The 115540-nt window shown below is 39.4% G+C and overlaps 3 protein-coding genes and 1 long non-coding RNA gene across 17 annotated transcripts; 2 read left to right on the top strand and 2 right to left on the bottom strand.

The window, feature by feature from the left end:
* Positions 1-3073: 3073 nt before the first annotated feature.
* Positions 3074-27353, bottom strand: ZMYM1 (zinc finger MYM-type containing 1). 8 transcript variants are annotated; one of them, XM_027574442.1, is made up of 9 exons: positions 27169-27353; positions 19264-19433; positions 18076-18148; positions 17629-17878; positions 11655-11829; positions 8796-8949; positions 7150-7287; positions 6926-6966; positions 3074-6392 (listed from the first exon to the last, which is right to left on the bottom strand). In XM_027574442.1, exons 2-9 carry the CDS (start codon positions 19357-19359, stop codon positions 4101-4103), a joined length of 3219 nt encoding a protein of 1072 aa, XP_027430243.1. In that variant the 5' UTR covers positions 19360-19433; positions 27169-27353; the 3' UTR covers positions 3074-4100. The 8 variants fall into 8 exon arrangements, with proteins under 8 accessions (XP_027430243.1, XP_027430250.1, XP_027430257.1 ...); XM_027574449.1 differs by having other exon boundaries at positions 6926-6963; XM_027574456.1 differs by lacking the exons at positions 18076-18148; positions 27169-27353 and having other exon boundaries at positions 19264-19402.
* Positions 27354-43721: 16368 nt separating this feature from the next.
* On the bottom strand, positions 43722-49592 carry LOC113935501. 2 transcript variants are annotated; one of them, XR_003524049.1, is made up of 4 exons: positions 49474-49592; positions 48089-48130; positions 43971-44122; positions 43722-43854 (listed from the first exon to the last, which is right to left on the bottom strand). It is a non-coding gene; the product is annotated as an uncharacterized LOC113935501 (long non-coding RNA). The 2 variants fall into 2 exon arrangements; XR_003524048.1 differs by having other exon boundaries at positions 43802-44122.
* ZMYM6 (zinc finger MYM-type containing 6) lies at positions 49578-93504 on the top strand. 6 transcript variants are annotated; one of them, XM_027617465.2, is made up of 17 exons: positions 49578-49647; positions 50078-50160; positions 51064-51230; positions 60127-60211; positions 60862-61111; positions 64123-64297; positions 64394-64585; positions 67278-67428; positions 67844-67959; positions 68780-69070; positions 69231-69381; positions 70293-70465; positions 71591-71738; positions 72942-73082; positions 73526-73563; positions 88300-88444; positions 90372-93504. In XM_027617465.2, the coding sequence occupies exons 3-17, from the start codon at positions 51138-51140 to the stop codon at positions 92201-92203; spliced, it is 3981 nt and encodes a 1326-aa protein (XP_027473266.1). In that variant the 5' UTR covers positions 49578-49647; positions 50078-50160; positions 51064-51137; the 3' UTR covers positions 92204-93504. The 6 variants fall into 6 exon arrangements, with proteins under 6 accessions (XP_027473266.1, XP_027473275.1, XP_035583141.1 ...); XM_027617454.2 differs by having other exon boundaries at positions 49635-49743; XM_027617474.2 differs by lacking the exon at positions 50078-50160 and having other exon boundaries at positions 49612-49743.
* A 125-nt stretch (positions 93505-93629) lies between these two features.
* TMEM35B (transmembrane protein 35B) lies at positions 93630-96426 on the top strand. The gene is made up of 3 exons (XM_027617500.1): positions 93630-93831; positions 95165-95345; positions 96289-96426. The coding sequence occupies exons 1-3, from the start codon at positions 93724-93726 to the stop codon at positions 96390-96392; spliced, it is 393 nt and encodes a 130-aa protein (XP_027473301.1). The 5' UTR covers positions 93630-93723; the 3' UTR covers positions 96393-96426.
* Positions 96427-115540: the final 19114 nt, after the last annotated feature.

Raw genomic sequence — 115540 nt, 5'->3', positions numbered from 1 at the left:
GTTCTTAAGGACCTAGACTACTCCAACATCTTCAGAACTTAGCACGGTCTCCTCAATTTACCAGCTAACTGACATCTGTAGGGACCTTCTTTTTGGGTTACTGTTTCCTAAATGCCTGCCATGCTTTCTAGTGGAAACCTGTTTATTTGGGGGATTTCTTAATTCTCAAAGGGTATCAGATGTCCCACTGCTTTTCCTCCATGGCTTTTTTTTTTTTTTAAGATTTTATTTATGTATTTGACAGAGAGAGACACAGCGAAAGAGGGAACACAAGCAGGGGGAGTGGGAGAGGGAGAAGCAGGCTTCCCGCGGAGCAGGGAGCCCGACGCGGGGCTCGATCCCAGGATCCTGGGATCAGGACCTGAGCCGAAGGCAGACGCTTAAGGACTGAGCCACCCAGGCGCCCCTCCCCCATGGCTTTCTAAACAGATAGTCAATACCATTCAGGTCTTATGGATTGCCTTTGAGTTTGTCGCTACCTAATCTTATTTTGGGACCATGAGGAAACATTGTCACCAAGATTTGTTGTAGATGTTGTGCATGGATTTCTGCTTCAATGGATTTGCGGAAATTAAAAAACTATACTGATGTTTCTGTGATCTTCTATTCTTTAATGCCCTTCTGGTAGTTAATCTTTTATTTGGGAAGATTTCTGATGACAGTTTGTATAAGAGTTAGTAGAGCACGGTGATTGAGAGCAGGGGCTTTGGAGTCACACTGCCTGGACACAAATCCTACATTCACCATTTACTCTGTGATCCATAACCTTTGTGTCTTTGTTTCCTGTGTAAAAGGATAGGTGTTGAGAGATCTAAATGAAATATCATTATGTAAAGCACTGAACAAAGTACTACATTACATAGTAGGTATTCACCAAGATAGCCGTTTTAATTACTGTAGTTTTCTTTTTCAGGTCTAGGACTTATGTTACTGACTTTATAGGGGAAGAAAAAAGTAAAAACCAAATATTTGAATATTTAAAAAGAAAAAAAACCCCAACCTCTTGAAATTAATTCCTGGTTCCATGACAATATAGAAACTACAACTGCAAACAGCTAGAAAATAATGAAAATGAGAAAAACACATGGTAGACAAAGGTGACTTCAGAGGACAGTTCATAGCACTAAGCACTTTCATTACAAAATTGAAAAGATTCATTCTTTTCATGCATGCAAGAAGCATCCAATACTAGTGATTAACTGCCTTCTATTTTATTTTTTAAATATTTTTTTAAATAAGATTTTATTTGACAGAGAGAGAGCAGGAACACAAGCTGGGGGAGTGGGAGAGGGAGAAGCAGGCTTTCCGCAGAGCAGGGAACCCAATGCGGGGCTCAATCCCAGGACTCCGGGATCATGACCTAAACCGAAGGCAGATGCTTAACGACTGAGCCACCCACGTGCCCCTGGTTTTCCTTTTTTAAAAAAGGTAAAGCAGAAATCAATGAATTAAAAAAAAAAAAAGAGTAAAATGATAATACCAAATGTTGGTAAGGATGTGTGGAACAATAGAGACACTCAGATAATGGTGGGAAAGAAAAAATTAATTAAACCGAGGTTTAATTAAAGTGGAAGGTGAACATACCCTTTAACCATCAAGTCTACTTCTAGGTAAATACCCTACAACAGACCTTCCCAACCGGTATATCAGGGATTGGTGGTTGGGAAAGGCCTTTACTGGCCACAGCTTCCAAAGTTTCATCTTTTATCCTAGTGCAGCCTATATTCTTTTCTGTATTATCATCTATCTACATAAAGAACTGGTGAGCAGCCTCTTCTAGTATCTATCTTGGATCACATTAGAAAGCTAAATTTCACTGTGAGTCAGGGCCTTATTTTATTCTCTGTGGGGTCTCCACAGTTAGAATAGTGTCTAGTATATAGTACTTGCTTAAAAGTATTTGTTGAATGTGCAAATACGTAGCACATATACAAATGTTCATTGGAGTATTATAAAAGTGCAAAATCAAAGAGTATAAAATGTCCTTTTATATAGAAAAAGAATGAACATGTATATTCATACAATGGGGTATTATTCAGCAGCTAAAATAAATGAACTAGAAATCCATGTATAAATTTCAAAAACAACATTGAGTGAAAAAAAAATTACTGAAAGGTATGTACAATGCAACTTAAGAGTTTTATATAAAGTTTATAAATATGAAAGAAGGCTATCTTTTAAGTATAAAATTAAACATGCATGGAAAGAAGCCCAACAAATAATCATTGCTTTTGGGGAAAATAAAAGGAATGCTATCAGTAAAAGATTTCAAGGGAGCTTCATCTTGCTCTGTAATATTTCTGAAATAAAAATATGGAGCATAGTAAAATATTAGGATTTAATAGGATTAAATGTTACTTGGTGTGCTCTTTGTATTTTTTATGTTAAAATCAACGATATTTTTAAAAAGTAGGATTGATAAATAAATCTAAGAATATGTACGAAAAACAAGTAAATAAACCACCAGTTGGCTAATCAAGCAAGAAAGCATGTATAAAGAAATTGTTGAGGAAATAGTATACAGAAAAAATTATAAAAAAATACTTTCTATACCTTTACATAAATACGTTTTCAAAAAAGCCTAAATAAAATGGATGCTCTTTCTAGAAAAATTACAATTAAGAATTGAGGAGAAAGAAACAGAAAGGGAGAAGTGGAAGAGAAACATTCCTAAAACAAACAAAATTCTGGGCCCAGATACATCTACCACTAAATTCTTACAAGTCTCTGAGGGACAGATTTTCCTTTATCACCTGAACCTTTCTAAAGTATAATGATAGAAAAAGAGTCTCTTCTTTTTGGGTTAGTCATATTCTCATAAAGTAGATTAAGAATTCATATTGCATCATCTATTTTTGCACCATCTATTTGTGTCAACCAAAACCATAGTCAAGTTTAAATGTGACAGTTCACAGGAAAAGGAAATACTAATAGTTCAAGTAGATAACCCAACATTATTATTTTTAAAGATTTTATTTATTCATTTGTCAGAAAGAGAGAGAGAGCACGCGCACAAGCAGGGGGAGCGGCAGGCAGAGGGAGAAGCAGGCTCCCTGCTAAGCAAGAAGCCTGATGCAGGACTTGATCCCAGGACCCTGGAATCATGACCTGAGTTGAAGGCAGACACTTAACTGACTGAGCCACCCAGGTGCCCCCTACCCAACCTTATTCTTAAGTGAAAATACAAAATTCCACTGGGATTGATACCAGACTGGCAAAGATCAAAATGTTTCAGAACACTGTTTATAAAGATTCAAGGAAATAGGCAATCTCACACATGGGTGGTGGGACTGTAAATGGGCATAATCTTTATAGAAAGCAAATTGCCAGTATCTATCAAGAATAAAAATGCATAAATCTTCTGACCTAGTAATTCTAATTTAAAATTCTATCTTACAGTAACTCAATCGTGCAATATGACCTATGTACAAGGTTATTATTTTTTAAAGATTTTATTTATTTGAGAGAGAGACAGCACAAGCAGGGGGAGCAGCAGGCAGAGGGGAAGGGAGAAATAGTCTTCCCCCGCCACCACACTGAGCGGGGAGCCCAATGTGGGGCTCGATCCCAGGACCCTGGGATCATGGCCCAAGCTGAAGGCAGACGCTTAACTGACTGAGCCACCCAGGCCCCTGTACGAGGTTATTAAATGCAGGATTATTTATAATAGCAAAATACTAGAAAGAATTGAAATGCTTATTGTTAGGTACTGCTCAAATATATTATGGTACATTCATACAATGAAATTTTATGCAGTTGTAAAAAAAAAAAAAGAAACTATGTACTGATATAGGACAATCTCAAAAATACGTTAAGTGGACAAGTTGAAGAACGGTATGCACTGCAGAGTATTATCTGTGAAAAATATCTCCAGGAGGATATTTGAGAAACAGATAACACTACAGGGAAGAGGAATTGGGTACTAAAATGGGGAAGGAGACTTATCTCTTTTCAGTCCATTTTTTGAATTTTCAATCAAGTGAATGTTACATGTTCTGATGAAAAAAAATTTTTTTCTTAGGAGATAAAATTTTGAAATAAAAAACAAACATTCCAGCAGAAATACAAAATTCTTTTAGGTAAATTCAAATTAGCAAGTGTTATGTTTCTTTCATCTGATGGATAAACTTTTCCACAATTCCATTGAGTCTTTCAGGTTCCATCAGTTTATTTACCAATTCCTGCTCAACAGCCATTAGGGCTAGGCTGCTAAGCTTCTCTTGTCCCAGGGTATGACATAAATATGTTTTAAGACGGGGCAGTATAGAAAATGAATTTTCAGCACTTGAAGTAACTGGCCAAGACAAAGCAATATATAATAACTTTGATATGCAAGGAATATTATTGTGAAGACCATGCTGAATAAACAAACAGCCAAGATTAATGAAGTTGATATAATCATAATCTATGACAAAATTGAGCTTTGCATATTGCCGATAAAATCTAAGTTCTGGGATGATATCTGCATCAAGTTTATAAAATTCTTGGACATGTTTGGCTGTTGTTTCATTTAATGGTTCATTCCATTTAAATAATAGTTCTGAAATTTGCTTCATTTTACAATAATCAAACTCTGAAAAACATAATTTTAAATTATTTAATATAGTATCCAATCCTTGGTAATAAATATTAATTTTATATTGTTCTTCTGTTGAAGTAGGAAAAAACATACTATCTGAATTGCCAAGATCTGTTTTCTGAATTTTTCTTCTTTTCTGAAAAGAAGGTCTTTCAACTTCAAAACCTTTACTGGTTATTTTTTGACATATTTCCTCTGCTCCATCCCAGATAGTTTTGAAATAGGCATCATTTCTTTCAGATGATAAACATTCCAAAATTGCTTCTATTTTTGAAGACAACGAAAAAATATCTATGGTTTCACTTTGAAGCTCTTTGGAAAGAATTCCTGTAACACTTAACACTCGATAAAGAAATTTCAAACAAAAGATAAATTCAAATTTGGAAACCAATATTAACAAATCACTCAATTCATCAGCCAAACTTGTGTTTGAAGAATGGCTTGATACAACTTCCAATGTTTCAATAATCTCTGGAAGGCCCTCAATCACAGACAGTAATATATGATCATGGACTGTCCAACATGATTGTGATATATGTTTCTTGCATGTTTTGTTTTGACTTAGCTTACAAATGTTTTGAAAATTTGCAGACATTTCCCCAGACATATGAATAGTGTTGAACAAAGAGTTGAGAGTATTTAGAGCACTTCGGAGTTCTTTCACTTCTTTACAAAACCTAATTACTGATAAATCCAAAAAATGTGCATAACAATGTATGTACAAAGCTCTTGGCTCTTCTTTCTTGAATTCTGCTGCAATTTTACTAAATTTTCCCCTCAAATTAGTAGTACTATCATAGGCCTGGCCACATATCTTCTTTAGATCAACTCCAATTTGCTGCAGGTAAGTTTTGATAGTCCTATGTAAGTTAGTCCCAGTCATCTCTTCAATATCTACGAAACCCAAGAATCTTTCTTTAATTAAGACAGCCTTTGACATTTTTTGTGGGTATCTTACACAAACTGAAAGCTGTTCTTTAGTGGCACTATCAGTTGTCTCATCACATATTATTGAAAAAGCTGAGGAGGCATTGATTTCATTCACAATATCTTGCAGCATTTCAGTCTTTATTATTTCAATAATATCATTTTGAATTTGTGTACTATTATAGAAGTCAACTTGTGAACTCATAAATCGAAATATTTCTTCTCCTTTATCTTTTGCTCTGATTTCTAACAGTTCTAAAAAATTGCCTTTATTCACAGATGAAATCGATTGGTCATTTCCTCTTAATGGTAAACACTGCTTCCCAAGAAATAAAATATTTTCAATTATAAGCTTTAGGTACTTTTTATTTCCTTCAATCTGTTTTGAATGAATAGATAAATTATCACTGATGACTTCATCAGAAAACTGGTATTCCCTCCAAAACTGCAATGACTTCAAATGCATTTCACTTTTTTCATGCTTTCTGAATTTTTCTAGAGTCTTTTTCCAATTAGAAATTCCTTGGGCTGCAAATGATTCTCCTCCAAAACTAAAATTTTTTTGGCAGAACAACTGGCATGAATAACAGAATGTCACTTCCTTTTTAATACTGTTTTTCAAATGCTGGAAATTTGAACACCAAGATTTTTTAATGCTTCGTGACTTAACTTTTTGTACTCTGGATGTAAATTTTGGGTGACATAGTCCATCACTTATTTTCACAGATTTCCTATTGTATGTAGCATCTTGGTTTGACACTTGATCTTTTTGTACTTCTACACTGGACTCAACCATATGCTGACTGGGTATTGATGAAGATGGTGAAAGGCTTGGCTGTTCAACACTACCAGTAGCAACACCACTACTTGATTCACTGGGTAAACTCTTAGAAATGTTTGGGAGAAAAAGAGAAAAGCATTTGTTTGAACAGTTTTCAAATAATTAAAATATCAAACACATCTATTCTAATAACACAATAAAATGAATGGGTGAGTTGCAATACGAGCTCCACTAGGGGGAAACATTAACAATTATTTATAATATAAAGTTGTAATCTAGATTCAGCATTAGATGTTCAAAGAATCTTTTGGTATGTAATTGTAATAAAAATAATTTTTATTGCTCACATGACCTAGAATACTGAAAAAAGTAATAAAGAATCCAGAGGAAAAACTACAACTAATAATACTTCTGTTTAAATATTCTTATGAATAATTTCAAGTCAAACCTGAGATTTGGGAAATTGAATGTGAATACCAAAAGATGTCTCTTGCTAAACTTTTCTGAGCTCTTGGATGAAAACAGGAATGAATATGCTCATATATATATATGGACACACACACACACACATATATATATGCACAAAATATGCTTAAAAAAGAAAAGACAGTGTCAAAAATATTAAGGACAAAACTTACATCTACAATGACATTTGCTGTTATTGAAGAAACTGTATCTGCTAAAATAAAAGAGTATCATCAATTCAAGATCTTATATGCAATAAAATATATGCTATAAAATAGCATCATAAACTACAATTGCTTATTTCATATCAGACAACAAAAACAACCTTAGAATATAGACAGATTCATCAAGGATGGGAAAACAGTGTATATGTCAGGTAACTTTACATCAATTTTACCTTGTAAGACATCAGAGTTCATGATGGGTAGGGAAACATGAGTATCTGCCAATGACACTATATTGCTTATAACTGGAGTTGTATCTTTCTTTGGAGAAAAGAGATCCGTTGAGGCATCGTGTACCACGGAAACATTTACTGAAAAAAAATAAAAAGATTTCTCAAAAACCAAGCAGAATCAATCAGAAAGCACTGTTTAGTAACAAGTGTTTCAACAAACAATGCAAAAATCTAATAGCTTGGGGCACCTGTGTGGCTCAGTGGGTTAAGCGTCTGCCTTCGGCTTGAGTCATGATCCTGGGGTCCTGGGACTGACCCCCGCATCTGGCTCCCTGCTCGGTGGGGAGCCTGCTTCTCCCTCTGCCTCTGCTGTTCCCCCTGCTTGTATATACTCTCTCTCTGTCAAATAAGTGAATAAAATCTTAAAAAAAAAAAAAACTAATAGCTTTAGGTATTATTGCTGGATACTGGAGTACGGCTTAGGGATAACCAGGTTCTTTAGGATAACGCATTAATAACAAACTGATAATTTCCTTTTTCCATTTTTTAACATATTTTACCTTTGCATACAATTTCTCAGTTCTTTTATACCATTTGCTTGAAATTTCAAGCAAATCTTTACATGAAATTACCCATGAAGAAGAATCTCCTAATGGTTATCATTTCTTTCATCATTTTTAAAAATATTTTATTTTTTTAAAGTAATCTCTACACCCAACATGGGGCTCGAACGCATAACCCCAAGATTAAGAGTCGCTCGCTCTACGGACTGAGGTAGCCAGGCGTCCCTTAATGGGTATCATTTCTAACTCTTTCAAGATTCATAACCCTCAGGGCGCCTGGGTGGCTCAGTCGTTAAGCGTCTGCTTTTGGCTCGGGTCGTGATCCCAGAGTCCTGGGATCGAGCCCTGCATCGGGCTCCCTGCTCCGCGGGAAGCCTGCTTCTCCCTCTCACTCCCCCTGCTTGTGTTCCCTCTCTCGCTGTGTCTCTGTCAAATAAATAAAATCTTAAAAAAAAAAAAAAGATTCATAACCCTCAACATGAATGGAGCTACAGTGGTGTCTAAGCTAGTATTGCAAAGATTTCTATAATAAGCTAGTTTACATGATGTACAAGCCCCAGGGGCATCATTTACTTTATTATCTATGTAAATAGGACCAGTGGTCCTATGTGAGGTTCTTTGATGGAATACAAAGTTGGCCCTGGGTGACTTGTGTTTTTCTATTAGTGAACTTCCAAGTATTTCCAACTAGTTCTAAAAAATGTAACTAATAGCCTTGTTTTTACAAAGCAGAGCTAAGTACAAAATTCTATATTCTAACACAACAATCTGTACAAATAAATATAAGTCTCTGGTTGTGAAGTAGGCTTCCTTTTATATAAAACTACTGGAAAACTTTTTTTAAAATGTAGGCTCCATACGCAATGTGGGGCTTGAACTCATGACCCTGAGATCAAGAGTTACATGATCTACCGACTGAGCCAGCCAGGCGCACCTGGAAAACATTTTTTTGCAATGAATTTTGCATTGTTTTGACTCTTAAGTCAGTTTAATTTCGAGATGAATCAAGGTTATAAATTAAAGGAAAGCAGTAATATTCTTCAATAGTTTCTAAACCTCTGATAACTGCTAAACAAACATTACCTGTAGATGATTCTGTCTTAGCTTTATTGTAAGCAGAGAAACAATTAATAGAACAAAAAAGGTCTGTCTTCCCCAAGTCATTGGTGGTCTCAATCACTTCATCTGAGGGCTTCAATGATTTGCAAGGAACAGATGTAAGTGTTTTGCTTGGTTTCTGTTTAGAGATTAAAGTAATATTCATATTCCTGGTATATGACATGTATTGTTAACAAAACAAAAATATACTCATCATTACGGCTCTTAGTTAAAATATAGCAAGTGATGATAATGAACCCACATTTTTATACTTTCTTAAAAACCAGAAAAAAATAATGAGCACTGGGTATTATATGCAACTGATGAATCACTAAACTGTACCCTGAAACTAATAATAATACCCTATACATTAAGTAACTTGAATTAAAAACAAACAAGAGAAAAAAAAGTCAATACAGATTACAGTGACAAAAATGAAAGAAATAGATCAATCCAATAAATCACTATTTGTGTTATTTATCAGATAATATTAGTAGCAGCAGTAATACATATGCAAGCAATGAAGAAAGAGGTCATAGAATATGTTCATCATTCCAGGCAATCAAAGCTAACTGGATAAATAAAGTCTTACAATTATATCTTTCCTCAATTCCACTTTGAATATTAACTCAGGAAAAGCCTTCTATTGGTACTAAGGAGGAGTCAGAAAACGGCTGTGGGAATTACTGTTTTTCTAGGCTAACTTCATGGTTAAAATTGCAAGCATACTGTAAGAAAGTAGCATACAAGCAGTAAAATATATAGAATATAGTGCATTCAGGAAGCAGTAAGTGTGCAAAGGTAAATGATATAAACTGTGAGGCTTACCATCTATTGTTTCTACTGAAACAGGAACTATCATTCCTGGACTTATGGCAATGGTGAAAAAGAACTGCTTTTTGGGGCATAAGGTACAAGGACAAATGAAAATATCTTATACAGGGGTGGGTGGGTGGCTCAGTCAGTTAATGTCTGCCTTCAGCTCAGGTCATGATCCCAGGGTCCTGGGATCGAGCCTCACATCAGGCTCCCTGCTCAGCAGGGAGTCTGCTTCTCCCTCTGCTCCCCCATCCTCTCTCTCAAATAAATAAATTCTCAAAAAAAAAAAATACACATTTTCTTCCGTGAAAAACAGGATATTGGCAAAGGAACAATGAAACAAAAAAGAGTATAACTTTGAAAATTCTTTTACACTTTACTAGTATGACTTTTTATATTTTGAGAAGCCCTGGGGTGCCTGGGTGGCTCAGTTGGTTAAGTGTCTGCCTTCTGCTCAGGTCATGATCCCAGAGCCCTGGGATCAAGCCCCACATTGGGCTCCCTGCTCAGCAGACAATCTGCTTCTCCCTTTTCTCTGTCCCTCCCCCTCCACTCGTGTTGTCTCTCGTTTTCCCTCTCTCTCAAATAAATCTTAGAAAAATTTTAAAAAAAAGAAAGAAAGAAAAGATGTGACTTACAAATGACCTATTTGAATTGTTCAGACTTGCTGAGAATTCTATCCTCAATTGCATGATTTTAAGGAAGAATTTACGGAAACAGAGCTGGGTCTCAAAGCATCATCTGAACAAGCAAGACAACCTCAATCCTACCTCATGAAAGGGGCTCAGACCACCAATTGCATTAATCTCATTTAGTCCACCAAAGCAGGACCCAGCTTCTCTGTTCTCAGAACCTCCCACCCAAGGCTCTCCTACCAGAAATAGGGGATTATTTCGCATTCAGAAAAGCATGTGACATTCCTGATTCATTTTAACCTTGCTTAGGTATAAGAAAACATAGAATTAAAAACACTGTGTGGGGCACCTGCGTGGCTCAGTTGTTAAGCGTTTGCCTTTGGCTCAAGTCATGATCCCAGGGTCCTGGGATGGAGCCCCGCTTCTCCCTCTCCCACTCCCCCTGCTTGTGTTCCCTCTTACGCTGTCTCTCTCTCCATCAAATAAATAAAATCTTAAAAAAAAACAAAACACTCTGTGGTTGAGTCTTACTGACCAGTAGGCTATTATTATTTCTGCTATCTTTATTTGCAGTTTATAAACAAGCTTTCATATGCTTGGCTTTTCTTCAAGGCCAGATCATCCTGAGATTCTTTAGGAAAATCTCCAAACAGAATTTATCATGAATTGTTATGTAAGAGGAACCGTCAAAAGTCTTTTATTTCATCTTTTTCACTGTCCTACCAACTGAAACTATTCCCAATGGTAGGAAAAGCTAATCCCCACCCTTTTCCTAAAGTGGAACCATCCACAAGCGAACTAATGGAAGGAACTCAATCTTAGATGTTTCATTTGAGTCCCATGCAGTCAAATTCAAATGGGAGTGGTTCTTTATGCAACAGGTCTTTATTCATACCTGCTTATATGCTGTAATACTCTTTGAACTATTTTTTTTCACGATTTTATTTATTTATTTGAGAGAGGGAGTGCGTGAGTGCATGGGGTGGGGGAGGAGCAGAAGGAGAGGGACAAGCAGACTGTGCACTGAGCACAGAGCCTCATGTGGGGCTCGATCTCATGACATGAGTTGAAATCAAGAGTCAGACGCTTAACTGACTGAGCCACCCAGGCACCCCTCTCCTTGAACTATTAAAGTAATGGGACTGTCCTTCCATTTGAAGCATATGAAACAGACTAGAGACAGTTTAATAGTAAGCCACAGTTATCAAGACACACCGTGATGAGGTTGTCAGAGTGAAACTGAAAACAGGCATTACGACAAAGACAGTGTTTCTCATGCTGGTATTTTAACTTCATACTGAATCTAGGATTCAAAAAAATTCAGTAAAAACTCTAATATTTAGGCAAAATAATCAGAACCCCTAAAAGTTAAAAAAAAATTGCAACTTACAACAGTAGTCTTCTGACACATGCTGCACTTGGTTAAAATGCTATTAGTACATATAGTAACAAATGCTTTTCTTTTTTCTTCATATGATGAAAGACAAGACTGGCTGCAAAAATTTTTGCTAGACGTATTATCTTCTAGCTGGACACTGATCACATCCTTTAGATTTAAAATGTCTCTAAAAGGAAAAACAAGGGCACCATTAAACACTTTTATAAGTTAAAGCACTCCTTCAAGTAACCCTCTCCCATTTCATCTACCTTTAGATGGTGCAACAGCAGTGACATCAGCCTTGAAATAAGAAAACCTGAATTTGGTATTTAGTTCTAGGACTTATATTATGTAATGACGGATAAGTCATATATACTCCCAAATGTTGATTCCCTCATCTATAAAGTAGGGATTATAAACACATATGATAGCACAGTTTAAGGATTACCTAGCTTATATTAATTAGTGCTAGTGATAATAGAATGATGATGAGAAATCACATATTCATACCTGACCAACTTTGTAATCTATAAGACAGAGGATATCAAAATATGGTCTACAAAACTCTGGGGATACTCCGGATACTTTTAGAGGGGTCCACAAAAACAAAACTATTTTCATATTAAAATATTATTTGTCAAAAAAAAACCCTTTTTCCCTATGTTAACATTTGAACTGATGGTACAAAATCAACAATGGGCCACTGCAATTCCACTCCTAGGTATGTACCCCAAAGAACTGAAGAGAAGTACTCAAAAAAGTATAAATACATGTATGTTCCTAATAGCACTATTTCAAATAGCTAAAATGATAGGGGCACTGGGCTAGATCAGTTGGTAAAGCACACAACTCTTGATCTCAGGGTTGTGAGTACAAGCCCCACACTGGGCCTGGAGCTTACTTAAAAAAGAAAAAAAATAGCTAAAAGATGGAAACAGCCCAAATGTTCACCAATGAATGAATGGATAAACAAACTGTGCTATATCCATACAAGGGAATATTACTCAGCTATAAAAAAAAGAATGAAGTGCTGCTGTACATGCTACCACACATATAAACCTCGGATAAATCTCAAAAACATTATGCTAAAAGACAGACACAGAAGGTTGTATGTTGTAGGATTCCAGTAATATGAAATATCCTGAATAGGTAAATCCATAGATAGAATGCAGATTGGTGGCTGCCCGGGGCTGAAGAGACCTCTGGGGAGAAACTGCTTACTGGATACACTGGTGTGACAGAAATGTTCTGAACTAGACACTGTTGAGTGTACTAAATACTACTTAAGTGGCTTTTTGTTATGTGAATTTCACCTCAATAAACTGGGAGAAAAAAAACAATGCTGGGTCAAACTCCAGAGCCTTAGCACAAATTAAGGCAGTTGAACCAGAATGTCCTAGTATGTGTTATTCGTCGCTACACATTCGCTGTAAAAATCATCTACTTTATTAAACTTTATCCTTGACAATCTCTTTTTAGTATTCTGTGTGATGATATGGGACACAGGCATAAAGTACTTCTCCTGCACACCAAAGTATGATGGTTGTCTCAAGGAAAATCTCATGTGGGAATGTTAAGAGTTACAACCTGAGGTAGTTACTTTTTTCATGGAATACATTTTTACTTGAAAGAACAAACTATTATCCAGAGTGGGTATCTGGCAAATATTTTCTCAAAAATGAATAAAGTAAGACTGTTACTTCAAGATAAACAACTGGCAGTTTCACTGCCAATGATAAAAGTCGAGCTTTCATTGAAAATTAGAATTATGGAAAGAAAATTAGAATTATGGAAAATATGCCATCTCCAACTTGCTTCCCAATAGTTAAGCTTTCCTGATAAGATTAGTGGTTTTTTTTTTTTTTAGTGTTTCTTTTAACAAATGTGATTTTAAAAATATTGCATAAAGAAATATGCCAACAGGGGTGCCTGGGTGGCTCAGTTGGTTGAGCGTCTGCCTTCAGCTCAGGTCATGATCCCAGGGTCCTGGGATCGAGCCCTATGTCAGGCTCTCTGCTCAGCAGGGAGTCTGCTTCTTCCTCTGCTTGCTCATTTACCCGTGTGCGCTCTGTCTCTCTCTCTCTCTCAGATAAATAAATGAAATCTTTAAAAAAAAAATATACGCCAACATTCGGAAGATCTACATAACTCAGTGAACCAGTACTTTCCAAATTATGATAGCATGTAAGAAAAATCATTCATTCATGGGTAAAAAAAAAACCATGCAAAGTACAAACAGACCAATGTATTTTAACCTAACAGTACAAAAAATTCTTTGGTATGGTTTCAGATTTCACATTGTAACTAACCTTTAAGAAGTACTACCTGTTTTCTGGTAGAGGATCAAAGAAGAGCATCCACAAAATCTAAATGGCTATTAAAACACTCCTCCCTTTTCCAATTACATATTGTAGTGCCAGATTTTTTTCACACTTCAGCTAAAACAACATTTTCCAATAAACTGAACAGAGGCAGATATGAAAACCCAGTCAGACATTGAAGTGGTTTGCAAACCTGATAAAATGATGCTTACTGAATTTTTCTTAAAATTCCTCCTCACTAAATTAAAAAATGTATATGGCTATTTTTCATTAAAAATATTATTTATGTCAACATGCAATGAGTTATTATTTTTAAATGAGTTAATAATTAGTTTAAAAATTTCTCAATTTTAATTTCTAACACAGTATATATTGGTAGATAGAACCTACATAAAGCTCTCTGGCTCTTCAAAAAATTTTAAGAGTGGAAAGGGGTCCAGAGACCAGAATGTTTAAGAACTGCCATGATATATGGCTACTTAGAACCCTTAGAGTATCAATCTTTCAGGATAATAGTTTTCCAGATGAAATATTCCTGAAATCAACACTATTTTAACACTTTAACACTTATAAATTTTTAGTGTGTTATGATTTTCCTCCTTCTTAAATAGATGGTACCAAAAATAACAGGTTCATTTTATTATCATGAATCAATCATTTTACTGGTTTAAAATATAGCTCTAAATGCAGTATCTGAGTTGTGCTATCCTTGTACTTTACTTGACAAAAATTTTTCTAGGATTCACTGTGTGCCAGTTGGTGTTTAGGCACCGGGAATATAAAGATGAGTATGATCTGGTTCCTAATCTCAAGAGGTTCATAGTCTAGGGGTGCCTGGGTGGCTCAGTTGGTTAGGTATCTGCCTTCGGCTCAGGTCATGATCCCGGGGTCCTGGGATTGAGTCTTGCATTGGGCTCCTGCTCAGTGGGGAGTCTGCTTCCCCCTCTCCCTGCTCCTTCTCTCTCTCAAATAAACAAATAAAATCTTAAAAAAAAAAAAAAAAAAGAGGTTCATAGTCCAACTGGGGCAATATCAATTCTTTCTTTAAAAACACTAATTTTATGATTAATGTTGTGGGAACTATGAACACTATTAAAACACAGGCCATGGAATAATTACTCCGAGTGGGTGGGGGGGTTAGTGAGAGGAGAGGAAAAAATGGTGTGGGAACAGACAAGAGGTAAAGATATTTGAGGCAGACCTTTAAGACAGAAAGAAATTAGCAGATGGAAAGGGAGGCAGAAGAAACCATCGGCAAAAGCATGGAAGTCTGAAAATGTTTACTGATTTTTACTGCTACCAGTATACTACATTCCTGGTTTCTAATCTACTAAGTCCTTATAAATAAAAAACTAAAAAATGAGTTTTCTTAATAGTACCTAAAATTAGCTTAAACAAACTCTAAGCACAAGACTGAACAACTTTCCTACACGTAAGTGTTATATAGCACAGGGATATTCTGAACTCTTTTGATTGCTATCAGAATCTCTGGTTGGTTCCAACCAGAGTTGGAACTGGGATACTGAAGTACAGAAATGACACTTCTTAAATACACTGCTCTTAAATAAATGCCATTTTCGAAGCTAACTTTTATTTGGTTCATGAAACAGAATAAAAACTGCATTAACTCAAAACAGATTTTAAATCATTGCTATGAAAGAAACCTCAGTACTGATAATTAGCTAAAATCTTGAGAACTATATATTAATATAAGATGCTAATAAATGTGGAAGAAAAAAAATTTTTTAAAAAGCACAGGTTACTCTGAACAATGGATGGTCTCTCCCAGCCTAAGCATTATTACCTTTCCACCAACCTATACAATAGTATTTGTAACAAAAAAAATTTGTATTCCAAAGGAAGTAAAACCTGTTTCATATTTTTGTTCATATTGGATTTCTTCATCTTAGGGAACAACTTACACACTATATCTTTCCTGTTTCAGCCTTTTCAATCTGTCTGGGAGATCTGCTGAAGATGTATAATGGGTAAACTCCAAACACAGTAACATGATACCTTAACTTCTCAGGACCTCAGTTTCCTCAAAACCAAAAGAAAATGTTTGGACTGGATGATCTCTAAGGTCCCTTCCAGTTTTATGATTCTGCAGAGAAAGAAAGCAGACTGAAGAGAGTGCCTTATAGCCCTTAGCAAAAAGGAAAAAAGACATAGTACTGAAGGGTTGAAAAAAACACAAAGAGAAAGGTTGTTTCAGGGAGTAATACTCGAAGCAACAAATACCCGAAGCAGCAGCCAAACAAGGAGCTGAAGCAACCAATAAAAAGGGTTTGTGAGTTTGTTAAGAGAATAACAGTGATAATTAACATTTATTGAGGTCTTATTACATGCCAGTATTGTTCTGATCACTTAAATCTATTATTTAATGCTCATAATTCTTATGTGCATTTAACAAAACAAATGGTAATACTAAGAAGTTCTTGATGCTTTTCAAACTTTAGCATACAGATGTACCATCTGGGGACAAATGCAATTCTGATTCAGTAGGTCTGGATGAGGCCTGAGATTCTGTATTTTTATTTAACAAGCTCCCAGATGATATTGCTACAGCTGCTATGAGTTGTACAATATAACCATAAATGGAGGAAGCAAGATTCAAATTATGGCAACCTGTTTCCAAAATAAGACATATGAAAGTAATTTATTATATTTACGAGCAAAACTGGTGGCTTATGTGTTTTCTCTGTTCTGAAACAAAACATTAAAAATTTAGCATTAGCATTTAATGAGTACTAACAAACCAGAATTATACTACGATAGGAGTCTCAAAGCACGTTGATCCTTTATATATCTCAGGGTAGAGTTCAAAGTTTTGGACATTTTCCACTAATTCATTATGAAATTACTACTACTTCCTTTCTCTGCATCTAAATTGCCTTACGTATATATATAAAAAAGTTAGCAATACAAACCCCAACAGTAGCTCACTGAAATCTTGAAAAGACTACATCCATCTGTGTTTACCTATGACTATTCAATTTTGTAAAAGGATCGAATAATTTCATTTACCATTATGAGAAACATTATTTTATAATGTTATACCTTGGCTATTTTATACCTTGGCAGATCCAAATTAACTATTACATGATTAATGTGTTAGTGGTTTGCCTCCTATATGGTTAAATGATAAAATAGAATGGGCATATAGTAATTTCATTTATAGGGAATTTCAAATGAAAAGAGTAGGAAGGTAAGTTTCAGAAGTCACATTATGTAAGGATGAAGAGAAATAGAACTCCTTACATTTTAATTTCTGCAAATCTCTCAACAAAAAAAGTATTTCTGAAGAATCTAACAGAAGAACTGAAAGCAGAAGCAGCTTTTCACTAAATCAAGGTGATACTTCTTCAGAAAAAATGAAAATGGGGCGCCTGGGTGGCTCAGATGGTTAAGCATCTGCCTTTGGCTCAGGTCATGATCCCAGGGTCCTGGGATCAAGCCCCGCATCAGGCTCCCTGCTCGGCGGGGAGCCTGCTTCTCCCTCTACCTCTGCTGTTCCCCCTGCTTGTGCTCTGTCAAATAAATAAATAAAATCTTAAAAAAAAAAGAAAAGAAAAGAAAAAATGAAAAGGTAGACAGTTACAACCAAGACTCTGATCAAGATCTATGTAGGGAATTAAAAGGGGGCATAATTTAGAATTATATACTTTGAGCAGTTTGAACAAGTTCTCTTGGGAAGAGCTGGTGAATTGGCAGATGAAATGTATTCAGTGATGCACAGCGTGGAGCAGAAAAGCTGAGTAGACCCTTTCCTCTGATAAGCAGTTTGCCCCTTCTGGAGGATTTTTTTACAACCAGAACAGGAAACCTGAATAGCTGTGGTTGAAACTGAAGGAAGCATTTTATTCATGCCAGATGATGTCAGAGAAAGCTGAATGCCTGCAGTCAACTGTGGAGCTATAAACACAAAACAGGAAGGAAGAAAATTAGTATTTACGTAAAATTAAGTATGCATTCTTTTGTTTTCTTTTAGAGGTTACTTCTGGACTTGAAACCCCAAACAATGCACTATTCAAAGACACTCTAAAAAAGTAGAATAAACTGGCTATTACACTGGTTAGAATAAATAGGATTAATTTAAGTAATTCTATTACCACTGTCTGAAAATGTGGTGTTTATTTTCAGTTCATTCTCCTGAGTTTTAGGCTGCTGGGCTTGACAATACTCCTAAAAAAAGAGATGAAAATAATGAATACTATGTGTATAAAACAACTAGTTATTCAACAGAAAATAATACTGTATATTATTGATATATAATGCTGTATGTTAGTGAATTGTATAACTGAACTGAACCACAGGTGAACAGTTCCCTTTTGGTGACCTTTGGCTGACACATTATATTCTATACATTATATATTATATTCTATCATACCTAGATGTGATTTCAGTAATTTTTGTTCACAGAGTTCTTCAGTAAGCTACCACAAATAGAGGAGACACACTCAGTAATAACACCTATTTTCCCTCCTTGTTCTAATCAATAATAGCTAATTAAAGACCTTAAATACCAAAGTTGTTGGAGTGGGCTAAATGAGTCTTGCAGAGGATTTTTCAGAGCAGCCGGCACTCTATCTAAACATGATCTATGTGTTTGAATGTCCATAGACTGAAGAAGCAATCAATACTTCCTAGATGGACAACATTCCCCAGTGTCACCAACTCAATGGGAGTCATGTCCTTACTTAATACTGATTTACTTTAGGCTATTTCTAAACAGAATACTAGAAATAAATTAAAACTGATTTACTTTTTGTTTCATTAGAAATTTCAACTAGTTCATATATAAACATTTTAAGGGAATTTGGCACTACTCACAGAACATTCACAGCTTGTTACAGGTTCTTTAGCATATAATATGTCTAAAAAAGTTTAAGAATAAATATGAAACTGATTTGGGTAGAGGAATTACAAAGAAAAAAATTCTAAGAATTTATAATGTACTAAACAGAGTCAGTAGCATAAAAACATACAATTAGTTACTCATATTGTTTCAAATTAAGAAAAATGAAAACAAAAATGTGTTAACCTTAGCTAGGCCCACAATACCCTAAGCAATCCTTTTATCAATCCGAAACCCAATTCTAAACATCCATTCTTTGCTCAAATCATATTCTTGCATATAGTTGTGATGGCACTTCACACCATATACCTTGTATTACTTGACCAACTGCTTAGGGGAAGATAAAGATTTCAGGTTTTCAGCCAGTAAACCAGCATCTGCATAACTGAAATGTAAACTTAAATGCTGCTCTACAAAAAAGAAAATAAAGTAGGATATTTACCTGAGCATTGTCAGGTTCCGCCTTAATTTCATCTAGCCGCCCCAGTTGTGGCATCACTGCTTTGTCACATTTACCATCTATCGGTGATTCTTTCATCTTGGTGTCTGATACAAAAGAATCCTCCAGGTCCAAACTAATGAATTTCTTCTTGGGGAATAGTATCCAGGCTCCTAAAATAAAATATGAATTGATGGGAGAGTCTGATTTTCTGGAAGCACAAAGGGTCTTCAGACAGCTTGGACTCAAGGTTCCTTCACAGTACCAACACTGGCTTTCTTCCCTTCATCCAGTATTCCCCAACATAGCTTTGCTTTATAATTCTTTGGTAGACATATCTCTGTGCTTTCTTCTGGGACTAGTTTTCTCCACTTCTATTCTCCCAGGCCTGCCTCTAGTATAAGCTCACCAAACCCACAAGTTTACTTTTAACTTAGTCTTAGAAAACATAAAGTCTTTTATCCAAGGTTAATCCAAATACCTGTGCTCACTACCTCTCCCCTGCCACGACCCTCTTGTAGAGCCAATTATTATCTATATCTTCTTCAACTCCTCTTTCCCTCCTTATTGGTTCTTCACATATAAACATTCAAATACATTCAAGGATCCAACTTTTATTTTTTTATTTTATTTTTTTTTAAAGACTTTATTTATTTGAGAGAGCGAGAATGAGAGAGAGAGAGACAGCACACGAGAGAGGGGAGGGTCAGAGGGAGAAGCAGACTCCCCGCTGAGCAGGGAGCCCGATGCAGGACTCGATCCCGGGACTTCAGGATCATGACCTGAGCCGAAGGCAGTCGCTTAACCAACTGAGCCACCCAGGTGCCCCAAGGATCCAACTTTTAAAGCTAGTGCCCTCTGACCACTCCCTTCCCTCATCCTTGAGCCTCTCTGTTTCCTTGAATCCTATGACTGCAAGGCCTATTTCTCCTCCTATCTCTTTGACAGTCTTCTTCTCATTTATTTCACCTGTTTCTAAAATATCTGTGTTCTGGGCGCCTTAGTTAGTTAAGCATCTGCCTTCGGCTCAGGTCATGATCCCGGGGTCCTGGGAAAGAGCCCCGAGTCGAGCTTTCCGTTCTGCTTTTCTCTCTGCAGCGCCCCCCCACCCCACCCAGCTCATGCTCTCTCTCAAATAAAATCTTTTAAAAAATAAAAATATCTGTGTTCCTCCAAAGCACAATTCCACAGGACTCTTTCTTACTTGTTCTGTGGTCAAAACCTTGGATTCAAATATCATTTATAGGCTGATTTTCCCCTATATTTCTGAGCTCCAGACCATATACCTAATTGCCTACTAAATATCTCCACTTGGACGCTCCACAGGTCCCTCAAATTCAAGAGATTTAAAACTATATTCTTATATAATTCCCATAAGCCTGCTTTACACATGTTCCCTTTCTCATAAAATGCACTATCCTATATACCCAATTTCTCAAACCAGAAATCTAGGGGTAATCCTAAGTTTCTCTTCTCTCAAAGTTCCCACATCTAATCACCAAAGTGGATCAAATATACCTTCTAAATATGTTTTGAATCTATTTTGCATTTACACTTCATGCCTGCCTGACCCCCCTCCCCCATTAATGGATTCCTTTTTGGTAACTAGATAAGTTAGTTAAAATCCAAAATCAAAATATAAAAGATTGTTGCACATTCAGGCTTAAAATATAATTCCATTTTATAGCTTTTGAGGAACTACAAGTGCCTTTGTTTTTTAAGATTTTTATTTTTTGAGAGAGAGCTTGTGTGCGCACAAGCGGGTGGGAGGAACAGAGGTAGAGGGAGAAGCAGGCTCCCCGCTGAGGAGGGAGTGGGACATGGGGCTTGATACCAGGACCCTGAGATCATGACCTGAGCTGAAGGCAGATGCTTAACCTACTGAGCCACCCAGGCCCTCCTACAAGTGACTTTTGATTGCTCAGCCCCAACACCTCTTTTTCTAGGATAGACTGGTTCCTTCTATATTCTCTTCTCTCATCTTTGGTCCTTTCCCCACTTTTCTGGTAGCTTTCACTGAAAGCCCCTATCCCAAAGCAGAAAATTAAATGAATAAGGCCTGACTTGTGAAGTGCAATAAAAGCTCATATGGCCTCTGCCCAGTCCATTTGAGCATTACACACAACCAGCAAAGCAAAACTCACGGGAAATTAACTACTAGACTGTCATTCACCTGAAAGAAAATATGCAAGTCTAAAAATCAATTAAAAACAAAGCATCTATGAGCTTTTGCATCTTGGAATCCCTTCAAATCTGTCAGTCATTACACCAATAGGCAAATAATGGAAAGCACCTTGACAGTGTAATTAATTTATCTAAAATACGTTTCTGACGCAGGGAAAATAGTATATAACATTACTTTAGCTATTAGAATAACAAAAAGAGCAAAAAACATATAACAAATCCAGTACTACTTTTTCCAAAAAGATGCACATTAGAGTAAAATAAGTCCTAGAAACCTCTTTTTCTTTTTTAAAGATTTTATTTTTGGGGCACCTGGTTGGTTCAGTCAGAGGAGCATGCGTGGGGCTTGAGCTCAGGACCCTGAGATCAAGAGTCGCATGATTCTCCAACTGAGCCAGGTATGCGCCCTGAAACCTCTTTTTTATATAGTCTATCACCTGTCTTTCCTGGGGATAAACCATGTATGTTGGAGAATATTAACAGTCCTAGGATAAATGTGGTACATGTTCCTGCTGGTTAATACTACTACTTGGTAATAACCAATTAAAACATTTTAAACCAAAGAGGGATATATCATGGATCAGAAAACAAAATTCACATTAATTTTTTAAGAAATTTTATTTATTTGACAGAGAGAGCGCGCACAAGCAGAAGCAGCAGGTAGAGGGAGATGCAGGCTCTCTGCTGAGCAAGGAGCCTGATGTGGGGCTCGATCCCAGGACCCTGGGATCATGACCTGAGCCTAAGGCAGTTGCTTAACCAACTGAGCCACCCAGGCGCCCCTCAAAATTGATATTAATTTTTAAAGTAAAACATGAGACTGCAAAGAAATTGCAAGCTATCCGGAGTTATTTCCAGACACACAAACAGATCTCCAGAGAGAATATATGTGCTTTCCTTCTGGAAAATTAGTACAATATTGATGCTTCAAATTGCTTCACCTTAATCTTTTAATTAGTCCCCACTATGCTGTGCTCATACTGTTCTACCTGTAAAGTCATTTTTGCTTATTCAAACCCTATTCAGCTTCTAAACCAACTCAGTTCCAAATTTTATCAGATTAGCAAGAATTAAAAATAAGAATGATATGGGACGTCTGGGTGGCTCAGTTAAGCATCTGTCTTGGGCTCAGGTCATGATCTCAGGGTCCTGGGATCAAGTCCCGCATCGGGCTCCTTGCTCAGTGGGGAGCCTGCTTCTCTCTCTGCCTGTCAGTCCCCCTGCTTATGCTCTCTCTCTCTGTCTGACAATTAAATAAGTAAAATCTTAAAATAAAAAAAAAAGACTGATAAGTCTAGGGGTGCCTGGCTGGTTCAGTCGGCAGAGCACAAAACGCCTGATCTCAGGGGTCATGAGCCCCATGTTGGGTGTAGAGATAACCTGAAAAAAAAAGAAGAGATGATAAATCTAGGCACAACAAGTAACATGAACAGGCTTTACCCCTGAGCACACCTTCCAGGACAGAGCAGAGGAAAAGGGCCAAGCAGAAAACAGCAGCACACTGAGCTAAGGAGATGGGAATTCTGGGTGGCCGAAGCAGTTGGAACTCTTGAGGCACAAAGGACAGGTGGGAACCAAGGAAAAACAAGCCTCCCAATCTGCATACAAATCTCCTCCACCACTTATTAGCTGACTTCCATATGTACATCTACAGAGTATGACACTAAAAAATCTAGCAGAAAACAGAAGGTTGAGTCTAAAGAGCTGAACAGAGATTATACATAGTAGATTTGCAGAGCTAACAAAGTTGAAATTTAAGCCCAGCAAAGGTAGAGGGGATTTGGTAAAGATCTGGACTTGCAGTTGAGAGGGCCCATGTGTTAGGAGTAAGGGCCACATCCCAGGAGAAAAGACCACTCCCTAGAAGAAAGGGCAAACCAAAATAAATCAGCCCTAATAAGGCATAACACTAACTCTCAAAAGGATCAATATAATGTTAGAAAAAAATATATATATATAAATATATATAGTCTGTTAGAACTATCTGCCTGCCTACAGGAAACTTAGCCCTCTCTGGAGGAAGTACACCTAGAGTCTTTAAATTTTTTCAACCATAATATAATAAAAATTTATGGGTACATCCCAACAAAAAACCCCCCAAACGACTGAAAACCAACGAAAAGAAAAGAGAGAAAAGAAAAAAGACAACAGAACAGACCTATAGGTAACTCATATTGGTTTTATCAGGCTAGGACTTTGATACATTTGAGAAAATACAGAAAAAGATGGAAGAGTTTAGCAGAGTCCTGGAATAATTAAAAAAAAAAGTCATGGAAATTCAAGAATTGGAAAATAAAATAGGGAAATTAAGAATAGATACATTTTATATCAACAGTACAAAGTAGTTCAGATTGATACATAAAAGGATAAAAATACAAATAAGGTAAGCAACATGTGGAACAAGGCAAAAAGGTCTAACACAGAGGTAAAAAGATTCCCAGAATAAGGGAAAACAGACAATGCAACAGAAGCAATATTTGAAGAACTACTGGCTAGACAATTTCCCCAAAATGAAGAAAAATATCAAACCACACAAATTCAAGAAGCTCTATGAGTAACAAATAAGGTAAATACAAAAGGGAAACACAACCACCCACATCATAGTCACACTGGTGAAAACTAAAGATTAAAAAAAAATCTTAAAAGTAGCTAAAGAAAAAAGACTTAACATACAGGAGAACAAAAATTAGAATAAAGGCTGTTTTCTTGTCAGAAACAATGAAGGCCAGAAGCCAATGAAGTATCTTTAAGATGCTGAAAAAAAAACCTACCTAAAATTCTCTAGTCAGTAAAAATATCCTTCAAAAATAAAGGTGAAATCAGGATATTTTCAGATAAATGAAAATGAGAATTTATCACAAACAAACCTATACAGTAGAAATGCTAAAGAAAATTCTTTAAGTTAAAGTGAAATACTCAGTGGAAATTTGGTGTAAAAACTGGAAAGGGAGAAGTAAACAAACTGCTTTTATTTGTAGAGAGCACGATGGTGTACATAGAAAACCCTAAGGGATATCTTCTCCCCGCCCGGTAAAATACTCGAATAAGTGAACTTAGAAGAATCATAGGTTAATACAACATCAATATTGAAAAATTTCTTCTCTAACCGCTTCACCATTGTTCTAGAGGTTCTAGTCAGGTTAATAATGCAAGTCGTTAAGCATCTGCCTTCGGCTCAGGTCATGATCCCAGAGTACTGGGATCAAGCCCCGCAACGGGCTTCCTGCTCTGTGGGAAGCCTGCTTCTCCCTCTCCCACTCCCCCTGCTTGTGTTCTCTCTCGCTGTGTCTCTGTCAAATAAATAAATTTTTAAAAAATGCAAGAAAAATAAAGAAATCTTGAAAAGGAAGAAGTAAAATTGTCATTATTTATAGATGACATGTTGTATACACTGAAAATCCAAAAGGATCTCCAAGTAATTACTGCAATTATTAAGTAAATTTAGGAAGGTCAATATTCCAAAATCATTTTTTACTAGAAAAATTAAATAAAAATTTAATTTTTATTTTACTTTTTTAAGATTTTATTTATTTATTTGAGAGAGACAATGAGATAGAGAGCATGAGAGGGGGGAGGGTCAGAGGGAGAAGCAGACTCCCTGCTGAGCAGGGAGCCTGATGTGGGACTCGATCCCGGGACTCCAGGATCATGACCTGAGCCGAGGGCAGTCGCTTAACCAACTGAGCCACCCAGGCGCCCCTATTTTTATTTTTAAAAAAGATTTTATTTATTTATTTGTCAGAGAGAGAGCACGAGTGAGCGCACAAGCAGGGGGAGCAGCAGGCAGAGGGAGAAGCAGGCTCCCCGCTGAGCAAGGAGCCTGATGTGGAACTTGATCCCAGGACCCTGGCTGGGATCATGACCCAAGCCGAAGGCAGATGCTTAACTGACTGAGCCAACAAGTGTCCCCAAAAATAAAAACTTTAAAACAACCATATGTAAAGCATCACAAGACATCAAATATATGAATATATCTAATGAAATATGTCAAGATCTCTACACTGAAAATAAAACAGTGCTAAGAGAAATTAAGGAAGATATAGAGAAACATAGTATGCTCTTTGATTGACTTCATATTGTTAAATTGAGTTTTCCCCACATTGAGCTACAGATCAAAATCTCAGTTTTTGTGGATTTGCAAGATGATTCTAATGTATATGGAAAGTATACGAAACAAAGAATAGCTAAAACAATCTCAAAAAAGAAAAAAAAGTTGGAGGACTTACTATAAAGCTACAGTAATTAGTGTGGTATGGTCACAAGCAAAAATAAAGTGACTAATGTGTCCAGAAGCAGGTATACTTTTTACTTCTTTGCATTACAGCCACATCCTTATACATTACACTTTGCAAAAATATGTTTTATATTCACTTGTGTTCTTTTACTGGTTTGACAGAAAGACTGGAGGCACAAGGCTAAATGCTTTTCAAACCAAACTAAAATGTCCATGCTTAGTTCTATAGGCAATGGGGAGCCATTATTTATGAAATGCCTACGTACTAGAATTAGAAGGATAATTAGGATGTCCCAACATTTCTAATACTCTGCTAGCACAGGATTGTAACAATATAAACACATGCAAGGTAAAAAGCAGAAATGAGGGAAGAGAAAATGGTTAAAGTCTTCTAGAAGAGAAGATCTGAGCTAGGTTTTAAAGTGCCTACAAAGCAATGATGAAAGAATATTCCAGGTTGGAGAGAGCATGCTAACTCTTGTAAATCAGTAGCTTTTGGGGTTCAGCAAACATTTCATTCATATTTTTTTAAATTTAAAAATTAAATCATGATAAACATTTAATTGTGTAATATATCAAATGTTAAGTATTTTGGAGACGTCCAAAGCATTAATTTGTGCTAGATTAACACTGACCTTCAGAAAATAGCTTTTCCTGCCATCTAGGTGAATACAGTTCAATTCCCCATAGCTGTGTCTCTGGTAGGGTTACACCTTTTCACCTATCCTTCTTGGATTCTGACCTGTATATGTTCACTCACAAAAAAATCCTGGAGGCAAATTTATTATTTTAACAAGGGCATCTACTCCCCTAACGCTGTTGTCTCATCCTAAGAGTTAAATGTCAAACTGTTCAGTCCCGATACTAACAGGACTAAATGTAATACAGTTCGTTATAAATTTTAAAGGCTTCTAGTCTTGTATATTTGTGATGAGGAATACCAGTTACTGTCAGGTGTTATCAGGGATCGAACTCTTACTGAAACTGCACCCTGAGAAAGCTGGAAGTTACCATTTGCAAACACTAGTCCATGCAAACCAAGATACTATCAATCCTGAGCACTAAAGCAATATACTGAAAGAAAGTGATGAAGACTGCACCTGCATCTAATCCCAATTTAAGTCCGAATTCATCGAGTCAAACTTTTGTACTATTTAATCTTTTTTTTAGTTGAGACTCCGTGTACACATCTAACTGCAAAAGGACTTCCATGATTTTTGTTTAAGTTGTTTGTAAACACACTACTGCTTAATGAAGGAGAGCTACAAGTGTGCTCAGATGAATGTTTTAAAAAGAGGCCGCGGACAGAGACCAAAGGCTTGAAAGCCCAGTAACGGCGCAGTGGGAACAGGCGGCGAGAAACCCTGGAAGCTCGCGGCAAGGATCCCCCGACTCTGCGGACAAGGTTAAAGGAGACGACAAACACAATCCAGGGGCCTGACCCCGAGCTCCCGACCCTCACATGGCGGAATCCGCACGCAGGGACCCACCTTTAGGACCCCGGCCCGACCCGAAGCTTCATCCTCCCGCCACAGGCGGAACTCTCTGCCCTCTCTGGTAAGGCGCAGGAATCCACGGCAGCTTACGAGGGCTTACTAATTTCTCTCAGGGCCGCGGGCCGCGCGAGGATTCTCAAAGGAACTTCGACGCCAAACGGTCACACAGGCCCCGCCCCTTTCCCGCCGCACTCTGCGGCCGAGCATGCGCAGCGCAGCTGGCCGGGCGGGGCCCACGTTCCCTTGGCTACAGAGGGCGGGGAAGAGCCCTTAGTGCCGCCCAGGGTCTGATTTTTGAAGCCATCCTGCATGGCCCCAAATTTGGATCCTTAAAGGCTGGGGCAACGTCGGGATGGACTCAGAGTTCAGGCGCGGCATTTGGATTTGCTGGATTCGAGAGATAGAATGCTATTAGCAATTTCTGTAAATCCCAATTTCTTCATCCTTGAAATGGGGTTTATTATAGTGCCTTTGCCATAGGCATGTGAAGATTGGAAAGGCAATGTTGGTAAAGTTCCACATACATAGTAAATTCCCAGTAAAAGGAATTATCTGCAGCGATGGAGAGGGGGTTCAGGCTTTTTCCATTTTGGGGCACTCTTCATATATTAAAAGAATCCCAAAAGAGTGTGCAAAAATCATGGTATGTTTTAAATGCTACTTAACAAATTAACACTTTCAACACCTAAAAAAGTATAGGATCAAATAACTGTGCTATTCCTAAAATCATAATAGGATTATAGAAGATTATATGAGTTGAATGATGAATTTATTGCAATTTTGTCTTAAACCATACTTCTTGAGATATTATCAAAAGTCTTTGTCCTGGGGCGCCTGGGTGGCTCAGTCGTTAAGCGTTTGCCTTTGCCTTGGTTCAGGTCGTGATCCCAGAGTTCTGGGATCCAGGGCATCCGGCTCCCTGCTCAGCAGGAAGCCTGCTTCTCCCTCCCCCATTGCCCCTGCTTGTGTTCCCTTTCTCGCCGTGTCTCTCTCTGTCAAATAAATAAATAAAATCTTTTTAAAAAAAAAGTCTGTGTCCAGACCAAAAGGCCCTCCTGACCCCTGCTGCTATGGTCCCTAAATGTCCTCTGCAGTTAACTTCAAATTCAGACTGTTTGGTGATTCTGAATACCTCATTGGTAACTGAACTTAATTTCTCCAACAGTTATTCTTACCTTCCTAATATAATATATACTAATTAAGTACATCATTTTATTATTTGTTCTCTGTTCCCTTTGTTCTGTTTCGCTGCCTCCTTTTGGCTAATTTGAACATCTTCTAATATCCCATTTTTAAAAAAAAAATATTTTATTTATTTGACAGAGAGAGACACAGCGAGAGAGGGAACACAAGCAGGGGGAGAGGGAGAAGCAGACTCCCCACTGAGCAGGGAGCCCAATGCGGGGTTTGATCCCAGGACCCTGAGATTATGACCTGAGCCAAAGGGAGATGCTTAACGACTGAGCCACCCAGGCTCCCCCTAGTATCCCATTTTAACTATTGTGTTTATGACAGTATCTCTTTGTATAATTTTTTTTAGTAGTTGCTCTAGTGATTGCAATAAACATAATTTACTTTTCATAGTCCACTTAGAATCAGTATTTTGCTACTTCAAGTGGAATGTAGAAATATTACCCCCAAATAAATCCCTTTATCATCTCCCCACCCTTTTGTTAGAGTTGTTTTATGTATTAGAATCATAAACCCCATCTGGCAGTGTTAATAATTTTTACTGTCAATAGTAAATATTTTTTTAAGATTTTTTAATTTATTTGACAGAGAGAGACACAGTGAGAGAAGAAACACAAGCAGGGGGAGTGGGAGAGGGAGAAGCAGGCTTCCCACCGAGCAGGGAGCCTGAGGCGGGGCTCGATCCCAGTACCCTGGGATCATGACCTGAGCCAAAGGCAGACGCTTAAGGACTGAGCCACCCAGGCGCCCCAATAGTAAATATTTTTAAAATTACTCAAGAGAATAGTCTACTATGTTTACTCAGATATTTACCATTTCTGTTCTTTCATTCTTGATGTTCCCCATTTCCTTCAGGTATCATTCCCCTTCTATCTGAAGAACTTCCTTTAGCAATTCTTTTAGAGCAGGACTGTTGCCAAAAAATTCTTTTGGTTTTCCTTCTCTAATAATGTCTTTATTTTACCTCTACTCCTGAAGAATATTTTCACTGGATATAGAAGGGTATTTCTTGATAGGGTAGGAGAAAAAAATCCCAGTGAGGTGCGACTATCAAATGACCATTGCTTACCTAATCACAATACCTGGAAGATGGAGTACTCTGATTCCAGTCTAGGTCATATAATAAAAATTTTGACACTCCCTCCTTGATCGATCCATTTGTGATGTTCAACTCTTAGAACTTCCAAATTCTGTAAGCCAGTAGATTCTCTCTCTCTTTTTTAGTTTTATTTATTTATTTTAGAGAGGGGGGCGGCGAGTGTGAGCAGGGGAGGGGAGAAGAGGGAGAGGGAGAGAGAGAATCTTCAAGCAGACTCCCCTCTGAGTGTGGAGCTCTACTCAGGGCTCGGTCCCAGGACCCTGACATAATAGATTTTCTTTGTACTTAACCTACTTTGATTTGGTTTTCCGTCATTTGCAGCCAAAAGTATTGTCTAGTAAATGTATCCATGAACAATTGCTGACAACAAATGTGTTTTATTTTCTAAGTTAACATAAGTTAGTCTAAGCAAGATAAAGCAGTTGAGTCTTTAAATTGTGTAGACTCTTGTTTCTAATAAATGAATGACTTGTACAAGTAAAATATAGCAATGAGAGATAAGCACTAACTTTTGTGTAACAACTTCAGGAGAACTGGAGCACTGAGTGCACATCCCTGCTTCTGATAATAGGACCAAGAAAAAAAAAGTGATAAAAAAGACTGAATCCTCATCCCAGGTGAGGACTACCACTGAGTGTGCAAACTGCTTTTTCATGTGGGCAGTTACCTAATTTTTGAGACATTAATTTGTATTGTTGCATACTTCTCCCTTGCATCTTTGTCAGAGGGATTTTGGTAGGACCCAAAGCAGAAGCTGTTGGAAGTCCAGAGCTGTCTTATGTTTTGTGAAAATTCAACCTGACTGAAAAGATTATGAAAATATCCAGGGAGAGGGACACTTGGGTGGCTCAGTCGGTTAAGTGTCTGCCTTCGGCTCAGGTCATGATCCCAGGGTCCTGGGATTGAGTCCTGAATCGGGGTCCTTGCTCAGCGGGGAGCCTGCTTCTCCCTTTGCCTGCTGCTCCCCCTGCTTGTGTGCTCTCTCTCTCTCTGACAAATAAATAAATAAAATCTTTAAAAAATGTAAAAAAAGAAAAAGAAAATATCCAGGGAGGGTGTGTGTGTGTGTGTGTGTGTGTGTGTGTGTGTGTGTGTGTGTGTTTGTGTGGTTAAGAAGACAAGGAAGTGCCTTAGAGAAAACCAAGGAAGAAAAGATTTCAGAAGGCTAGGAAGGGGGTGAAGGTCTATAGTTTTGTGATTTGAGGCAACCTGCACCATGTTTTTTGACAGCACCATGGGGAGAGGGTTGGACCCTGAGCATAAGGAGTTTTATCCTCAATGAAGATGCTCATGCCCTAAGCCACGGGTCCTGATGAGATCATGCAGATTGGGGCAATGGCCGTCTCTGTGGTAACCAATCTGGACTCTTGAGCCAATCACTGCAGAGCCTCCCTGATGCTTAAATGGTGGATAAGACCCACCCTAGGACATATACATATCTCTGGTGGAATTCTTCTTGGGAATGCCAATAATGACTAAGATTAAGTTTTTTGCCAGTGTAACAGCATGAGGCTTCAGGTTTGGATTTAAGTTCATTATGAGAAAATAAATGTTATTTTCTCCATACCTGAATATGCCCTAAAATTCATCCCTGTTACTTCTGGATGAAGCATCAGACCCCAACTTAGTTCCTTGACTTACCACTTTTGAATAAGTATCTGAAGAGAGAGGCTCAATAGCAGTCAAGCCATAGTCCTAAAATTCCCCAGGAGTTCACCCATAATCAGTGGCATTCATACCCTTAGGAAAATACCTAAATATTAAGAATATCCTGCCTAGGGTCCAAGAGTAGGAGTTCAGAAGAATGAGAATTAATCCACAACTTTATTCTTTGTATTCTATATCTCCCTAAAAAGGCTTCTTATATATTTTCCCCCAACCATAACCTTTATCACTTTTATAATGGAAAAAAAGCCCCATAAATTTATTGGAAAAAAATCAAGAGTCAAAGAATGATCCAAAATAATAGTATGAGATTTCACTAGCTAGTTAGTACACAGCTAATTGCCAATAACGATCTGCAGTAGAGAGAATAAGAATGAGTCATAAATCTGTTTGTCTCCTTGATGAGCCCTTTTCCCACTTCAAGTTTCTTTAAGCTAAAGTAAATTTTTATTTTTTTAAAAAGATTTTATTTATTTGTCAGAGAGAGAGAGAGAGAGAGCAAGAGAGAGAGCGAGTGCACAAGCAGGGGGAGCAGAAGGCTGAGGGAGAGGGAGAAGAAGGCTCCCCACTGAGCAGGGAGCCCAATATGGGGCTTGATCCCAGGACCCTGGGATCATGACCCAAGCTGAAGGCAGATGCTTAACCAACTGAGTCACCCTGGTGCCCCTGGGTTCAATTTTAGATATGTTGAGTCTGAGATGCTGTGGAATACCCAAAGGGAAATATTTAATAGACAGTTGGATAAACAGTTCAGAAGAAATATCTGGGAAAGAGTTGTAGTTTTTTGAGTCATCACATAGAGTTGATGATGATAGCCATAGAAGTGGGTAGTGAGAGTACACTCACTGTGGGTAGAATGAGGTGAAAAGAAGGCCAAAGAGAGAAGCCTTGAGGAACATTGATAATTAATCAATTAGCATAGATATGGGAACACAAGAAAGGGACTAAAAAGAAATGGCTAAGGCCATAGGAAGAAAACTTGGAGAATATGGTATCACAAAGCCAAGTGGTGGGGTTTAACAGAGGATGAGGTCAGGGTACCTGGGTGGCTCATTCGGTTAAGTGTCTGACTCTTAGTTTCAGCTCAGGTGGTGATCTCAGGGTCATGATCCCATGGTCGTGAGATCAAGCCCCTTGTCAGGCCCCCGTGCTTAGCGTGCAGTCTGCTTGAGATTCTCTGTCTCTGCCCCTCCTCCTGCTTACGCATGTGTGTGTCCTCTTTCTCTTTCTCTCAAATAAATAAATAAAATCTCAATAAAAAAAGAGAGGATGAAGTCAATAGTAGCAATGCCATTGATTGATGAAATAAGGACTGATAAATAGCCATAGGATTTAGCAACAAAGTCATTAGTGAATTCACTAAGAGTGATTCTTGTAACAGGCAGAAGCCAGACAGCAGTGGATTAAGGAATGGGTGTGAAAGAAATGAAACAGTGAGTGTAGTCAGCTCTTCTAAGAGGCGTGTGGCTATGACAAAGAGATTCTCCTTTGTAATTAGAGGAAAGAAAGAATGGTAGGTTTAATTGCAGAAAATGGTGCATTTGGTGCCAGGAACTGAGGAAGTTCTTATTTAACTGTTTGTATAGTATTTTCTCTGTGAAAATAAGAGGTCAGGTCATCTGCTGTGAGTGAAGTGATAGGGTCAGAGATTTGAAGAGAAAGGAGAAAATGAATAGTCATTGTGAAGAATGGAAGAGAGAACTGACAAAAGAGGCATGGGAGGATTTCTAGACAATATCATTAGTCCAGTGGAGGCTGAAGAACTTGAATTTATATTTGTGCCATCTTGGTAGGTTCTGTGATTTTTAACAGCAATAATAAGTAGTCCAGGTGTGGGCATGGAGAAGTAGGAACAACATAAGGATTGTTGAGGATATTGTTAAGTGACTAGTAGAAAGTATAAAAGGAAGAGAAGACAGCAGAGGTGAATAAATAGAATGAAAGTAGACTGATCAAAGAACCAGAGTTCTTTATAAAATAGAAGTGGAGATTTAGAGGGAAAAATTGAGTGAGAAAACAGAAAAGATAGAAGACTGTAGTCAGAAAGTGGGATATCTGTATACAATGGAATATTATGCAGCCATCAAAAGGAATGATATCTTGCCATTTGCAATGACATGGATGGAACTGGAGGGTGTTATGCTGAGCGAAATAAGTCAATCAGAGAAAGACATGTATCATATGACCTCACTGATATGAGGAATTCTTAATCTCAGGAAACAAACAGAGGTTTGCTGGAGTGGTGGGGGGTGGGAGGGATGGGGTGGCTGGGTGATAGACATTGGGGAGGGTATGAGCTATGGTGAGTGCTGTGAGTTGTGCAAGACTGTTGAATCACAGATCTGTACCTCTGAAACAAATAATACAATATATGTTAAAAAAAAAAAAGAAGATAGCAGGAGGGGAAGAATGAAGGGGGGAAATCGGAGAGGGAGACGAACCATGAGGGACGATGGACTCTGAAAAACAAACTGAGGGTTCTAGAGGGGAGGGGGGTGGGGGGATGGGTTAGTCTGGTGATGGGTATTAAAGAGGGCACGTTCTGCGTGGAGCACTGGGTGTTACACACAAACAATGAATCATGGAACACTACATCAAAAACTAATGATGTAATGTATGGTGATATAACAATAAAAAATTAAAAAAAAAAGAAAGTGGGATATCTGGATATATTATCTCCGAGTTGGAGCAATTTTAGGCAATCAAAGGGTTCAAGATGTGTCATTGGAATGGGGGAAGTTCAAGTAGAAAGGGGAAAAGTTCACTGAAATTGAGAAGCTAAATAAACTGAGAGACCAGGGTATTAGAAGTGTCCAGGGGAAATGTGAATTCATGGCAGAAGAGGAAAACAGTGAGCCAGCAGCTAAATTCTTCACTGAATGTTAAAGAATGACTAGGAGATGAGTAGGTGTCAGTAATAAGAAGTACTCAAATAAAGCCTGATGAAATAAGCTTGAAAGAAACATGAATTTTTAATTAAGTGCAGCAAAAGGGAGCATGGGGGATACAGACCCAACTTTAAATCCTAAGGCAGATAGTATAGGAGACTGAGCATCCTTCACTTGAGAGCTGCAAGTGAAGTAGTTATCATTAGAAACAGACACAGCCAGGAAACCACAGAGGAGCACACTGAAATGAAAAAAAAAAAAAAAGAAAGAAAGAAAGAAAAGAAAAGAACTGGATTCACACAGTATCCAGGTCCAAATGCTAACTCTATCACTTACAACTTTGTCAGAAGTAGGGAAATCTGCTTAACTTATCTTTGAGCCCTCTAATTTGTAATCAGCATTTCCTTGGAAATGTGATCTCTTGATATCTACAATAAAGTGAGGAGATCATCTCTCCTCACATTTGTGTTATACTCTATTGGAGGGGTCCCAAAGTAGGATTAATATCTGTCAGAAATTTTAGTAAAAACTGATATTTTAAGTTTTGATTTTTGCTCTTTCTTGTGTGTTCTTGAGACCTCATTCTTCCCCTGTCTCTCCCTTTCCTTAGACGACACCATTTGAGTTGAGGTTGAGTCAAATCCAAGTGACAGACGCTGTACTCTGTTCCTGAGGCTTCATTACTGCACCAGGCTTGTCCTGATGGCTTATTTTTTTCCCCTTCACATCAGTTCTCTTCCAGAAGTCCCTTAGCAAACAGACATCTTGGCTGTCCTATCAATTAGGTAGGCCTGGAGAATATGTCTAGATCCTAGCCATGGGGACATTTTAGGCTTAATCTGGTTTCCCCACATTGTGAAAAATGTTTGAAATTAGAACTGATGTGAGGTTTCCATGATACTTGGTTACAAACATCTAGTCAATTACATAGTATTCTACCATGCCTGGTGAGTAACAATGCACAGGTTGAGTTAACTTTTCTTTCTTTTTTGTTCCCAGAGCATCCCTTCTGTAATATTCACCACATTGTAGACTAATTATCTGTTTGGTTGTGTGTCCTTCTTAGAAAGTGTATGTGACACAATTTCCAAAATTCTTTCAACCAACCCCTTGTTTTAGTCTCCCATTTATTACTTTCCCTTCTTCTTAAAGAGTAGTAGTAAAAACACATTATCTACTTTCTGCCTTATGACTCAGTATTTTTCATGTCTAGGGGGCTTTTTTGCCTGGAGGATACTCACAGCTATTTGTTGTTTAATGCCCAATTTACAAAATCATAATTCTTTTTTTTAAAGATATTTATTTATTTGAGGGGGGGAGGGTGGGAGGGGCAGAGAGAGAGGGAGAATCTAATCTCAAGAAGACTCCCTGCTGAGTGCAAAGCCCAACACAGGGCTCAATTCCACCACCCCGAGATTATGACCTGGGCCGAAACAAGAGTCAGATGCTTTAACCAGCTGAACCACCAGGTGCCCCAAAATCATATTTCTAATAAATGAAATGTTGAAATCATTTTTGCTTGATCATTTAACATATAATACACATTTGATTAATTTAATTCCCTTAAACAATTTAAGCTGGAATTAAAAATTTAATATGGCTGATACTTTTGAATATCTCATATGCCTTAAACATCAGCAAAGTATGCACAAATACAAAAATTACAATATCAACTACACTTGTATCTAACCCTATTCAATGCCATGGGTTGAATATTACTGCATTATCTTTGTACTGCTTTTATACCTCTTAAGATTATACCATAGTCGATATCTTCTTAAGGTTTCAGTAGTAGAATTTTGATTATTTTCTAGGATTTCAGAAATCTTATCAACTCCAGTAGAAAAAGAAATACAACTTTAGACCAGTTGAGGTTCCAGGATCTGTGATATCAACTAATTCTTTCTTGGTTGGGATATAAAACCTAGTTTTGTTGTCCAAGGTAATTTAGACCATTTGTTAAAAACCCTTTTGTAATAGTAAAAGTTTTTAAGTACCACAGGATTTGTAATTCTCTGTCTTCTTTATGGTTTTTAATTTTTGAAACTTAGTGTCTGTCTTGGAAATGATGTAAGCTCTAAGTTTTGCATGACCAAGTCCCTAATCAATCATCTTGCCATTATAACATCAATCTGCTTAAAAACCTATGTATTTCTTACCAGTATTTTATTATAATTAGTAGGGCCATTTAGTTGTTTTCTCTACTGAGAGATGGAAGATTGATTCACCCTTCTCATTCCTGGAATATCAGCTCAACTCTTATTTTTACTTGCTTATTGTAAATCTGGTGCTGAGTAATTGACAGATTCCCCTTCTATCTGGTTGTGGTAATTTTACAAAATTACTAGTCTTGATGGCTCCCTTCCTCCTACTTTTTGGTTCCCTTTTATCTGCTTGCTCATATATGAAACATAAATATAGGCAAATTATATGTGGATTTATTTATTTATTAATTAATTTATTAAAGATTTTATTTATCTATTTGCCAGAGAGAGAGAGAGAGAGAGAGAGAGAGAAAGAGAGCACAAGCCGGGGGAGCAGCAGGCAGAGGGAGAAGCAGGCTCCCCACTGAGCAGGGAGTCTGTTGTGGGGCTTGATCCCAGGACCCTGGATTATGACCTGAGCTGAAGGCAGACCCGCAACCGACTGAGCTACCCAGGCATCCTTATATATGGATATATTTAAATCAACACACCCTTTACAGAAGAAAAAATAAATGTGCATCCACACCTGTACACTCAAAGGCCCACATGTAACTCATTATTAAACATACATTGTATTCATCCTTCTACTGTATTAAATTTTTTTGTTTACTTAAAGCTATGTTTTTTGTTTACTTCTCTCATTTGAGTCTTTGTATGAATGTATAGTCTTTGTAGATTTGACTTATTCCAATTCACTCTAATGATGACATTTTAAAGTTAAATTATCACAACTTTACCAGTGGGTAACTCTCTAGGTTTTGTCCTTTTAGCTCTGCCCCTGACATCCCTGAAACATCCCTTCTTTCTTGCCATAACAGAATGTTCTAAAGTCATACTAAATTTTTCCCCCTGCCCCATATAATCAGCTACTCTACAACGAATTCCAGATAATTTTGGTGGATAAAACTACTAAAAATCAAATTTAGATGTTAAGGATATACATGAGAGTAAATGTAGGGCCAAAATATTAGAGCTGCTACCATTCGATCCAGCAATTGCACTACTGGGTATTTACCCCAAAGATACAAATATAGGGACCCGAAGGGGTACGTGCACCCCAATGTTTATAGCAGCAATGTCCACAATAGCCAAACTGTGGAAAGAGCCAAGATGTCCATCGACAGATGAATGGATAAAGAAGAGGTGGTATATATACACAATGGAATATTATGCAGCCATCAAAAGGAATGAGATCTTGCCATTTGCAACGACGTGGATGGAACTGGAGGGTGTTATGCTTAGTGAAATAAGTCAATCAGAGAAAGACATGTATCATATGACCTCACTGATATGAGGAATTAATCTCAGGAACAAATTGAGTGTTACTGGAGTGGTTGGGGGTGGGAGGGATGGGGTGGCTGGGTGATAGACATTGGGGAGGGTATGTGCTACGGTGAGCGCTGTGAATTGTGCCAGACTGTTGAATCACAGATCTGTACTTCTGAAACAAATAACACAACATATTTTAAGAAAAAAGAAAAAGAAGAAGATGGCAGGAGAGGAAGAATGAAGGGGAGTAAGTCAGAGGGGGAGACGAACCATGAGAGATGATGGACTCTGAAAAACAAACTGAGGGTTCTAGAGGGGAGGAGGGTAGGGGGATGGGTTAGCCTGGTGACGGGTATTAAAGAGGGCACATTCTGCATGGAGCACTGGGTGTTATGAACAAACAATGAATCATGGAACACTACATCAAAACCAAATGATGTAATATATGGTGATTAACATAACAATAAAAAATTAAAAAAAATATTAGAGCTGCTAGTAGGCCTCTTTTAGTAGTGACAAACCTGGAAGAAAAATTCAAGGTCATGATCTTGCAGTGCTATTTTCCATTTTAACCTGTTATGTTACTGAATAATACTTTTTTTAGACTATATGGTTCCATTGAGCACTAATGCTGTCCCATGCATTGACAAATATTATCTTGTTCTGTGAATTATTTGCTCTTCTGAGAGTCAGGAAGGCCCTCAGAAAGTGGAGGGCTTTTGCTCTCAATAGAAATCTTTGGACATCTATATTTTATTTTAGTTCTTGCATCTGAATTATAAACTATTAAAGCTGGAAAAGCCTTTAGAGACTTTCGTGTGTAATCCATGCAGATTACAGATATACCAGACATTTGTCTCTCCCCTTGTTTCTAAGCATCCTGATCTCTCTTTTAGGGAAATTCTCCACTGTGAGGACAATCTCTCTGTTTGTTTCCTCTCCCAGTAGAATAGAGAGGGATAGGTTCTTTCCATATTTTCTTCCTGATATGGCCAGTAGCTTAGCATGTAACCTAAACTTGGCCAATCAGAGGATCATTCTTAGAACTTTGAATCCTGTTCAAGTGATGTTGTGACAGAGATTTTCAAATGTTTGTCAGACCCCATTTTCTTATCCTTCTGGGCATACAGATATACTACATTTTCCTTGAAGTTAGGTGCAGCCATGTGACTTGAGTTCTGGACAATGGAACATAGATAGAAACAATGCCCAACATGTAGGCTTGACCTATATAAACGTCCCACATGTCATCTTTGCCCTCTCTTTCCCCAACTATTGGCTGAATGGAGAAGACTCCACAGACATAGAAGAGGATAGAAACACAAAATGGAAGGATTATGGATCCCTGAGACAATGCCTGGAGGAGAGCTGCCCAGAAAAGCCACTAGACCAGGAGCACCCATGGTGGACTATTGTGTGAAACAGAAATAAACTTCCACAGTGTAGAACCTCTAAAATTTGGGAGGTTATCTTAGCATTTAGCTTACCCAGACTCAAAGACAGAATGTTTGGCATAAAGTTTATTTTAGCAATATCTGTGACATGGATCAAGCTATTCTTGCTGACAGATCTTGGGGGGCCCCTCATTTTGTTCATTGTCTAAACCTCTTCTCAGAGCTTCTCATCATTTTGGAAGCTACCATATTTTCCCTTTTTGGCTTAAAACAACCAGATCTGGGTGTCTGGTTGGCTTAGTCGTTAGAACATGTGACTCTTGATCTTGGGGTCATGAGTTCAAGCCCCATGTTGGGTGACTCAAAGGAAGAGGAGGAAGGAAGAAGAAGAAGAAGCAGAAAGAGAAGGAAGGGGAGGGGGAGGAGAAGAAGAAGGGGAGTATATTTATCTTGATGAGCACTGAGTAATATATGGAACTGTTGAATCCCTATATTGTACACCTGAAAATAATATAGCAGTATACATTAACGACACTGGAATTAAAATAAAAAACAAACAAACAACCAGACCCGGTTTCTGTTGCTTATAATCAAGAATGTAGACTCCATCAGGTAAGAAACTGAGGTCTTAAGTGATAAGTGATTTGCCCTAGGGCACACCTCCTAAGTGGCAGATCTAGGATTACTAACTTGACTTTGTATCTCCTGATTCAGTATTCTTTCCATTATCCTTTTGGGAGTGTGAAGGGGTCCAATAATTAGCATTCCTCTTCCTCACTTCTAAACCAATTGAGAAATGAGATTCGGGAAATGGTAAACAAAGGTATCCATCACCTTCACTACTGGAAAAAGCTAGGTTGGAGGATAGAGACTCCCCACATGGCAGGCCTGCCCCTGTGAGACTTAAGGCAGAGAAGAGCCAAGGAAACTAGTTCCCTGTTGACAACTTGCTTCCACGTAGAAAGAAAAGCAGAAGAGTCTGAACTGCGCTAGTTTCTCCTTCCAAACTCTCCATTTAGAGAAGCCACTGCCTCAGCTGAGGAGGAATGAGAGGGTGAATAGAAGTCAGTACTTTAATGTTAATGATTGACCCTTTACATAAAAAAAATGGGATATAAGATATATATCTTCATTATCAATGGGTAGATATTTTGGCTGCTGGAAATATTTTATTTCTGATAATACATATATTATCAGAACAATGTATAGAACATTGAAACGAAGTCCTCTAATATTCTACCCATCACAGATAAGTGTTGACAGTTTGATGTGTATCCTTTCTTATGACCATGCTAAAATTGAGATTTTGTGGTATCAAAGGCTTAATCTGTAGAGTGCCTGATATAGAAGGAAGTCATTTGCTTCTTTCCTTTCTTCTTCCTTAGTGCCCCAGAGCCTTCTCTAGCCTGAGAATCTATGACTAGTGTTGAGCTGGGCTGATGAAACCACAGAGTCCATAGTTCCTGGGGGCTGACAGACTTACACCTGCCAGAACTGCCAGAGAGCCGTCGTCAGGAATCCCAAGCCCATAGCAGGGGCCCTTGGGGCAAGGGCTGCTCAGCCGGGCCAGGCCCATGGCTTTTCCTATTCTCTGATCCAGGGGTCTAGACCCTCACCAGAGCCAGGGCTTAGAGTTGCCTCTTGGGTTAGCACATTGTCCTGTAAAGCTCTCTTTCTGAGCTGGAGGGCCTATCCCCTCCTTCTGAGCCTCTCCCAGAGGGGAATCAGACACAGGGCTGGGCCCCACGGGGCAGTTGGAGGACTGCTGTGTTCATGTTGTGGCACCCCCCCCCCCCCCCAGCGTCTCCTGTAACTCTGTGTGATGCTGATCAGGCTGACCCTTCCTCAGGGATGTCTAAGCCTATTTTCTCCTCTCTGGGTTTTTGGGATTAGCAGGAGATGAGAGTGGGGAGCTAGGGACCCAGCTGGGGAGTGTGTGGGTAGAGGATCAGCACTGACTACAGGCTTCCTTGGCCTGACTCGGCCTCCGACTCAGCTCAGGTGTCTTCCCTCCTGCAGGAGTCTTTCCTGAAAGCCACCTCTCTTCCTCCCCCGCCCAGTTATTCACTCCTTCTAATTCTTGTTGATAGTTTTTCCATGTCTGCCTCCCCTCTAGCACATGAACTTTAAAAGCTAAAATTTAACTCATTCATCTCTATGTCTCTAGAGCTTAGCACCAGATCTGGCTCAATAATACTTGATAACTTTAGGTACCGTGATTGAGAAAAGCAAGGGTGGTACCCCGGGGCTGAATTATATAAGTGGGGGTGAGAACAGAAGAGGGAGAAGGGACTACCTTCCTAGGGCCTAGCCAGGGTTTATGATCAGAACCTTCCTGAAGGCAGAACTGTCCACTTTGTAAAAGGAGTTGCTAGGGAAGAGTTAACTCCTTGTCTTGAAAGGTGTGCAGAGACTGAAGATTACCTTTGCAGTGTTGCAAGCAGGATTCAAGCACAGCGCAAGCCTCGGGCCATATAACCACCAAAGGGCCTTCCACCTTTTAAGTCTGAGATTGTGGGAGGACACAGGGCGGGTACCAGAGAGCTACAGTGCTCAGAACACTGCCTGTCTGTCTAGGTATGGTCAAGGTTGCCTGGAGGCCACTTGGGATAATGTCACGGCCTAATCAACCCCCAACCCCTATGGCTTTCTTGTACATGCACACCCATATTTACAGTAATTTAAATCACATACAACTTACATAAAGTCCTGCCTGTATATGCATATTGCTATGAATGTTTGTTTTCATATATTCTTCACAGATAAGCATGTTAAAACCTGACCTCATCACTAAATAAAGACTCACTGGCCCAAATTTATACACACTTCCTCCACTGCCCCCAGGCCCAGGGAAGCTATGGGGCTTCCTCTTCCTGGGATCGGCCAGGCAGCTCTGAGAAGGGGAGAGGCGGAGAAGGCTTGGCCTGCCTATGATGAATAGAATTAATCATAAAAGTAGAAAAGACTGAAATTCACTGGGAAGTTAGCAATCTACACCATTCCTTGCACAGTATTTCCAGAAATGTCATTAATTGGCCCTGACAAATGTCTTGGCCATTGTATAACATTCTCGGATTTTAGTTTCTGTCATAGTATTACAGATGAGAAGTCCGAAGCTGGTCTAATTCTCTTTCCTTTGTAAGTAAAGGTTTGTTTTCATGTTTCATTTAGGATTTTCTGCACCTACTACTCATCCATCTGCACTGTGCTCTTGAGCTGGAGAGCTGCCTATCACTTCCCGGCAACTTTGGTTTTGCTTTGGCAGCACCTCATAACCAAATATGTCAGTTTAACTATGGGATTATAATTATTGATTGGAACATGACACTCTTTCCTCCCCACACCCTCCCCCTGCCTCAGTGCAGTTACATATGGTCACATGGACAAGAGGCTCTAATAGTATGTACTCAGAGTTTTATGTGTCATTTCTGAGCCCAGCAACATAAGACCCACGTGTGCTTCCTCCATACTCTTAGAAGGATGTGCCTGCGACTGAGTTTCAGTGATGGAGAAAAAAGTTGGGAGAATCCTGCGTTCATAAATGATGATGTAGAAGTATAACTGCTAATGACCTAGAGCATGTGCCTTGAATGGTGATATGAAAGATAAACTTGTTTTTTATTTTGTTTTTTTGAAGATTTTATTTATTTGAGAGAGAGAGAGAGAGAGAGAGTGCACAAGCAAGAGGGCGAGGGGCAGAGGGAGAAGCAGGCTCCGGCTGAGCAGGAAGACCGATGGGGCTCGATCCCAGGACCCTGAGATCATGACCTGAGCCAAAGGCAGACACTTAACCGACTGAGCCACCCAGGCACCCCTAAATTTCAGTTTATTTGAGGTACTGAATTTTGGGGTTTCTTTGTTATAAAAATAATCTTCAACACACAGGGATTCAAAAAAATATATCATCTAAAACTTTATTTGAGGAAAATAATTAAAATACTCTAACTAGTTTCCAAGATAGAGGAAAGGGAGAGGAAAAGAAAGAGTGACAAATAATAAATCTGTACTCTAAACAGGTCATAATATTGCAACTGGGAATGTGAAATAGAAGTATACAGTAAGGATTCTTGAAACAAAACATACAAACCCAGAGGGAATTCCTAATAACATCAAACTAAAAGATGTAAACTATTTTAGTGTGTCAGTTATCTATTGTTATGTAGTAAACCACTCCAAAACATTGTGGCTTAAAGCAACAATTTGTTATTTCTCATGATTCCGTGATTGGTTGGGCTCAGCTGGGGAGTTCTTCTGCCCCACAGTATGTTGATGCTTTCAGCTAGGAATTTGGCTGGAATACCCAAGATAACTTCACCTACATCCCTGGGACCTTGACAGGGAAGCTCAGGGGCTTCTCTCCTCTCTCTATGTGTTCTCTCCAATAGGATGGCCACACCTGTTTACATGATGGTGGCTCCAAGAGAGCAAAGGCAAGAAGCCGCCTGTTCTCTTAGAGCCTACAACTATGACTGTCACACTGTCACTCCCCTGCAATTTACTGGTCAAAATAAGTTGACAGGCCAGCCCAGATTCAAGTGGCAGGGAAACTGATTCCACTTTTTTTTTTTTAAGATTTTATTTATTTATTCATGAGAGACAAAGAGACAGAGGCAGAGGGAGAAGCAGACTCCCCGTGGAGCAGAGAGCCTGATGCAGGACTCAATCCCAGGACCCTGAGATCATGACCTGAGCCGAAGGCAGACATTTAACTGACTGAGCCACCCAGGCGTCCCCTGACTCCACTTCCTTTTTTTTTTTTTAAGATTTTATTTATTTATTTGTCAGAGAGAGACACAGTGAGAAAGGGAACACAAGCAGGGGGAGTGGGAGAGGGAGAAGCAGGCTTCCCGCAGAGGAGGGAGTCCGAGGCGGGGCTCGATCCCAGGACCCTGGGATCATGACCTGAGCTGAAGGCAGATGCTTAACGACTCAGCCACTCAGGCGCTCCTCCACTTCTTGATAGTAGAAACCTCATACACATACAAGAGATGGGAGGAATTGTTGGTGGCCATCTTTGGAAACAATCTCTTATAGTTTGCCTTCTGGAATAACAATTGATGTCCCTTCCCAATCATAATACACTCACATTCTCAACCGAAAGTCTCAAATCATTATGGCATTGGATCAAAGTCCAGGATCTCACCATCTAAATCAGGCCTATGAAGAAGAAACTCCTTTGGTGTAGTTCATTGGGTGCATCTGCTCAGGTGCAACTTTTTCAATCTGAAGGCCTATGAACTAAAAAGACAAGTTATCTGGTCCCCTTGTTTTCTGTTCCCCACACACCCAAAACACCTGATGATACAGAGACATAATGACTCCTTCAACGAATGCTCCTGTTCAAAAAGAGGAAGAACAGAAAGCATATAACAGTCACTGATCCAAAGTAATTCACTACCTGGGCACCTGTTGTCAGATTCTCCTACTCCAAGGACAAGGGATGTTTTCAGAACATCCCTTTGGTTTCATAATTAATTTCATAATAATTCATAATTAATTTTCTCCAGAGGCTTTTGCTTCTTTTCTCTGGGCTCATGGCTTTCTCCCCTGAGAAACCTTCATTTTCTGTAAGAAATGATCCACATTTGCAATTGAATAGCTTTCTCAGCTTCTATAAGGATCTTTTTCATTTCAAACTGTCAGTAATCCTTATAGTCTAAGGTTTTGGTTTTGCCCAAATACATCCCTTAAAAACTTTGTGGATCTTTTTTTTTTAATTTAATTTTATTATGTTATGTTAGTCACCATACAATACATACAAACTTCATGGATCTTCCTGGGATTCACTCTGTGACCCCTAAACCACCTCCATTCTTTTTTTTTTTTAAAGATTTTATTTATTTATTTGACAGAGAGAGACACAGTGAGAGAGGGAATACAAAGCAAGCGGATTGGGAGAGGGAGAAACAGGCTTTCTGCTGAGCAGGGAGCATGATGCGGGGCTCGATCCCAGGACCCTGGGATCATAACCTGAGCCAAAGGCAGACACTTAACGACTAAGCCACCCAGGTGCCCCACCATCTCCATTCTTCTTTCTGAGACAGAACTCTCTCTACTCTGGGTGTGTCAGATTGCTATGGGACAATGCCCTTCTGTCTAGATGAGAGGGTCTATGAGGTACTGTTTAACTCCTTTTGAGGTCTTACAGCTGCACTCTTGAGTTGATCTTGACCTTAAGGCCACATTTTACCTGTAATGTCCTAAATGTGATTTCTCTTCTGAGATTTGTTTCTTATTTTGATGATACTTTGCTAGCTGGAGAGACTTGGACCCTCCATATTTTGTCTAATTTCTGCTTGAAAACAAAAGTTCCTTCTTTAACTTGTTTATCTTTTGCAAAGCCTTATCATAGGTGACTAAAATAAATCAATAAGCACTTTATATATTCTGCCCAGAAATCTCCTAAACCAGATCTACAAGTTCACTAATTACATTTTCTATCTTCCATGTTTTTATAGGTGGCAGTGCTGCAAAATATTTTGCCGCCACATTACACTGGTTAGTCTTCCTCCAGCCTCCAATAACAATTTCCTCACTGCTCTTCTGGCCTCCACTAACAGACTTCTTGTCTTTCCAAATTCTGCTGGCTGCCTGGTCCCAAAGTCAATGTCACATGTTTTAGATTTTAGTTATGGCAGTACTCCATTTCTAGATATCAATTCTGTAACAGGTATCTACTGCTAAATAACAAAGCACCCCAAACTTACTAGCTTATGATAAGAACTGTTTATTCATTCATGACTTTATAATTTGGGCTTAGCTGGGTAATTCTTCTCCTTATCTTGACTGGGCTCACTCATGAGGCTGTAGTCACCTATCAACCTGGAGGATCTAAAATGGTTCCACTCATATGTATAGGGCCTTGGTGCTGGCTATAGGGCTACTTTCTGCACGTGATTTTTCATCATTCAGTAGTTTAACCCATCTAATATTGACATGGTGGTGAGAGTGTTCTAAGAAAGTCAAAGCAGAAGCTGCAAAAAACTATTGAGACCTATGTTTGGGAATTTACAGGATATCACTTCTGTCACATTCTGTCAGTAAAAATAAATAACAAAGCCAACCAAGAAACAAGGGATAAGGAAAAAGACTCCCTCTCTTAATGAAAGAAGTTGCAAAGAATTTGCCATATTTAATCCCCCACAGGTGACTGCAAAAATTCTAAAGCAAATTTAATATTTAATGATTTTATACGGAAAACAACATAGCAGGAAGTAGATACAGATGCCCAATATCACCATTTGCATTAAGGCAAGAAAATGGGATAAAAATTATATACTTAGAAAGGAAGAGACAAATTTGTCATTATTCTCTATACAGCCGAAAACTTAGAAAATTTTTATAAATATGGATAAACTATTAGAATTAATAAATGAATTTAGCAAGGGTGCTGGCTTCAAAACCAACATACAAAAGTCAATTATATTTCTATATTTATACTGGAAATAAACAATTAGAAAATGAAATTTTACCCTTTTTTTTTAAAGAGGTTCTTTTTTTTTTAAGATTTTATTTATTTATTTGAGAGAGAGAGAATGAGAGATAGAGAGCACTAGAGGGAAGAGGGTCAGAGGGAGAAGCAGACTCCCTGCTGAGCAGGAAGCCCGATGCAGGACTTGATCCCGGGACTCCAGGATCATTGACCTGAGCCGAAGGCAGTCGCTTAACCAACTGAGCCACACAGGCGCCCAAATTTTACCCTTTAAAATACCATAAAAGGGGCACCTGGGTGACTCAGTCGGTTGGGTGTCTGACTCTTGGTTTCAGCTCAGGTCTCATGGGTCGTGGGATCAAGCCCCGCATAGGGCTCCATGCTCAGCAGGGGGTCTGCCTGGAGATTCTCTCCTTCTGCCCCTCCTCCTGCTCTCTCTCTCTCTCTCAAATAAATGGGTAAATCTTTAAAAAAAATACCATAAAATATCAAAGATCTAGAAAAAATCTAAAAAAGATATGCAATCTCTATATTTAAAAACTATAAAACATTATCAAGAGAAATTATAGAAATAAATGGAGAGATATACTATTTTCATGGATTGGAAGATTCAACCATATTAGTTTCCTGGGCCTGCTGTAAGAAAGTGTTACAGAGATTTATTGTCTTACAGTTCTGGAGGCTTGAAGTCTAAAATCAAGGTATCAGTAGAGCCTTCTTCTCTCTGAAATGTGAATGGGAGAATCCTTCCTTGCCTCTTTTAGCTTCTGGTGTTTGCCATTAATCCTTGGCATTCCTTGGCTTGCAGCTGCATACTTCAATTTCTGCCTCAATTGTCACCTGATGTCCTTTCTGCAAGTGCCTGTCTCTATGTCTTCTCTTTTTATAAGGACGTGAGTTATATTGGATTAACCGTCAGTCTTATTCCAATATGACCATGTCTAAACTAATTACATCTGCAACAGTGCTATTTCCTCAGGTCACCATATCTTTTTGGGGGATCTGATTCAACACAATGAATAACAAATGCCAATTCTCCAAAACAGGTCTACAGTTTCAGTGCAACACTAAACAAAATTCTGGCTGATTCTAAAATATATGAGCAAAATTTGGTTACATTTGGCAAGTAGATTCTAAAATTTATATGGGGGTGCCTGGCTGGCTCAGTCAGTGGAGCATGTGACTCTTGATCTCGGGGTTCTGAGTTCGGCCCCACATTGGGTGTAGATATTATTTAAAAATAAAATCTTTTTTTTTTAAAGATTTTATTTATTTATTTGACAGAGAGAGACACAGCGAGAGAGGAAACACAAGCAGAGGGAGCGGGAGAGGGAGAAGCAGGCTTCCCGCGGAGCAGAGAGCCTGATGTGGAGCTTGATCCTGGGACCCTGGGATCACAACCCAAGCTGAAGGCAGACGCCTAACGACTGAGCCACCCAGGCATCCCAAAAATAAAATCTTAAAAAAATTTATATGAATATGCAAAGGACCAAGAAGAGCCAACACAATTTTGAAGAGCATAATGGGAAGGAAGACTTTTTTCTACCAGATACCAAGATTTACTGTAAAGCTTTTACAGAAATTAAGACAGTGTGATATTTCCACAAAGAGAGACAAAATGAATAGTTTACTTAGTCCTGAAACAAATCCACACATTTATAGACAACTTATTTATGCAAAGGTGACAATACAGGGCAATAGGGGAAAGGACAGACTTTCAAAAATAGTACTTAATTTAACATTCATATGTAAAAAAATGAAAGCTGACTTACCTCGCATGATACACAAATCCCCACTTCAAGTGGATTACAGAGCTAAATGAGAAAGACGAAGTAATTACAATCCCAGAAATTAATCAGGACCTTTGGTAGGAAAATATTTCTTAACAGGACACAAGAAGCACTAAGCATAAAGGTCTTCTCAGTTTGTTAAAGACACCAATAATAAGGTGGAAATCCTGGCCACTGGGTGGGAGAAGATATTTACAATCATATACCCAACAAAGGACTCATATCTAGAATATATGTCCATGATAAAATGGCAGACAATCCAATACAAAAATGGGTAAGAGACTTGAACAGGCACTACATAAAAGAGTATATCCAGATATCCAAAAACATAAAAAAGGGCTCAATCTCATTAGAAATCTGGGAAAACCAAATTAAAACCACAATGAGGGCGCCTGGGTGGCTCAGTTGGTTAAGCAACTGCCTTTGGGTCAGGTCATGATCCTGGAGACCCGGGATCGAGTCCTGCATTGGGCTCCCTGCTTGGCAGGGAGTCTGCTTCTCCCTCTTCCCTCTTCCCTCTCATGCTATCTCTCGTTCTCTCTCTCTCTCAAATAAATAAATAAAATCTTAAAAAAAAAATAAAACCACAATGAGGGGCAACTGGCTAGCTCAGTCGTTGGAGAGAGAGACTCTTGATTTCTGGGTGGTGAGTTTGGTCCCCATGTTAGCTGTAGAGATTACTTTAAAATAAAATCTTTAAAAACCCAAAAAACAAAAAAACGCCACAATGAGATACCACTATACCCCCACCAGAATGGTTAAAATTAAAAAGATGTACAGTGGTAGTTATTGGCAAGGATGTGGGGCAATTGGATCTCTCATAGATGGCTGGTGGGAGTGCAACTGAAAAACCACTTTCTAGAAGTTCTTGACATTATCCATTTAAGTTTTATATATACGTAACAAGCACGTTCATTGCTAGGTATAAACCTAGCATATGTGCAACAAGACAGGAAAGTTCACAGCAGCATTATTTCTAATAGCCCAAACCTGGAAATATCTCAAATGTACATCAATAGTAGATAGTTAAATTGTACCATATTCATAAAATGGAATAGTATTCAGCAGTCACAAATCAAAAAAACAATTCTGAATGAAAAATACCAAATCTTGGCTTTGAACAAGTTAATTAACCTAGTCATTTACATCTCTGAGATAAAAATCTGTACCTCTTGGGGTTGTCGTGAGGATTAAGCGGAATGATGCATGTCAAGTGTTTAGCAAGCACGGGGCTTAATAAATGTCAGCCATTATTTATTCGTATGTTCCTTAGTAGGCTATATTTCTGGAACTGGTAATTCAGGAATAGTGCAGACTATCCAATGCCCCCAACTTTCTGCCCCAAACTCTTTCTTCTGCCTTTTTACCTTTGGGTCTTGGTCTCTTTAAGAAGTCAACCATAACTGAGGAAAGAGGAATCCTGGGAAGATCTACTCAGTTCAGGTGCAGAGCACGACGGGAAAAGGAGGGGCGGAGACCAGGGCTGCGCACGCGCGCTTGGCCTGGTGTTGCGTTGCGATGGATCAGGCGGAAGAATTCCAGTAAGAGAAAATAATCCTCGTCCCCGCGCGGGGAGCCTTGGGTCCTAGTCCTCCTTACCCACCGGTACTCCCTGGGAGCAGGGAGGCAATCGGAAGGTGAGCGCAGCGGGTGGCGGCTGCAGGGTCTGCGCGGGGCGGGGCGGCAGGCGCGCCACGTGAGGAGGCGGGCACCGGGCGAGGGCGGCGCCGGGAGGGCTGCGCGGCTGACGCCGTGCGGATTTCGCCTCAGGGACGCGGTGACAGGGATTTGCGAGTCGCGTTCTCCCCATCAGATACAACGTTGCCGCGTTTGTACTCGGTGACGGGCGTGGAGATTATTGGTGGGGACGAGACTTTCGCAGCGATACCATACTCGAAGGAGGGATGAGCACCCGTAGATTGTTGTAACTGTGGCAAGTGGTCAGAAGTTCTCATCTCTTCTTCCCCACAGGCTTTTCCACCAGTTGCCCATTTCCCTGCCTGGCTTGACTATTTGGATAAGGACAACTTTGGGGAGCTTCCTTTTTCCTTCAGGTTTAGTACGCTTACTCTTAGGGGAAGGGAAGTCTGTTGGATGGCTAATAGAGTTTCTTGTTTACAGGAAAGCGATTGCGAAGCAGAGCTCAGAGGGGCTTATTCGTGGGCATGGCCCCCAGGGAGACCTTGGAAAGTTCAGGTCGTCCACTTTAAACAGGGGCGTACCTGTCGTTCACTGGTGGTGGCCTCTGGAGCTCTGATCTATCGTTAGGCCAAGAAATGGGGCCCTTACGGAGGCCTCCAATAAAGGCTGAGTTAGAGGTGGGGGTGGGGAGCTCGGTGTGCCCCACTTTGAGAACTAAAAGTTGAGGTGGGCCTCCAAGTACTAATTCTCCCGGAGTCAGAAACTGTATTTCTGAGCCCTTCCCCCTAAGTGCTTGGTAACTTCTTCCCACATCTTGGCCAGCTGGTCTCATACCTGTAAGTTTCAACATTGGAGAGACCAGAGTGTTTGTCTTTAAAGTTATTAGGGAGGTGGGAGCTTTTTCCAGAAGACTTTTCTTATTTTATTTATTTTATCTATTTTTTTTTTTAGGGAGGGGCAGAGGGGTAGGGAGAGAGACTCTTGAGCAGGGCTCCACACCCAGCCCCGAGCCCTTGGAGTCCTGGTGGGGCTCTATCCCAGGACCCTGAGATCATGAGCGAATTCAAGAGTCGGGTGCTTAACTGACTGATCCACCTGGGTGCCCCCGGAAGACTTTTCATATGTGAAGATAACTATTAAAGGAACAGAAGGCAGGAAGAGGGGAGACTAGAGTTTGTCATGGCCCCAGAAGAGTTGATTTTCAAAGGCTCAACTCTGAAGCCTTGGGCTCAATACAAAGCTTTTAAGATAGATAAACATGAAGGAGAAAATAAAAATAATAAACCTGAGTACCAATCCTTTATGTTGTATTTTAGGAGTCCAGCTATCCTTTACCAAGAAGAAATCTGTTAGTTTTAGACTGGGGAATTCCTTTACATAAAAAATTAGAATGAAAGAACCTTTGGATGGTGAATGTGGCAAAGCAATGGCACCACAGCAGGGGCTTCTGGACAAAATTAAAGAAGAACCTGACAATGCTCAAGTAAGCATTTCATTTTATTAAAAAAATTTTTTTTTATTCTTTTCTATCTGGTGAATTCAGATTTTTAGTTAGGCAGTTTCTGGCTTGTATGTTAAAACAACCCAAATTTTTTCCCCATTATATGAGTAGATCAGTTTTTCTCCTCTTTAAATGAGAAAAGATCTTGGTAACTGTATATTTATTTTTGTAAAAAGAAAGTAATATGTATTACCATTTTTCTATACTTGGTACTTTTTTTTTTTTTAATATTCTTGTATCTGACAGTAGTTTCCTTTTATTCTGTAAGTATTTGTGTTCTATTCTATGCCAGGGGATCGAGGAGTCAGTTTAGTCCCTCCCCTCATTGAGCTTATAGGTTAGTAGGGAGGATAGACATTACACAACTAATTGATCAAATAATATATATAATTACAGACTATGACAAGTGCTCTGCAAGAAAAGCCTAAAATGGGGAATCTGACCTAGTTTGGTTGGGGGCAGAGGCTGGGTAGGGAATGCTTCCCTGAGGGAAGGATGTTTAAGCTGAATTATGAAGAAGGAATTGACTGGGCAAAGACACAAGAGAATGTTCTAGACAGAGGGATCAGCATATAGGAAAGCCCTCAGTTGGAAAGATGGGTGTTTCTTTTGAAGAACTGCAAGACCAGTGGGCCTGGAACAGAAAATGTATGAAAATGGTGATGATGGTAATGTTGATCGTAACAACAACACTAATAGATAGTATTTATATATCAACATGTAGTATATATTATATCATAATAACTTGTGACATTATAAATATTAACTTACTGATATTTATATGTGCTTAGATTGTGCCAGGCACCATTCTAACTACATTATTATCCCCATTTTACAGATGAGGAAACCAAAGTACAAAGAAGTCAAGCAGTTTACCAGGGATCACCCAGGGATCACAGCTCATAAATGGCAGACTAGGTTCAAATTCAGGTAGTCAGACTTCAAAGCCTGTTATCCTGCTTCTAGGATGAGGCTCTATAGGTAGTTTGAGGCCAGATCATGCAGGACTTTGGGACCATGTTATGAATTTTGGTCTCTATGGGAAGACACAGTGGGAAGAGAGCAATGGGGAGAGATTGCAGGATTTTAAGTGGGAGAGTAAGATAAACATGTTCAGAAAGATCATCTAGGTACCCTTAGGGAACCAGATTGGAAATCTGTGGAGATCAGTATAGAGACATGGTTAGTTGTTTTGGCAAAGAATGATTTTTTTTCTTGCACAGTTCTTTTGCTTGATACTCTCTAGTTACTGCATAAGCAAACTAATAATACTAAAAATACAAATAATATAATAACAAAATAATAAATAATAATGGTAATATTTTATTTCTCATACCATCTCAAAGGCAGTATTATTCCAGGACAGGGATGCCAAATAGGTTTTGTCTCATTCATCAACTCCGTGTCTTCCTAGAGTGCTGTGCTGAGAAGGCATCTGAGGTAGTGTCTACAGGATGTGGGGTGGGGGGCTGAACTTTTATAACAATTTCCTACTCATCCTTTTTCCTTCAGACACAATCCCCAGCAAAACACTGTGTAATAACGCTATTGTAGCTCTACAGATCTGATATCTCTCCCTTTAAAGACCCGCTCTCCTCAGGTGTGATAAAGCATGAACTTTTTAGTGTAACATCCAAACTATCCATGTTTTGGCCCTTGTTTCTGTCTTCAGTATCATTGGTCATCCTTCCCACCTTTTCTAGTCTATTTACCTGCAAACTATCTGCAATTTACTCGAAGTCATATTCTGTTGAGTTTTGTTTTCTCGCCTTTGCACATGCCATTTTTTCTGCCTGTGGTATTCTAAACTAGGCAACTTGGCAAAAATTTTTCTCCTCTTTAAGACATGGTGTAACAGTTGGTCACTCGAGTAGGATGAATCATTCCCTTTTTTTCTATTGTATATTGCTTTCACTTTTGCTGTGGCATCTACAGGTCAATGAATTTTGTTTTCATACCGAGTCTGGAATCCTCAATTCTTAGTGCAATGACTGGCACAAGATTACATGCTCAGTAATTGAAATAAAAGAATCTCTGTTTCACAGATGAGGAAACTGGACCTGAAGGAACAAGGGACTTCACCAAGGTCCCATGGCAAAGTTGGGATACAAAACCAGTTTTTAAAAATTCTAGATCCAAGTTTTCTTTCATTATGCCTTGTCTGTATATAAATTTAACAAATATTGTGCTACAAGTTGAATGTTCTTTCTGAATATCAAAATTGTGATAATGAAAATCCCCTTAGCAGCTTACATTTTATTTTTTTAAAGATTTTATTTATTTATTTATTTGTCAGAGAGAGAGAGAGAGAGCACAAGCAGGGGGAGTGGCATACAGAGGGAGAAGCAGGCTCCCCGCTGAGCAGGGGGCTCAATGCGGGACTCCATCCCAGGACCCTGGGATCATGACCTGAGCCGAAGGCAATCGCTTAACTGACTGAGCCACCCAGGCATCCCAACAGCTTACATATTAAATATAAGTAGATAGGGACTGACTCAGTTCTCTTTGTTTGATACTAATACTACTCAAGGTGAATAGGCTATAATCTTTTTCATAATTGAGAGTGTGGGCTATGATAGAAAAGCCAGTTAAACAAATAGTGTATGGTGTTTTCCATGTTGCATTTGAATATTGGAAAATGGTAGGCAAGAAATAAAAAATGTCTCATATTTTCTGATAACAACCTTCCCCTGCCCGCCCCCCACCATCCAAAAGCAGTGTTCCTATGAGAACTTTTGTAGGCTGAAATGTGTAAAATGAAGACATGATTACCACTAAATTATGTGGAAAATTTTTGAGCGTTTCTAGATTAGGCTTTTGTGATACCTTAGGACATATCTTACAGATGTACAAAATAAATCAAGATAAAGCACTGATGCTCACATAGTTCAGAGCTATAGCAGCTGAGATGGTTGATGCTGAGGTGCTGAGTGTGCTTCCTGGGAAAGGAGCTTGGTGGTGCTGCTCTCGCTTCTTGCTTCTCGGATGCACGCTGCCTCTGTGACTGCTGCAAAACAAAGCTGAAGGCTGTTTTCGGTTTTTGCCTTTTCTCATAAAAGCAGAAATCTTCAGATTTCTTTTGGTTAGCAAAAACAGGTACTAATGTCTTTTGTGAAAGTGAAGTGGCATTATGTGAACTTTAAAAAAAATTTTTTTATTGTTATGTTAATCACCATACATTACATCATTTGTTTTGGATGTAGTGTTCCATGATTCATTGTTTGTGCATAACACCCAGTTCTCCATGCAGAACGTGCCCTCTTTAATACCCATCACCAGGCTAACCCATCCCCCCACCCCCCTCCCCTTTACGTGAACTTTTGAAAAGTGGGGAATACCTCTACGAAGAGTCTGTTCTGGATATTCAAGTTACAGTTGAGCTGTCATTCATTCAGTGAGTTTTTATTCCTGCTGACCATAAATTTCGTAGCACTTGCTCAACATTGTTGTAAGTAGTTTACATATGTCAATCCATTTGATGCACACGACCCTGTTACTCTTCCTGCTTTACCCGCAAAGGTGCTGAGACACAGATAGTAACTCGTTAAAGGTCACACAACTAATATGTGGTTGAGTGAGGATTTGAACCCAAGCAGTCTGGTTCAAGATCCCAAAACCTTAACCAGGATACTGCAGGCTAAGTTGTGTTAGTTATTTTTTCAGAAGAGCTACAAAGATGAAACAACAAGACTTCTGCTCTCAAGGGAATTGATGCTGTTAAGGGGGAGATGGGAATAAGAGGTAATTATTTATAGAGTGTACCTCACCAGAAGCTATGCTAAGCATGTCTTGTGCATTCTCATTTAAATTCTACAACCATATGAGGGATATATCTTTATCCCATTTTACAAATGAGGGAACCGAAAAAAATAAATGAGGGAACTAAGGAAAGGAGAGGTTGGTAATTTACCAAATTCAAAGGCAGCAACAGAGCTGGAATAGGAACTGGCTTCAAACTTGTATTCTTTCTGTTGCTGTGCGCCACCTTTGTACAGATACAAAGTCACAGTATTATGTAATTATTGTAACAGCAAATTGTGTAAGGTGCATTGGGAGCATAGGGGAAGGAGCCTTTAAGTCGGCCAGAAGAGGAAAGGAAGGCTTCACGGGGCAGGCAGCACTTGAATTGTGACAGTTAATGTTTTCAGGCAGAGAAGATAGTATGGGCCAAGTCATGGAGAGGTGAAAGAATGTGGTATGTTTAGTGGTTGAGTATTTCAACAACAAGGAAGAGACAAAAAGAGGATAGATTTAAGATACTTGGGTAGAGCTGATCAAACTTAAAGATAGCATATGAGGTATGTGGGTCAAGGAGGAGTCCCAGAATACTTAGAAGTTTCTGTCCTCAGTAAATTGAGTGTTTGATACTATTTACTGAGGGGCAAGGAACAGGATTTGGGGGGAAATAAGTGCAGTTTGGGATCTGTTGTGTTTAAGGGGCTAGTGGGACATTCAATTGGTAGTTTGCACTGGGAGGTATTTGCATATATGGATATGGTATTTAAAGATTTGAAAGTTATCTACCTGTAGGTGTAGTGTTGTCAGATAAAATACAGAATGCCCAGGTAAATTTGACTATCAAGTTAACAGTGATTTTTTTTTTTTTTTAAGATTTTATTTGTTTATTTGACAGAGAGAGAGAGACAGCAAGAGAGGGAACACAAGCAGGGGGAGTGGGAGAAGGAGAAGCAGTCTCCCTGCCAAGCAGAGAGCCTGAGGGGCTCAATCCCAGGACCTGAGCCTAAGGCAGACGCTTAAGGACTGAGCCACCCAGGTGCCCCAACAGTGATTTTTTTTTTAAGATTTATTTATTTATTTGAGAGAGAAAGAGAAACCATGGGAGCTTGGGGGAGGGGCAGAGGGAGAGAGAGTCCCAAGCGGACTCCACACTGAGTGAAGGGCCCAACACGGGGCTTGATCTCACAACCCCAAGATCACGACCTGAGCAGAAACTGAGAGTCAGAGGCTTAACTGACTGCACCACCCAGGCACCCCTAACAGTGATTATTTTTTAATATAAGTATGTTATATGCGATACTTGGGACATACTTATATTAAAAAAGTATTTGTTGTTTATCTGAAATTCATATTTAACCAGGCTTTTATATTTTTATTTGCTAAATCTGGTAGTCCTAGATAGGTGATAGTTGAAGTTATGAATGTGGATGAGATCATTCAGGGAACAAAAGTAGAGGAGAGAAGAGCTCAGGATAGAAAGCTGGGAAATAGATTAATTTAGGGCTTCAAAGTAGTCCCCCTAATCAGCCGCCTCAGCATTACCTGGAAACTTGTTAGAAATTTATAGTCTTGGACCCTGTTCCAGACCTACTGAGTTAGAAATGCTGGGCTTGAAACCCAACAATCTATGTCTTTTTTTTTTTTTTAAGATTTAATTTATTTATTTGAGAGAGAGAGTGTTGAGAGAGAGAAAGAGAGAAGTCACAGCAGGGGGGAGGGGTAGAGGGAAAAGCAGACTCCCTGGTGAGCAAGGAGCCTGATGTAGGACTCCATCCCAGGACCCTGGGATCATGACCTGAGCTGAAGGCACACGATTAACTGACTGAGCCACCCAGGTGCCTAACAATCTATGTCTTAACAAGACATACAGGGCCTTCTGATGCCACTGAATTTGGGAAATACTGACTTTAGGGCTGAATATAAGATCAATGAAGGATAGTTAGACATAGTAATAATTGAAGTAACAGAACCAGAAGACAATGAAATGGAATCATTGGCCGTATCAGATGTATCTCAGAAGCCATGTAAGATAAAACCTAAAAAAAAAAAAAAAGTTTATTGGGTTAAGCAGCTGCAAGGTGATTGGTTAATCTTAAAACAGTTTCAGTTGGGGGTGTCTGGCTGGCTCAGTTGGAAGAGCATGGGACTCTTGATCTTAGGGTCTTGAGCTTGAGCCCCATGTTGGGGGTAGAGATTACTTAAATATATAAATAAACTTAAAAGAAAAAAGAAACAGTTTCAGTTGAAGCAGTAGCCTGACAGCATTGGGTTCAGGAGGGAATCAGAGTAAGGTAGGAGAAATAATGAGGTGTTTTTTTCTCTGGCTGGTTGGAAGGAGAGAGAAGAGGGTAGTAGTCCTTAGGAAATAGGTTCCTCATAAGTTGAGAGGAAAAAACCAACATGGAGGTGGTGAGAGGGTGAAGATACATGTCGGTGGCATGGAGTACTGAAAGAAGGGGGAGGGAGAGGGATCCCAGACGCAAGCACTGTTTTTAGTCTTGGTTAAGAGGATTGCTTTTTCCTGTAAGACAGGAGGAGAGTTTGTTGATCAATTTGTAGGCATGGTGGAGTGGGGGAATCAGGGTGTTGAGGGAGTTCTTAGTTGTTTCTTTTTTTTCTTGGTACAGTTGAAACATCAGGGAGCAGGAAATTTATAGGGTTGATTTATTAGTGGTGAAGGTTTGGAACAGTTACTTTGTGAAGCAAAAGGGACATTTAACAGGCATATTAGAAAATATCAGAGATTTAGTTGATGATAAGGCACAGTAGCTTTATATTGATTCTTTTTGGTAAATTGAAGGAGGGTATAGATACTTTTAACTTCCTCTTTGCAAGTGCCAATAAATAAACACTGTTATTCAAGTATACTGTTTAAGACCATCCACTTGGATTCATTCAACGAATATTTATTTAATGCCATAATTATGAAAATAATAAAAGCTAGAATTTTTGCGTGTAAGTCATGCTTAACTTTTGGTTTATCTGTAAGGTATCATGCTACAAACTGCGTTTGTATTAAATCATTTATCCCCCCATAATGGCCCTAAGGATTAGATAATATATTTTATAGATAAGGAAATTGAAACTAGAAGAGATTAAATAACTTGTTTGAGCCAAGATCACATCTGTTTCTGTCTGCTGTCAGAACCCATAACCTTCTCTGTTAGGTTATATTGACTGTGCTGAGATGGGAAAACAGATATGGTCCCTGTCCTTAATGGGCATAGTCCTTTCAGTCTTGTGCGTATGGGGGAAAGAAGAAGGGTGTTAGACATAACAAATTATCACCCAAATAAATAGGAAATGATGTATTGTGACAGGTGCTATGAGTGAAAGGAAATAGGAGACTCCAGCAGGGGAACTTCTTTTTCAGTGGGGGCCAGGGTTTGAATTCATTGTAGTAATTTTTTATTATCTTATCTTACTTTATCTTATTTTATTTTTTTAAAGATTTTATTTATTTGTCAGAGAGAGAGAGAGAGAGAGCGCACAAGCAGGGGGAGCAGCAGACAGAGGGAGAAGCAGGCTCCCGGCTAAGCAAGGAGCCCAATGTGGGACTCTATCCCAGGACCCTGGGATCATGACCTGAGCCGAAGGCAGATGCTTAACTGACTGAGCCACCCAGACATCCCCATTATAGTAATTTTTAAAAAAGATTTGTTTATTAATGAGAGAGAGAGACAGAGTGCATGTGGGAGGTGGGGAGTGAGAAGAGGGGCAGGGGGAAAGGGAGAGAGTCCTAAGCAGACTTCCTACTGAGTGCAAGCCCAGTGTGGGGCTTGATATCATGACCCCGAGATCAGGACCTGAGTCGAAACCAAGAATTGGGTGCTTAACCGACTGCGCCACCCAGGCGCCCTTATAGTAATTTTTTTTATATTGTATTTATACATCTGTGAGGGAGATAGCATGGGTTTTGGAACAGAGAGACCTGGGTTTGATTCCCATCTGTGCACTTAATGTCTCTGTGACCTTCGACAAATTGCTGAACCATCTATCTCTAAGCTTCACTTTCGTCGTCTATAAAGAAGATATCATTGTTCCTGCCTGATTGGCAGCAGCTCATTTGGTGCCATAATGTACACTATGGGAAGTGGTAAATTAATGAAGTGGTACCTAGTCTTGGGCATGTAATAGTCCAAACCAATTTCAAAAGTAACTTTGGGAGCTGACCTATCATTTATTTTGCTAAGTATAGGGGTATTAAAATAACAGCTAGTGTTTATTATCACCATTGTTTCAGAAAAGAAGACTATTTTTTTAACTTAATAAAACCTTTAAAAAAATTTTTTTTATACATATTTTAAAATATGTATGTAAAAATTTTTTTAAAGGTTTTATTTATTTATTTGATAGAGATATAGCGAGAGAGGGAACACAAGCAGGGGGAGTGGGAAAGGGAGAAGCAGGCCTCCTGCTGAGCAGGGAGCCCGATGTGGGGCTCGATCCCAGGACCCTGGGATCATGACCTGAGCCGAAGGCAGACACTTAATGACTGAGCCACCCAGGCGCCCCTGAAATATGTATTTTAACACCAAAAAAAAAAAATGTAGGATGGTTGTGATCTCAGAATAAGGAACAGTCTTTTTCAAAATAGATATATATATTTTTTAAATTTTGTTTTATGATTATATTTTATCTTAAAGCATTTTAAAGAATGTATAATTAAGATAAATCTGATTTAGGCTGTGATGATTTTATGTATAATGAACAGATTGCATTGAAACTCTTGTGTCTTTTCTGCCATTAACAGATATGACAGTTTGTAAGTCTGTTGGCTAAAATTACTAATTGGATCCAATCTCTAAATCATTCAGATTTAATTTTATTTTTTGCTCCCTTATAAACACAGCCTAAAAAAAGGGTACTGCTCAACATTGAAATAGCTATGTATGACTCCTATGTATGAGATTACATTTGAAAAGTAGTTACAACTGTCATGAAAGATTTTCCAGTTCTGAAAGGTCCTTTTTGTAAAGATTAAATCTAGTCTAACAACTTAGAAATGTTGACTTTTGAGGTATTTGTGAAGGTCATTATGATTAGAATGTAGAAGAGATATGACAGTATTATTTTTTGCTTGAATTTCTAGTTTATTTAGATACTAACACTATTCATTTCTCTCTTTTTTTTCTTTAAGGAGTATGGACATGCCCCAAAGCCAAAAACTCAAGAAAGTGAACTGAAAATCAGTGCTGTGTTTTCAGTCGGTGACAGTCCTCTTGGTAAGAAATAGAACTGTATAAGTTAATTATGATTAATATTGTTAAATTCTGGCTAGTAGAATTGAGGGAAAGTGCCTCCTCATGTAAGTTTGTTTTTCCTTAAGATAAAGCAGTACTTTTTGAACTGGGTAGCTGGTCTTGACTAGCATTTTAAAAAAGTGGAATAGAGGGGCACTTGGCTCCTCAGTCGGTGGAGTGTGTGACCCTGATCCTCAGGGTTGTGAGTTTGAGCCCCATGTTGGGTGTAGAGATTACTTAAACAAAATCTTAAAAAAAATATATATATATATATATGTGTGTGTGTGTGTGTGTGTGTGTGTGTGTGAAGAAATAAAAAGTGGGAATAGAATTAAGATTATATTAAAGTGTGATGCATGTAAAGAAACATGATTTCATGAAACTACTGTTTCAATTATTAAATTTTACACACATACACACAAAAATATATGTCTTCTGAGTTATAATGTGAAATATAGTTCTTACTATGGGTTATGGTTAAAAAAGTTTGAAAACCCCTGTTTTAGAGTATTTATTGCCTCATTAATATTGGATTTCAAGACTGAGAATTTGTCCTAAAAAATGGAGAATGTATATTTGTTTGTGTCAATACTAAAACTGTTTCCCCCCCCCCCCTTATTTTGTATTTATAGCCCAACAGTTGACCCCAGGCTTTCAGTTTTCTCTTGCATCGTCTGGCCCAAACATATTGCTTCCTTCGGTTCCAGCCATAGCTATTCAGGTTTTTTGTTCTGGTTGTAAAAAAATGCTTTATAAAGGCCAGACTGCATATCATAAGACAGGATCTACTCAGCTTTTCTGCTCCACGCGGTGCATCACTGGATATTCTTCACCTGTCTGCATACCACCTCTTCCCAAGAAAACCTGCACAAACTGTTCAAAGTATAAAATTTTTAATTACATCCCTTTTTACTTTTCTTTTTTAGTGTGTATATAGTTTAGCTCACATATGCTATTGTTAAAAAAAGCCCAAAAGAACCAAAGATGCTATTGCTACTTTAAATCTCTTTAGCATGTTTCTATGGAAATATTTAGCTGATTGAGAAATTTGCAAATTTTCAAGTTTTGTAACATTAGATAAGAGACTTGGTGTTAAAAGTGTCATCTAAACCAGCTTTCTGTCTCTTTAAGCTTAAATTTTACTATGAAAAGAAATAAACCAATTGTGGGAATTGTAGGACCACTCATATATTCTGTAATTGTAGACAGCAACCATTCACAACTATTTATCTTGAAAGTTACTGAAGTATAGAATACAGTAACAGTAGTCTTATAGTATTATATAAGTTATTTAATTCTTTAGAAGATAAAAAACTCTAAATGGTTACAAAAGTAATGTGTTTATTTCTAAAACATCCTTGTAAGTTTTTGTTGGAGGTTATTTTTGCTTTGCAGTCACACGTAGGTGCAGAGAAAGGAAGAAATGGCAACAAAGCCACATAAACTTCTTTCTTTACATGAGTATGTTTGAAAAATTTAGCATGTTCTGCCTATTCCTGTGGTAGTGTAGTTCTAGGAACACATTGTATTGTCAGTAGTCATTAATGTAGAGTGAAAAAAGTTAAGAGCTTGGTTTAGATCATGGCTCTAATCCCTTACTAGCTATATGACGTTGGGTCTAGATTTTTAACTTTCCTAAGCCTCCGTTTCTTTGTTAGTAAATAGTATCTACTTACTCAGATTTTAATGAAACAGTGTTAGCCCAGGGCTTAGCACATAACAAATGCTTAATAAGTGGGATCCTATTATTTTTAATAATAAAATTATTATTATGTATATTAACATAGAATTTATAGGCTCCTATTTTTTCTTTGGAGATAGATGACAGTTTCTTTATCTGCCTGGGTGTTGGCCTTACATATCTAAAAGTAGATCCTGTTAAAATGGAAATCTCCAACTAAAAAGAAAGAGGAATTTAAAAATATTTTACATAAATATTCAAATTAATATTCTAAAATGTTCTTCTAATACCTTACTTAAACTTTTCTAATCATTCTCATGAAACTGATTTGAAAGGGTAAATTTAGTTTTCTGTTTCTATATACTCTATTTCAACATATCAGATATCAAAATGAATTAAATTTTAAAGAACATAGCACAACTTACACATCCAAATGCATATTATTCTCTTAAAAATAGTCACTCTTGTCAGAGACATTTTACCACAGTGCTGCTCTTCTTCAAAATTTTGTTTTGATCTCTTGATTTGGCATTGCATTCAGAGCCTATGAAACATTCCTTTAGACCAAGTTAGGTGATAAATCTATCTTTATACCATGATTTTTGCAAATTGCCAAAAGTTGCTTGATGCCTTTATCAGTTGACTGTTGTAGACGAATTCAGCTGAGTCATACTCTTAAACATGATATTTGACTATAACACTGAAAAGTTGTTCTTAGAGTTCTTATAAATAAAAGAAATTAGAAGAATGTTGGAGCCATGTTTTTGGAAGATGTATGGTTTTTTTTAAGATAAATGTTAAGGTATAAGTTTCATTTGGATGCATAAGATTTAGAATGCATTTATATTTATGTGCACAGATTTCCATTAAAAAAGTCATTCTCATTGGTTTACGTATGTGTATATTATACCACTGGCAGATTCACATTATTAAATAACATTCTTTATTGCTTTGTTTTTAGTAGAAAAATCACTTTTCAAAATTAATAACTTCATCCGTGTGTAAGCATATCCACTTGATTTCCAAGAATCACTGTCCTATTTTTCAGGTTAGGTGAGTTTTAGAAAATTACAGTACTTCGTTTTTATTGTTATTCTTTGATAGTTTACCGTGGAACAGTTCTATATAATAAAGGCACAGGATGGGAGGCAGAATAGTGGAATGATTAACTCCATGGACTGTGGAATCAGACTGCCTAGAGTTTGTATTCCGGCTTCACTTCTTACCAGCTCTGTGACCTTGACAAACTATTTAACCTTTCTGATTTGGTCTCCTCATCTGTAAAGGGGGCAATTATACTTACCTCACAGAATTTTTGTGATAATTAAGTTGGATAATTTGAAAAAAGAGAACATTGGTACATACTAATTACTCAATACACATTACTATATATAATATTGCCATTATATTCTTTATGGCCTCTACTAGTGCTTCTAATGACCATTTCCTTTAGTTTTTTACACTGATCAGAAAAATGGCAATACTTAGCCTTTGTTTTTACTGTCAGTGCTTATTACAGCAATGAGCTCTTACAAAATAACTTGAGTTTTACAGAACGGCTCGATTATTTGTGTTCTTTCTGTCTTATTCTTAATTCCGTCTGTCCTCTGCTACCAAACCTTAATAGCTCTTTTATTTGTTCCCTTGCTCACTTCATTTATAGTTAACTTTTATATATCATGCTAACTTTTTATATTAATCTTTGGTAGTTTGTCTCTTTCCCAAATCTTGCATTTCAATTAAAAAAACCCAAAACACGTCATTCCTTGTCTCACTCATGTTTCTACTCTTGGCAACTGCTGGCTAGTAAGAGGACAAGTGTTTTGTGGTCTGGAATTTTTGGGATGGCTACTTGTTCCATTGGCTCCAGTGGATGAAACTTGGTTGGAGCTGGAAGCCTCCCTGTTTTTGTCATGAATATCTAGCTGGATATATTTTAAATATAATTTGCCCTCAAAACATCCATAAATCAGGTATCATAAACCCATGTTATACACAAAAAATTGAGAGAGTAATTACTTTACTCATTGTCACTCAGCTAAGTAACAGAACTAGTCCTCAAACTCAGGGTTCCAGACGCCTTATCCCAGGCCAGCTGTTTTTTCCTATGCAGTAGCTGCCCTTAGTAAATGTAGTTATTTTAGTTCACAGTGAGTAAGAAATTACAGTTATGAAGTACACATTTCATTTTGCCTTTGTTATTTATTTTTAGAGACATTTTAAATCCAAAGGATGCGATCACAACCCGATTTGAAAATTCTTCTCCTAGCAAAGATTTCTGCAGCCAATCATGTCTTTCTTCTTACGAGCTAAAGAAAAAACCTGTTGTCACCATATATACCAATAGCATTTCAACCAAGTGCAGTATGTGTCAGAAGAATGCCGACGTAAGTCACATTGTACCTTTTGGGATTCTGCTCAAAGATCTGAGATTTTTGATTGGCTTTGCTGATTTTGGATGTGTATGGGTTTTTATTTCCTAGATTCGATTTGAAGTTAAGTATCAAAATGTGGTGCATGGTCTTTGTAGTGATGCCTGTTTTTCAAAATTTCACTCCGCCAACAACCTCACCATGAACTGTTGCGAGAACTGTGGAAGCTACTGCTATAGTAGCTCCGGCCCGTGCCAGTCCCAGAAGGTTTTTAGTTCAACAAGTGTCACAGCGTATAAGCAGGTATGAAGATCTGTCTGTCACACATAGTTAGGCTCACTCCTTCCAGGGTGGCCCTGCAGGGATGAAATGCAAAATAAACAAAATCCGTTGATCTTGGTGTATGAGTTCCCTTGCAGAAAAGTGGGATAGCTTCTGGTGGTGTAAGTGTTGATTGTGGTAGTGAGATGATACAGGTGAACCAGATCATGGTCAGGAATTCACAAATGGAATTTCATGTTTTGCGAGGAGTCTGAAATATTTTGTGATATAGTGATAAGTGAAGAAAGCCCCATATTAATTGTAAATAAACCATGACCAGTTATAGATGATAAAAATTAGTGGATCTAAAGCATATCTTTTTCCTTTTAGAAAATATATTTTCTGGGGCGCCTGAGTGGCTCAGTTGGTTAAGCATCTGCCTTTGGCTCAGGTCATGATCTTAGGGTCCTGGGATTGAGCCCTGCATCAGGCTCACTGCTCAGCAGAGAATCTGCTTCTCCCACTCCCTTGGCCTGTCTCCCCAACTTGTGCACATACTCTCTCTCTCTCTCTCTCTCTGAAATAAATAAAATCTTTTTTTTTTTTTAAAGATTTTACTTATTTATTTGAGAGAGAAAGAATGAGAGAAAGAGAGCACATGGGGGGAGGGTCAGAGGCCCTTCTTTTTTTAATTTAAATTCAATTAATTAACATAGTGTATTATAGTTTCAGAGGTAGAGTTCAGTGATTTATCAGTCTTATGTAATACCTAGTGCTCATTACACCACGTTCCCTCCTTAATGTCCATCACCCAGTTACCCCTTTCCCCTAACCACCTCCCCTCTAGCAACCCTCAGTTTGTTTCTTTTTTTTTCTTTCAAGATTTTATTTATTTGACCAGAGACACAGCGAGAGAGGGAACACAAGCAGAGGGAGTGGGAGAGGGAGAAGCAGGCTTCCCGCTGAGCAGGGACCCGGATGCAGGGCTCGATCCCAGGACCCTGGGATCATGACCCGAGCCGAAGGCAGATGCTTAACACCTGAGTCACCCAAGCGCCCCAACCCTCAGTTTGTTTCTTATGATTAAAAGTCTCTTATGTTTGTTTCCTTCTCTGATTTTGTCTTGTTTTATTTTTCCCTCCCTTCCCCTATGATCATCTGTTTTGTTTATTAACTTCCATGTATGAGTGAGATTATATAATAATTGTCTTTCTCTGATTGACTTATTTTACTTAGCATAATACCCTATAGTTCCATCCATGTCTTGCAAATAGCAAGATTTCATTTTCTTTTTTAAAGATTTTATTTATTTATTTGACAGAGAGATGGCGAGAGCAGGAACACAAGCAGGGGGCGTGGGAGAGGGAGAAGCAGGCTTTCCACCGAGTCGGGAGCCCGATGTGGGACTCGATCCCAGGACCCTGGGTTCATGACCTGAGCCGAAGGCAGACGCTTAATGACTGAGCCACCCAGGCGCCCCTGTTCTCCAACATTTTAAAGATTGATTAATTGATTGATTGATTTATCAGAGAGCGAGAGAGCACAAGCAGGGGGAGCAGCAGAGGGAGAGGGCTCCTACTGAGCAAGGAGCCAGATGTAGGGCTTGATCCCAGGACCCTGGGATCATGACTTGAGCCAAAGGCAGACGCTTAACGACTGAGCCACCCAGGCACCCCAAGATTTCATTTTTTGATGGCTGAGTAATATTCCATTATACATATATGTATGTGTGTGTGTATATATATACAGACACACACATACATATACACACCACATCTTTATCCATTCATCTGTCAGTGGACATCTGGGCTTTTCCCATAGTTTTGCTGTTGTAAACATTGCTGCTATAAACATTGGGGTGCAGGTGCCCCTTCGGATAACTACATTTGTATCTTTGGGGTAAATACCTACCCCATATAACTTCTCATTTAGAGACTTTATGTTGTGTCAGTGACAGTATAGGGTAGTGGTTAGTCTGGAACTTTGGAGTGAGATGAAATGTTTGCTCTCCCACTTTTCTGTATATTTGTTAATTGAATTATAATTAATTTAACCTTTTTGTTAATATAATTTCTTAAAGTATCTCACTGTGTTGTTGAAAGGATTGTTTGATACAGTATATAAGTTATTTAGCATAGGGCCTAGCTCATGGCAAGCACTGAATAAATAATAATATTGGTAATTTATATAAATGGTAGACATTATTATTATTGTTTCTTAAAACATGAGTAAAGTTACAGGCAGATTTTATTGTGAACTCAGCTTGAAAAACAGGTAGTTCTTTAAGATCTCTTAATATACATTGAACATCATCTCTGTTTCCTCCTGTGGAAGAGTCTTACTGGTTAAGTAACCTTAAAGGTGGTAGATGATTTTTTAGATTGATGTCCAAGATCTGGTGAGGATCGCCTTTTGATTCATGGATTACCTGGTCATCCTTGATTATTTGTACTGAAAAAAGTGCATTACAAATACCAAATTAATTACTTTTAATGTGTTTTGTTGTTAATATACATGAGTAGTTACTAATTTTCTTCAGTTTCATTTTATTTTTGTCTGAAAGAACTTATTTTTCCCACATCCCAACTTTGAGAAAAATCTATAGAGTGGCCTCATAATCATGTCAAATATTTCAGCCAAAGGCAGTCTTTGTAGGAAGGTTTTCTTTTTTCTTTTCTTATACAACTTGTATGCTTGTGCTAGGTATCTAAATGTTATTTTATTTTCTTGATAGAATTCAGCCCAAACTCCTCCATATGCCTTGGGGAAATCATTGAGGCCCTCAGCTGAAATGATTGAGACTACCAATGACTCAGGAAAAACTGAGCTTTTCTGCTCTATTAATTGCTTATCTGCTTACAGAGTTAAGACAGTTATTTCTTCAGGTAATGTTTAAATTCAATAAATTTATAGATTTAGTAACTATTGAAGAACAATGTAGCTGCTTTTGTTTCATTTTGTTACAAACCAAATTTATCTATGTGGTTAAATTGAGACCCAGGATTTAGTTTCTGAGAACTCATTTTTAAGTGAAAATAGTTTTTCACTGATTTTCTTGGTTGAGGTATTTATTTTGTAGTTTCTATGTGAAAAGAAAGACCAAAAAAAAAAATCACTTGTAAGTTCTAAATTTTTGTGTAAGTAGGTCTTCACTGCGATTAGTTGCATTTAGCACAGATTATTGTAAAGTTCCTTGATTTTAGTTTTGTATATTACTATTTTTTAATCCTTCGAATACACTTTTGGATCATTTGTTCATCTATGTAGCTTATTCATTGGTTTTTATTTTTTGTTACCAAGGTGTCCAGGTTTCATGTCATAGTTGTAAAACCTCAGCGATCCCTCAGTACCACCTCGCCATGTCCAATGGAACCATATACAGCTTTTGCAGCTCCAGTTGTGTGGTGGCTTTCCAGGTATGATCTAAGGTAGTATTTCACCTGAGGTTCTTTTAGGCATTGGTCTATGGCAGTATGTTAACTGCTGAAAGTCTGTATTTACAAAAGATTAAATTTAAGTTAGAAAAAGATTCTGTTCAACTCTGGTCCCCAGAGTCATTTCTGCAAAATGTCTCAGCCAGGTATTGAGCCTCAGTGCCATCTTCCCTATTCAGGGTCCCCACATAAATTCCCCTTCCCTCCCACTTTTGCCTTTGGTTCTCTCCCTTTCAAAAGGATGGAAACTTAAGATATGATTCAGATAAGTCCTCATGTGTCCCTTCCTGTCATCCTGGGCCAAATGTAATGACTCCGGGCATGAAATTGTAAGCCTCCATTTACTTGTCTCATTTGTTCCTCACTCTCTGAGACAGATGGAGAAAGTATAGTTTAGTGACCCTCTGGGGTAGCAAGATGCCTGATAAAATGTCCCTGGTACCAGGGCAAAAGAGACCACTGGTGGCCACCATGCTCTTCATGGCCATCAGAGGCTAGTTGGTGATGGGCATGCCAATGGAGGGGTATTTTGAGGGAAAGAAGGGGTCTGCTTTAGTTTATTAGAGCCTTGTATTAGAATTGTCTGGGAAGCCCGAATTCCAGTCCTTAACCTTATAATGTTGCATTTCTCAGTCCTTCTATTCTGGAAGTATGCCATTTAAACTCTTCCTGTGAAGTACTTTATAAAGTGTTAAGGAAATGTTTGTGGGGGCATTAATTTATTAAAACAAGAAAACAAAAATTACCCAAGTCATGTTACTTCTCAGTTGCTAAAATCTTTGCCTTATTTGTGTTCTTCCAGAATGTATTTAACAAGCCAAAAGGAACAAACACTTCAGCGGCACCCCCATCTCAGGGCCAAGTGGTTGTAAGCCCACCCTCTGGGTCAGCAGTGTCAGCTACAGGAGGTAACACCTCTGCTGGTTCCGGTTCCGGTCCCACCGGCTCCATCAGCAGCTCTGCCTCTGCCACAGCCGGTTTCCAGCCTCTTGCTGCCCCATCCCAAGTTGCTGTAGCTCGGACACTTGTTAAACTCAAGTGTCAACACTGTAGCCATCTGTTTGCCACAAAACCAGAACTCCTTTTCTACAAGGTAAAGAGAAATCATGAAAGGGATGGAATATAAATGTATCCATCAGAAGCATTTGTCTTTTCATCTTTGACAGTCACTTAATTTGCTTTAAAATGAGGAGAATGATTTCTTAAAGCAGCTGTTTAATTGGATCTTAATGACTTTTTTTTTTTCTCTGCAGGGTAAAATGTTTCTGTTTTGTGGCAAGACTTGCTCTGATGAATACAAAAAGAAAAATAAAGTTATGGCAATGTGTGACTACTGTAAATTGCAGAAAATTATAAAGGAGACTGTCCGATTCTCAGGGGTTGATAAGCCATTCTGTAGTGAAGGTAAAGAAAGCAAGCCAGTTCAGTTTTATCCACAGAGCATGTTGTTGTTACAAAGTAATTCACGCTGAGTTGAGCCACTAATCTATAATTTTCAAGTAATTTTGTTTTATGAGGTATAATTTGAGGCTTTTTTCTTGAGTTGATGCTTAATTCACTGTTTTTATACTTAAGTCACTTTAAAGTCTATACTTCTAAATGTTAACAATCTCAATAAAGAAAAACTTGAAAAAAATTTTTTTAAAGATTTATTTTAGAGATAGAGAGCACATGGCGGGGGGGGGGGCAGAGGAAAAGAGAGTCTTAAGCAGATTGCACGCTGGGCACGGAGCCTGATGTGGGGCTCGATCCCATGACCCTGAGAGCATGACCTGAGCTGAAACCAAGAGTTGGATGCTCAACTGACTGTGCCACCCAGGCGCCCTGAAAAAGATTTTAAATATTGTAATATATTTGTGATCATGATGGGCTTGTGATGTTTTAAATTACAGTAATCTTAAATAAATTGCCTTAAAGCTCAAAAAAGACTTTTGAAAGATAATTAGGTCAATGATATTAGTATAGAGTGTAAAAAATCTCTTTATAAGTTTAGCAATGACTTGAGAGATCTTTCTGTTCTTGCACCCACTTGTAAATAGGGTACTTAAGCAATTACTGCTTCTTGGCTTAAGAAACTTTTATATCTCTAATGTTTCTGAATATAGATGGCCTAATATTTAGAGTATATGTAAAAGGTGATACGAGTTTGTTTTGTGAATATAGAGATTATCCTTGCCCCTATCCTAGAAGCAAATAATTGTGTCAAGTATGTAGAAATTAGCTTAGCTGGTACCTGAGACTGTGGAAACTCATTTTATCTCCTTCAGGTTAATATAAGTTTGATGTTTGTTCCTTTCATCCCTTCTGGTTCTCAGTTTGCAAATTCCTCTCTGCCCGTGACTTTGGAGAACGATGGGGAAATTACTGTAAGATGTGCAGTTATTGCTCACAGACATCCCCTAATTTGGTAGAAAATCGATTGGAGGGCAAGTTAGAAGAGTTTTGTTGTGAAGATTGCATGTCCAAATTTACAGTTTTGTTTTATCAGGTAAATGTAACATACCTTTTTGGCTTTCTGAAGTTAGTACAAATTATTTTCTTAAAATATCTTTGGATCATGTGAAGTAAAATTTACTGTTTAGAACTGGGTTAAAATAAATTATGGGCTCCTAAAGCAAAATTCAACTGAATATAAATATGAAATTTTGGGGGTAAAGAGTACAGGATTTCTGGAGACTTTGTTGTTGTTTGAACATATATTCCTTTTATTTTTATATTTTGCTTTCTCTTGAGGCATATTTACCTTATTTATAACTGAGTTCTCTTAAGTTAGAACCTTATGTAGTTATGTTGCGTTAAGTGGCTCTCTCATTCAGAAGGTTACTGTGATGAACTAGAAGTCAGACCTTGTTCTCACTTAATAGGTTAAATGACTATGACTGACCTCCTTACCCACTACCTTTTAAAAAAATTACTTTTTTGAAAGGCTAACTGTGAAAGCTAAAATTAATTGAACCACTAATACATACCTAGTGTTTCATAAGTGTTGTTTTATTTAATCCTCACTACGATCCTTAGAGGTAGGTATATTACTACCAGTTTATAAATAAAGTAAAAGAGCAAGATCCAAGGAGGTTAAGTAATATACCCTTCAAGAAGCTGGTAGGTGATAGCTAGACAGCACCTATAAATACTTGAGTGAAACCATCTGGTGTTTTTGTCTACCTACCCCCTAAAATATAATCTTCTTCGTGGAGAAGTATGTCTTTATCACAACTATATGACCAGGAAACTATCTCAGTGCTCAAGACAAAGGATACCTAATTAAATATTTTTTGAATGAATCAGTGTCTTTACAACTCCAAAGTCCATATTCTTTCTACTACATTATGCTGCTTCTTAACCTCTTAAAAGTAGAACCTACCTCTAAATTCCTTCATCAGTAATTTTGAAAATGGGAGATCAATTTTTATATTCTATATATTGAGGACATTATGTGGAAACAAATAATTAAGTATATCTATTTTTAACCACATTATTTTAAACCCTATATTTTGTGATTGCACCTGACTTATACATCCTATTTTCATAGTGCCTCCTGGTTTTATGACTAACGTTATCTTTTCATTATTTTGTGGTTTTAAGCCTATCCTGCCTTACATTTCTTTCTCAGATGGCCAAGTGCGATGGCTGTAAACGACAGGGTAAGCTAAGTGAGTCCATAAAATGGCGAGGAAACATCAAGCATTTCTGTAACTTATTTTGTGTCTTGGAGTTTTGTCATCGGCAAATTATGAATGACCCTCTTTCACAAAATAAAGGTAAAATTAAACTTGGCTAACAGGATCTTTATGTCAGTGCGAGGATATGCTATTAGCACAGACAGTTGTAATAAAAACAAAATTTTACTGGATACAAATAGCCTGGATTTCCTTAAATTTTCCTGTAAGAATTCTTAAAGCTTGCCCTTCAGGGAAGGTTAATCCTGATGCTTTTTGCTATCATAATCAAACACACCAAGGAATCAATAAATGTTATGATAAGCACTAGTTTTATCGGAAAGTTAGATTTGATTGCTTTTGGTTGAATTTATCTATACATAAATAACTTCCACTAAGAGATATATGTTATTCAGTTAATAAACTAGAAAAAAGAATAGAAAATCAGGGCAAACAAAGGGAGAGGATATAAGTATGTTAATACAGTTTCTGTGATTGGCATAAGATTTGATCCAGAGCTTGCTTGTAGCCAAGGAAAAAAGGACCAACACATTAATTATATCAGAAAAAATAAAGTAGACCAGTTCTTCATAGGTAACAAAGTTTTGTTGGCTAAGAATAAAATAATTTTGCAAGTAGGACAGCTAATATGGTCAAAATATCCAGATGAATAGATACATATGTGGCATGTTCTTATAGTAGTTCCTTGAAGGAGTACTTCTCTGAGTTAGTTTCAAAACATTTGGTATTATGCTCTCTGATCAAAGCCTGGAGTGCTGTTGAATTGACAGAATCCATGTGCTTTGTCCTTACAGTCTGGCCCTTGTCTACCTTTTGCAGTCTTATTGATCATCACCTTAATCACATATGCCACGTGCCAATCTTTTATGTCATCATCTATTCCCTAAGACCAGTCAGGTCAGTGGTAGAATTTTCATTTTGTAATATGGGTTGGCAAAAAAACAGTGGATGGACAGGCGCCTCACCAACTTATTTACAAAAATTATCATGTTAAATTTTTATTGGAAGTAAGCTTAGGTGGAGGAGTTTTAATAGTCACTAATAGAAAAGACCAGTTGATTCTGAAGCTAATACCTATATTTTAACTGTTAAGTAGCATTTGAAGTTTATAATTTTAGAGAATCAGCTTGTCTTTAAGTCCTAACGAATGTTAATTGACCAGAACCACTCTTTATACAGAGTTAGATATTTGCCCGGCTCCTTGAAAACTTAGTTGTTAAAAAGGGTTTATTTTGTGTGTAACCTTTTTGTTTATACTAGGTCTTACCTTTTTATTTTAATCAGTAAATATTTATAAGGCACAGACTGCTTCAGTGGAGCTCCCTTCTGCAAGGAAAAATACAACACCAGTTATAACCAGTGTGGTGTCATTGGCAAAAATATCTCCTACCCAGCCTACAGGGAACACTAACAGTGTTTTAAAAGGTATGACTTGATATAAAGGTATTTGGTTAGACTGTAGAGGAGAGTGCTGTCTAGTCTAAGTAACTCTTGTTGCTAATATTTACATTTATATTTATGTAAGGAAACATGCCCCTTTTTCTCAGAGGGAAGTGGGTAGCAAGTAGGTTGGCCTGGGTAGGGAAGGAAGTGGCATGTATAGTTTATTTTTTTAAGAACCTAAGTGATTTTAATATACTTGCTTTTATCACTGGAGATTCTAAATACAGCTGGATGAGATTGAGGCCCAAGAATCTTTACTTTTACCAAGCATCCCAGGTGATATTGATGCCCAGTTTCCTTGGACCATTTTTTGTGAAATCCTGGACTAGACTCTGGCCCACCTTAGTAAGAGGAAAGTAATTTCTTGGTCTCAGTGTTTACATCTGTATATTCTGGGGATACTGTGTGTTTTAATTTTATTACAGGTGCAGTTACTAAAGACGCAGCAAAGATCATCGAAGATGTAAGTTTTATTGTTAATATTTTTCCTCATAATGCCACTTGTGTTTATTTTCATTTTGGATGTAGCATTCTAATATGTACCTGAATATATTTCTGTTTGCAGGTTAGTCTTTAAAAAAAGAGTAATAATCTATCATGTACTAATTTTGTTTTGAGATCTTAAAGTTACATCATTAATAAGAATGCGTTTCTGATTTATTTCATTGTGTTCTGTCTCCTTAATTTCTTTAAATACCTGTTAATTCCATCTGGTTACTACATTCAAGTATGTTTCTTTAAGACTTGAAAGTCTCTTGGGGGCGCCTGGGTGGCTCAGTCAGTTAAAGTGTCCTGACTTTTGATTTCAGCTCAGGTCTTGATCTCAGGATTCAAGCCCTGTGTTGGGCTCCATGCTGGGTGTGGGCCCTACTTAAAGAAAGAAAGAGAGAAAGAGAGAAAGTCTCTTGAAAAAATTCAGTGTAGTGTTGTTTTGTGCATCTTCAAATTATGTGAGGCTGAAAATAGTGCAAAGTAAAAATACATTTAAATTCCCACTTTATGTCTCAAATTTGAAATATTGTGAAACTTTCCAAAATTAAAAAAAATATTTTGAAGAAATGCATAATTTCAAGTCTGGCAGGCCGAAGGATCGCAGACTGTGTCGTTGTCTGTGTCTTGTGTTAGCAGGAAACAAAATTCCCATCGTCCTTTATCAATATCGTATGAACCTAATGTATCAGATCTTGGGTTAATGTTTTTGGTGACTGTTTCTGGCTGTTCTCTTAACATTTGCTTTTGGTACAATTACAAATATTTTTATATATCATGTAACATTGTCATTCAGATTCATTAAGTAGTGGTGCTAGTGCTGAAAAGTGTGCCCAAATTCAGTATCTTTGGAACAGAAATTAGATATTGTAAAGCTCCATGATGAAGGCCAGGCCTTGGCTGTGAACCCCCGTGCTGTTCATTTAGGAGAGTGAAACCTGCAGAATATTAGAGATAATGCTCAAAAAAACAAAAGCAGCATTAAAGAAGGCACGTTATTTAGTTCGCATGGAAATATCTTATAACCAGGAAAAAAATAATGGGATAAATGGGAAAAAATCCTGGCAACACAGCTGCAAGATCAGGGCTGCCATAATGCGCCCCTAAGGCCAAGCCATCACCTGTGCTAAAGCTTGAAGTGTTTTGATGACTTGAAAGGAAGTGAAAGTGAGACAAAAAGGTTTACATGGCTGGCTTTCCAATTTTAAAGCCTACTGAGGTCGTAAGAAGCTGTATCTGCTAACTGAAGCTATCAAAAACATTTCAGTTTTACCATAATCTAAAGAGGCTTTAACTTGGAAGACAGCCTCATACCTAATAAAGAATCTGTGAAAGTGGTAAAGAAGGTGAATTTGTGCAAGGTTGGTGAAGGGGATGTTGACATTTTGCTTGGGTTGTTCTCCATGGATTAATAAAGGAAGACTTGCTAGAATTAGAAAAACAGGGCCCCAGCAGTTAGCCTGGGCCTTCAGCACAACAGCTAACAGTGAAGTAACTGGCATATGCTTTTGACCATATTCCAGCAACAATTGCTATTATTAAAGGAAATGATCCAAATGTGGATTGCTGTTTCATGGTGGCAAGGTGAAAAATGGACAGTGTGTTTGCATATCAAAAAACCTTCAGTGAAAAAAAAAAAATCTTCAGTGAAAAAAAAATTAAAGAACCAGCTTCATTAGATCCATTCGTTAGCAGACGTCTTTCAAGGACTCAGACTGGCCTTCCCCATGATGTGGAGAGAGAGCTTCTAATTTGATACTTTTTTTTTAAAAGATTTTTTAAATTATTTATTTATTTGACAGAGAGAGACACAGCGAGAGAGGGAACACAAGCAGGGGGAGTGGGTGAGGGAGAAGCAGGCTTCCCGTGGAGCAGGGAGCCTGATGTAGGGCTCGATCCCAGGACCCTGGGATCATGACCTGAGCTGAACGCAGATGCCCAAGGACTGAGCCACCCAGGCACCCCCTAATTTGATACTTTTTAACTCTCCCCTTACTTGTGTTGTTAGAAGATGATAATGATAACTTCTAGTTAATTATTTTCGGGTGGAATACTACATTAGTTAATGAAATACCATTAAGTTAACTTTGTATTTAGTATATTATGTATTTTACATTATATTATATTTTAAAATTACATGATCAATAAATTGCTTTGTTCCAGAATTAATAATTCTGTTATTACCTATATAACTATATAATTAATTATGGTATTAATGTAGTATGTTTTATACTATACTAATATACTATGCTTAATACGTTATTAGTATCTATTATAAAAGTATTCTATGGGGCACCTGGGTGGCTCAGTTAAGCCACTACTTTCTGCTCAGGTCATGATCCTGGGGGCCTGGGATCGAATTCCGCATCCATCTCCTTGCTCAGCGGGGAGCCTGCTTCTCCCTCTGCCTGCTGCCCCCCTGCTTGTGCATTCTCTCTCTCTCTCTCTCTGACAAATGAAAATTTTTTAAAATTAAAAAAAAATTTAGGAGCGCATGAGTGCCTCAGTTGGTTAAGCGTCTGCCTTCGGCTCAGGTCATGATCGAGCCCCGCATCGGGCTCCCTGCTCAGCAGAGAGCCTGCTTCTCCCTCTCCTTCTGCTTGCCATTCTGACTATCTGTGCTCTCTCTCTGTCTCTCTGTCAAATAAATAAATAAAATCTTTTAAAAAAATTAAAAAAAATTAAAAAGTGTCTGCCTTCAGCTCAGGTCATGATCTCAGGGTCCTGGGATCGAGCCCCTTCTGGGGTTCCCTGCTTGGCGGGGAGTCTCTTTGTCCCTCTCCCTCTGCCCCTCCCCACCTCTCAGGTATATTCTCTCTCTCTCTCTCTCTCTCTCTTAAATAAATAAATGAAATCTTTAAAAAAAAAGCATTCTATATTGGTTGTAGATTTATGTATTCTGAGAATGCATCCCTCCTCTATATGTATGGGACAGTTAGTTTTGAATTATTCAGGGTTTTCAGGAATACATCTCTCATATTAAATATGACTGCCCTATATTTTTCCCTATGTGGAGTACCTCTATAATTCACCAGTCATTTAAACTGTGTTGTAGAATAGCTCTGATTAATATTTTCAGTTTAGTCTATAGCAAGTATAGTAATAAATAATGTAGTACTCTTACAATGTTTAAAAACCTGACAGTTTTAGAATCTTTTCTTTGTTTCTCTGGGACTTTAGTGTGAATCTCCTTCAAGTTTATTTAAATAGTCTTAAATTTCAGGGAAAGGTGAGATACAGTAAAGTACAAAGAAGAAAATCTGCAAACGTCAGTAAACTTTCTATAAAGATCTAGGTAGTAAATGTTTTAGACTTTGCAGGCCATACAGACTCTGTTGCAACTCATCTCTCCTGTTGTAGTACAGAAGTAGCCATAGGCAATCCATAAATGAGTGAGTGGCTGTGTTCCAATAAAATTATATTTACAGAAACAGGTAGTGGGCTGGACTTGGTCCACGCCATACTTTGCCAAATCCTGCTTTACTGTATTCCCACCACTGAGAATTAACCATTGTTAGATTGGGCTTATTTGCTTAGTTTTTTTTCCTCCTAATTTTTTTCTTTTAAAATATAGGTTTCTTTTTAAAAGATTTATTTATTTATTTTAGAGAGAGAGAGAGAGAGTGCAGGGGGGAAGGGCAGAGGGAGAGGGAGAGAGAGAATCTCAAGCAGACTCCCCGCTGAGTAATTCCATGACCCCGAGATCATGACCTGAGCCGAAATCAAGAGTCAGAAGCTCAACTGACTGAGCCACCCAGGGGCCCCTAAGTTTTTTTCTTTAATTGAAGTATAATTGATGTACAGTATCCTATTAGTTTCAGGAGTATATCAGTACATCATAGTGATTTGATATTTTTATACATTACAAATAATTCCCACAATAAGGTTAGTTACCATCTGTCACCATACAAAGTTATTACAGTATTATTATATTTCCTATGCTGTACATTACATCCCCATGGCTTATTTATAACTGGAAGTTTGTACCTCTTAATTCCCTTCACCTGTTTTGCCGCCCCCCCCCCCCCAACCTCTGTCTGATAACCAAGTGTTCTTTATCTAGGAGTCTATTTCTCTGTTTTTTTGTTTTGTTTTGTTTTTTAGATTTACATACAAGTGAAATCCTATGATGTTTATCTTCTCTGTTTGACTTATTTGTCTTTCTCTGACTTATCTCACTTTGCCTAATACCCTCTAGGTCCATCTATGTTGTTGCAAATGGCAAGATTTCATTCTTTGTTACGGCTGAGTTATATTCCTGTGTGTGTGTGTGTGTGTGTGTGTGTGTGTGTGTGTGTTCATCACATCTTCTTTATCCATCCATCTATCAAGGAACACTTAGGTTGCTTCCATATCTTGGCTATTGTAAATAATGCTGCAGTGAACTTTGGGGTGCACGTATCTCTTTACTTTGGTGTTTTGATTTTCCTTGGATAAATTCCCAGAAGTGGAATTGCTGGATCATATGGTAGTTTTATTTTTAATTTTTTGAGGAAACTCTATACTCTTTTCCACAGTTGCTGCACCAGTATACATTCTCCCCAAAAGTGCATGAGGGGGGCGCCTGGGTGGCTCAGTGGTTAAGCGTCTGCCTTCGGCTCAGGTCATGATCCCAGGGTCCTGGGATTGAGCCCGCGTCTGGGATCGAGCCCCGCATCGGGCTCTCTGCTCAGCAGGAAGCCTGCTTCTCCCTCTCCCACTCCCCCTGCTTGTGTTCCCTCTCTTGCTATGTCTCTGTCAAATAAATAAATAAAATCTTTGAAAAAAAAAGTGCACAAGGGTTTTTTTCTACATCCTTGCCAACAGTTGTAATTTTTCGTCTTTTTTATAATATCTAATCTGACAGGTTTGAGGTGATATATCATTGTGGTTTTGATTTGTCCTTCCCTGATGATGAGTGATGGTGATCATCTTTTCATGTGTCTGTTGACCATCTGTATGTCTTCTTTGGAAAAATGCTTATTGAAGTCCTCTGCCCGTTTTTTAATTGGGTTGTTTATTTTTTTGATACTAAGTTGTGTAAGTTCTTCCTGTATTTTGGGTATTAATCCCTTATCAGATGCATGATTTGCAAATATTTTCTCCTTTTCAGTAGATTGCCTTTTCATTTTGATCATTTCCTTGCTTTTTAGTTTGATGTAATTCTGTTTGTTTATTTTAGCTTTTGCTGCTCTTGCCAAAAATATGTTGCTAATACTGATGTCAGATAGCTAACTTCCTGGGGTGCCTGGGTGGCTCAGTCAGTTGAGTGTCCAACTCTTGGTTTTGGCTCAGGTTGTGATTTCAGGGTCTTGAGATTGAGCCCTCTGTTGGATTCCATGCTGAGTGAGGAGTCTGCTTGAGAGATTCTCTCTCTCTCCCTCTGCTCCTCCCCCCGCTTGTTCTCCCTCTCTCTCTCAAATAAATAAATAAAAATCTTTTAAAGTAGCTAACTTCCTATGTTTTCTTCTAGGAGTTTTATGGCTTCAGCTCTTTCATTCAAGTCTTTAATCCATTTCATATTTATTTTTCTATGTGGTGTAAAATGGTCCAGTTTCATTCTTTTTTTAGAGTAGGCTCCTCACCCAACATGGAGCCTGATGTGGGGCTTGAACTCACAACCCTGAGTTCAAGACCTGAGCTGACATCAAGAGTCAGACGCTTAACCAACTGAGCCACTCAGGCATCCCTAGTTTCTTCTTGTGCATGTAGTTGCTGGGTTTTCCCCAACACCATTTATTGAAGACATTGTCTTTTACACACTATATATTTTTGTCTCCTTTGGTGTAGATTAATTGACCATATATGGGCGGGTTTATTTCTGGGTTCTCTGTTCTATTCCATTGATCTGTGTGTCTCTTTTCATGCCAGTACCATACTGTTTTGGTTACTGTGGCTTTGTAGTGTAGTTTGAAATCAGGGAGTGTGATACCTTCAGCCTTGTTCTTCTTTCTCAAGCTTGCTTTGGCTAGTTGAAGTCTTTGTGGTTTCATACAAATTTTAGGATTCTTTGTTCTAGTTCTGTGAGAAATGTTGGTATTTGATGGGAGTTGCATTGACTCTGTAGATTGCTTTGGGTAGTATGGGTGTTTTAACAATATTAATTCTTCGAATCCATGAGCATGGTATAGCTTTCCATTTATTTGTATCTTCTTCAGTTTCTTTCATCAGTGTCTTATAGTTTTCAGGGTACAGATCTTTTATCTCTTTGATTAAATTCATTCCCAGGTATTTTATTCTTTTTGATGCAATTGTAAGTGGGATTGTTTTTAATTTTCTCTTTGTAATAGTTCATTATTAGTGTATAGAAATGCAGTTGATTTCTGTATGTTAATTTTGTATCCTGTGACTTTACTGAATTTGTTTATGTTTATTGACTGCTGTATAATATTTTGTGAAAGTAACACATTTTGTTTATTCATTGACTTATTGATGAACCTTAGGTTGCTTCCAATTTTTAACCTATAAAATCTCTGCTACAGTGAACATCCTTGCATATGTCTCCATGTGCACGTGTGCAGATGTTTGTCTAGTGTAGGTATGAAAGAGTAGAATTTTGGAGTCAAAGAGTATTTGCATTTTTAGTTTTTTTTAAATGGCTATTTCAGTTTTTGTTCCCACCAGCAGTTTATGATTGTACTCATTTCCCACAGCTTCACTATCATTTAATGTTGTCAGATTTAAACTTTTTTGTCAGTCTGTTTAGTAATCTTATTGTCTTACTTTGCAGGTCACTAATTACTAGCATGTTTGCTTATATTTCTATGTTTTTGAACATTTGAATTTTCTTTGAATTTCTTGTTATTAATTTTTCCCCATTTTTGTGTTGAATTTTTTTCCTTATTGATTTATAGAATTTCTTTATATACTCTGAATTTGCCCCACCTCTTTCTACTCATTTTCACTGATATAAAAACATGCAGTAATACTTATTATCTATAAAAAAAATCCTTTAACAGCATAGCCCTCTAGCCATTGTCCTATTTCTCTGCTCTCCATTTTAGAAAAACTCTAAGGGTGGCTTCTACTTTCTGCCTCAATTCCCTTATCTGTTATCTTTCCTTAGCTCACTTAAGTCAGGCTTTGTCTGCACCATTCCACTGAAACTGCTCTTGACAAGGTTGCCATTAGCCTTTATTTTGCAAATCCAGTGGTCAGTTTTCAGTTCTCATTTTACCCAACCTTTCAGTAACATTTGATACAGTTGAAATACCTTCTTCAGCTTCCAGGTCAGCATACTTGTCCTTTTTCTCAATCTACATTATTCTCAGGGACTCAGTACCGTCCTGTGGTTTTAAACACCACCTAGATGGTGGCTTATTCCCAGATTTATTTCTCTTGCCATGACCTCTGAGCTCCAGATTCATGTATCTAACTGCCTACTTGACATATACACTTAGATGATTAATAGCCATCTCAAATAATATGTCTAAATCAGAACACTTTTATTTTCCCTCAGACTTCCTCTCTAGTGTTCCTTACTTCTTACCACTACGATTGCTACCTCCTTTGTCTGAGGCACCATCATGTTTTCTCTGGTTCAGCACAGTGACTACCTACCTGTCTTCTCACTTCCATTCTTGCCCTTTGCATTTTTTTCTCCACATTGTTAGCAGAATGATCTTAAATCAGATTGTGTCACTCCACTGCTTAAAAACCTTCAATGAAATTCTGAAAAAGAAGGATAAAGAAGGGGGAAGAGCTAGTTTCTGAAATTATGTTAAAATTCTAAATTTTATAGAGCTAGGTAGTTAAAACAACTGATACTAAAGCCATGAATAGACAGACAACTTAATAGAAAAGAAGTCCAGGGGTGCCTGGGTGACTCAGTTGGTTGAGCGTCTGCCTTCGGCTCAGATCATGATCCCAGGATCCTGGGACCGAGCCCTGCATCAGGCTACCTGCTCTAAGGGGAGTCTGCTTTTCTCTCTTCCTCTGCCTGCCACTCCCCCTGCTTGTGCTCGCTCTCTCTGTCAAATAAATAAATAAATAAAATCTTAAAAAAAAAAAAGTCTAGAAATAGACCTAAATATATATGCAAATTTAGAAATAATAGATACGGCATTCAGATCAGTAGGAGATTTAGATCATTCAGTAAATAGTGTTGTGACAATTAAGTATACATATGGAAGAAAATGCAGTTGGATTTCTACCTTACAAGTTACACCAAAAGGAAGTCCAGATGGAGAAGACATTTAAATATAAAAAAATAATAAAGTAGTAGGAAAAAATACAGGAAAGAATTTAAATGCAGAAGTGGGGATTCTTTCTAAATATGTCACATAACCCAGAAGCCATAAAAGATTTGTTAGGGAAATTCAGCTACATTTCAAAGTCAAAAGACATGAAAAAAATGATGAGATTGCTATTCATATCATAAAAGGTTGTTTTTTTTCATATGTGAAGAGCTTCTACAAATCAATAAGAAGACCCAGCACCCATTAGGAAAATGGGCAAAACTATGATCCTTCAGTTTACAGACTATGAAATAAAAATTGTTCTTAAACATATGCAAAGATATTCAACTTCAAAATTAGAGAAATGCCAGTTAGAACTACAGTTTTATCAGATTGGCAAAGAAAAATGATGGATAACACTGTTAAGGCATTTTTACATATTGTCAATAGCAGTTGGTAAAATTGCTACAGAGAGCAATTTAGTAAAACTTGTTAAAATTTAAAATGTAAATACCATATTACCAAGGAACTCCATTTTTAGGAATTTATCCTTCAGATACATTTCACACATTTATAAAATGAGGTATAGACAGGGATGATTGCAGCATTGTTTGCAGTAGCAAAGGCTTGAAAACAACCGAATTGTTTCATCAGCAGTCAGAACCACTGTGAGTTCATCCTGAGTTACTGTGTGAACTAGGAAAAAAAAAAAAGGCCTGCATGGGTAGGGCCTGAAATATACCCTTCTCCTCGCTCATACTTAGTCACGTGGCCTGGTAAGTGGAGTTCCCTTCACAAGCATATGCAGCCGCTCTTTGGGAACTGTAGTTAAAATAAATATGCTATATCCATACAGTAGAATACTATGTGCTTAAAAAGAATGTGGTAGCTATATCTGTACAGACATAGAGCAGTCTCATATATAATAAATGAAAAAGACAAAATGGTATAACATACTGCCATTTGTATTTTAAATATACACACACACAAACCACATGCCTGTACATATGTATAGAAAGCTCTGGAAGGCAGCCAGTAAATAGATAATAATGGTTGCCTCTGAGGAGAACTGAATGACCGAGGCAGAATTTTAAGAGGGGGAATTATTTTTTATTGTTTAATGTTTAAATCTTTGAATTTTATGTCCTGTGTTACAGTGTTCATTCAAAAGATATGCATAGAAATTTTTTAAAACTAAAGGAAAACAGCACAAGACAGGAGTCGATAGTTCACAGAAGAGGAAAAACTAATAATGCTTAAACATGCAAAATGCCTAACCCCACTACTGTTAGGTAATTTTTCATTTATTGAGAAATAGCAAAAAGTTTCATAGTACTATGTTAACTAGAGTGTTGAGAAACAGGCTCACATACATTGCTGAAGGTCATATAATTTAATATAATATGCTTCTGTGAAAAGCAATTTGGCTGTACCATCATAATTAAAATCTTCTGACCCACCAAACCACACTTATAATACCTTATTCTATAAATATACTGCACATGTAGAATTAATTTATATGTAGGGGTATTTATTATAGCATTGTTTGTAATAGCAAATATTTTTAACATTCACTATTCAGCAGCAGAGACTCTTCAGATTACCTACAGTACATTCAATGTATAAAGCTGCGACTAGGGCAGCAACTTACTTAATTACAGGGACCATTTCTAGAAGGATGTATAAGAAACTGGGGATGGTGGTTGTGTTCAAGGTTGAGTCTGGATAGAGGACAGGTGGATGGAAAACTTAATTTTCATGTATATACTTTTTTTTTAAAAGATATTTATCTGAGAGAGCACATGGAGGGGGGTGGCAGAGGAAGAGGGAGTCTTTTTTTTAAGATTTTATTTATTTATATATTGTCAGAGAGTGAGTGAGCGAGAGCAAGGAGCCCAATGTGGGACTCGATCCTAGGACCCTAGGATCGTGACCTGAGCCAAAGGCAGACACTTAACTGACTGAGCCACCCAGGCATCCCAGGGAGAGGGAGTCTTTTATTATTATTATTTTTTATTAGCATATAATGTATTATTTGTTTCAGGGATACAGGTCTGTAATTCATCAGTCTTACACAATTCACAGTGTTCACCATAGCACATACCCTCCCCAGTGTCCATCACCCAGCCACCCCATCCCTCCCACTCCCCTCCACTCCAGCAGCCCTCAGTTTGTTTCCGAGATTAAGAGTCTCTTATGGTTTGTCTCCCTCTCTGGTTTCGTCTTGTTTCATTTTCCCCTCCTTTCTATGATCCTCTGTCTTGTTTCTCAGATTCCTCGTATCAGTGAGATCATATAATTGTGTTTCTCTGATTGACTTATTTCGCTTAGCATAATACCCTCTAGTTCCATTTATTTCGTTGCAAATGGCAAGATTTCATTTTATTGATGGCTGCATACTATTCCATTGTATATATATGTACCACATCTTCTTTATCCATTCATCTGTTGATGGACATCCAGGCTCTTTCCATAGTTTGGCTATTGTAGACATTGCTGCTATAAACATACAAGCCCTTTCGGATCACTACATTTGTATCTTTGGGGTAAATACCCAATAGTGCAATTGCTGGGTTTTAGGGTAGCTCTATTTTCAACTTTTTGAGGAACCTCCATACTGTTTTCCAGAGTGGCTGCACCAGCTTGCATTCCCACCAACAGTGTAGGAGGGTTCCCCTTTCTCCACATCCTCCCCAACATCTGTTGTTTCCTCACTTGTTAATTTTAGCCATTCCAGGGCACCTGGGTCGCTCAGTTGGTTAAGCGACTGCCTTCAGCTCAGGTCATGATCCTGGACTCCTGGGATCGAGTCCCACATCGGGCTCCCTGCTCAGCAGGGAGTCTGCTTCTCCCTCTGACCCTCTTCCCTCTCGTGCTCTCTATCTCTCATTCTCTCTCTCAAATAAATAAATAAAATCTTTAAAAAAAATTTTTAGCCATTCTGACTGGTGTGAGTTGGTATCTCATTGAGGTTTTGATCTGTATTTCCCTGATGCCGAGTGATGTTGAGCACTTTTTCATGTGTCTCTTGGCCATTTGGATGTCTTCTTTGCAGGAATGTCTGTTCATGTCTTCTGCCCATTTCTTGATTGGATTATTTGTTCTTTGGGTATTGAGTTTGATAAGTTCTTTATAGATTTTGGATACTAGCCCTTTATCTGATATGTCAGTTGCAAATACGTTCTCCCATTCTGTCGGTTGTCTTTTGGTTTTGTTGACTGTTTCCTTTGCTGTACAAAAGCTTTTTATCTTGATGAAGTCCCAATAGTTCATTTTTGCCCTGGCTTCCCTTACCTTTGGCGATGTGTCTAGGAAGAAGTTGCTGCGGCTGAGGTCAAAGAGGTTGCTGCCTGTGTTCTCCTTTAGGATTTTGATGGATTCCTCTCTCACATTTAGGTCTTTCAACCATTTGGAGTCTATTTTTGTGTGTGGTGTAAGGAAATGGTCCAGTTTCATTCTTCTGCATGTGGCTGTCCAATTTTCCCAACACCATTTGTTGAAGAGACTGTCTTTTTTCCATTGGACATTCTTTCCTGCTTTGTCAAAGATTAGTGGACCATAGAGTTGAGGGTCCATTTCTGGGCTCTCTATTCTGTTCCATTGATCTATGTGTCTGTTTTTGTGCCAGTACCATACTGTCTTAATGATGACAGCTTTGTAATAGAGCTTGAAGTCCGGGATTGTGATGCCACCAGCTTTGCTTTTCTTTTTTAACATTTCTTTGGCTATTCAGGGTCTTTTCTGGTTCCATACAAATTTTAGGATTATTTGCTCCATTTCTTTGAAAAAGGTTGATGGTATTTTGATAGGGATTGCATTAAATGTGTAGCTTTGTCTGGTTTTGGGATCAAGGTAATGGCGGCCTCACAAAATGAGTTTGGAGTTTGGCTTCATAAAATGAGTTTGGGAGTTTTCCTTCCATTTCTATTTTTTGGAACAGTTTCAGAAGAATAGGTATTAATTCTTCTTTAAATGTTTGGTAGAATTCCCCTAGGAAGCCATCTGGCCCTGGGCTCTTGTTTGTTGGGAGATTTTTGATTACTGCTTCAATTTCCTTACTGGTTATGGGTCTGTTCAGGTTTTCTATTTCTTCCTGGTTCAGTTTTGGTAGTTTATATGTCTCTAGGAATGCATCCATGTCTTCCAGATTGTCTAATTTGCTGGTATATAGTTGCTCATAATATGCTCTTATAATTGTTTCTATTTCTTTGGTGTTGGTTGTGATCTCTCTTTCATTCATGATTTTATTGATTTGGGTCCTTTCTCTTTTCTTTTTGATAAGTCTGGCCAGGGGTTTATCAGTCTTATTAATTCTTTCAAAGAACTAGCTTCTAGTTTCATTGATCTGTTCTTTTGGTTTCTAGTTCATTGATTTCTGCTCTGATCTTTATGATTTCTCTTCTCCTGGTGGGTTTAGGCTTTATTTGCTGTTCTTTCTCCAGCTCCTTTAGGTGTAGGGTTAGGTTGTGTATTCAGGGAGAAGGAGTCTTAAACAGACTCGTGCTGAGCACAGAGCCCAAGGCAGGGCTCAGTGTCATGACCCCGAGATTACTACCTGAGCCGAAACCAAGAGCTGGAGGCTCAACCAACTGCGCCACCCTGGTGCCCCTTCGTGTATATACTTTTATACCTTTTATATTATTACATAATTCAAAATTATTACATCTATTGCCTATTTAAAAAGTAAATGTAGGGGCGCCTCGGTGGCTCAGTCAGTTAAGCGTCTGCTTTTGGCTCAGATCATGATCCCAGGGTCCTGGGATTGAGCCCCGCATTGGCCTCCCTGCACAGCGGGGAGTCTGCTTCTCCCTCTGCCTCTGCCTTTGCGCTTGCTCTCAAATAAATAAATAAATAAATAAATAAATAAATAAATAAAATCTTTAAAAAGTAAAATCAAAAGTAAATGTAAATAAAATCTTCAGTGGCTTTCTGTCACATTTAAAATACAATCCTAATTTCTTGTTTTTAAAACTAAGACCTTCCAGATCCTATAGAATTTGGCTTCTGCCTAGTTCTTCAAACATTTCATTCTAGCCTCTGCTTACTTTTATTTCAGTCTTTTTCTTGTTTCTCTTCCTAAGGCATGCCAAACTCTTTACCACTCAAAGGCTTTTGCGTCTATAATCCCACTACTTGGAGTCCTTTAACTTCAGGCCTTTGCATGGTTTGCTTTTTTGAGTATTCAGAAGATCTCTGCTCAAATGTTTATTCCAAAAATACCTCTCCTCCACACCATCACTTTCCATTCCCTTATTCTGCTTTCTTTCTTTCTTTCATAGCACTTATCACTACCTGGAATTATACATTATATATTTGCTTTACTTGTTTATCTTCTGTGTCTCCCTACAGAATGTAAAGCCCATAAAAGCAGGACTTTCTTTGTCTTGTTTTTTGCTGTATTCCCAGGGTTTAGGACAGTGCCTGGTTTACTGTAAACATTCTGTAAATATTTATTGAATGGAAAACATGTTTTCAGTACATTCTCCAACTCTGTTGCTTACCCTTCAACTTTGTTGTTGTTTTTTAAGATTTTATTTATTTATTTGACAGAGACACAGCGAGAGAGGGAACACAAGCAAGGGGAGTGGGAGAGGGAGAAGCAAGCCTCCCGCTGAGCAGGGAGCCCAATGTGGGGCTCGATCCCAGGACTCTGGGATCATGACCTGAGCTGAAGGCAAAAGCTTAACGACTGAGCTCCCCAGGCACCCCCAACTTTGTTTTATAAAGACCTTTATTTGTAAAAAAAAATTCGAGGTAGTCAAATGTATTAGTGTTTTCTATTTTGTTTTTAACTCTTTTGTATTTTGTTTAAGAATACCTTCTTGGGGTGCCTGGCTTACTGGTCAGTATAGCATACAACTCTTGATCTCGGGGTTGTAGGTTCGAGCCCCATGTTGGGTGTAGAGATTACTTAAAAAAAAAAAAAATCTTGAAAAAGAGAATCCTTCTTCTTGTTCTGGTCATTTGAAAGTTCTCCAGTGATTTGAGTTGATTTGATCTGATTTGATTTATTTTTAAGATTTAAAAAATTTTAAGTAATCTCTCTTCCCAGTGTGAGGCTCGAACTCACAACCCCAAGATCAAGAGTTGCATGCTCTGCTGACTGAGCCAGCCAGGTCCCCTTTCCAGCGATTTTAAAGTTTATTTATTTATTATTGTTTTAAAAGATTTTATTTATTTATTTGACAGGGAGAGACACACACCGAGAGAGGGAACACACAAGCAGGGGGAGTGGGAGTGGGAGAAGCAGGCTTCCTGCAGAGTAGGGAGCCTGATGCGGGGCCAGGACCCTGGGATCATGACCTGAGCTGAAGGCAGATGCTTAACCGAGTCACCCAGGCGCCTCTTTTTTTAAATTAAGAAGTGGAATGGACACTGATGAGAAGAATTAGGAATTAGTATATATTTTCCAAAGTAGCTTCTCTATTGTAACTCCTCTTTCAGAGGAATTATATTTCTTTTGCTATGTGCCACCTTTCAATTGATACAATTATGGTTAGTGATAAGGTACTAAAAAACATCTCTTTTTGGTTTCTAAATTTGTTTTTAACTAGGGAAGCACACAGACAGATGCCATGAAACTTCTATCTTCCCAGTGTTCCAGGCTTTTAAAAAATAAAGCAGTATTGTGCAAGCCTGTCACACAGACCAAGGCCACCTCTTGCAAACCACATACACAACACAAGGAATGTCAGACAGGTATGTGTCCTTGTGCTTTCCATATGTAGAAAGTTATTCTGTTTTGTTTATTTTTGTTTTTTTAAGAAAGGAAAAGAAAATCATTTACAGTTTCTTAAATGTGAAAATATTCATTCTTGGACCACATACTTTGAAAATCTAATTTATTCCTTTTATAATTCTCATTAACACTAATTACTAAATTGAATCCATCTGTACACACAGCATTATGTGTAGAGTGGACAAACATCTCCTCTGTGTGTACACTGCTGTTTTTCAAATGTACGGACAAACTATTACAACTACTAAGTTACAAATTTATTTAAAAGCATTAGTGATCTAAAAAAAAAAAGCATTAGTGATTTAACCTTAGTTCTTTTTTTAAAAACACTGTGAATTGATTTGTTATTTACTAAAAGTATAACTATGTGTCTGAGGTGTTGGTGATCAGGAAAATTATTTTAATTCATACTTGGAAACGTTGTAAACTATTGCCCCAATCCACGTTAACTGCCACTACCCTTATATTTTCAGTTAGCTGTGTAGCCTACTCTGCCCAAAGCATTTTTTGATTTTTGTTTTTAATGATAATTTTACTACCCAGAATATACTGTATTTAAAAGCATAGTCTGTCAGCAAGTAATCATGAGTTTTTATGTAGGGTGCCTTTCTTTTGGTAGGAGTCAAGGAGAACCCTGTCTTCCTTCCAAAGTAAATTTGATTGTTTTATATTCCTTTTAAAATGATATATTCTTTGTGTACATGAATTTATATTATATACACATTCACATGTGGAAGGTAGTAAAGGATCTGTGGACATCCATATGTGTGGGTATGTGTGTGCTTATATATATTTTTTTAAATTTCTAGATTAAATATTGGATTGTTTAAAATACACTGTCATGAACTACTTTTTCATTTGACAGTGCTCATCAGAAGTATTCCATATCAATATAAATTTAAATATACATTGAAATTCTTTTTTTTTTTAAGATTTTTATTTATTTATTTATTTGACAGGGAGAGACAGTGGTAAAGGGAACACAAGCAGGGGGAGTGAGAGAGGGAGAAGCAGCCTTCCCACTGAGCAGGGAGCCCGATGCGGGGCTTGATCCCAGAACTCTGGGACCATGACCTGAGCCGAAGGCAGATGCTTAACAACTGAGCCACTCAGGTGCCCCTACACTGAGATTCTTAACGGATGCATAGATTACAACGTATCCATCCCCCTAAGACTGGACATTGAGATTGCTTTTAGTTATTTAATATTATAAACAGTGTTAGGTTGTGTAAGTGGATTTTTGTTCACTTGTCTAATTATGTCCTTAGGATAAATCCTAAGTAGTAGAATTTCAAATTCAAAAGCTATCAGACTTTTAAGGCTTTTGGTCTGTGTTACAAAATTGAAAAATTATATCAGTGTTTGAGAACATCCATTTCTCTTTACCCTCATTGACACTGGGTATTCTAATAATTAACCTTTATTTTTTTCCTCAACTTTAATTTGGAAAAATTTCAGAATTCAAAAGATTGAAAATATGGTACAATGAACATTAATATATCCTTCATCTCAATTCACCAGATGTTAACTTTTTGAAACTTGTTTTCCCTTTTTTCTGAAAATTTTAAAAATAAAATAATTTGTTTTTAATTTGATGTATCCTGTGGACTTCAGCCCTTATTCCAGTAACCTATGGAATACATAGCATTGCTAGTTCATGTACTACAGTCTACAGTTTTGCTTTAGTTAGTGGCCAAGTTTTGGGCAAGGAGAAATTCAGTTTTTAATGGCACCATGGAAGTATCATGGTTTGGGTTTCAACTTTAATTAGTGTATTCTTTTGACAAATATAAATAGTAATGAAATATAAATTTTAAATGTGTGGGGGAAAACATAATATGGCTTATTTCTTCTTGAAAATAACAGTGATTCAAATATTTTATTCAGATTTCCCTATGCCTAATGAGAAACATGATGCGGAACTTGAGTCTCCACCTCCAAAGAAAAAAAGAATAGGTTTTTTCCAGACTTATGATGCGGAATATTTAAAAGTTGGTTTTATTATCTGTCCAGGATCAAAAGAAAGTTCACCAAGGCCACAATGTGTCATTTGTGGAGAAATTTTATCCACTGAAAACATGAAGCCAGCAAATCTTTCTCATCATTTGAAGACAAAACATTCAGAATTAGAAAACAAACCAGTAGATTTTTTTGAACAAAAATCTCTTGAAATGGAATGTCAAAATAGTTCTTTAAAAAAGTGTTTACTAGTTGAAAAGTCACTTGTGAAAGCTTCTTACTTAATTGCTTTTCAAATTGCTGCCAGCAAGAAGCCGTTCTCCATTGCTGAAGAATTAATTAAACCATATTTAGTAGAGATGTGTTCAGAAGTTTTGGGTTCAAGTGCTGGAGACAAAATGAAAACCATTCCTCTTTCTAATAATACAATTGGACACAGGATTGATGAACTGTCTGCAGACATTGAAGATCAGCTGATTCAAAAAGTCAGAAAGTCCAAGTGGTTTGCCCTTCAGGTAGATGAATCATCAGAAATCTCAAATATCAGCCTTCTTTTGTGCTATATTCGTTTCATTGATTATGATTGCAGTGATATAAAAGAAGAATTACTATGTTGCATTGAAATGCCTTCTCAAATAACTGGCTTTGAAATATTTGAACTAATAAATAAATACATTGACAGTAAATCTCTGAATTGGAAACATTGTGTTGGTCTCTGTACAGATGAGGTGGCAAGCATGACTGGCAGGTGTTCTGGTTTCAGGGCAAAAATTCAAGAAATTTCCACAAATACAGTGGCATTTACACACTGTTTTATTCACCGTGAACATTTAGCAGCAGCAAAGTTGTCTCCATGCTTACATGAAATTCTTTTGCAGTCAGCACAAATTTTAAGTTTTATAAAGAGCAATGCATTGAATTCACGAATGTTAACAATTTTGTGTGAAGAAATGGGGTCTGAGCATGTGAATTTACCACTTCATGCTGAAGTACGCTGGATATCGAGAGGGAGAATTTTAACAAGATTATTTGAATTACGACATGAAATTGAAATTTTTTTAAACCAAAACCATTCAGATTTGGCCAAATATTTTCTTGATGAGGAATGGGTTGCAAAGTTGGCCTATTTATCAGATATTTTTTCACTTATAAATGAACTCAATTCAAGTCTCCAAGGAACTATGACTACTCTCTTCAATTTGTATAATAAAATGGATATATTTAAGGAAAAGTTAAAAATGTGGTTGAAGCGCACACAAGAGAATGATTATGACATGTTCCCTTCATTTTCCGAATTCTTAAACTCATCAGACTTAAATATGAGAGGCATTGCAAGCATTATTTCTGAGCACCTGGAAGGACTTTCTCAAATGTTCCATGACTGTTATCCACCAGAAGATGACTTGCGTTCAGGAAATTTGTGGATAATTAATCCTTTTATGAATCACCAAAATAGTAATCTCACAGACTTTGAAGAAGAAAAACTAGTACAGTTATCTTCAGATTTGGAATTACAATCAGTATTTAAATCAATGTCTGTAACTCAGTTTTGGATAAATGCAAAGACAAGTTACCCAGAGCTCCATGAAAAGGCAATGAAGTTTTTGTTGCCTTTTTCAACTATTTATTTATGTGATGCTACATTTTCCGCTTTGACGGAGTCAAAACAAAGAAATCTGTTGGTTTCTGGTCCTGCTCTAAGACTTGCAGTCACATCTTTAATTCCAAGGATAGAAAAATTAGTAAAAGAGAAAGAATAGTAACATGGCTATTGCTTATTATCACAGTCTATAATTTTGTGTTAAATTTTCTATAAGTACCCTAAAAATTTCCTAATGTGGGTATGTGTTTTCAGTGATTAAATATGTTGAGGAATTTAATAATCATGCATTTATAAATTGTTATATATAATTTTATTAGTCCAAGGTAGAGAATTTAGCTGTTTGATCCATTGTTTGGATAATCTGGATTAGGGACAAAAATGAGGGTAACAAAAGGCCTGTTTATAATGTACGGGCACACCTGGATGTTGAAACCGCTTGGCCTTTAGAAACACATGGGACATTGCAGTCTTCAGCCAGGCAGCACCCCCACCCCAGCAGGCTGTGGGTAGGTACAAAACCCAGATCCGAGCTGCTTGGCTAACCCAGGAATGGAAGCAGCAGAGTTTGAGACCCTTTGTAGGGGTCTCTGTGGCCCTCTCCACCAGGGCTTGGCAAACGTTTTCCATAAAAGGCCAGGTAGTCAGTATTTTAGGTTTTGCAGGCCATATGGTGGCAACTACTCAGTTCTGCGGTTGCAGCCCAAAAGCAGCTGAAGGCAGTACACAAACGAGTGTGGCTGTTTCAATACAACTTTTTATTTATGAACATTGAAATAATACAGTTTTCATGTGTCATGAGAGCTGCCTTTAAATTTTTTTTGTATCATTAGAAAATGTAAACAAACATTGTTAGCTGGGGAGGGCGAGGAAGTGAAAAAAACCAGACACCTGACTAAATAATTTGGCCCACCCTTTGTCCATCTGGGTGTAGACAGATCTCCAGGTAATAGCAGATGGGCCAGGAGTGGCCTCTAGAGTTTTGTTCCGTGGAAGTCACTCTTCCCGCAGCTGCAAGTGTCTGAATTTTTAAACACTTTTCACATTTTAATTTCAGCTGAGAGAAATTCGAAGGAAAAGATATTTTACGCAAAGATAGAAAACAATTTGTAGCTACTTGTTACTGATTACTAATGATTTCATAACTTATAACTTTTGAGCTCTTACATGTGCCAGGCATTGTGCTAGGCCTGTTCTTCAGAACTAAGAGGCTTATCCGCATTTACAGAGGCAGATACTGAGGCCCATCGAGGTTAGGTGGCCGTTGTGCTGGCAAAGCTAGGGAGGCTCAGGCAGGAAGGAAACCCCGGTCTTCTGCGAGGCACGTTCAGATACTCCTGTTGGACTTGACTCTGTACTGGTTGGGAGACAAGAGACTTCCCCTGAATTCAAAGGGACCCGTTTAGTCAGTTGAGCCAGTGGGCCTCAGTGTCGCCATCTGTGAGATGGACAGAAAAGGGGGTGGCAACAGCCTCGGGAGGCGAGGAGCCGGAGGCTCTGGCGCGGGTCTTCTGTCCGCCCTGGGGAGGGAGGAACCGAGACGGCGGCAGGGGGCGGGGTTCGGCCGGGTCTCCCCTCCCCTCCCTTCCCCTGCCCTGCCCTGCCATCCCCTGCCCTCCCCTCCCCTTCCTTCCCCTTCCCGCCCTTCCCTCTCCTCGCTCCCGGAGGGCCTGCGCGGCCATGGCTCTCGGGCTCGGCGCTCTGCGCGTCCTGCTGGGCGGCTTCTTCGCACTCACGGGGGCAGCCAAGCTTTCGCAGCAGATCTCGGCTCCCGCGTCCCAGCAGATGGTGAGCGGCGGGGCATGGGCGGGCGGCCGCGGTCAGTCCCCAGCCCGCCTGCCCGCCTGCCCGAGCCAGTCCCCCGCGGACCTGCCTGCCTTCCGGCGAGACGGCGCTAGAGCGGGGGCGGGGAGAGCACGTCGACCGAGACGTGGGCGCCTTCCTAGAGTGCTCCTCGGAGTCGTCTGGCTCTTGCCTAGACGGAAGGGGACCGGGCCGATCTCCTTCCAGCTGAGTCCTGGGGGCCCCGCGCCAACCTAGGGCGTCGGGACGCAGCGGGAGGAAGATGGAATGGAATGGGGGACCCAGCACCCTCCCCGTCCCCTTCTCCTCCTCCGCTTGCTTGCGTTCTTGAGAGGTTCGTGAGGAACGGGTTTATTATTCCCCGCTTGGTGGAGTAGGAAACTCGCCCTGAAGGTGAAGTATATCTGCTAAAGGTTACACAGCTAGTCAAGACGCAGGAGCCTCTCCTAACTCAGAATCTGGAGAGCCCTTACCGGGGAGCCTGAGAGGAAAGTCTACAAGCCCTCCTTCTGTCTCCTGGCTAGTTCCAGACTCTTGGAAAAGCTTTCTTGTGGTTATGCCCACCAATCCCTCCGCCCCTCAAGCCAGACTTGGAGACCCTGCAGCCTCCCTCTCCCAGACCTGGGTTCTGCCCTTTCTTCCTGGTTTCGGGTGGTGGATGGTTTGGGGAAGTACATCCCCAGAGCTAGACAGCCTAGAGCTGCTTCCTTGCAGCAGAGTAGGGAAGGTAGAGCTGAGGTGGGGAGTAAGGGCGAGAAGGTGAGGGTGAAGTTGTCGTGGGGCCCACAGCAGAGCCTGACTCAGCAAGATGAGCGGCTTTGAGCTCCTTACCCCCCCTTGTGTCTACTGCAATGGGGCGCAGGCCCAGCATACCATATTCAGAATGGGATCTGTTGAATAAGCAACAGTCTATTCTCTCATCCTCTCCCCCACCTCCCAATATTCCCAGCATAGTATCGTCAGGAAAACCAGGCCAGGCAGCAAGAAAGAGAAGTTGTGGTACGCCTAACTTCCTGGCCTTGGACTTTGCAAAGGCTGGGGTGTAATCCAATGAGAATCTGGTGAGAAAATCAGTTCTCCTCTGCACCAACATCCAGCCATTCTCCTTGGAGCATAAAGCCTGTTTCCTGATTCCAAAGCTCAGCCCCTCAGGGAGGCCCTCTCCTCTCTAGATGGACCTCAGCCCTGGACCTGACCCAACCTAGAACGGTAGCTCCTTTGTCGGGGGAGTTGAGGGTGCAGACACAGAATGCCCCTGTGGAATGCCTAGGCAGTGGATCCCTGAGTGGGGCTGACAGGCTCTCCTTGCTGCCCCTAGAAAGCCCTGTTTGTGCAGTTTGCTGAGGTGTTCCCGTTGAAGGTGTTCGGCTACCAGCCCGATCCCATGAACTACCAAGAGGCTGTGGGCTGGCTGGAACTGCTGGCTGGGCTGCTGCTGGTCCTGGGCCCACCCATGCTGCGAGAGATCAGTAACTTGCTTTTGACCCTGCTCATGATGGGTAAGGGGGTGCAACTGCGCTGGGGAGAGGGGGACTTCTGGCAGAGGGTAATAGAAGATCTGGCAGTTCCCTTTACTGTTGCCTCCTTTCCTTTTTTTCTGGAACCAGGAGCACTCCCTGCTCTACTGCAGTTTCCACTTTCTTCAGACTAGGACAGGTGCTTTTTAAACTTAATATACCATAACATGATTCTATGTCAAACATAACTTCCCGCCTCACTGATTCAATTGGCTGCAGGGTATCCCCATGGTAAGGATGTCTTGTAACTTAAAAGCCCCTACCCCGCCCTCCTCACCCCTACCCTTGAGCCGAGGGGATGGAGTAGCAGCTGCCTGTGGAGTTATGTGTCTGGCAGGTGGGAACAGAGAGCAAGGAAGCTGGGCCGGCCCCCTGAACAGAAAGGCAGAGAATTTCCCTGTGACAGGCAGTCCTAGAGGAACCCCTCCTAGCTGCTCTGCCCACAGGAACTGCTGACGTACAAAGACAGCTGCTACTTTCCAAAGGTCAGACGTCTTCAGGCTTGGCTCTACCCCCTGGCCTTGTGTCACCATGGCGGCCACGCCTGCTGCCCCTCCCCCAGGCCTTTCTATCTCTGGAGCTTCCCTCATCTTCATTGCCCATACCTTCACCACTAAGCCCTGGGGCCGCCACCTCTCCAGTAGGATTAAGAAGGGAGAAGGAGCAAAGGTTGTTCCAAAATGCCCATCTACCCACCTCCCTCTTCTATTCGGCAGGCTTGTTCCTATTTCTTTCTCACCCTCTGAGGGTGGCTACGTTAGTTCAGGGGCCTTCTGATTCTTGGTTCTGTTCTCTTCTGGAGGCCAGAGATGAGTGCAGCTAGTGTAGGGTGTGTGTGTGTGTGGTAGGGAGGTGTTGAATGGGAGGGCTTGAGCTGGAGTGGGAGTGGGTCAGGGAGCCTGAGGGACCTCACTTTCCATTCCAGGGGCTATCTTCACTTTGGCATCTCTGAAAGAGTCGCTGAACACCTACATCCCACCTATCATCTCCCTGGGGCTTCTGCAGCTTCTGGATGTCTGCCATCTCTGAGTCCAAAGGAGGTGGTCAGGCCCACCAGGAAGAAGACTCTTCCAAGTGCATTCAAGGAATCCTGGGAGTCGAGGGCCTCTTGCCTCTTCATGCCATGTCACTGTCACGGCAGGAACATGGTGGAACACACAGTCTACCAGCTTGTTACCAGTACGTCCAGGGTTGGCCCGTGTTGAAGTAGACATCTTATCTACCTGACCCTGCTTTCTATCTGGACATATCATGGACATTTACTGCTCTTTTTTGAGGGATACGTGTTAAATATACTAACATTCCTCATGTCATGTGAAAGTAGAAAATAAACAGAAAAGCAACTTAAATCACCCCAAATTTTAATGCACCAAAATAACTATTAATTCCTTTTAATAACTGTACCATTCAACTTTTTCTATGCCTTTATACAGATATTTCTTAATGAAAATGAGACAATATAAATTATTACCTGCTTTTGAAAACTCATATACTGTAAGACCATTCCATGTCTGTTTTACCTCATTGATGTTAATGGCTGTATAGTATTCCACCATAAGGATGTACTGTAATGTATTTATTCAAGCCCCCACTGAGGAACATTTAGATTGTCCCCAGTGTTTTGCTATTGTACACTTCACAGTAAATCACCTTTGCATACTTATTGTCTTAGAGGGTGGGGAGGGGCAGAGGGAGAGGGAGAGAGAGAATCTTAAGCAGGCTCCATCCCCAGCAAGGAGCCCAACATGGGGCTTGATCTCATGACCCTGAGATCACTACCTGAGCTGAAATCAAGAGTCGGATGTGGGACACCTGGGTGGCTCAGTCCATTAATGCATCTGCCTTCAGCTCAGGTCATGATCCCAGGGTCCTGGGATCGAGTCCCGCATCAGCAGGGAGCCCGCTTCTCCCTCTGCATGCTATTCCCCCTGCTTGTGCTCTCTCTCTGACAAATAAATCTTAAAAAAAACCCCAAAAAACAAAAAGAGTTGGACGCTCAATGGATTGAGCCACGCAGGCACCCTAGATTGCCTCCCATTTTGCTGTTGTAAACTTCATAGTAAATCACCTTTGCATACTTCCTGTCTTTCCCTAGAAGTGAGGATGCTGCTTCAAAAGGCACTCACATTTTTAAAATTTTTATGAAATACTTAAAATTTACACATTGAGTATGGCAGAGTCTAGGTACCTGCTTCTGCCCGGGTTCTTCCAAGCCACATGAGATATTCCTTCCTATTCTTTTACCTTGTGCACGTTAGCTGTGCAGAGCTAACAAAGATGGGCACAGCATCATCGTTTTCCAGGCTCTGAAACTGCCACCTTTGATAGTGAGGTAGGCACCCACGGTGGTGCTTCCTGGATATCTACGTGGAGGCACAGGACAGCCAGCTCCAAGGGACGCTGCATGGGAAAGCAGTGCTGGGAGCCTGGGATGAATCCCAGAGATCCTAGGGACTCAGAACCGGGTGTGCGTGTGTGAATTATTGAGGGAAAATGACCATGTTAGAGTCCTTACTCTCATCAACTATCTTCACCTCAGTAGGGCCTTGTGGAAAGTGATATGCCTCCCATAATGGAAGATAGGAAAAGAGTTGGTTTATTTATGCAAGTACTCTAGTCACCTGCCTACGGGTCACTTTGGGGGTAGGGACAATGGCTTTTGGGAGCCCACAGAAATGAAAGGAGTCTGTGCACAGTAGTGCATTTCATCTGAACTCCAGAATGGTAAGTTCTGCTCTGACATGGATGAACTGGGAACCTCAGGCAAGTTGGTACCCTTAGGTCTTTTCTTGTGTCTGAAAGCACAGTGATGCAATCGAGCGTGTGTGTATGTGCACACACACACTGGTACATCTAGTAGTACAGAAAGATAAGCCGTATATGTAAAGTACATATAAAAAATGTAGTAGTGTACATTCACCACACAGAGTGTCAATCAGGAAGCCTCTTCTTTCCCAGAGGTCCAGAGATAACATACCTTCAGTTTCCAGGTTGGGTAATTTGGCTGCTTTGCAATGACATCAAAGACTGATGATCTCTCTCAACTTTCTGCTCTGCTGCTTTTAATTTATTGGCTCCTGCCCTCGGCATTGCAAAATAGTTGCAGCAGCTCCAGACAGCACATTTGCACATAACATCCATAGGTGAAAAAAAGAGAGGAAAGCTCTCTTAAAAGACCCCCAGATTTCCCCTCACATCCCACTGGCCAGGATTATGTCCCATTTCTATTCCTAGACCCACCACTGGCAAGGAGAATGGACTTAAACTAGTTAAGGTTTGCGCACCCTGGTCGGCAAAGAATGGAGGGGGTAAATTCCTGCCATTCACTAGCTTATTTGCAAAATATGGATAATAATAGTAAATACTTCATAGAGTTGCTGGGAGAACTTAGTGAGCTAAAGGGCTTACGGTGCTGCCTGGCACATAATAAGTGCTCAGTAAATGCTATTATTAAATAGCATTTGTTATTAAATAGCAGTTTGTTCTACAGATGAGAAAATGCATTCAGAAGGCTTAAGTGCCTACCTGTCAGAGCTGAGACTAGAATTAAGGCCTGATTGACTCCAGAACCCACACTTTCCACTGCACCAGCTGCCCAAGTCGAAAGTGGGCAGGGATGACACCCCTGCTCTCTTCAACAAAGTAAATGGGATGATCTGTCCACCGTGATTAAATCTGCCTTGCTTTCCAGAATTGCCCCTCCGCATGAAAATTTTGAAGCCCAAGAAAGTAGAACCTGGAGCCTCTGGGATCCTGGCCTCTTACCACTCCTTCCAGGATGCGACGCCAGCTGGTCTCCAGCCAGGACTGTGAGGAAAACCTCGCCCAGCTGGTATTAGAGCGAGGGCTCCTGTGTGCCACAGTTTGGGCAGCTTCGGGGCCCCCAGGCTTGGCTGTAGGGCCCGCCCAGCAGCTGTGGCCGAGGCAGCGTGCTGGAGGAGTGGGTGGGTCAGCTGGTGTGGAGCAGTTGGGATTGACAGCAGCAGGAGTATCCTGAGCTCCAGCATTGCCTCCTCAGCCCAAGGAGAAGCCAGGCCTCAGGGAAATGTGCCCCCCAAACCGCACCCTGGAGCACCATGACATTCAGCTGCAAGGCCTTCCTTAGACCTTTCTCTCCTCCCTGTGCCCCTTTGCCCTCAAAGACATTCCCTTCCCTTGAGGCCCTGGCTGTACCCCACAAACCCAGCTCATAGCTACCACAGGTGGGCCCCAGCCCCTCCAGCTGTTGGGCCCATTCTTCACGTGGTGTCCTGGGATTAGTCGGCTGATGGGAGGGTCTGAGATGTGTGGGTGGGAGTGGATTCTGCTCCGTCTCAGCTCCTTAAAGCCAGGCCCCCAGAGCCCCAGAGATTGCTGCAGCAGCCAGAACAGCAAGAGGTAAGAGAGGAGTGATCTGGTGGGATGGCAGGGAGAGGTTCAGGGCGGGCCAGTTGGGGGCTAGAGCCATAGTGGACAGAGCAGACAGAGCCGAGAGGCAGGGGAGAAGAGAATACACTCAGGGTCCCCCACAAAGGACTGCAGCCTCAGAGGTTCAAAGGCACAAGTACGGATTTTGGTATTGGAGGAACTAAGTTTTGGAACACCCTAGGAGGGTGACGATGCCAAAAATAGGAACAGGACATTGGCTTGTGCACTTACCCCCCTTGGGGAAAGAAGAGGAACACGCCCAGATGTCTCTGCGCTGTTTTGTTTGCTGCCGGTGCCTGTGTGGGTGGTGTGCACATTCATCTGCATGCTGCCTGGAAGGAAAGAGAGCTAATGGTTATGAAGTGTCTCCCCAGTGTCAGCCACAGTGCTCAGAGTTTTACTTATGTTTCCTCATAATCCTCCCAACAACACTGTGAGGTAGGTATTTGAATCTCCATTTTACAGCAGAGAAGCCTGGCTCAGTGAGGCGGAGTAATTTGCCCAGGGTCATATGGCAAATAAATGTGTGTATCTAGAATCTGCCTGCTTCCTGGGCCTGTGCTCTTTTTCTCTTTGCTGTCCAAAGTTTTGACTCAGACCCAGGACTTCTTTGTGGTCAGATCCGGGTGCAGGGGAAGGAAATAGGCTGGAAAGCCTGAGAGTTGTGAGACCCTTTCCTCCCTGCCCCAGGGGCTCCAAGCAAGCCCCTGGAGAGGACCTTCGCTCCTCAAGTCCAGGGTCGCTATGCAGGGCCCTGTCTTCAGGGACACTGCATCATAAGCCTGTTCCTCCATCCACGGTTCGTGGAGGAGGGAGGACTGGGCTTCTTCTGGGAAGAACTCTATATTCCAGTCTGGTTTCTCCAGAACTCTCTGTTGGCTCAGCCTTGCTTGGGCTTACTGCACATGCCTCTGCCTCCACATTATCTGAACCCTACTCCATCTGTGAGGGGCGCTCTCACCCTCTCAGTCACCAAGGTTAGAAATTTCCAAGCTGTCTGGGACTCCTGCCTCTTCCTCATTTCCCCGCAGCTTGTCAGCAAGCCCATCCTACTTCAAACGACTCTGGAGTTCATCCCCTGTTCTCCAGCCCCGGGGGTGCCGGCTCAGCTCAGTCTTCATCCTCACCCACATGGACTTCCCTGCTTCTAGGCTCTCCTCCCAGCAAGGACTGAGGAAGAGGAGGCTGGGCCTGAAGGAAGGTGGTATAGAGGACTGTTCTGTGGCTAGCCTCCGCACTGATCTCTCTTCCTCTCCCTAGTCCGAGGTCTGAGATGAACGGCAGTGTTGGGGACCCGGGTGTCCGCGGCTGCAGCCCCTGGGATGACCCTGCTCGCTTCATCGTGGTGCCCGCGGCCTACGCCATGGCTCTGGGCCTGGGGCTGCCGGCCAACGTGGCCGCCCTGGCGGTGTTTGTCTGCAGCGGCCGGCGCCTGGATCAGGCCCTGCGGCTCTACCTGCTCAACCTGGCCCTGGCCGACGTGCTCTTCACGCTCACGCTGCCGCTCTGGCTCACCTACTACCTGGGCCCGGCCCACTGGCCCTTCCCCGAGGCCGCCTGCCGCGCGGCCGGGGCTGCCTACTACGCGGCCACCTATGCGGCCGTGGCCTTCGCTGCGCTCATCAGCTTGTGCCGCTGCGGCTCCGTGCGGGGGCCCCGGCCCAGGGCGCCCGGCCGCCTCGCGCTCCGCCGCCGAGGCCCCGCGCGTGCCGCCTGTGCCGCCGCCTGGCTGGCCGGCCTGGCCTGTGCCGCGCCCTCGCTGGCCGCGCCGCACGCGCTGCGCCCGGGCCCGGGGGGCGCCGCTCGGTGCCTGGAGCACGGCTGGGCGCGCGTCGGCCTGGCCTACGCCACCGTGGCCTTCTTCGCCGTCGCCTTCCTGCTGGTGCTCGCGGCCTACGTGAGCCTGGCGCGGGCGCTCACGGCGCCCTCGGGCCCCGGCCCGGCCCCCGCCGGCCCGCACCGGCGCGCGGCCAAGACCATGGTGCTGGGGCTCCTGCTGGTGTTCGCCCTCTGCCTGGCGCCCTACCACCTGCTGCTGGCGCCCTGGGTGGCCGGGCGGGAGGGCGCCACGGGCGGCGACGGCGGCGAATGCCGCGCCGCCTCCACGCTCGACGTCCTGCACACCCTCAGCCTGGCGCTGCTGAGCCTCAACAGCTGCCTGGACCCACTCATCTACTGCTTCTCGGTGCGCCGCTTCCGCCAGGACTGCTGGGCGCTGGGCTGTCGCCCGGGGCTGGGAGCGCCCGGCGCGCATGTGGCCTCCTTGGCCTCCTCTTCGTGAGGCCCTGGCCTCCCCCGCCTGCGACACCCCTGCCACCCTGCATGTGGCATGCTGGGTGGAGGAGGCCCTCAAAAGGACCTAGATTCCAATCCCGAGACTCGCTGTAGAGCTCCGGGCTCGGCGATGACAGGGGGATAGAACAGTCTTTGCCACCCGACTATTCCCTAGATGTTGGCATCTTTTGGATACAGATAATATGCCGCGATATGGCTTCTGCGTCCCTCTCAGCATCCTCTCCATCTCTTCACCCTCTACCACCTCTGCCCCTCTCCGTGGGTTTTGTCACCTTCTCAGTCCCTGGAACAGACCCAGTTCCTTCCCTTCAAGGACTTTGCACCTGACTTTGCCAGGAATGATGTCCCTCTCTCTCCACGAAGTTAATTCCTCTTCGTCCTCACTTCCTTAAAAGTAACTCTTTATAGGGAAGCCCTTCTTGACCAGCAACACACATGCGAGTACACACACGATTGGGTTAGATCTGACTGTTCCTTCCTAGCCGTTTTCACAATTGTAATCAAGCAGTTAAGTGGGTAATTCCTTTTTTCTTGCCAGAATGTATTTATGTTGATCCATAAGAAGGTGCCATTTTTGTAGATCCAGAAAGGTTGAATATTGGCAATTGTATTTTCATCCAATTCAACTTAATAAATTCCGTGTGTACCTTATTCACTGCTGTATCCCCTGTGCTTGCGACGTGTCTTGCACACAGTAAGACCTCAATATAGGTGAATGAATGAAACCTGGATATTATTAGCTTAAATTGCTCAAGGACTCACTCAGACATTCCAGACTGGTAGATTTTCCTCAAGTTTCTGGGATTCTCCAAGCTCATATTACCTGGATTCATTCTAGACGCGGTCTTGATGATTGCATCCCTTTTCTGTTGCTGGATACCTTCAATTCTGTCATCACCTCCACTGTGCCAAGACTCCTGTGCCAAGACTTGGTGGTAACCGAGCTGGAGATCTGTCCTGCTATTAGCTGGGACAAGGATCAGCCAGAATTGCTGCCTTCTGCTTCAGCTGAGAGCTGGGACTCTGTCAGTGCATGCAAATCCCTGCCAATGTCACCGGCCACCAGGGCTTTCCCTTCGCCTGCCTTGACGACTCAGCAGTTGGCTTCAGTTGGGGAAGGGAGCCACTCCCTCTCCTCAGCCATGTTACTGGAGGCCCCACAGCAGGACTGCTTGGCTCTCAAGGAGTTAGAACTCATGGGTGAGAGCAGCATGTTCATGTTGCCAAGTCGGTTGGATCAGGAAGGGTCCCCCAATGAGCCACTGGGTCTTATTTCTGAATTTGCCTTCTAATGATAACATTTGATAAATTCCTTCTTTTCTTTTTGATAAGTTACCTTTCATTGGTCCCTTATTCCTTTTTTATGTTTTTTTCTTTTACATTTTAAAAATAATACATGTTTGAAACTAAATTCAAAGCCTAAAGAAAAATGTGAAAGTAAAGGTCCCCTAGTGGTAGCTATTGTTCATTTTTTCTTGTGTGGATCTTTCTAGATGTTTTCTATTCCAGTACATATATATGTATAGTTAATAGTCTTCAAAAACCCACAAATGGGATAGGATTACAAGACTCTTCTCCAATTTTCTTTTCTCAGTTAATAATTTTGTATATCTCTTTATATCTTTTTATAATAATTATATCTTGTACCTCTACCTCATTCTTTTTGATAGATGCAGAGTATTTATTTTACTTGATTGGTTCACTGTTGATGGGTGTTTGTTTTCATTGTTTTCTGCCATAAATGATGCAATGAGTATCCTTGTCCACAAATCTTTGCATATTTGTAAACCTGTAGAATAAATTCCTGGCAATGAAATTGCTGTGTCAAGGAGTATGTATGTGCACTTAAATTGTTTAATTATATCATTTAATTACCACCAAAAATGGCGTGCCAATTACACACCCATCAACAGTACGTAGTGGTCCCTGTTTTACCATGCCCTTACCGGGATTGGGTATTGTCACCTGCCCTCTCTGGAAACTGGACTCTTGTCTGCATTACAACTATGAGCATGACTAATTTTTTCTCTTTTTCCTAGAAGGCTGCACAGTCTCCTCCATATTTATTTGAAACCTGGTGGGGGGTGGGAGTGTGAAGGAAAAGGTGTCACCTAAGACCTCACACCAGCCAAATCTTAGCCTATCTTGCTTTTTTGGAGGAATTAAACAGAAGCACAAATGAGACCCCAAAAGCACACTGGTAGGTCCATAATTGTTAGAGAGATCTCCTTCTTTAGGGATTATGTTGGTTCATCCCATGCAATGGGGACCAGCATCTCAGGCCAAGGCCAGGAGGCAGCCTTGGCCCACATCATGAATTCCCTTGCTCTGGTGGGATGAATTGCTCAGCCTCAGGAGCCATGCAAGGCTGGGTCTCTGAGAAATGATCTGGTGTCCCACATTAGGGCCAGCTGAGTCTCCTAAGGCTGAATTTGATTCTGTCCAAATAAAAAATGATTCCCTAAGGTCTCATCCATCCCTGTGGTCTCATGCTATCTTGCTCTTAATGTGACTTTTCCTGTAGTAAAATAGTCAGTTTCCTTTGGGAAATGTCTAACCTAGTCTTCTGTGTCTGACCTGGGGAAAAATAACTTGAGAGACTTGATTGCCTCTGGGAAGTCAGAAAGAAAGCCTCTGTCTAGAGTTACAAAGTGTAGGAATCATCTTTCCTTCTGTCGACTCAGGAGAGTGGAACCTGGGGTGAGGACCCAGAGGCAAAGAGCTGGAGGGATGAAGGAGAACAGACTGCTTTGTACTGTCAGTCCTTTTGGATTCTTGATCCCCTTACTTATTCCAAACCTTCAAGAATTTGACCCAAGACTCTCCCTCAACCCAGGATGGAGAAGAAGGGAGCCCAGGTTGGTTGGTCCTTGATTAGATGCCGGACATCCCCTTTCTCCAGGATCCAGGGAAAACTCATCTGCCAATTGTTTTCAACAGTTATCAGTTATTATGCCTTAGAATCCCTCTGCCTCTTGCAGGGTCAGGAATGCCCAATCCCTGGCCCTGCCCACCTAGGCCCTTTGGCTATAGGGTTCCAAAGGTGGTGCCGAGAAGCTGCTGCTGACACAGACTCAATCTCCCCTTCTCTACTGGACCCCACTCCTTCCCTCAGCTTAATCACAGTCCAGATCTCTGAACCCAGCCCAACCCCATTCCTGTCCTTGGCCAGGGCTGGTCTAGGTTCTTGGCTCTGCACACAGCTGCCCGGACCTCTTGACCAGCTCAGCAGCCTCTGTGACCTTACCTGTTCCCACCCGAGTCCTCACCTCTAGCCCAGGTACCACTGGCTCCTTTAGCCTCTGTAGGGAAGCCTGTTAGATTTTACCTTAATTTCTCTCTGTCTTCAGGCCTCAAGGTGCTCTCTATGAAGCTGATGCTTTTCCCTGACATCTATTTCCCATTCCTCTAGCCCTAGGAGGATAGTGTTCTCCCCCTGTGGCTGCAGCTATCCTTCACTGATCCTGAAACCACCTCCTTGGATTTCATTCCAGCTTCAGGAACTACAACCCCCTTCCCAGAACAATCACCTGTAGGGCTCTCCCAGACCTGCTTTTCCTGCTATTGATGTGGCACACGCCCACCACCTAGGCCTAATAGAGACATATTGACATAAAATCATGCTTCCTCACCCCTAATTCTCAGTGAGCACTGGTCTAGTTCTGAAATGTACTTGTGGTTGGGGTGTTGGGTTCATATTGGCCCTTGACATTTGTGGAGTGCTGGACAAAAGTACAAAGAGAAGCTTAGATACTATTACTGTCTAAATATTTAAAAATTATAAATTAGGTAATCTCTACACCCAATGTGAGGCTTGAACTTACAACCCTGAGATCAAGAGTCGCATGCTCTTCCAAGTGAGACAGCCAAAGCTAACGCATTGTTAAATAAAGTGTGTTCCATCCTCCTACTTTTACAAATATACCTTCATAATGACAGGAGAGAAAAATGTGTAAATTTGTAGCTTTTAAGGGCTGAAAGTCAGCAAATTATCAAAAATGATTGAATTAAATTTGACATATTATGTTTAAACATTGTGTTTGAATCTTGTATAAGACATTACTGTCAGAGAAAATATAAAATATTTTAATTTAATTTCCTGCTTGGAGTTCTTTCAGCTTTTTGGATCAATGACTTTATAGTGTTCATCATATTGGGACAAATTTTAGCCACTGTTTCTTATATTCATTTTGTGAACTTTTCCTATTTTTCTGGGATTCCAATTACAGGTATATTTAACCACTTGAAATTGTTCCACTGAGTCTGTTTATTTTTCCAAGTCTCTTTTTCCCCCTTTCTGTTCTTCATTTTCAATAGTTTTTATTGTGTGTCTTCAACTTCACTCATCTTTTTACTCCAGTGTCTAACTTGCTATTAATTCCATCCAGTGAATTTTTCACATTGTATTTTTCATGTCTAGAAATTCCATTTAGTTATTTTAAAATCTTTTATTTCTTTTCTCATTATGTCCATATTTTCCTCCAAATTACTGAGTATATTTAACATAAATATGACAGCTATTTAAAGTCCTTGTTTGCTAATTCTATCATCTTTCTTATTTCCGACCTTTGTTTCTATTTACTAATTTTTTTCTTTTTTTAAGATTTTATTTATTTGATGGGGGGGCAGAGAAAGAGAGAGAGAGAGAGAGAGAGCACAAGCAGGGGGAGGGGCAGAGGGAGAGGAAGAAACAGGCTCCCTGCGAGCCTGATGCAGGGCTCCATCCCAGGACCCTGGGATCATGACCTGAGCTAAAGGCAGATGCTTAACCAACTGAGCCACCCAGGCACCCCTAATTTTTTTCTTTTGATTACAGGTCACATTTTCCTGCTTCTTGGCATGTTCGTTATTTTTGGATTAGATGTTGGGCATTGTGAAAGTTTTGCTATTGAGTTTTGCTATTGAGTCTTCCTCTAAAAACTGGATTTTGTTTTATAAGGCAGCTAAGTTACTTTCAGATTAATTGATCCTTTTGAGTCTTATATTTAAGTTTTATCAGGGCTAGTTTGGAGTAGCCTTTATTCCAGGGATAATTTAACCATACTACCAATGCATGATCCTCCTGAGATCTTATTAAATAGTACGAGTGTTCAATGAGGACTCTCCGCTCTGGTTTGTCAGAGCTCAAATATTCTCCCAACCTTGTGGGCTCTGATGATTTTTCAGCTTGCAACTACTTACGTGTTCTTTGCCCTGTCTTCTGGTGTTCACCTTTGTGTGCATGGCTTGGATGGCAGCATAAACTGAAGGAGACCCTTAAGCAGATTTTTAGAGCTCTTTTCCTGCAGAGTTCCTCTTATTTGTAACTTTGCTCTGTTACTTGCAGCTACCTCAGTCTCCATGAATCTCAGTCTCTGTTCTCTTCAACTAAATAAGACTTCCACACTCTGCTTGGGATCTTCTACTCTGCACTATGGTCAAGAGTGTATCTCCAGGCAGATAGCTGATGAATTTGTAGGGCTCACTATGCTTGTTTTCCTCTTCTCAGATGCACAGTTCTGCACTATTTGCTAATGTATGAAAACAGTTGTTTTGTATGTTTTGTCATGTTTCTTAGTTATTTTGGTGGAAAGATAAGCATAGTCCCTATTCCATCATTTCCAGAAGCAGAAGTTGAGACAGACACTGCTTTAAGATAGTGTGTAGTTGGGCCAAGAATAGACAAATACCTTGGTGGAATAGAATAGAGTGGAAGAAACAGGTCCAGACATATACAGCTCCTGGTTTATACTTAAAATGCTACTGTGATTCAGTGGAGGTAAAGGGAGGTTTTTAAAATAGATGATATAGAAGAAAATGAATGTTGATTCCTACCTCACACCTTACCTAAAAATTAATTGGAGATGAAGCACAGACCTATATGTGAAAGGCAAAATGATAAAGCCTCTAAAAGAAATAGGATGAGAATATCTTCCTAGCCTTCAGGTAGGCAAAGATTTCTTAAATAGGGCATAAGAATAATTGTAAAAGAAAGAGCGATAATTCTTATTTTTAAAGATTATTTATTTCAGAGAGAGAGTGTGTGTGAGTGGGGAGAGGGGTAAAGGGAAAGGGAGAGAATCTCAAGCGGACTCCCCACTGAGCATGGAGCCTGATGTGGAACTCAATCCTAGGACCCTGGGATCATGACCTGAGCCAAAACCAAGAGTCCAGTGCTTAACTGACTAGCCACCCAGGTGCCTCGGTAATTTTTTTAAATTTTTATTTGATTTGAGTTGACATACAATATTACATTAGTTTCAGGTGTACAACATAATGATTTTACAAGTCTATATGTTATACTCTGCTCACAAGTGTAGCTACCATCTGTCACCGTACAACCCTATTATAGCATCATTGACTATATTCCCTATGTTGTGCCTTTTTTCCCCATGACTTATCCATTCCATAACTGGAAGCCTGTATCTTCCTTTCCTCTTCACCCATTTTTGCTCATCCCCCACCTCCTTACCTCTGGTAACCATCAGTTTGTTCTCTGTATTTATAGGTTTGATTGTGCTTTTTGTTTGTTTATTCATTTGTTGTTGTTTTTTTTAGATCCCAAATATGTGTGAAATCATATGGTATTTGTCTTTCTCAGTCTGACTTATTTCACTTAGCATAATACCCACTAGGTTCATCCATGTTGTTGCAAATGGCATGATCTCATCCTTTTTCATGGCTGCCTGAAAGGATGGTAATTTGACTTCATTATAATTACAAACTTCTCTTCAACAAATGACAAAATTAAGAAAGTGTGAAGACAAACCACAGACTTGTAGAGAATATTTGCTATACAAAATTTGGAAAAAGCACTCTTAACGAATATATAATGAATCCTTTCAAATCAATAATTTAAAAAAAGACTGACAACACAAGTTTTAAAAAAGACAAAAATCTCAAACAGGCTGTTCACAAAAAAGGATATCCAAATGGCTAATAAACATTTGTAAACGTGTTTGACATCATTATCTTTCAGGTGAGGTCAAATTAAGACTACAGTGAGATACCATCTCATACTTACACAATTTTAGAATGGCTAAAATTAAAAAAACTGACAAATTGAAGCTGTTGAAGATGTAGAGAAACTAAAAGTCTTATACATTGCTTATTTGGGAGTATAGCTTTATATAAACATTTAGAAAACTGTTTGGCAGCATATACTAAAGCTAAACAAACATGTGGTGCATGATTGTACAACTCAACTCCTGGATATATGCCCAAGAGAAATGAATGCATATGTCCACTAAAAGATATACATGTAGCACATTCATAGCAGCATTTTCCATTATAGCCCCAAATTGGAAGCAAACCAAATGTTAATCAAGAGTAGAATAAATTATGATATAGTCATATCTGGGATATTAAATAGCAATGAAAAAGATTTAACTGCATGCAATAACATGGATGAATCTTATAAAGTTGAACAAAAGGGCCAGACACAAAAAATCACACTCTGTATGATTCTATTTTTACATAAAGTACAGGCAAAGCTGCCTATTTTTAATCAGATTATTCGGTTTTTTTTGGTGTTTAGTTGCATAAGTTCTTTATATATTTTGGATATTAACCTCTTATCAGATATGTCACTTGCAAATATCTTCTCCCATTCAGTAGGTTGTCTTTTTGTTTTGTTGAGTGTTTCCTTTGCTGTGCAGAAGATTTTTATTTTCTGATAATTATTTTTGACTTCTGTCTTCTCATAATTCCCAATATATAACAAGCTTGAGGATTCTGAGGAGATTGCAGAGGAAGAATCACCAGGAATCTGTCTCCCCTCTGAGACGACAATTGCCCTGGCAAAATCTGTCTGATGTACCTGTTTTGGAACTCTGGAGTCTATTGAAGGATTGCAACTTCTGGGGGAAACTTAGGATGGTAAATTATGGTTAATTTTGGTCACTTTCAGCTCTTGGTACAATAGTACCACCCCTACCCCTCAGCTACATGGCAGACAGCTGTGCACATGTTCCTGGAGCAAGGTGCACACAGGACATGGGAGATAGAGTGGGCAACAATGATTGTGTTGCCCAAATATATGGGATCTGTGCTTTGATCACTAATTGTTGCTTCTGATCAAAGAGATGCAGACAAAGAGATGGGCAGCTATTGTTGTTGCACCTGCCCCCCACCTTCAACCCCACCCTTGTTGAAAACACGTCTCCTCTACTGAAGTGATTTTCAGGGGATTTAAAAGGCCAGAGTCCCTTTTTCCTCCTTCACTTTTTGCTTTTCCCTTTTTGGGAGCCAGACATTAAAGAGTAGAACATTCAAAAGCAGCTCCATATACAGAGAAAATTAAAAAGTGACCACACTTGCCCAGGGAAAGGCTCAGTAAAAACCCAAGAAGACATTAAGGTTACACCTCATTCTGATCCTCAGCACAGAAACAGCCTAAAACAAACAAACAAACACAACCCACAGTAAACAAAAACAATAATAAAACCCAGCAAACCCTGGGGAAGAGGGAGAATCTGATTTCCTGAGTTACCACAATGTTAGATTCAAATTTCCTGTGTTCAACAAAAAAGTGCCAAAGCATACAAAGAAACAGCAAAGTGTGGCCCATTCAAAGGAAGAAAAATAAGCCACCACAAACTGTCCCTGAAAAAAAAAAATACCTAATGGCAGATCTACTAGACAAAGACTTTAAAACAACTGTCTTAAAGATGCTCAAAGAACTAAAGAAATACGTGGAGAAAGTAAAGAAAATGATGTATGAACAAATAAAATATCAATAAAGAGATAGAAGACCTAAAAGAAACCCAAAAGAAGTTCTGGAGATGAAAAGTACACTAACTGAAATGAAAAATCCACTAGAGGGATTCAAAGGAAGATGTGAGGAGGCAGAAAAAAGAATTGAAAACTTGAAGACAATGAAAATTATTGAGGCTGAGAAACAAAAAAGAGATGAAAGAAAAGTGAACAGAATTTCAGGGATCTGTAGAATATAATTAGGTCTACCAACATATGCATCCTGGGAGTCCTAGAAGGAGTAGAGAGACAGAAAGGGGTAGAGAGAGTATTTGAAGAAATAATGGCTGAAAAATTCCCAAATTTGCTGAAATACATGAATATAAATATCCAGGAAGCTCAATGTATCCAAGTAAAATGAATCCACATAAAATGAATTCAAGGAGACCCACAACAAGTCACATTATAATCAAACATTCAAAAGACAGAGAATCTTGAAAGCAGCAAGAGAGATGTAAATCATCATATACAAAGAATTGTCAATAAGATTATCAGCAGATTTTGTAGAAAATTTGGAGGCTGGAAAGTGGCCAGTATATTCAAAGAGCTAAAAGAAAAAACCTGTCAATCAAGATCCTGTATTGGCAAAACTGTCCTTCAAAAATGAGGGAGAAATTAAGAGAGTCTCAGATAAACAAAAGCTGAGGGTGTTGGTGGCCACTAGGCCTGTCCTGCAAGACAGGTGGAGTCATGCAAGGTGAAATGAAAAGACACAGTGGACAGTAATTTATTTAAAGTTGTATGAAGAAATAAAGATCCCAGTAAATGTAAATACATAAGAAATTATAAGCACTAGTATTATTGTCACAGTGGTTTGTAATTGTATTTTTTTATTAATTTTCTACATGGTTTAAAACATTAATACAATAATTTTTCTAAAAAAGATTTTTATTTATTTGAGAGAGAGAGAGAGAAAGAGCAGGGGGAGGTTCAGAGGGAGAGAGAATCTCAAGTAGACTCTGTGCTGAGCATGGAGCCCTATGCAGGGCTTGATCCCATGACACTGAGACTGTGACCTGAGCCGAAACCAAGAGTTAGATGCTCAACTGACTGAGCCACCTGGGTGCCCCAAAACACTAATACATTTAAAGAAAAGAATTATTAATGTAAATCTTGTATTACTGTAACTTTGCTTTGTAACTCCAAATTACATAATTTAGGGTACTAATGCATTTATTAGTTTATGTTTGGGGGCACATAATGTATAAAAATGCAATTTTGTGACATCAGCAACCAAAAGGGGTGGGACAGAACTGTAAAGGAGCAGTTTTTGTATGTTATTGAAATTAAGCTTGTATAAATACAAATTAGAGTGTTATAACTTCAGGATGTTAAATGTAATCCCCATGGTAACCACAAAGAAAATAGCTCTAGAATATACACAAAACGAAATGAAAAAGAAATCTAAATGTTTCACTAAAAAAATCATCTAACGCAAAAGAACACAGTAATGCAGGAAATGAGGGACCAAAAAGCTAAAACGCATGTAGAAAACAAGTGGCACAATGACATAAGTAAGCCTCGTTAGCAGTCATTACTTTAAATGTAAAGAGATGAAACTCCAATCAAAAGACAGAGCTTGGTAGAATGGATAAAAACACATGACTCAATGATATGGTGTCTACAAGAGACTCAGTTGAGATCCAAAGGCACAAACAGTTTGAAAGGATGGGAAATGATTCCATGCAATGACAACCAAATAGAGCAGGAGTGGATATACTAATATCAGGTAACATAGTATTTAAATGAAATAAGTTTGCAAGAGGCAAAGAAGGACATTGTATGTTAGTAAATGGTTTTAATGTGGTAAGAAGATATAATGATTACAGGCATACCTCATTTTAGTGTACTTTGCTTTACTGTACTGTAAAGATACTGTGTTTTTACAGATTGAAGACTTGTGGTAACCCTGCATTGAGCAAGTCTATTAGTGATATTTTTTCCAAGCCCAGATGATAGATAGCATTTTTTTTCTAGCAATAAAGTATTTTTTTTAAAAGATTTATTTATTTACTTTAGGGACACCTGGGTGGCTCAGTTGGTTAGGCGACTGCCTTTGGCTGGGTCCTGGGATTGAGACCGTGATGGGCTCCCTGCTCAGCGGGGAGTCTGCTTGTCCTTCTCCCTCTGCCTGCTGCCCCCCCTGCTTATGCTCTCTCTCTCTCTGTCAAATAAATAAATAAAATCTTTAAAAAAGAGATCTATTTATTTATTTTAGAGAGAGAGAGAGTGAGTACAAACAGGAGGAGGAAAGGGAGAGGTAGAGAGAATCTCAAGCAAACTCTGCCCTGAGCACGGAACCCAATGTGTGCCTCGAACCCATGACCCTGAGATCATGACCTGAGCTGAAATCAAGACTCTGACACTTAACCAGCTGAGCCACCCAGGCACCACTAAATATAACTTTTATATGCACTGGGAAACCAAAAAATTCGTTTGACTCACTTTGTTGTGATATTTGCTGTATTGTGGTGGTTTGGAACCTTAGCTGCAATATCTCTGAGGTGTGCCTATAAAAACTTTTCACACATAGTGACAGATGATCAAAATATATGAAGCAAAAATGGACAGAATTGAAGGGAGAAATAGACTGTTCTACAATGATAACTGGGGACTTCAATACCCCACTCTCAATAATGGATAGAACAATAAGACAGGATGATAAGAAAGGAAATAGAAGGCTTAAACAACATAATACACCAACTAGGTCTAACTTACGTATACAAAACACTCTATCCATCAACAGCATGTACATTCTTCTCAAGTGCACATGGAACATTTTCTAGGACAGACCGTATGTTAGGTCATACATTAAATCTCAATAGATTTTAAAAGATAGTTATCAACAAAGTATCTCTCTGACCACCATGAGATAAGGTGAAAATTAAGGAAAAACTAAAACAAAAGTTCTCAAAATTGTGGAAATTAAAGAATACATTTTTCAAATAACCAGTGGCTCAAAGAAGAAATCACAAGGGAAATTAGAAAATACTCAGAGTTGAGTGAAAAAAAATGCAATATGTTGAAACTTATGAGACATGGCAAAAACAGTGCTAAGGGGAAAATTTATAGTTATAAATGGTTATTAAAAACAGGAAGGATCTCGGGGTGCCTGAGTGGCTCAGTCAGCTAAGCGTCCAACTCTTGGTTTTGGCTCAGGTCGTGATCTCATGCATTGTGGGATGGAGCCCTGCATCAGGCTCCTCATTCAGTGGGGAGTCTGCTTGAAAGATTCCCTCCCTCTGCCCCTCCCCCTGTTCATGCTCTCTCTCTCAAAATAAATAAATAAATCTTTAAAAAAAAAACCAGGAAGGATCTCAAATTAACAACATAATTTTACAACTTAAGGGACTAGAAAAAGAAGAATTGGGACATCTGGATGGCTCAGTCAGTTAAGTGGCTGCCTTTGGCTTGGGTCATGATCCCAGGGTCCTGGGATTGAGCCCTGCATTGGGCTCCCTGCTCAGTGGGGAGCCTGCTTCTCCCTCTGTTTGCAGCTCCCCCTGCTTGTGCATTCTCTCTGTCAAATAAATAAATAAAATCTTTAAAAAAAGAAAAAGAAAAAGAAGAATGAACTAAATCCAAAGCAAGCAGAAGTAAGGAAACAATAACGATTAAAGCAGAGATCAACGAAATAGAGAATAGAAAACAATAGAGAATATCAGCAAACCCAAAAGTTGTTTCTTTGAAAAGATTAACAAAAATGACAAATCTTTAGCTACATGGACTAAGAAAAAAAGAGAAATACTCAAATTACTAAAACCAGAAATGAAAGTGGAGACATTACTGCTGATTCTACAGAGATAAAAAGGATCATAGGAGAGTACTATGAACAATTGCATGTCAAAAAATTGGGTAGCCTAGATGAAATTGACAAATTCCTAGAAACACAAAACTTACCAAGGATACATCATGAAGAAATAGAAAAATCTGGATGTATCTATTACAGTAAGGAGATTGAATCAATAATCAAAAATCTCCCAATGAAGAAAAGTCCTGGACATGATGGGTTCATTGAGGAATTCCACCAAAAATTACAGATTTAACATTATTCCTGCACAAACTCTTCCAAAAAATTTAAGAGGGAACACTTCTTAACTCATTCTATGAGGCTAGAGTGACCCTGATACCAACCCAGACAAAGATACTACAAGAAAAGAAAACTATAGACCAATATCTTGCATGCAAAAATTCTCAACAGAATACTAGCAAGCAGAATTCAGCACCATATTAAAGGATTATATACCATGACCAAGTGGGATTTATCCCTGAAATGCTAGGATGGTTCAACATATGAAAACTGATCACTGTAATACTCAACATCAACACAATGAAGGGAAAAATCCACACAATCATCTCAATTGATGTATTTGACAAAATGCAACACCTTGTCATGATAAAAACACTCAACACACTAGGAATAGAAGGAAACAACTTCAAGGTAATAAAAGCCACAATGAAAAAAGCACAGCAAACATCATGCTCAATGACGGAATACTGAAAACTTTTCCTCTAAGAACAGGAAGAAGGCAAGGATGCCTAATTTCACCAGTTCTATTCAATATAGTACTGAAAGTCTTAGAGCAATCAGGCAAGAAAAAGAAATACAAAGGCAACCCACAGAATGGGAGAAAATATTTGCAAATCATGTATCTGATAAGGGATTAATATTCAGAATACAAATAGAACTCCTAAAACTTAACAACCACAAAACAAAAACAAGCTGATTCAAAAGTTAGGAA

Source organism: Zalophus californianus, chromosome 4 (assembly GCF_009762305.2).
Source record: "Zalophus californianus isolate mZalCal1 chromosome 4, mZalCal1.pri.v2, whole genome shotgun sequence".
NCBI lineage: Eukaryota > Metazoa > Chordata > Mammalia > Carnivora > Otariidae > Zalophus > Zalophus californianus.
This window is presented reverse-complemented; position numbering and strand designations above follow the sequence as displayed.

Bases quoted from the DNA above. Each gene is read 5' to 3' on its own strand.
- ZMYM1 (XM_027574442.1), bottom strand. From the start codon at position 19,359: ATGAAAGAATCACCGATAGATGGTAAATGTGACAAAGCAGTGATGCCA. The intron at 17,879-18,075 runs GTAATAGAATTA...TTGTGTTTATAG, and splicing joins CACCACATTTTCAGACAGTG to CTCCACAGTTGACTGCAGGC. The intron at 11,830-17,628 runs GTATATAATTCT...TTTTCCTTTTAG, and splicing joins ACTTGTTCAAACTGCTCAAA to AGACATTTTAAATCTAAAGG.
- ZMYM6 (XM_027617465.2), top strand. From the start codon at position 51,138: ATGAAAGAACCTTTGGATGGTGAATGTGGCAAAGCAATGGCACCACAG. The intron at 69,382-70,292 runs GTAAAGAAAGCA...TCTGGTTCTCAG, and splicing joins TAAGCCATTCTGTAGTGAAG to TTTGCAAATTCCTCTCTGCC. The intron at 73,564-88,299 runs GTAAGTTTTATT...GTTTTTAACTAG, and splicing joins CAGCAAAGATCATCGAAGAT to GGAAGCACACAGACAGATGC.
- TMEM35B (XM_027617500.1), top strand. From the start codon at position 93,724: ATGGCTCTCGGGCTCGGCGCTCTGCGCGTCCTGCTGGGCGGCTTCTTC. The intron at 93,832-95,164 runs GTGAGCGGCGGG...TGCTGCCCCTAG, and splicing joins CTCCCGCGTCCCAGCAGATG to AAAGCCCTGTTTGTGCAGTT. The intron at 95,346-96,288 runs GTAAGGGGGTGC...TTTCCATTCCAG, and splicing joins TTTGACCCTGCTCATGATGG to GGGCTATCTTCACTTTGGCA.